Genomic DNA, 144,179 nt, shown 5'->3' on the forward strand with positions numbered 1-144,179 from the left:
TTTAGTTATACATACTAGTACTATTCGACAGTACTAACGTCCCTATTGCCGGGGACGCTGCATCTTTTAATGGATGCAGGTATACTTCTACAGGATGATATGGATCTTTGGTAGGGATCTTCTGTGCATCAGATTATGGTGAGCCTGCTACAATTCCAGGGGGCACTCGAGTCTAGTTGGTATTATGTACTTAGGTATCTATTGTCATAGAAGCTCCATGTACACTGTGGGTCATGTACTTAAGTTTTGAGTTTCCTCATGTATTTATGTTCAAAGATATTTATGAAGTTATGTACCCATCATGAGTGAAAAAGAAAAGAAAAAAAAATTTATGGGCCATTGAGCCAAATGTATTCAATATGAAAGTCATGATCTAATTATGTTTTGATAAATCATGCATGAGTTATGATGAGAGGTTGATGTAACGTAGGCTTGCTCGACTGGGTTCACTCGGTTGTGCACCGGTCGCGCTCCTCGAGTATGGGACATGACAAACTTAGTATCAGAGCATGGTTAAGGAGTCCTAAGGTGTCATGGAGCTGTGTCAGTAGCGTCCCTCTTATTGGTGTGTTGCCGGCCCACACTTATAAAAGGGAGGCTACAACGACATTTAGGAAATGTTTCTCTTCATCTATCCCCGATCGTGCGTTAATATTCCAAGTTAGTCTTAGAGTTCCCTTGTTAATACTAAGGAATGTAGCACATCGTGCTACGAAATGAGAAAGGCCTAAGGATTAAAGGAATGACACACATGATAGTCATAATGTGTGAGGTAGCAAATTGTCCTCGTAATGGACGAAGAAAAAGCCAATGATACGATCAAAGGTAAGAAAGATCATAAAGTTGGCCTCGAGAGTCATAGTTGTTGATTTCATATATATATGGTGCAAAGTGATATTATCTATATGTTGTTTAGGATTTATTTCTGGGATTCTTTGACAGGTGGATAGGCCTAGTTACAGGGGAAACTCTACCGAAATCTTTAAGAATTTGTAAAGATAGCCAAATTTTAAGGGCCCTAAGTAAGTTGAAATTTTGGATAGGAAGTATAAGACCCATGTAGTCATAAGTGCCTATGTATAATTGTTGGAGGTAAAATGATGGTAACTCTATTCTTAAAAGGGACTTGTAAAACATTCGAGGATGAATGTTCTTAAGTGGGGGAGAATGTAACACCCCGAAAAATTTCGAAGTACTTCAGCGCTAGTAAGAAAGTTGATGTGTGCTAATTATATTATTTTGTGTGTAGAAAAGGGACATTATATGAATTATATCAATTGATCATGATAATATATATATGAGGTGCATTAAGAATGGTTTATGTTCTAAGAAGAGCCCCAAGGCTAAGGCTAGTTGAAAATTTCATGATAGAATAAAGTTTCAAGTGAGTTCGCACAAAATCTAAATTCAAACGATCATACCTATCTTGATATGAAGAATTATATAGTGTATTATCTATCAAATTAAATTCCTTTGAGTCTAGTTTCCAACGCTTCAAACCGTTCGTCATTTGGACATTCCTACAAGATGTTATGACCATATTACCAAAGGCTGGCAGAATCCAATTCTGTGACAAATTATATGACCATTATGCGATCGCAAAATGGTCCAGAACTGCCCAATTCTAGGCACCGAATTGTGCGACCATTATGCGACCCGTACACCAATTGTGCGGTCCATTGTGCGACCGTATAACTGAGTTCGGAGGGTCAATTTTTTGATTTTTATAACCCGACCCCATTTTGATAAATGGGCTTTGGGGCTTATTTCGGGGTGTTTTTCTGAGGGTTTTAGAGAGAGGTAAGAGCATTTTAGAGAGAGAAGGAGGGAACCTAACATTATAATCATCCAATCTTGCACCAATCTTTAAGAATCAAGGAAGCTAATCACAAGATCTTCATCTAAGAGATTGGAATTGCTAGAATTTTCGGAACGTTGTAGTAATTTAAGGAAAGCTCAAAGCGAGGTATGTTGGATAAACTTCTTTCATAGAATTGAATTCCATGATGCTCTTGTAAGTCTCGAGTTATTCTTTATAAATCAATTATTCCAAATAAGCTTTATGTTGAAAGGTATATATTCAAAATGTATTTCGGATACTCTTATCATATGATGTTATCCTTCGGGAATGTGTTCAAAGCAAGAGTTGGGTATAAAAATATTATGACTCCAAGTAGCGTTTGAAGTGAATGCTATTATGCCAAATTGTGTAAGAAGTCTCAATGTGCATAAGACTCTTATTTGCTCATAAGTGTATTAAAAGTCGTGATTTGAGATTCTTTGTTGTCGATAATTTATAAAGATGCTTGAAAGTGAAAGTAGTGAGTTGGGGATATAAAGTGTAGACACTGTGCCGATAATTAAAGTTATGATTGTGGCCAATAGAGACAATAAATGAAATAATGTGTGAAATATGATGATGAGTATTGAAAGTAATGAAATGAAAGTATGGAATATAAGATACGGCCACCGTGCCATGAATGAAGAATAATATGTATGGCAAAAAGGGAACTAATGAAATAATGATGTTGTATGTAATTGAAAGTACTAATGAAGTGATAGTATGAAGATGAAATGTGGTTGTTCGCCTAAATGAGAATTATGAGGTGTTGTATGTCCCAATGGTTTCAACTATAGTTGTATGTTTCTGAAATAATATATGTAAATGACTTCGATGTTAAGTCCTCAAGAATCATGAACTTAGCTAATGAACTCAAGATGTCAAGTGAGTGAATAACGAGATGGAAGGGAGATGTCCTGTGCTAAATGATGATGAGCCTTAAGAAAGGAAACTAGTCTTATGTGCCATTGAAATCGACTTATTGATTCACCATGCATGTGCTAATGTAATGTGCTATGTTTCTCCATGATGAGCATGAACATGAAGTGTTCCAATGATCCGGGAACTTACGACCTTAATGTAATGTTAATCATGTCGCTTTGAGTTTATACATGGTTATATGCATAATGCTGTGTTATGAAATCCCGTGAACGGTCTATGAAACGCATAGGTGTATAATATGATATGTGAATACTGTGAAAGGTCTATGAAATGCACAAGTGTATTGTGTAAGTAAACACTGTGAACGGTCTATGAAACGCACATGTGTATTGTGTAAGTAAACACTGTGAATTGTCTATAAAACACACATATGTATTGTGTAAGGAAACACTGTGAATGGTCTATGAAACACATAGGTGTAGTGTAAGTAAACACTGTGAACGGTCTATGAAACGCACAGGTGTATTGTGTAAGTAAATACTGTGAACGGTCTATGAAACGCACAGGTGTATTGTGTAAGTAAACACTGTGAACGGTCTATGAAACGCACAGGTGTATCGTATGGTATATGTGAATCCTATGGACGGTCTATGAAATGCATAAGTGTATAATATGATATGTGAACACTAGGGACGGTCTATGAAATACATAGGGGTAAGAAAAGAGAGGGATATGGACGGTCAAGTAAGACGCATTTTCAACGCAGACATTATGAGCCATTTTCATTGGCCTTGTTTGTACATGTTGTTTCAATTACTTTATATTATGTGTTCCGCGTATAGATCATATGGCTCAGTTGACCCTGAAAGAAGTTTAGAATGGTGCAAGTATAATAAGGCTTGATATTTCAACCTACGCGATGTTTTGTAGTCTTTTGATGTACTTTAATGAAAGAAATATGAAATGTTGTGATTGATATAAAAACAAAGGGTTTGATGTCTCGAATAAGACAACCTAGCCGGTCGGGTCGTGATCGGACTTCGTGCTGAGAGGACGGTGGTATTGGTATCGTGAATAATGGTATTGTGAACAATGGTATATTGGTGCTAAGACTCACTAATTTGAAATTATGGGGATTTACATGACACTTGATGTTTTGGTATTGTTCGAGACTTTCATTGATTTTGTGATTATTCCTCCTTGTAATATTAATTGTTCTATTGAGAGGGTGTTTAGTTATACATACTAGTACTATTCGACAGTACTAACGTCCCTTTTGCCGGGGGTGCTGTATCTTTTAATGGATGCAGGTATACTTCTACAGGATGATATGGATCTTTGGTAGGGATCTTCTGTGCATTAGATTATGGTGAGCTTGCTACAATTCCGGGGGCACTCGAGTCTAGTTGGTATTATGTACTTAGGTATCTATTGTCATAGAAGCTCCATGTACACTGTGGGTCATGTACTTAAGTTTTTAGTTTCCTCATGTATTTATGTTCACAGATATTTATGAAGTTATGTACCCATCATGAGTGAAAAAGAAAAGAAAAAACAATTATGGGCCATTGAGCCAAATGTATTCAATATGAAAGTCATGATCTAATTATGTTTTGATAAATCATGCATGAGTTATGATGAGAGGTTGATGTAACATAGGCTTGCTCGACTGGGTTCACTCGGTTGAGCGCCGGTCGCGCTCCTCGAGTTTGGGGCGTGACAGAGGAGCCATACGGTATGGAGGAATAGAGATGGGTTGAGTGCCTAGCAACAAATCAATGCCGAAATCAATATCTTTGTCGGGCGACATGCCCGGAAGATCAGTTGGGAACACATCTGGATAGTCCCTCACTACTAGAACTGACTCAACTGTAGGGGTATCAATACTGACATCTCTCTCATAAGCTAGATATGCGTCACACCCCTTCTCAACCATTCGTGGAGCTTTAAAAAATGAAATAACTCGGTTGGGAGTATACTCTAAGGTACCTCTCCACTCTAATTGTGGTAAGCCTGGCATAGCCAGTGTCACGGTCTTAGCGTGACAATCAAGAATAACATAATGGGGCGACAACCAGTCCATGCCCAAGATAACATCAAAGTCTACCATGCTGAGTAATAATAAGTCGGCTCTAGTCTCTAAACCACTAATAGCAATCAAACACAACCGATTCACGCGGTCCACAACAAGAGAATCTCCTACATGAGTAGACACATAAACAGGGGAACTCAAAGAATCCCGAGATACGCCTAAATATGGGGCAAAATAAGAGGACACATATGAATACGTAGAGCCTGGATCAAATAATACTGATGCATCTCTATGACAGACTAGAACAATACCTGTAATGACAAAGTCGGAAGGAACTGCCTCTGTACAAGCCGGAAGAGCATAATACCTGGCCTGGCCTCCCCCTCTAGGGCAACCTCGACCTCCCCAACCTCCACCTCGAGCTGGCTGGGCTGGTGGGGCTGTAGCTGGTGTTGGAATCATGGCCTGAGGACCCGGTAGAGCACGTGGTGGTTGAGAATGCTGTGAAGGTGCTACCCTCCTAAGTCTGGGGCAATCCCTCACCATATGGCGGGTGTCTCCACACTCAAAACAACCCCTCGGAGGGTGTGGCTGCTGCGACTGACTCGGGCCAGGTCTGCTGGACTGGCCGCTAAAAGCACCCCGAGCAGGAGGCACACTAGATACTGGTGGTGCATAATAAGGCTCGTGGGGCCTAGATGGGGCTGGAACACCATTGGCGGCTGGAAGAGCTAAATGAACAGGGCGACCCATATAACCCCTACCATGGCAGGCTGCTGGGGCACGAGCTCCAGAATAAGAAATAGTCTCTCGAGACCTCTTGGCCTCTCTCTCCTCTCGGTTCCAGGCAAGCATGCCCTCCAATCTCCTAGTAATACTCACAACCTACTGGTAAGGAATATCTATCTCCAGCTCCCTAACCATACTAATCCTGATACTGGGGTGTGTCCCTCAATAAATCGTCGAACCTTCTCTCAGACTATGGCAACCAAGGCCGGTGCATGTCAGGCCAAATCACTGAAGCGGACTGCATACTCTGACACAGTCATAGCACCCTGGCGCAGCTGCTCAAACTCTATGCGCCATGAGTCCCTGAGGCTCTAAGGGACATACTCTCTCAAAAACATGTCCGAGAACTAAGTCCATGTAAGTGAAGATGCCTCATCTGGACTACTCGACTAATAAGCACGCCACCACTGATAGGTTGCTCCTCTAAGCTGGAAAGTGGTAAAAGAAACCCCACTCGTCTCCGCTATGCCCATAGTACGGAGAATACGATGACACTCCTTCAGAAAACCCTGAGCATCATCTGTAGCCAATCCACTGAAGGTAGGTGGGTGGTACTTCTGGTACCTCTCAAATCTGAGTTGTTCCACCTCAGAAGTGGTTGTTCTAGTCTCATGCTGAACCGGGGCTACCGGCGGCATAGGAATGAACTCTGGGGCCTGATCAACCTGGACCCTCTGCTCAGGAGTGTGGGCTGCGGGAGTCTGTTCCCCTCCCCCGGCCTGAGAAGTGGCGGGAGCTAACGGAATCAATCCAGCCTGAGCTAAGGTGCTGAACATGCTCATGAACTGGGCTAGAGTCTCCTTGAGGGCTGGTGCATCAATAGGAACCTCTGGTGCCTTCCCTCCAACTGGAACTACAGGGGCTCCTCTGTCGCAGCTCGGGCGAGTGCTCTGGCTGCACCGCATGACCGTACTCTACCCTAGCCCCGGCCTCTGGAGGCTCTAGCAGGGGGCGCGGGTGCCTGGTCATCAGATCCTCCGTTACGGGTCCTCACCTTTTGCGAGAAAGAATAAAATAGAGAATTTTTAGAATTTAATGCCAATAACTCGCACGCCAAGGAGTCAAAGAAGTATGTTTGTTCCTAACAGTTCTATAGCCTTCCGAAGATAAGTATAGACGTCTCCGTACCGATCCGCGAGACTCTAATAAACCAGCTTGTGACTCACGACTCATATGAACCTAGAGCTCTGATACCAACTTGTCACGACCCAATTTCTCCCTCCGTGAACTGTCGTGACGACACCTAGTTTCTATGACTAGGTAAGCCTAACACTTTTGCGGAAGTGAAACTAAAGCATGAATATTAAATACTAACAGTAATAAATATCTAATAAGCAACTGAATGCCACTCGACATATACAATTCACACCTCTGAAAATGTACAAAAACAATTTCACAAAACCCAGAATACCCTAAGTCACAAGCTACTAAGAAGTCTTAACCGTTCCATACATTATTTCTACAAAAAGAAGGAAAAATGAACATAGGGGGATAGAGGGGGACTCCGAGGATCTGCGGGCGCGGGTAGATGTACCTTGAAGTCTCCAATAAGCAGCAATGACTGCAACTAGTGATGATGCTGGTAAGATGAACCTGGATCTGCACACGAAAAACATGTGCAGGAAAGGGCGTGAGACACCACAACGATACCTAGTAAGTGCCAAGCCTAACCCCAGTCGAGTAGTGACGAGATCAGGTCAGGGCCCTACTCGTATATATATAATGAAAAAAAGCAGAATGAATTATCACAGTAAAATAAATACGGAAATCTAGCAGGAATAGAATCAAATTAACGACAACATCTCATAACACAGTGATAATAACAGGGGATCTCCCGAGATACCGTCTCGTAGTCCCAAACGTAAATGTGTAGGGGGATCTCCCAGAATACCATTCCGTAGTCCCAAAATAAATATGCAAAACAGGCGGATCTCACGGAATACCAATCCGTAGTCCCAAAGTAAATATGCAGTACAGGGGGATCTCCCGTAATACCGTTCCGTAGTCCCAAAGTAAATATTCAGAGCAACCAACCAAAATAACAATTACAGCAGGAAATCCTACAGTTTAGACTAAGTTCAAGTCAAGAAAAGCAGGTAATTTCACTAAACATGTTGCACAGAGTTCAAATAGGCAGTTAAACAAGTAGGCATGCTATTCTAGTCTAAACAGAATAGTTACATATGCTAGTGTGTTTCAAATAAGGAGAAAACAAGTTATGACTTAGTGAAAAATGGAGTTTTACAATAAATAGCCTGTGTACGTACTCGTCACCTCACGTACACGACGCTCACATATTAAAAAATACCAAATCCTAAGGGGAGTTCCCCCACACAAGGTTAGGCAAGCCACTTACCTCGAACCAAGCTCAAATCAATCCCTCACAATGCTCTTAACACGAATATCCTACTTTGAATGGCTCAAATCTAGCCAAAACCATTTACATAACATAAGTATAGCTACAAGAAACTAATCTAGCTAACGAAATCACAGCTAAGGCAAGAAATTAGAAAAACGCCCCAAAAAGTCTCCCCGGGCCCACGTCTCGGAATCGGGTAAACGTTACCAATTAAGAACATCCATTCGTTCACGAGATCACTCGTACCAAAATTATCCAAATCCGATGTCCAAATCTCACTCAAAACTCAGAAATCCGGTTGGGGAACTTTTCCCCTAGTTTTCCCAACTTTCTCACTCAAATTCCTTAATTAAATGAAGAAAACAACAATAGATTAATGAAATATGATCAAAATCAAGTTAGGAATCGTTACCCCAAAGCTTTCTCTGAAAATTCCTCAAGAAATCGCCTTCTCCCGAGCTCAAAAATAGAATTTCTGAATATGAACGTCACCCCTCGATTCTGCCCCTTTTCTTCCCAGCGATCTTCGCACTTGCGGGCTATGGGTCGCACCTGCGATGCCGCATCTGCGGAAAATCCCTCGCATGTGCAGAAATTACTTAAGAGGGCTGAGTCCGCATCTGCGGCAGTGGGGGCCGCACCTGCGCGTGTGCGCCTGCGGAACACTGTCCTCTTCTGCGTTCTTCCTCCGCGCTTGCGAATCCTTGGGCGCATTATGCGGGCATCACAGATGCGGAAATTCCTCGCACCTGCGACCCCTGGTCAAGCCTCCGAATTCCGCATCTATGCCTATTCCTCCGTACGTGCGAGCCCGCACCTACGGTCTCCCCTTCGCAGGTGCGAAACACCAGAACCAACAAAAACTTAACAACTTCCCTAAGTCCAAAATTCATCCGTTAAGCATCCGAAACACACCCGAGATCCCCGGGACCTTAACTTAACATACCAACCAATCCTAAAACACCATACGAACTTAGTTGAGCCCTCAATCACATCAAGCAATGCTAAAATCACGAATCACCCTCCAATTCAAACTTAAAGAAACTTGAAACTTTCAAATTCGACAACCGATGTTGAAACCAACCAAACCACGTCCGATTGACCTCAAATTTTGCACACAAGTCATATTCAACACTACGGACCTATTCCAACTTCTGGAATCGGAATCCGACCCTGATATCAAAAATTCCACTACCGGCCCAAAACTCCAAAAATTCGACTTTCGCCATTTCAAGCCTAAATGAGCTACAGACCTCTAAAATATAATCCGGACACGCTCCTAAGCCCAAAATCACACAATGAAGCTAACAAAATCGATAGAATTTTATTCCGGAGTCGTCTTCATACAGTTCCGACTACGGTGCCAATCCTAAGGCTTAATCCTCTATTTAGGGATTAAGTGTCCCAAACACTTCCAAAAATCAAAATGAAACCTCCCGGCAAGTCACAATAGCAGAAATAGATATGGGAGAAGCAGTTAATAGTGGATCGGGGCTATAACTCTCAAGACGACCGGCCGGGTCGTCACAGAACCCATTTAGCATTGACCACGCGCATTTAGAGTCAGTTAATGGAGTTGATGAAACCAGTGGAGGAGGCATCGACATTTGAATACTCTAGGAAACTTACTGTTCTTTATCAACTTTTCTGAGCTTGTCTTGCACAAACACCTGAAGAAAGTAAAAGATATACATGAAGGAGGAAGGGTTATGATGCACGGCATCGCGTGCCTTTGTGGTTGCTGGTGACATGGTTTCATATCAAATGGATCAAAGTGGTATGTTCCTGCATCTACATCATATGTAATTTTGAGATTGTTTTGAATCAGATGGGGTTGTCTTTTATGATGACTATTAATGCCTGATGAGGCTGCTGATAAGAGCTAAGGAGATTGTTGGTTCACAATAGTGGTCAGTCTGAGATCAGATACTTCTTACTTGCTACCGAAAACAGAAAAGGAAAAAAAAAGGTTAGATATTTCAAAGATGCACATAACGATCAAGCTTGCAATTGGATGTCATGCGAGGATTTTTTTCTACCAATAGTTAGATATTTGAAAGATGCACATGATTTCAATGATCTAAATGCCCAAATACTGGGATGTGAATCATTGTCAACAGTTTTGCAGAATTGCAGGTAAAGCTTTACTCCGCTTTGTTCTATGTGTATGTTCGTCTTATTAATTTTTTTGTGAAATTGGTTCTATTTTGCATATACACCTCTATTTCATTTAAAGAAGTCATTGCGAAACAAAACAAATCAGTCATTGCAGGTATTCGGGGACCACTGCTTGTGTCATAAAATTCAATATGGATTGAAGTTGTCATTTAACTGAATAACTCATTCATACATAGGTCAGTGATAGAATTTCATGTGTCATGGTGCAGCTTAGTGGTTAGTAAAGAGCCAATATAACGAAGGGCCTGCAGTGAATCTGTGGCGTTAGACTTGAGTGAAGATTGGCCACGACTCCCCTGCGGATAATGAAATAATTTATATTGATAACAGAAGGGGGGGAGGTAAAAGAAGCAGCAGAATATACCAAAATCAACAACTCTCTTATTCTTTACTCAGTAAGATCCACAACTGGTTAAAAACAACCATCACAATAGGGTGCAACATAAGAAAGAAAGGATTAATCTTGACAAGATATTGGTGGCAACACTCAATGGAGAAGCAATATGTTTGGGAAGATGATAAAATAAACTTAGATAAAATAATGTTTAGTAAAGATATATATCAACATAGATAAAATAATGTGTGGATACTGTACATTTTTGATACCGTTACAACTATCAATCAACTCTGTTAGTGGGGTAATTAATGTCATTACGTTTATGCTCTCTTTTAGCTGTTTTAAAATTGGTCATTCGCCATTCTTTTCTGGTGCTAGCAGATCACCTCTGCTCATCCCTTTGTAGAATGCGCGTCTTAACCAACTTTTCGACTTCTGGAAACGACAATTTTTCCTCATATTAAATAGTGTGACTTGGAGTTAACCAATTTCTGCTGAAACCAAAAATGGCTTACCCCATGTCTTCCACTATTTGGTGTACCAAAAAGATTAGATTTTACGCTCTCGGTAATTATCTTTTACATAAAGTTATTCCCTGATGTAAAAGAGTCAATCATAAGGAAAAAAGACGATCAAGGCTGCATATTCAGAATATACAAGTATAACAAATAATATCAGTTCACAACCACAACATTCACTACACATAGAATGTGTCGCAACAGCTGCTACTCCAGGCCGCCAATAATTACAACTGGCTGCAAATTTGTGTGTGTAAACCGTCATGTACAACTTGATCAAGATTCAACACAATTTTTACACATGCTACAACAGAAAATACGTAAGCTACTAATCGGTCCAGATTGATACATTAATGATAAAAGAAAAGAACATGCATACTGGTGTTAAAAACACTTATGACAGTTTCACCAACCTGAAGCATGAATATAGAGCAAGTCAAATGATATTGAAAGAAAAACCATGATAAGATAATCTTTAATCAGTAAACAATAATGGGGGTTAGGAGTATGGGGATCAATACATCTAACTTCCGGTGAGTATTAATTTCAATAAATTAATATACATATTCAAAACATTTATAAAACTACTATAAATCATATTTTCTTTCAATCAAAAACTTCATACAACTGTTTCAAAACGTACTCAAAAAGAAAATCATGATGCAATTGGAAGGTAATTATTATATTTGAAACAGTTTCTTTTTTCCTACACATGAAACAAAGAAACCATATAGGCAACACAAACTGAAAGAACATTCAGTCCAAAGCCAACCATTTTTCATGGAAGGCCATATGGTATATGTGTTAAAAACAAAGAATTATTAAAGCCTTATGCTATATATTCACGAACAACTCTCTCTGTATCAATGAGCTAAAAGTTAGATGAATTATAGAATCTATAGTGTGCCATGGTGCAGATTAGTGGTTAGTTAAGATATATATATATATATATATATATATATATATATATATATATCTCAATCAGTTGCATAACCATGACCATTTGGTCATTCAACAGCAATTATAATTTTTACCTCTCTTCTGAAGAATATTTATCCATTATGTTTTTATTTGAAAATGTCAAAATCCAAAAATATAGAATTTCTTATGATATTACATCACATATATCTAGAGCATTTGTGCTATATGCTATAAGATAAAGGAAAAAAACATAAATATTCCAAACATACTCTTACAGTCAAATTTCACAAGCTACACCGCTTTTAAAATATGCAACATGGGAGACGACTTTGGTCTCTCCTATGGATAAATGTGATGACCCAAAATGTCATCTTTAAATTTAATAAGTAATTCTGTATTTTAAGACCTCAAAAAGTACCATTTATCATTCCTTGACTTGCGTGCACATTTCGTAAAATTTTTCGGAAAGTTTTTATGTGAAAAATGGATTAAAATGGGAAATAGAGCTTTAAAACTTAACTAAGTTGACTTTGATCAATATTTTGAGCAAACGGACCGGGATCTGAGTTTTTGACAATTTCGGTAGGTCCGTATCGTGATTTGGGACCTGAGCGTATGCCCGGAATCGAATTCTGAGGTCCCTAACCCGAGATATGAAATTTTGATGAAAAATTAAAAGGTTGAAAGCTTAATGATTTCTAAGAAATTACTGATGTTAGATTTATTAACCTCGAGTACATATTTTGGTTTCGGAGCCCGGTATACGTCCACTATAATATTTATGACTTGTCTGCCGAATTTGGTGAGAATCGGAGTTGATTTGACGTGATTCAGACGTCCGGTTGTAAAAATATAAGTTTTAAAGTTTTCTTGAAATTTTCTTTGATTTGGTGTTTGATTCGTAGTTCTAGGTGTTATTTTGGCGATTTGATCACGCGAGCAAGTTCGTATGATATTTTAGGACTTGTGTGCACATTTGGTTTGGAACCCCGAGGGTTCGGGTGAGTTTCAGATACGCTACGGGATAATTTTGAACTTAGAAAAAATCTGGTTTTTAGCTTCTGCTGTCATCTCGTGTTTTGTTCTTCGCGATCGCGAAGAGGAAAGTTGGACTGGCACAATTGTGCTTCGCGTTCGCGATCGAGGACACGCGTTCGCGAAGGGTCGAAGTATAAAGTTTCACGTTCGCGATCGAGTCCTCGCGTTCGCGAAGAGGAAATGAGGCAGAAGCTGGGGTACTCAAATTTGTTCTTCGCGTTCGCATGAAACGGTCAGCGATAGCGTGGGTCTGCAAGGTTAAGCTTCGCGTTCGTGTGTATGACGCCGCGTTCGCGTAGAGCAAAGTGGCAGCCTGTGCAAAAATGTGCTTCGCGATCGCGAAGCAATTCCCGCGATCGCGAAGAGTAAAATGAATCTGGGCAAAGTTGTTCTACGCGATCGCACACGAATTTCCGCGACCGCGATGAATAAAAATCTGAAAAACAGAACTTAAATTCTAGAAATGGGGTTTTGACCCATTTTCAACCATTTTCAATTTTTAAGCTCGGGTAAGGTGATTTTTGGGCGATTTTTAAGGGAAAATATTGGTATAAGTGTTCCTTATCCTATATTGATTATGTTTCATGATTTCATACTCATTTATATCATGAATCCGTGAATTTATGGAAGAAAAATTAGATTTTTATAAAATCTTCCAAAAACGAAAAATTAAGATTTTGAAGGTCCATTTAATATCGGAATTGGACATTTTTTATGTGGTTCAACTCGTATCGGAACGGGTGTTCGGATTTCGTGAGTTTTTTCGGGATTTGAGAGTGGGTCCCACTGTCGAATATTTTAATGAATTTCAGATTTTTATCCGGAAAAATTATAAATTCATATGGAATTAATTCTTATGATTAGTATTGAATATATCGAATTGTTTGTGTATAGATTTGAAGCTTTCGGAGTCAAATTTAAAAGAAAAAGCTGTGGTTGACAAATTGGTTGGAATTTTCAAAGCGAGGTAAGTGTCGTGGTTAATCTTGACTTGAAGGAATAGAACCCTTAATTTATTTGTTATGTGAATTGCATGTGAACGACGTATAGGCGAGGTGACGAGTGTCTATACGTCGTCAAATTAATTATTTGCCTGCTTACTTGAAAAATTATAAATTATTTTAAATCATAAATTAATTATTATAATAACTGTTTCTCTCCTATTCTTTGTCAAATATTAATTCTTGAATTCCTGCATTAATTCTTACATGCTATTTGAATTATGTGTTTTAATTGTTATTTGACATTTAGTATATTAAATATTAAACTATCTATTTTCTCCCTGAATTCCATAATAATGTGCTATTTATCATTATTTGTTTCATAATTAAGTTATAATTATTGTATGCTTGTTGTCTTATAATTATATAATTATTGTATGCTCGTTGTCTGATAAATAAATATGTTAGAGGAGCGGGTTGCACGCCGCAACAAAATTAATTATAATAGATATATTGGAGGATCGGGTTACACGCCGCAACAGACTTATGAAAAGTCTATATTGAAGGATCGGGTTGCACGCCGCAACAGACTTATGAAAAGTCCATATTGGAGGATCGAGTTGCATGCCGCAACAAACTTATTAAAAGTCCATATTGGAGGATCGGGTTGCACGCCGCAACAGACTTATTTAAAAGTCGACATACATATATATATATATATATATATATATATATATATATATATATATATATATATATATTGAGGGATCGGGTTGCACGCCGCAACAGATTTGATTAAAGGAATATATTGTGAGAGCGGGTTGCACGCTGCAACAGAATTGATGGACATGATAATTGTTTATGACTACTGAGTTGGCTTCAATTATTATAAATGAGTTATCTGATTTATTTCTATTATTGTTGTTGATATTAATATTGCGTACAGGTAATGTAAGTGACCCGCCTTAGCCTCGTCACTACTTCGTCGAGGTTAGGCTCAGCACTTACCAGAACATGGGGTCGGTTTTACTGATACTACACTCTGCGCTTCTTGTGCAGATTTCGGAGTTGGTCCCAGCGGCGTGCCATAGACTTGCTCGGATTTCAGCTATTCAGAGGAGACTTGAGCTATAACTGCATGGCGTCCGCAATTCTGAACTCCCCATCTATTTTACTTTAGCTGTGTGTTTATTTCCAGACAGCTTTATTTTATTCAGACCTTTATTTGTATTATTTTAGAAGCTCGTGCACTTGTGACACCAATTCTGGGATGGTATTTAGACACCGTTATTTTTATGGATTATTTCACTATATTTCAAACTTTGCTTCCGCTTTTGGTTCTTTGATTATTAATAATGTAAAGATTATTTAAAAATTGGTTAATATTGTTCTAACGTTGGCTTGCCTAGCAAGTGAAATGTTAGGCGCCATCACGGTCCGAAGGTGGGAATTTCGGGTCATGACAATTGGTATCAGAGCACTAGGTTACATAGGTCTCACGAGTCACGAGAAAGCTTAGTAGAGTTTGAAGGATCAGTACGAAGACGTCTGTACTTATCTCTCAGAGGCTATGAAGTTTAGGAACAATATCACTTCTTTCTTATCATGTCGTGCGATTTTATTCTATCATTGATGATTGAACCATTCTACTCTTATTCTCTCGCAGATGGTGATCACACGTAACACCTCTACCGATGGACATGGACCAGAACCCCGGTGGCAACTATGGCCAGGGGTAGAGGTCGAGACCGAGGTCGTGCTAGAGGCCGTGGTAGAGCTTAGTCCAGAGCTCGAACAGCTGCACTTGTTGAAGAACCTCAGATGGACCTTCAGGAGGAGGTTCCAGTTCAGAATTTACCAGTTGGACCAGTTCAGGTCCCGGAATTATTCATAGCCACTCCAGTACTTCAGGACGCTCTAGTCCGTTTGGTAAGTCTTATGTAGGGCGTAGCCCAGAATGGTACATTTTCGATGGCACCAGCTGTCTCACGGGCTGGGGGAGGAGCATAAACTCCCACTACTCCCGCTCCAGAGCAGATGGCTCCCCAGAATCAGGCTCCAGCAGCCCCGCCAGTTGGGGTAGTTCAGCAGTTGTTGCGGCACAGATCGGTGATAGGCCCGCCATGTGTTTTGAGGCCCTATTGAGACTGGATAAGTTTACTAAGCTCTTTCCAGTTCACTACAGTGGTACACCTTCTGAGGACCCACAGGATTATCTTGAACGCTGCCATAAGGTGCTGCGGAACATGGGTATAGTTGAGACCAATGGGGTCGATTTTGCTGTATTTCAGATGACGAGTTCCGCCAAGAGGTGGTGGAGAGATTATACATTGACCCGACCAGTCGGATCGCCTGCACTTACATGGGAGCAGTTCTCTCAGCTATTTCTGGAAAAGTTCCTCCCTATCACGCTGAGAGAGGAATTCCGCAAGTAATTTGAGCGTCTACAGTAGGGCAATATGACAGTTACTCAGTATGAGTCCTGTTTTGTGGATTTGACCTGTCTTGCTCTCCTTTTATTACCTACGGAGGGAGAGAAAGTGAGGAGGTTCATTGAGGGACTCACTCACCCTATCAGACTTCAGATGGCCAAGGAGACCGGAAGTGAGATTTCTTTTCAGGCGGCTGCTAATTTCGCAAGGAGGATCGAGATAGTTCTTGCACAAGAGAGAGGGCAGAGGTCTGATAAGAGGCCTCGTCAGTTCGGTGGTTACAGTGGTGCCTCGTCTGGAGACAGAGGTAATGTTGGTAGGGGTTATCCTCCCAGACCGTTTCATTCAGCACTTCATGCATCTCCCGGTGCTTCAAGGAGTCACGGTCCTATAATGCCTTACTCTGGGCAGCCAGTATTCAGTGCACATTCAGCTCCTATCAGTGCACCATCACTCTAGAGTTACTACAGTGGTTATCCGGCCTATCTGGGTCAGCTTCAGCTTCAACAGCCACGACATCAGGATGAGTGTTATGAGTGTGGGAACATTGGTCACATCAGGAGGTATTGCCCTAGATTGGCGAGTAACAGATCTCGGCAAGATTCTCATGCCATCATACCGGCACCGGTTGCTTCACCGCCTGCTCAGCCAACTAGAGGTAGGGGTCAGGCAGCTAGAGGTGGAGGTCAGGATATTAGAGGTGGAGGTCACGCCATTAGAGGTGGAGGTCAGACCGTTAGAGGTAGAGGCCAGCCAGTTAGAGGCCGTCCCAAAGACGCAGTTCAGAGTGGTGGGGCCTAGCCCCCATTTTATGCTTTTCCAACTAGGCTTGAGACCGAGTCATCTGATGCTGTGATCACATGTATTATTCCAGTTTGCCATAGAGATGCTTCAGTTCTATTTGACCCAGGATCTACTTATTCCTATGTGTCCTCATATTTTGCTTCATATTTGGTTGTGCCTTATGATTCTCTGAGTGCTTCTATGTGTATCTACACCGGTGGGAGACTCAGTTGTAGTAGATCATGTCTATCATTCGTGTGTGGTTAGTATTGGTAATCTTGAGACTAGTGTGGATCTTCTACTTCTTAATATGGTAGATTTTGATGTCATCTTGGGTATGGATTGGCTGTCCCCTTATCATGCCATATTGGATTGTCATGCCAAGATAGTGACCATAGCTATGCCGAGGTTACCTCGGTTAGAGTGGAAAGGAACTCCTGGCCATTCTGCCAGCAAGGTTATTTCTTATATGAAAGATCGGCGTATGGTAGAGAAAGGGTGTCTAGCCTATTTGGCTTATATTCATGATCCCAGTGCGGATGTCCCTTTTATGGACTCAGTACCAGTTGTTCGTGAATTTCCAAAAGTATTTCCTGCAAATTTGCCGGGGATGCCACCCGACAGAGATATTGACTTCTGTATTGATTTGGCTCCGGGCACTCAGCCCATTTCTATTCCACCATACCGTATGGCCCCGCCAGAGTTGAAAGAATTGAAAGAGCAGTTACAAAACTTGCTTGAGAAGGGATTTATTAGACCCAGTGTCTCACCCTGGGGTGCACCAATATTATTTGTAAAGAAGAAAGATGGCTCTATGCGGATGTGTATAGATTATCGGCAGTTGAACAAAGCCACTATCAAAAACAAATATCCGCTGCCAAGAATTGATGACTTATTTGATCAGCTTCAGGGTGCCAAGGTATTTTCGAAGATCGATTTGAGGTCTGGTTATCATCAGTTGAAGATTAGGGCATCTGATGTCCCTAAAACAGCTTTTCGAACTCGGTATGGGCATTACGAATTCCTAGTGATGTCATTTGGGTTGACAAATGCCCCAGCAACATTTATGGATTTGATGAATCGGGTGTTCAAGCCTTATTTGGATTCTTTTGTGGTTGTATTCATTGATGATATCTTGATTTAATCCAGCAGTCGAGAGGAACATGAGCAGCATCTTCGAAGTGTGCTTCACACCTTGTAGAATAATCAGTTATATGCCAAGTTTTCAAAATGTGAGTTTTGGTTTGACTCAGTTGCCTTTTTAGGGCATGTTGTATCGACATAAGGCATAAAGGTAGATCCTAAGAGGATAGAGGCTGTTCAGAATTGGCCTAGACCTACTTCAGTTACAGAGATTCGGAGTTTCCTGGGTTTGGCAGGTTATTATCGTCGGTTCGTGGTAGGATTTTCATCTATAGCAAGCACATTGACCAGATTAACCCAGAAGGGTGTCCCACTCAGATGGTCAGACGAGTGTGAGTTGAGCTTTTAGAAGCTCAAGACCGCTTTGACTACGGCGCCAATGTTGGTATTACCCACAAGTTCAGGATCATATACGGTATATTGCAACGCATCTCACATTGGTCTTGGTGCAGTATTAATTCAAGATGGTAAGGTAATTGCATATGCGTTGCGGCAGTTGAAAGTTCACGAGAAGAATTATCCTGTTCAAGACTTAGAATTGGCAGCCATTATTCATGCACTGAAGATTTGGAGGCATTACCTCTACGATGTCTCGTGTGAGGTATTTACTGATCATCGCAGCCTTCAGTATCTATTTAAACAAAAAGATCTTAATTTGAGGCAGAGAAGATGGTTGGAGTTGTTGAAAGACTATGATATCACCATTTTGTTTCACCTCGGAAAGGCCAATGTGGTGGCTGATGCTTTGAGTAGAAAGGCTGTGAGTATGGGCAATCTTGCATATATTCCGGTTGGTGAGAGGCCATTAGCTGCAGATGTTCAGACTTTGGCTAATCAGTTCGTGAGGTTAGATGTTTCAGAACCCAGTTGGGTTCTAGCTTGCACAGTCGCTCGGTCTTCTTTATATGAGCGCATTAGAGAGAGGCAGTATGATGATCCTCATTTACTTGTCCTTAAGGACACGGTGCGGCACAGTGATGCTAAATAGGTTGCTGTGGGGGAAGATGGGGTTCTGCGAATGCAGGGTCGTATTTGTGTGCCTAATGTGGATGGGCTTCGTGAATTAATTCTTGAAGAAGCACACAGTTCCAGGTATTCAATTCATCCAGGTACCACCAAATGTATCAAGATTTGCGGCAACATTATTGGTAGAGGAGAATGAAAAAGGATATAGTTGCATATGTAGCTCAATGCCTGAATTTTCAGCAAGTTAAATACGAGCATCAGAGACCTGGTGGTTTGTTTCAGAAGTTAGAAATTCCTGAGTGGAATTGGGAGCGTATCACTATGGATTTTGTTGTTGGGCTCCCACGGACTTAGAGAAAATTTGACGCAGTTTGGGTCATTGTGGACAGGTTGACCAAGTCAGCACATTCCATTCCAGTGGTAGTTACCTATTCTTCAGAGAGGTTAGCTGAAATTTATATTCGTGAGATTGTCCGCCTTCACGGTATGCCATTGTCTATTATTTCAGATCGAGGTACACAATTTACCTCATATTTTTGGAGTGGCTGTACATCGTGAGTTAGGCACGCGGGTGGAGTTGAGTACAACATTTCATCCACAGACAGACGGACAGTCATAGCGCACTATTCAGATATTAAAAGATATGGTCCACACTTGTGTTATAGACTTTGGAGGTTCTTGGGATCATTTCTTGCCACTTGCAGAGTTTGCTTATAATAATAACTACCAGTCGAGCATACAGATGGCTCCATATGAGGCATTATACGGAAGGTGATGTCGATCGCCAGTTGGTTGGTTTGAACCGGAAGAGGCTTGGTTGTTGCGTACCGATTTGGTACAGGATGCCTTGGATAGGGTCAAGATTATTCAGGATCGACTTCGCACAGCTCAGTTTAGGCAAAAATGTTATGTTGACCATAAAGTTCATGATATTGAATTCATGGTTGGAGAAAGAATATTGCTCCGGGTTTCACCTATGAAAGGTGTAATGAGGTTCGGAAAGAAGGGCAAGTTGAGCCCTAGATATATCAGACCCTTTGAAATTCTTGAAAGGGTGGGTGAAGTAGCCTTCAAGCTTGCATTACCACCTAATTTATCAGCGGTTCATTCTGTGTTTCATGTGTCTATGCTCCGAAAATATCATGGTGATCCGTCCCATATGTTAGATTTCAGCTCAGTCCAATTGGACAAAGATTTGACTTACGAGGAGGAGCCGGTGTCTATTCTAGCTTGAAAGGTCCGACAATTGAGGTTTAAGAGTTATCCTTCAGTTCGGGTATAATGGAGAGGTCAGCCGGTAGAGGCATCTACCTGAGAGTCCGAGTCGGACATGCGGAGTAAATATCCATACTTTTTCTCCAGCTTAGGTACTTTTTCTAACTCCGTTCGAGGACGAACGTTTGTTTTAGAGGCGGAGAATGTGATGACCCAAAATGTCATCTTTAAATTTAATGAGTAATTCTGTGTTTTAAGACCTCAAAAAGCACCATTTATCATTCCTCGCCTTGCATGCGCAGTCCGTAAAATTTTTCGAAAAGTTTTTATGTGAAAAATGGATTAAAATGGGAAATAGAGCTTTAAAACTCAATTAAGTTGACTTTGGTCAACATTTTGAGCAAACAGACCCAGATCAGAATTTTGACAATTTCAGTAGGTCCGTATCGTGATTTGGGACCTGGGCGTATGCCCGGAATCGAATTCCGAGGTCCCTAGCCCGAGATATGGAATTTTGATGAAAAATTAAAAGGTTGAAAGCTTAATGATTTCTAAGAAATTACTAATGTTGGATTTATTGATCTCGAGTCCGTATTTTGGTTTCGGAGCCCGATATAGGTCCACTATAATATTTATGACTTGTCTGCCGAATTTGGTGAGAATCGGAGTTGATTTGACGTGATTCGGACGTCCGGTTGTAAAAATATAAGTTTTAAAGTTTTCTTGAAAATTTTCTTTGGTTTGGTATCTGATTTGTAGTTCTAGGTATTATTTTGGCGATTTGATCGCGCGAGCAAGTTTGTATGATATTTTAGGACTTGTGTGCATGTTTGGTTTGGAACCCCGAGGGCTCGAGTGAGTTTCGGATAGGCTACAAGATGATTTTGAACTTAGAAAAAATCTAGTTTTTAGCTTCTGCTGTCATCTGGTGTTTTGTTCTTCTCGATCGCGAAGCCATTCCTATGATCGCGAAGAGGAAAGTTGGACTGGCACAATTGTGTTTCGCGTTCGCGATCGAGGACACGCGTTCGCGAAGTGTCGAAGTGTAAAGCTTCGCGTTAGCGATCGAGTCCTCGCGTTCGTGAAGAGGAAATGAGGTAGAAGTTGGGGTACTCAAATTTTTTCTTCGCGTTCGCATGAAATGGTCCGCGATCGCGTAGGTCTGCGGGGTTATGCTTCGCGTTCGCGTGTGTGATGTCGCGTTCGCGTAGAGCAAAGTGGCAGCCTGTGCAAAAATGTGCTTCGCGATCGCGAAGAGTAAAATGAATCTGGGCAAAGTTGTTCTACACGATCGCGAACGAATTTCCGCGATCGTGATGAATAAAAATCTGAAAAACAGAACTTAAGTTGTGGAAATGGGGTTTCGACCTATTTTCAACCATTTCCAATTTTTGAGCTCGGGTAAGGCGATTTTTGGGCGATTTTTATAGAAAAACATTGGGGGTAAGTGTTCCTTATCCTATATTGATTTTGTTTCATGATTTCATACTCATTTATATCATGAATCCGTGAATTTATGGAAGAAAAATCAGATTTTTATAAAATCTTCCAAAAATGAAAAATTAAGATTTGAAGGTCCATTTGATATCGGAATTGGACAATTTTTGCATGGTTGAACTCGTATCAGAACGGGTGTTCGAATTTCGCGAGTTTTTTCGGAATTTGAGATGTGGGTTCCACTGTCGAATATTTTAATGAATTTCGGATTTTTATCCGGAAAGATTGTAAATTCATATGGAATTAATTCGTATGATTAGTATTGAATATATCGGATTGTTTGTGAATAGATTTGAAACTTTTGGAGTCAAATTTAAAAGGAAAAGCTGTGGTTGAGTAATTGGTTGGAATTTGCAAAGCGAGGTAAGTGTCGTGGTTAACCTTGACTTGAGGGAATAGAATCCTTAATTTAATTGTTATGTGAATTGCATGTGAACGACGCATAGGCGAGGTGACGATTATCTATACGTTGTCAAATTAATTGTTTGCCTGCTTACTTGAAAAATCATAAATTAATTATTATAATAACTGTTTCTCTTCTATTCTTTGTCAAATATTAATTCTTGAATTCCTGCATTAATTGTTACATGCTATTTGAATTATGTGTTTTAATTGTTATTTGACATTTAACATATTAAATATTAAACTGCCTATTTTCTCCCTGAATTCCATAATAATCTGCTATTTGTCATTGTTTGTTTCATAATTAAGTTATAATTATTGTATGCTTGTTGTGTGATAAATGAATATGTTGGAGGAGCGGGTTGCACGCCGCAACAGAATTAATTATAATGAATATATTGGAGGATCGGGTTGCACGCCGCAACAGACTTATGAAAAGTCCATATTGGAGGATCGGGTTGCACGCCGCAACAGACTTATTTAAAAGTCGACATACATATATATATATATTGGGGGATCGGGTTGCACGTCGCAACATATTTGATTAATAGAATATATTGTGAGAGCGGGTTGCACGCTGCAATAGAATTGAATGTAAATATATTGTGAGAGCGGGTTGCACGCTGCAATAGAATTGATGGAAATGATAATTGTTTATGACTGCTGAGTTGGCTTCAATTATTATAAATGAGTTACCTGATTTATTTCTATTATTATTGTTGTTATTAATATTGCGTATGGGTAATGTAAGTGACCCGCCTTAGCCTCGTCACTACTTCGTCGAGGTTAGGCTCAGTACTTACCAGAACATGGGGTCGGTTGTACTGATACTACACTCTGCACTTCTTGTGCAGATTTTGGAGTTGGTCCCAGCGGCGTGCCATAGAGTTGCTCGAATTTCAGCTATTCAGAGGAGACTTGAGATATAACTGCATGGCGTCCGCAGTTTTGAAGTCCCCGTCTATTTTACTTTAGCTGTGTGTTTATTTACAGACAGCTTTATTTTATTCAGACCTTTATTTGTATTATTCTAGAAGCTCGTGCACTTGTGACACCAATTCTGGGATGGTATTTAGACACCGTTATTTTTATGGATTATTTCACTATATTTCGGACTTTGCTTCCGTTTTTGGTTCCTTGATTATTAATAATATAAAGATTGTTTAAAAATTGGTTAATATTATTCTAATGTTGGCTTGCCTAGCAAGTAAAATGTTAGATACCATCACGGTCCGAAGGTGGAAATTTTGGGTCGTGACAATAAATATACATTAACACGACGATTTGCAAATATTCACAATATTAGTAAAAGTGAGAATTTGGTAAGAGTTACAACTTGGTAAGAGTTAATAACAATGGGCTAACGCCTTCTTCATTCAATTGAAAAGATATCGGTAATATAAAAATTAAGTTTCCGGCTGTACTTCAATTTTTAATTATTTGCAGTAGAATTTAAAAATTGTCTGTTGGAGTTATAGTAAACTAAAAATACTACTTCATTAAAACGATATAAAATACAAAAAGAGAAATATAAAGGAAAAAGAGGCGGATCAGTGCCCTCTTATCGTCAACTGCTCTCTCTTTAAGCTTTTCTTGAACACTCTTCAACTTCTCAAACCAAATTCAGTTTCTTACCCCAACTTTCAGACTATTGCGTACCTCAACGCCTGTCAATATTTTTGATATGTATCCAGCGCTCTCATGCTTCTACGTTTGTCTACAGTAGTTTTTCTTCTAAAATAGTGTTGCAGTCAAGCCTGTTGTGGTTGCTTCAGAAACTTTGGATATTGAGTTACACAATCACAAGAAAATAGAGTTTGTTTTGCTTCAGAATCATCAGACTGAGGGGTTGTCAGTAACCCTACAAAATTCCACTTTATTTTTCCAAAAGACTCTACAACTTCTCGCAACAAATTCAGTTTTTACGGCACTTTGATATGGAAGAAGAGAAAAAACTCGCAAGAAAAAATCGAATATGCATACGGAAGCAGAAACGGCCTAAATTTTCCTTGAAGGGTATGAACTTTTAACATTATATACAACATGAGTAATTTTACAGTTCTTTAAACAATTGGACGTTACTTCGGTATCTTACTAAATCGTTTTGTTCTACTCTTTGTTCAGTGTCATAGATGCATTAGATGGTCAAATTTAAGTATGTCTTAGAAAATATGTGTCATATATATCGATGTAATTTATGATCCTTACACCATAGTAGTAATTTATGCATTCTGTATTCTGCTGTATATTGTATCACGATCCAAACCGATGGGCCGCGACGGGCACCCGGTACCTTACTCAACCGAGTACCAACATAACGTATCTTTTCGTATCATACTATCATAGATAACTGAGCTGGAGAGGTTGCCGTGAGATAAGTAGAATACATCATGAAATACCAACTTATACATAAGACATACGGGCCTATAAGACCAAAATAACCACTCGTACACTGAACATAGGCCGACAAGGCCATACAATCTTTTACGTACATGACATCTGTCTACAAGCCTCTAAGAATACATATTTGTCATAAAAGTCGGGACATAGCCTCGCCATACCAAACAATACACGTCTAAATCATACTGACCAAACAAGCAACTCCAGAGCAAATGGAATGCACCAACACCTTTCGCTGAGCTGATAGCTTACTTGGAGCGCTCATAACCTGTCTATCGGGACCTGCGGGCATGAAACGCAGCATCCCCAGGCAAAAGGAACATCAGTATAAATAATGTACCGAGTATGTAAGGAATAAAAATCAGTAAATAATAAACATGATAGAAACATGGAGTAAAAGACTCAACATGTAAATCTGAATAACTCTGTGAATCATTAATATTTACAATGTCATGCATATGCGTATAAATGTCATATCATGCATAGGTATATGCGTTCATAACATCATCAAGCCTCTGAGGGCATCCCATCATATTATCTCGGCCACTGTGGACAAATCATCAACGTATACCAGCTGATCAGGTGGTGGTACGTATATAACGCCGTAACCTTTTTCATATCCCATATACATATATATAAGCGTATATAACGTCATCTGGTCATGGGCCAATATGCATGTATAAATGCATGAACTGCATATGAAACACGTTAATAAGATTTCTTGAAATGTCATAAAAATAATATGCATGTCGGATAAATTTTATCAAATACGTATTTTTCTAAGACCCATGAATATAAGATATAATAATAATTCACATGGGGAATCAATAATATAGACACCCCTAGTATTTCTATGAATAAAGTCATTTATGGAAGTTGTGCATTTGCTCGTTTAGTTCGTGTCGTATAGATCATGCCAAAAAGAAAGAAGGGAAAGACTTAACATACCTGAACCGATTCTCTTGACAATCCCTTTAACACCATCTTTTGTGACGAAACACATAGCGACGGATCGAAGTAGAGAAAAAATCCGTATGATGTTCTTGAGAAAGATTGCACAGTACTCCCTTATAATTACAAAATCTCACATTGCTCTGAATTGTTGAAGATCTTATCTTGCTTATGTGACTTACGTTTGTAACACACAAACAATTACGTATGAATTCTTATCACATGCATGTAAGAATGAGTTTCTGACTTACGATTCTTCATAATGAATATGTGACTCTCTTTATTAAAGAGATATGACACAGGTTCTTTAAGAATGAATATATGTCTCTTCTTTATTAAATGGATATGACTCATGTCCTTTAAGACTTGCCACATAATATAATGACTAAGAGTCACAATTCTTGGGTGGCTGGCTGCCACGTGGAGGAGGGTCTAATATTATCCAAAGATTTTTAATTAATCTCCCACTAAAAGTCATTAACTACCTAATTATCCACATAATTTAAGAATTACCTCAACTTACTTAAAATACTACTCACTTTTAATACACTTTATACACCTTACTATCATGACCATATGGTACCTTGTATGGTACTAGTCCATAAATATCGGGTATTATAACTCAGACCGTATTTTTTCTCAAAATGTCAAACTTCGACGAAAACTCATTTTCTTCGATTTGCTTACCCTCTCACCTTTACGAATTTACGTATTACTTGGTTGAAATAGCATAATACTTATAATTCCAAGAAAATCTCATTCCCGAGCTTATATTGATTTATTTATGGCGTACTTTCACGTACGAAAATATGGGGTGTAATATCATTCCCCCTTTTGAAACATTCGTCCTCGAATGTTGACTGATGCACTTATCATTCTCATAACCCGTGGCTCTTGCGAATACTTTAGTACTCCTCTTGCCATCTAGGTAACTGTTCTGTGAATGAATCCTAAACGCCAGGGCATTCCTCCATTTAGGCCTCTTTCTCACACCACGACTCGTGGTCGGAATCATTCCAATCTTGTAACTGTTGCTACATTCTATCATGCATCCTGTACGACTTTTTCCTTGTATGTGCGTCTATGCGGCTCTTCTCTCATATTTCCTCCAGCTTTTAGCCAATCTCTAGGCCTCACTTTGTAAGCATATACAGAGCTTGATAAGATGTCTCTCTGGGCATCTATAGGTATACTGAAGTTCTTTGCTTGATACTTTGTTGAACTTACGAATATTGCTATATCTTATTTCATAGACCCGGTTATCCATTTGTATGACTTTACTGCATCTAGGTAGGTCATACTATACCATAACTCTTACTTCGATTTATCATTACTAAGGCCTGCTACCGAACTCCAGGTTACTTTCGTTGCTTATCCCATATGTATAAATCTAAGTCCTTTAATGCTTCCTTATTACTGTTCATCTTAAGAATGACGGCCTAATCTCATCTTATACTTTGTGACTTTTGTCCATCCATTGTTGATTTACCTCAATATTGATCTACAATATACTACTGATAACTTGAAACTTCTTACGTAATACCTTGCCACTAGGGCTTGCGTTGCATCGAGGAATATTTGAAGTGATTTTTCTAATCCACTTAGCGGTGATACTGTACTTCAATAACCATATTTTATAGCATCCCAATGTTATTCACTTATGTGGGTATTTTAATCCTATAGAATTCATCAAATTATTACTCAATCGAATGATCAAATGTCATCCTTTATTTATCGCAATTACACCCTCATTCTACTACCAAGCCAGAATTCCATCTCTCCTAAATGCTATTAGCCTTAGACTCCTTTGAGTTCGTTTAGGCTATGCTGAGTTTTCTATGACTTAGAGAAACCATTAGCTCTCTTATTTTCACGGGTTGAATCCCGAGGACTTATCCATTTCTCGTCACCTTCTCACTCATCCTTTCTTGTCCTTACTCATGTCTTCCTAAAACCTTGTCGCTTTACCATACTTTAGCTTGCGACCTATATATGTCTATTTATACTACTCGCAACCTTTCTTCAACTTGTTTGCACCATAGATTTTCCTTGTGTTATTTTAGAACATCAAGCGAGACATCACATCGTCTCTAACTCCTCTTTACTTTCTTAATTAGACTTCTCGATACCTAGAAACCATAGGCTGGAAGACATGCTACTGACGACGCTGTTGTTATTCCTGGATACTGAATCCCCGCGCTTCAAGCCTTCTATCCGAAGTATGAAATGTTCACAAACTTCTGCGTTTGAGTATTTCGTACGTTGTTTACCTTTGCCTTAAAATCTCGTATCACATCTTCTATCTCTTTCATGACCTCGCTTTAACATAGGTATAATTCACATTCACAACTTGAAGCTCTATGATAATACTTGCACCTCTGGTGCATACACAATCCGGTGGGAGCTTCATATTGACTTCTTATAAGGCTAGTACTCTTCTGACTGGCTTTTTCGTAGAGCCGTTATAGAATATGGCTATTGTACTATCTCTCTTGTACCTCTAATATTTAAGAGTGATCCTGCAATGTTCTCAATCGCGAGGTCTATAATTTTCTGGGTCCAATAATCAGACTCCTGATTTACTTAGTTGGTGTAACTCTTTAGTTTCCTCTTCCCTCTGATCAACCTTTATGTAGGCTTAAGCTATCTTCCGATCTGCGGCTCATGGTATGAGTTATTACTTTAGCCTTTCATAGACGCTATGGAATATCCGTGATATCATCATCTAAAAATTCAATCCTTTGTCTATGACCTGGACTCAATTCTTTCTTTTAACTTATACCAGAGTATTCTACGACTGTATGATTGTCAACATATATGCTGCATGGATAGTACTCCGAAATCTTGGGTGCATTCATAACGTAACTCACTCTGGATCATTGATCGAATAATTCCTTTCGTTCCTTTTCAACTTTCTTTAGACGTAAGATATTACCTTTCCTGGTCTTTCTGCCCCCCTTGTTGCGTGCATACTTAGCTTATCTTAGTTCCCACACATGCCGGAGTTTTCGTGCAACTCATATGATCTCGAATCCTACTTTTGATTTTTACTTCCCGTTCATTAGCCACGGTAGGTTCTACTTTCTTATGGAATGCATACAATACAATGTTGTAGTGAGACTGATTTTACATGACCATTTCCTCTTTAGGTCACTGTACTTAGATTGAAGCCTTCTTCCTTATTTCCTCAGCTAGTCTTTCGTTGTAGTACTTAGGGAAGACCTTCTGACTTTTGTAAAGCTGTGAGCTTATTACATCGTATAATTGACGGAATTTTTGATGTTCTTCCTTGCCTATAATTATCCGCAGTTACTTATTTCCACGCCCTTGTGCTTGTAGGGTTGCTCATGAACTGAAGTTTTGACTGTCTTCCCAGTGGCATTCTCTTTTATTTATCTTTAACTACCCCAACTCCTATCTGAATATATCTCAAGGATCACGATGTCATATCTGCGAGACTGAATTCCCATGTTGGGGTTCACTATGTTTATCTTGCACGATCTGTTGATTTGTCTGTAACCTCTTATCTAGCCATAATAAGACTCTTCCTAAATCAACTACTAACTACTCGTTGGTCCATTTTCATATCTGTATTCCGCATAATCCATCTTGGGTTATTCCCTTTGTCTTAACTTACGTCTTGCACTGGCTCCTTATTTATCAATAACATATCGGGTAGGAACCCTTACTTCCTTTCCTTGACATCGTGTTTGCATAATGTTCTGGAATCGTAGCATATCTGTAGGCTTTGAATAGGTGCAATATTATTCCTTTTCTTATTTTTATCGCATTCTTTTACCATTCCATAGTTACTAGAACCGCTTAATTCTGACTTAATGCCACATCACTCCATATTCCCCCTTTAGGGGAGCACTAAGATTTAGTGTTACGATGATCTACGTATAGATGTTTTACCTTCTCATCTTTGGCATTTTTTCACATCATCGATGATCGTTACTCGCCTCGCGGTAATCCTTCTATACCAAGGATAACGAAATTTCTCGCTCGCGAGGGTAACACTTAGTGTAACTGGCACATACAGTCCCTTAAGCTTAACTTTACTCACCTTGCTTGCTTTGGGAAAGCGTTGTCACGCCCCAAAACTGAGGAGCGACACCGGCGCATAGCCAAGTAAACCCGGTCGAGCAAGCCTATTAGATTCTTCCTACCCAATTCACCCATGATCAAGAAAAGACATGATTTCATAAATTATACAGCAGGAAGTTCATACATACGATGCTAAATCATTTTATTAGCCATTGCGCCTTTAAGTCTCAAAATACATATTTCGTATAGTTCGAATGGAACAAATTATCAAACACAACATAACTGGTTTAACATTCCCAACACCCATATACAAACCACACACTGTCTACGGAACCTCTAAAGATACAAAAGAGAGTAAAGATGGTGCCGGTAACAAGGCCCCGACTATACCTCAAACAATGACCACAATATAAAGAAAAGGTACAATACATGACCCCGGAATGAAATAGGGCTCACGGAGTCTGTTGGGAAGATGATGATGTACCACTAACTACGATCAACATTGTCTGCTATGTAACCACATGCATCCATTTAAAGATGCATCGCCCCCAGCAAAAGGGACGTTAGTACCGTCGAATAGTACTAGTATGTAAAGCTAAAGCACCATCTCAATAGAATGGACAATAATACAAGGGGGAAAACACTCATGAGTTCAATAAGAATTTCAAAACAATACTAAAACATCAAGTAAGGATCACATAAGTTCTCAAGTCAATTTCCATCTTATTAAGTTGGGTAATCTTTAGTGCCATATGCCATAATCCACAATACCACCGTGTTCTTACACGGAATCCGATCTCGACCCGATCGGCTAGGTCATCTCATTTGAGACATCAACCATATACACAATTTCAATTATCATTTCCAGCACAGTTACCACCATGTGTGCGACATGGCGTCCGATTACAGCTCGATCAGCTAGGCCATCTCACTTGAGACATCAACCATTTTCACAATTTCATCCGCAATACCACTGTGTTCTTACACGGAGTCCGATCTCAGCCCGATCGGCTAGGCCATCTCACTTGAGACATCAACCATTTTCATAATTTCATCCATAATACCACCGTGTTCTTACACGGAGTCCGATCTCGGCCCGATCGGCTAGGCCATCTCACTTGAGACATCAACCATTTCCTGTCAATCATCGCATTTCATATTACTTTCACATCTTTTCATTTCATTGGCACTAATGGCAATAATTATAAGATCATTCTTGGCATGTTGGCCATATTTAGTATTTCATGCTCACCTTTTCACTTTCTAACATCAACATCATCATCAACAACAACAACAACAATTCAAATCAAGGCATGTAGTACACATGTGAGTAATTAAGAGTCTAAGGCACATAGAGATTCTTCACAAACATTTGGCATAATAGCCTTCGTTTGAATTTAACTTGAAGTTGAACATTTCTAATGCACAACCCATATTTTTATCATATCCTCAATTGATAACATAACATAAATAAAGCATTTGGAATACTTGTTGAACATAAATCTTTCAACCCAATCTTACTCGGAATAGCCAATTTTGTAATGAACTACTCGGGACTTACATAATTCACATGAATATCGTAGGATCCAATTTTAACAGAAGAGTTTAGCCAACATACCTCAATTGAGATTCCTTAAACTCTAAAATATTCCGGAATTCTTAGCAACTTCAATATATTATAGAAATATAACAAATTGAATCAAAATTAGGAAGATGATCATGGTTCTAGCTCATTTGATCATTTTATCAAACACTAGGTGTGCATTAAGGTTTCATGGTCCTTTTATGGAGGATTCCATCATCCCACAACCCAATCTTTACCATTTTTAGCTCAATAATCTTCCTACACCCTTTGATAACACATGTATGTAAAATAAATAACTCTCATGTCCAAATATTATCTTGCTAATTACCCAATTCTAGACAAAATTCGAAATTGAGGGTTAGGGTGTGAAGAAGACCTAGGTGCCTCTCTTGATAATCTTCAAGGTTTTAAGTGAGAGTTGAAGAGCAATTTTGATGAATATTCATTTCTCCCTCTAGGACCCTCTATTTCTCACTCTCAAAATATTAAAAAATATGTTCTAAATGGTCCAAGGTAGGTGTTTTAACGCAATAGGGTCGGGTTTAAAACATAGGAAAATGGATACTCCAAAATTCTGGATCTAGCTACAAACCTGGCCTCGCGAGCTCTGTAGCGAGCTACAGACCTGGCCTCGCGAGGGATATAGCCTGGTCTAGCACGCTACAGACCTGGACTCGCGAGGGGTATAGCCTGGTCTAGCGTGCTACAGACCTGGCCTCGCGAGCTCTGTAGCGAGCTACAGGCCAGCCTTTGGATATTTGAACATAACTTCTTGTAGGAATGTCAAAATGACGAACGGTTTGAAGCGCTAGAAACTAGACTCAAAGTGATTTAATTTGATAGGTAGATCACCTCATAAGTCATTATAGTTTGGTAGCAGCATGCATTTGAAGTAGGATCTTATGCGAGTTGAGACATCCTTTCTACTTAGTGTATCCTACTTGTTCCACACAAATTCTTTCCATTCACTAAACTCCTTAGTATGTTTCAACACACCTTAAACATATACTTTTCATTTCAAAATAATGTGGTTCTATCCCATGGGTCTCATTTAATACTCTAACACATTATTCCCTAATACCGTTGGCGTACTTTAAAATATTAAATCATTAGAAAAATTTTAACGGGGCCTTACATTCTCCCCCTCTTAGGATCATTCATCCTCGAATGAGGAGTAGAGTCTGTCCCTAAACTCTTAACATAATACAGCTCTTCCTTTTATTTTCCGCACATCTCAAACTCCCAAATTTGATTAATTCTAATTTCTTTTTTTTTCAAAAATTTCGGCAGAGTCTCCTCTGTAATTGGGCCTATCCACCTGTCAGAGAACCTCAGAAACCAATCCTAACAACATATACATAATCCAATAAAGTAACATAATATGAAACAACACCAACCGTGGCCTTAAAAGTAATACATTACCGGAAAGGAACACCCTTAGCATAAATGGTACATGTGACACACAATTCATAGGGATTATTTTCATACAAACGATTACATAGCTATTCAAACAAATGAGGGTATTTCTTCTTCATTTATTCATCGGCTTCCCAAGTGGCCTCTTCAACCTGCCAGTTTCTCCATAGCACTTTCACAGAGGCAATATCTTTATTTCTTAGCTTTCAGACTTGCCTATCAAGAATAGAAACTAGAATTTCTTCATAAGTAAATTCCTCATTAATCTCAATAGTTTCAACCAGAACAATGAGTGTCGGGTCTCCAACTACTTTCTACAACATAGACACATGAAATACTAGGTGCACTAATGACATCTCAGGTGGTAGCTCAAGTTTGTACGCCATCTGACCAATCCTCTGAATGATTAGGATTCAATTTCCCTTTTTTACCAAATCGCATTACACCCTTCATGGGGGAAACCGTCAAGAATACCCAATCATCTTCTTTGAACTCCGAATTCCTACGACGAACATCCGAATAGGACTTCTGATGATTCTGAGCAGTCTTCAATCGCTCCTTAATGATTTTAACTTTTTCCATAGCCTGATGCACGAGGTCTGGCCCTATCAACTCTGCTTCCCCAATTTCAAACCACCCAATGGGAGATCTACATCTCCTACCATATAAAGCCTCGAACAGTGCCATTTAAATGCTAGCATGATAGCTATTATTGTAGGAAAATACTATGAGTGGCAAATGATCATCCCAACTGCCTTTGAAGTCTATAACACAAGCACTCAACATATCCTCAAGCGTCTAAATAGTCCGCTCTGTCTGCCCATAAGTTTTCGGGTGAAAGGCTGTACTAAGATTCACCTGAGTACCCAAACCTTGCTGATATTTCTTCCAAAACATAGCAGTGAATTGTGCTCCCCGATCAGGAATAATGGAAACCGAAGTGCCATGCAACCTGACTATTTCTTTGATATATAACTGAGCATATTGTTTCACTGAATCTGTAGCCTTAACCGGCAAGAAGTGTGCTGATTTCGTGAGTCAATCTATAATCACCAAAATTGAGTCAAACTTACGAGGAGTACGAGGCAATCCTACCACAAAGTCCATATTAATCATTTTCCACTTCCACATTGGAATTTCTATGTTCTGTACCAACCCACCAGGCCTTTGATGTTTAGACTTTACTTGCTGACAAATTGGACATCTCGCCACAAGGTCTGCTACATTCCTCTTCATATCATTCCACTAGTAGACTTCCTTAAGATCATGATACATTTTCGTAGAACCTGTGTCACGACCCAAAAATCCAACTAGTCGTGATGGCACCTAACCCAACCCATTAGGTAAGCCAATTACCAACTATTCAATTATAATGATAATTATTTAAAAGAAAATATCTAAAATCAATACATTTCCCCAAGAACTGGTAATACAAATCATGAGCTTCTAAGAATAGAATATACAAAGCGGAAATGAAATAAATACATAGTCTGTTTGAATAATACATAAACAGAGCGTTTATAAATCTAAGGCTACCCTGAACAAGAGGTAGCTACAACAAGAACGCAGGTACATCTTCAAATCCCGCAACCATCGAGCACAACAACAACAACAGCCAACATCTGCACGAAATGTGCAGAAGTGTAGTATAAGTACAACTGACCCCACGTACTGAGTAAGTAACAAACCTAGCCATAGGTTGAAAGTAGTGACGAGCTTCCACCAAGGTCGGGTCCAAAACCAATAGTCCACAACAGTCCATAACAACAATAAGTAAAAAATACCAGAAGTAACTTAGAGATAAAATGCTCAGCCAAATCATGATTTCAAAAATAATAGTTCTTCCTTTCAAATCTATCAGTAAAAACTCAAATCTTTTGCCGAAGTTGCCAATAATTTGAATAGTTTGAAAACAATAATTTCTCCAAAAATCTTTTCAATAATAAACAATATATTTTATTTTCCTTCCGGATAACCCGTGTAAAACAAATGCATCACTATGCCCATCTGTTAAAATGTGTGAGAAATCATGAATAATGTGATACCGTACAGCATGAGGAAAAAACATCTCTATGCATATAGGTCATGTGTGCATGTCAATGCAATGTATCTCAGAGATTGCACTCATGTACTCACACTCTTAGAGTACTCAATCTCATTGTCTCGCATTCTCTATCACTGTGCTCAACACACTCAATCACTCAGTGCTATACAATACCTGCTGCGGCGTGCAGCTCGATCCCTGTTTATAGTCGACTGCACTCACTGGAGGTGTACAGACTCATGAGGGGCTCCAACAGCCCAAGGTCTATAAGCACGGATAACTCATGTGCCATAATATAAATATCTGGATCCACACACCCAACTCACGTGCTGCTCGGCTAACTCATGTGCAATAATAATATAAGGATCCGCACGGCCAACTCACGTGCAATAATAATATAAGGACCCGCACGGCCAACTCACGTGCAATAATAATATAAGGATCCGCGCGGCCAACTCACGTGCAATAAGAAGCCAATAAGGCCTGCTGCAGGCGGGCAGCCCCGATCCATAAAATATCCTCACAATCAGGCCCTTGGCCTCCTTCAGTCATCAATCTCTCCAGTCTCTCTCTCATGGGCTCACAATATCATAAGAATAGCCCAAAATGATGATATGATATATCAATAAATAAAAACAGAGACTAAGATATGATATGCAATGAAATGAATATGACTGAGTATGAATTTTCAATTTAAACAAATAATCCACAGTAATATGACCTCCGTGGGTCCCAATAATACTAGCTCATAGTATCAACATGATTTTTAATATGCTTTTCAGCTCAATTTCTTTAACACATAAAACTGCATGGAAAATGCCAAGAATTATTTAACTACAAAATTCCACAGAAATAATTATGTCACAATTTCTATAGTGCACGCCCACACGCCCGTTACCTAGCATGTGCGTCACCTCCCAATGATTTACAAAATACATATATTCAGGGTTCATACCATCAGCCCCAAGATTAGAAGAGTTACTTACCTCGAACAAGCCAAATCCAATGCCGAGCAAGCTACACAATGCTCCAGAAATCCCATTATGCGCGTATCAACTCCCGAATGGTTCGAATCTACCACAATTAATTTGATTCAGCCCACAAAAATTCTAGAAATTAATTCCATATCAAAAATCTGAAATTGCGCCCCAAAAATCACCCGTGGGGCCCATATCTAGGAATTCGATAAAAATCATAAAATCCGAACCCCCATTCAACCACGAGTCCAACCATACCAAAATTACTCAAATCCAACCACAAATCGGCCTTCAAATCCTCAATTTAAACTAAGAGAGTTTTCAAACTTTTCCAACTTAATTCACCAATTAAATGATAAAAACAACCATGGATTCGGGTAATTTAACCAATATTGAGTTAAGAACACTTACCCCGTTGTTTTCTCTGAAAATCGCCCAAAATTTGCCTCAATCCGAGCTCCAAATCATTAAAAATGAAAAATAGGACGAAGTCCCATTTTCTGAACATAAACTTTCTGTCCAGGCCTCTCTTCTTCGCGAACGCGATAGGTCCCTCGCGTTCGTGAAGCACAACTCGACTGCCGACAAATTTAACTCTTCACGAACGCGACCGTGGCTTCGCGAATGCGAAGCTTTGCAAATCTTACCCTTCGCGAACGCGACCACGACTTCGTGAACACGAAGCTTTACCAGTTCAGACCTTCGCGAATGCGACCGCCGCCTCGCGAATGCATAGAACAAGAACCCGGGGTCCCCAATCGCCGCACTCCTCTTCGCGAACGCGACACCTCTCACGCGTTCGCGATGCAGACACAGATCATACCTTCGCATTTGCATCCTCCCCTTCACAAACATGAAGAACAAAAACTCACACTCAGAAAACATTCTTCGCGAACACGAGGGCCCACTCGCGAGCGCGAAAGAGAAAATCAGAAAAATGCAGCAACATATATCAGCAATCTCACCAAGGCGAAAAATGATCCGTTAACCCCCCGGAACTTACTCGAGACCCTCGGGACCTTAACCAAATATACCGTCAAGTCCTAAAACATCATATGGACTTAGTAGAACCCTTAAATCACCTCAAACAATGCTAAAACCATGAATTACACCCCAATTCAAGCCTAGTGAACTTTGAAATTTCTAGTTTCTACAAAATGACTCCGGAACCTATCAATTCACGTCTGATTGACCTCAAATTTTGCACACAAGTCATAAATGACATAACGGAGGTATTCAAATTTTCAGAATCGGATTCCGACCCCGATATCAAAAAGTCAACCCCCCGGTCAAACTTCCCAAAAATTCAACTTTCGGCATTTCAAGCCTAATTCTACTACGGACCTCCAAATAATTTTTCGGACACGTTCCTAAGTCCAAAATCACCATACAGAGCTATTGGAATCATTAGAATTAAATTTCGAGGTCGTTTACACATAAGTCGACATCCGGTCACTATTTTAACTTAAGCTTTAAACCTTGGAACTAAGTGTTCCAATTCATTCCAAAACCTCACCTGACCCGAACCAATTCCCCCGGCAAGTCACACAATAACTGTAAAGCCCAATTTGAGCAGTAAATAGGGAAACGAGGTTATAATACTCAAAATGACCGGTCAGGTCGTTACATTCTCCCCCACTTAAACATACTTCGAACGTGCCAAGAGTTGTTTCCAAGCCATCAAATCACTGTTCCATCTTACCACACATGTACTCGGGGTGATCTCATGTCACCCTATTCTATATAGGCCTGACCACACAATATAACTAAAAATCGTTAATTTAACCTTAGCCCAAAACCCATGGAGCAAAATTTCTAACATCCAAAATTCTTTTCAAGACCTGAATCTCACATCTACACACTATATAAGTCCGAACAAGTTGCATCGAGCTATAACTCTAACCACGGATACAATCACCTAGCATATTACATAACTTGCATGATCGTAGCACCATTCCTGATCACAGTAACTACTCCAAAACCAACCAAGTACTAGTATTAAACCCCATATCGAACCAAACTTCGTCCCGCAACCTTCGTACACCGTTGATAATAAAAGAAAAATGCAGAATCTCGTAACCCGTTATCAGACCAACAAGTCATGGATATCTCTCGTCCCAACCGGAACCATAATCACTTTCTAAGCCGACTTTCAATATTATACTCCCGAATATACCGAAATTAAACCTGATAGTAGCCATGCCAGGTCCAATGACCTTCTATTACTAAACATAACTGTTCCACAGACATACCACACCAATATAACTCGGAGCCACAACCCGTGCCATCCGTGCACCAATACGCAACATTCAAATGTACCCAGTCATGGAAATGACTCAAATGAGAGAACTGCCCCGCCAGATTAACAAGTACCTCTACAACGAAACGCTGAAAATTCATCGTACACCATAGAACCATCACCCGATTCTAACACGAGGTTCATATTATATACCCCGAGCCACCCTGCTCCAAGTTAATAACGACAGAGAGGCAATTGACAAAAATACCACACAAAACCTGAAAGGACATAACCATTACGTTATCGATCATGTAATACCCAAATACTCATCACACTCAAATTTCGCTATAAAGCTCAAATAGAACCGCACCATCTGTGCACATAACCAATGAATCACAACTCCTCGTAGAATAAAGGAGTAACTCACAGATCATTTGAGAACATGAATAAGTTCAACATCAACCGAATGACACATCCCTCAACAATAGCAGTATGGAACCAACCATTCCGACTCAGTGTAGAATACACATCTTAATTGGGCCTATCAATGGACCCCCAAATCAACTCTGGTCACCCACAGTAGATAAATAACCCTCCGAAAATTCACCGCGACCAAGTCATAATACATTCTATCATCTGACTAGCTTCGGCCACGACTTCACAGTCCGCAACCATGTACAATCTGCTCCTGAAACTCCCAAATTCCAAATTCATAGAACACGTAAATCACCATATTTGATTCCATCTCCATCGCCCGAATGCCTAACTCCTCTCTCATACACGATCATCCCACGAGAAATACTTTAAAAGTTCTTCCGTGCCACTTGAGAAAATTTGAATATCACAGTCTATCAACCATGTGAGTACCGCAATACTAATTTATACATCTAAGTCAAAATACAATGCGCCTTCTGAAGTCCGCTCCTTTCTCATAGAACACCAATAATTTACATACCATTTTAGTTAGAAACCTTTCTCTTGCTTCTTTCCAGGAGGAAATCACAATACACAACACGTTCTCCACACTGGTAGAAACCATCAAGAATACTTTGGAATCCATTTGCACATAATCAAGCCCTTAAAACTAAATTTCTCTAACTCGACCAAGCCACGCAGGTCGCCAAGTCCAGGTGTATTGCCACAAAGCACCTGTAGAAAACCCCCACATCATAAGCACCCAAAGAACCAATCATATCCATTACCATACTGATCCAACCTACTACCCAGTTGTCCTATTTTCTCCGAGTCCCTTCCAAATTTGTCTTCAGATTGATACTTCTTCTTGCTAAAATATCATGATCTTTAACCACAACTTACCCTACAAATCTTAGCATAGAACCACAACGCCCTACGGCCCACAAGCAACTGTACTCTTTTTAAGCACCTTCAAAACTACTACAACTGTAACCCTTACTCTGAGAATACCTTATGTGAATTTGAAATTGTTCTTCTTACCTTTCTTATGTAAAAGTGTAGAATCCATAGTCATACAGAATTCCCTCAAGTCCAGGCACCATCAAATGAAAATCTCACATTTTAACCATACGCAAGTCCCAAAACTTTCTCAATTGCTATATATAATTCTCATACCCACTAGAATTTTCTCGGGAGTCACCCACTTTGTTCAAATTTAATTGCACCGCCCAAATGGGCCAAAAGACAAGTGCCTCATTAGCAGAACAACACTCAAAGAAGTAACTCTACTTTAACACCACCTATCAAATTCATACTCCGTGCGCACTACATCATTCACCCATAACAACTCACTCATCCCACGATTTTCATATACTTATAAAGTACAATATAACCCGTATCCAAGAATTCGTTTACTCAAGTCATTCTCGAACTCCATCTCTGCAAGTCATAACTAATCCACAAGTATGCCTCAGACAAAAACTAAAATTTAATATATAACCATGAAATTAAGCCGTCTGCAGCAGGCTCCCCCACTTGGCTCAAAGCCATAAATTTAAACACTCCATAACTCACAATATCCATACTCTACTACTGCCCTAATACTTCCCTTAGTTTAACAAAAAATTCTTCTCAAGCTCACACAATGCCAACCATAAAAATACCCCAAATCATCTGCTAAGTTCGCAATCATTCTCTTGACACTCAAGTCAACTTTCTCAGCAAGATTCAAATTCAAATCTCCACACACACGCCCTGCTTGCGGTAAAGTAACTCTCCACTCACATATAAGAAACACACCTACGTAGATTATTCTGCAGGAGATAACCCACCTCCCTAGCCTCAAATTGGCATCTGGTTATATCTTTTCGCAGTCACAATTACTATGCAATCACTTAGTCAATCTGAGTCCAAACTCATTACCCAGACATGAGAATTTAATTTACCCCAAAATTTAACAATATGAAAGATCCTTCAAAATATTCATACTCGAGACTGTACGTCACATTAAAAGGAAAATCAAGCACCCAATGGACATTTCTTTACATTTTAAGGAAACACTTCTCGTCACATTCAAATCGTCTTAACACATCCCGCGGTCATATCATACCCATCATACCGCCATTCTACCGCTCATCGTGCCACAAACTCCACTGTATGGTCATTACCGGACATATGAGTCCAATTGTACAAGTTATAACTGAAGCTGCCGAGCTTAAACTGCGGTCTAACCATGGCCTCAAGTCCTCAAGACTGTCCCATCACCAAAACATAGATTCACATCTCGCACATCATCCCTGAAATCACAAGCCGGTGATACACAACTGATACCGAGCACTCATGTGCGCATACGAATACGTGGAAGGAATTCAAAGAATTATGTCCCAAGCTGAATCAATCTCGCACGATAAGGAAAGAAAGATGGGAAGTATATATCCTAAATGCCCTGTAGCCTCTCGAAGATAAGTATGGACGTCATCAAACCGATCCGCAAGACTCTACTAGACACTTGCTCATAACTTGTAGAACTTATGAACCTAGAGCTCTGATACCACCTTGTCACGACCCAAAAATCCAACTAGTCGTGATGGCACCTAACCCAACCCGTTAGGTAAGCCACTTACCAACTATTCAATTACAATGATAATTATTTAAAAGAAAATATCTAAAACCAATACATTTCCCCAAGAACTGGTAGTACAAATCATGAGCTTCTAAGAATAGAATATACAAAGCGGAAATGAAATAAATACATAGTCTGTTTGAATAATATATAAAAAAGCTTTTATAAATTTAAGGCTATCCTGAACAAGAGGCAGCTACAACAGAAACGCAGGTACATCTTCAAATCCCGCAACCATCGAGCACAACAACAACATCAGCCAACATCTGGACGAAATGTGCAGAAGTGTAGTATCAGTACAACCGACCCTATGTACTGAGTAAGTAACAAACCTAGCTGTAGGTTGAAAGTAGTGACAAGCTTCCACCAAGGTCGGGTCCAAAACCAATAGTCCACAGCATTCCATAACAACAATAAGAAAATAATACCAGAAGTAACTCAAAGATAAAATGCTCAGCCAAATCATGATTTCAAAAATAATAGTTCTTCCTTTCAAATCCATCAGTAAAAATTCAAATCTTTTGCCGAATTTGCCAATTATATGAATATTTTGAAAACAATAATTTCTCCAAAAATCTTTTCAATAATAAATAATATGTTTCATTTCCTTCCAAATAACCTGTGTACAGCAAATGCAATACTATGCCCATCTGTCAAAATGTGTGAGAAATCATGAATAATGTGATACCGTACAGCATGAGGAAAAAACATCTCTATGCACATATGTCATGTGTGTATGTCAATGCAATGTATCTCAGAGATTGCACTCATGTACTCACACTCTTAGAGTACTTAATCTCATTGTCTCGCATTCTCTATCACTGTGCTCAGCACACTCAATCACTCAACGCTATACAATACCTGCTACGGCGTGCAACCCGATCCCTGTTTATAGTCGACTGCGCTCACTGGGGGTGTACAGACTCATGAAGGGCTCCTACAGCCCAAGGTCTATAAGCACGGACAACTCACGTGCTGCACAGACAACACACTTGCCATAATATAAATATCTGGATCCACACGGCCAACTCACTTGCTACACGGCCAACTTACGTGCAGTAATAATATAAGGATCTGCACGACCAACTCACGTGCAATAATAATATAAGGATCCGCACGTCCAACTCACGTGCAATAATAATATAAGGATCCGCACTGCCAACTCACGTGCAATAAGAAGCCAATAAGGCCTGCTGCAGGCGGGCATCACCGATCCATAAAATATCCTCACAATCAGGCCTTCGGCCTCCTTCAGTCATCAATCTCTCTAGTCTCTCTCTCATGGGCTCACAATGTCATGAGAATAGCCCAAAAAGATAATATGATGTATCAATAAATAACAACAGAGACTGAGATATGATATGCAATGAAATGAATATGACTGAGTATGAATTTTCAATTTAAACAAATAATCCACAGTAATATGACCTCCGTGGGTCCCAATAATATTAGCTCATAGACTCAACATAATTTTTAATATGATTTTCAGCTCAATTTCTTTAACCCATATAACTGCATGAAAAATGCCAAGAATTATTTAACTATAAAATTTCACAGAAACAATTATGTCATAATTTCTATAGTGCACGCCCACACGCCCGCCACCTAGCATATGTGTCACCTCCCAATGATTTACATAATACATATATTCAGGGTTCATACCCTCAGCCCCAAGATTAGAAGAGTTACTTACCTCGAACAAGCAAAATCCAATGTCGAGCAAGCTACACAATGCTCTAGAAATCCCATTATGCGCGTATCAACTCCCGAATGGTTCGAATCTACCACAATTAATTTGATTCAGCCGATAAAAATTATAGGAATTAATTCCATATCAAAATACTAATATTTTCTAAAAATCCGAAATTGCGCCCCAAAAATACCAGTGGGGCCCACGTCTAGGAATCCGGTAAAAATCATAAAATTTGAATCCTCATTCAACCACAAATCCAACCATACCAAAATTACTCAAATCCGACCACAACTCGGCCTTCAAATCCTCAATTTAAACTAAGAGGGTTTTCAAACTTTTCCAACTTAATTCACCAATTAAATGATAAAAAAAACCATGGATTCAGGTAATTTAACCAATATTGAGTTAAGAAAACTTACCCCGTTGTTTTCTCTGAAAATCGCCCAAACAATGCCTCAATCCGAGCTCCAAATCGTTAAAAATGGAAAATGGGACGAAGTCCCATTTTCTGAACTTAAACATTGTGTCTAGGCCTCTCTTCTTCGCGAACGCGACAGGTCCCTCGCGTTCGCGAAGATCAACTCGACTGCCCACAAATTTAACTCTTCGCGAACGCGACCGTGGCTTCGCGAACACGAAGCTTTGCAAATCTTACCCTTCACGAACGTGACCACGGCTTCGCGAACACGAAGCTTTACCAGCTCAGACCTTCGCGAATGCGACCGCCACCTCGCGAACATGTAGAACAAGAACCCGGGGTCCCCAATCGCCTCACTCCTCTTCGCGAATGCGACACCTCTCACGCGTTCGCGATGCACATACAGACCATACCTTCGCGTTTGCGTCCTTCCCTTCGCGAACGCGAAGAACAAAACCTCACACTCAGAAAACACTCTTTGTGAACGCGAGGGCCGACTCGCGAACGCGAAAGAGAAAATAAAAACAATGCAGCAACAGATATCAGCAATCTCACCAAGGCCAAAAATGATCCGTTCACCCCCCGGAATTCACCCGAGCCCCTCAGGACCTCAACAAAATATACCGACAAGTCCTAAAACATCATACGGACTTAGTTGAACCCTCAAATCACCTCAATCAACGCTAAAACCATGAATTACACCCCAATTCAAGCCTAATGAACTTTTAAATTTCTAGTTTCTACAAACGACTCTGGAACCTATCAATTCACGTCCGATTGACCTCAATTTTTGCATACAAGTCATAAATGACATAACAGAGGTATTTAAATTTTCAGAATCGGATTCCGACCCCGATATCAAAAAGTCAACTCCCCGGTCAAACTTTCCAAAAATTTAACTTTCGGCATTTCAAGCCTAATTCCACTACGGACCTCGAAATAATTTTCCGGACATGCTCCTAAGTCCAAAATCACCATACGGATCTATTGGAATCATCAGAATTAAATTCCGAGGTTGTTTACACATAAGTCGATATCCAGTAACTATTTTAACTTAAGCTTTAAACCTTAGAACTAAGTGTTCCAATTCATCCCAAAACCTCACCGGACCCGAACCAATTGCCCCGGCAAGTCACACAACAACTATAAAGCCCAATTTGAGTAGTAAATGGGAAAACGAGGTTGTAATACTCAAAACGACTGGTTGGGTCGTTACAACCTGGGTGCACGGAATACCTAGAAGTGTGAGATTCGGTCAAAATTCTTTCACGGAGACCATCCTCATTTGGAACTCATAGCCATCCTTGGTACCTTAGTGTGTCATCATTTATTCCAAGAGAAAAAGCCATGGTCTTATGTTTATGAATCCCCTCCTTTATTAGAGTCCGCAAGACGAATTGCCAAACTAGCTAATCGATGAACTTCCTTGGCCAATGGCCTTTGACATGCCTCCAAGTGAGCCAAACTACCAATAGATTTCCAGTTAATAGCATCCGCCACAACATTGGCTTCCCCGGATGATATAGAATATCGATATCGTAATCCTTACATAATTCAAGCCATCTTCTCTACCTTAGATTCAATTTCTTCTATTTGGAAATATATGGAAGGATCTTTTGGTCTGTGAATATGTCCACCTGGACCCCATACAAATAATGACGCCAAATTTTTAATTGTCAAAATCACAGCCACAAGTTCTAAGTCATGTGTTGGATTATTTTTCTTATGATTCTTGAGTTGCCTTGAATCATAAATGATCGTCTTGCCACATTGCATCATTAGTGGAACATCTATATCATATTTCCTTTTCATATGACCTCCTAGGAATTGAGTTCAACAAAATTTCCTTGATACGGTTATAGTCTTATTAGTACTTGCAACTTGCTTTTCCCAAATTTCTCAACAAAAGGCATTACTAGGTCAGTTTTCTTATAGAGCCATCTGTTTTAAATGAATAACATCTACTAGCTTGCGCGCATACCCTGATAACATCAACCTACATGGCATTGCCTCAAATGTGAAGTAACATCGTGCTCATACCTTTCTTAGCCACACTCTTTCCTTCTTATAAGTCTTATAGGATTTTAAGAAACCACTCTACTTCCCTCGTGAACATTCTCACAATTCCTCTTTACTTCTAAACACTTCCCAAAACACATATCGACACCCTTCATATATATTTAATTCAAAACAAGAAATTCATTGACCCGAACAGGGCCTTTTTGAAACTTGAGATCCTCCTAAATTCTTCAACGACGCCTTCTTGTTTTCCTTATAAGTGTATGACTTAGTCCACCTGATTCCATCCTCGATGAGTAACTCACCTCATTCCCCATATTGTAGTCACCAATAGTGTTTACTGGTATTATAGTCTAAGAGTTATCATGTTAAACATGTTTAGTTTGTAACAAGTGTTCATCCTCTCTCAATCTGTTTCGAACATTTCCCTTTTTGCCCTTAATTCATAGTTGACAGCCTTATTGTGCCACACACTTATTTGCCTCTCATGAACTTGTAGTATCATTGTGCCTGGTTTGTTGAGTTTATCACACCACCACTTCATCACCAGCAGTCTCACTTTCCAATGTATGTAGACGTGAACTCCCTCTAAATCTTTTAGTTGATATTTAGTGTCACTCAAGTCGGCTGCATTACAGTTGATCCTTTATATCTTCTATTAACACTTGTGCTCTAGGCGAGTCCACCATTCTGATACGAACTATTTTGCGATAACCACGGCCACCTAAATTTATAGATTTTTCTTCCAATTCTTCTTGCCTCATTCTTCCTAGTTAGTGAATAGCCATGCATTCTTCCATATGTTACGTGGTCTTTTCCCTTAGTTGGGAATTCATCCTGCTCGCCTCTTGAAACTTGTTGGGATATCTGTGGGAAAGTGTGTTCATCCGTGTATCACGTAACACTTCCTTGATTGTAAGATTCTTAAGAGACTCTCCATCAAGTCCCGATGTACTCTTGGATTATTATAACATCACATTTATCTCTCCCACTCGTTCTGTCATTCTTAAAGACTTGGAACTTTAGCTAAATCGCAAATCCGTGATTAACTCATTCTAAGAACTCACAAGCCTTTCACATCTGATCTATAGTACTTCCTTTGGTTCCATTGTCCCTAACTCTCTAACAAGTATAAAACCCTTTTGCAAACCTTACTCTTAGTTTCTACTATCGTTGACCTTGTCATGTATATTGCCACGTACAAAGAATTTACATTTCCTAACCTTCCACATTATTTTTGTACTAGTAGTTTTTCATTTGCATATCCTCTCATAGAATCACGTTACCCCTTATCACTTTTCTATACTACACATGTCTTCAACAAAATATCCAAACATTATAGCTACACGACCCTACTCCCATTTTATCGAACTTAAGTTAGCCTCACAATGGCCCTTCCCTCCCCACTTGGGGTGCATGTTTCACATTTTGACACAAGTCTTGAATTTAGCAATTTGAGGGACACATGTTTCACATCTCTAGTCCTCCTGTATATGATTGGCGATTAGGGAGATTTAAGTCTCCATGGTATTAACCTCATATATTCTCTACTCTTATTCAGCCACATAGGCTTGGGATCCAAATCCCTCGTGTCAATATCCTTTTTGGAGTGTAATACCACTTCGCACATTCCTGGGATTTTTATAACATTCATAGTGCTAGGGTCTCCTTATTGCGGGTTCACTTAACTCTTTTTTCATAACTTCTTGTCTACCATGAGAGACCTACACATTTATCATTACTCTCCAGGCCATGCCATTCATATATCACGTGTCTATGTAACAAATTTACATCTTTGAATCATACACATGGTTCCCACACTATCCACATGTACTAGTTAAGCTTAGGTCTCATTTATCAGGTCAATGCCTCTTTGGAGGTGGGTAATCACTTCTAGCACTCTTCTCATATAAAGTATCCTCATAGTACTATATACTTGTCTCATATGGCCATACTATTCATTCAACATGATACATGTGCCATCTGTTTAATATCCAGGCCTTTACCCATTGTCATGTCATATGACAACATTACTTGGAATAAACCAAAAGAGCATTTAAACTTACCTTGAACCTCAACGCACGAGTTAGAGGAATAACAATTTCACAATCAATTTTATCGCATGATTCAGAATATCACAGTAGGCTATTATTCCTAAATGTCTAAGTAGCCTCCTCATTATAGATATGGTCGACAATACACCGATAAGGACTCTACTAGACACGACTCCGAGACATCCTAGGATACTTTAAAACCTTAGGCTCTGAGACCAAATTTGTCATGCCCCAAAACCGAGGAGCGCGACCGGCACTTAGCTGAGTAAACCCGGTCGAGCAAGCCTATTAGATTCTTCCTACCCAATTCACCCATAATAAGAAAAGACATGATTTCATAAACTATACATCATGAAGTTCATACATACGATGCTAAATCACTTGATTAGCCATTGCGCCTTTAAGTCTCAAAATACATATTTCTTATAGTTCGAATGGAACAAGTGATCAAACACAACATAACTGGTTTAACATTCCCAACACCCATATACAACCCACATAGTGTCTACGGAGCCTCTAAAGATACAAAAGAGAGTAAAGATGGTGCCGGCAATAAGGCCCCGACTATACCTCAAAAAGTGACCACAATATAAAGAAAAGGTACAATACATGACCCCGGAATGAAATGGGACTCACCGAGTTTGTTGGGAAGATGATGATGTACCACTAACTGCAATCAACATTGTCTGCTATGTAACCACCTGCATCCATTTAAAGATGCAATGCCCCCAGCAAAAGGGATGTTAGTACCGTCGAATAGTACAAGTATGTAAAGCTAAAGCACCATCTCAATAGAATGGACAATAATACAAGAGGGGAAATAGTCATGAGTTCAAGTAAGGATCACATAAGTTCTCAAGTCAATTTCCATCTTATTGCCATATCCCACAATCCACAATACCACCTGTTCTTACACGGAGTCCGATCTCGACCCGATAGGCTAGGTCATCTCATTTGAGACATCAACCATATCCATAATTTCAATTATCATTTCCAGCATAGTTACCAACATGTGTGCGGCATGGCGTCCGATCACGGTTCGATCGGCTAGGCCATCTTACTTGAGACATCAACCATTTTCACAATTTCATTTGGAATACCACTGTGTTCTTACACAGAGTCCGATCTCGTCCCGATCGGCTAGGCCGTCTCACTTGAGACATCAACCATTTTCACAATTTCATCTACAATACCACCGTGTTCTTATACGGAGTCCGATCTCGGCCCGATCGGCTAGGCCATCTCACTTGAGACATTAACCATTTTCTGTCAATCATCGCATTTCATATTACTTTCACATCTTTTCATTTTATTGGCACTAATGGCCATAATTATAAGATCATTCTTGGCACGTTGGCCATATTTAGTATTTCATGCTCACCTTTTCACTTTCTAACATCAACATCATCAACAACAACAACAACAATTCAAATCAAGGCATGTAGTACACATGTGAGTAATTAAGAGTCTAAGGCACATAGAGATTCTTCACAAAAAATTGGCATAATAGCCTTCGTTTGAATTTAACTTGAAGTTGATCATTTCTAATGCACAACCCATACTTTTATCACATTCTCAATTGATAACATAACATAAATAAAGCATTTGGAATACTTGTTGAACATAAATCTTTCAACCCAATCTTACTCGGGATAGCCAATATTGTAATAAACCACTCGGGACTTACATAATTCACATGAATATCATGGGATCCAATTTTAAGAGAAGGGTTTAGCCAGCATACCTCAATTGAGCTTCCTTAAACTCTAAAATGTTCCGGAATTCTTAGCAACTTCAATCTATTGTAGAAATATAACAAATTGAATCAAAATTAGGAAGATGATCATGGTTCTAGCTCATTTGATCATTTTATCAAACACTAGGTGTGCATTAAAGTTCTCAAGGTCCTTTTATGGAGGATTCCATCATCCCACAACCCAATCTTTACCATTTTTAGCTCAACAATCTTCCTACACCCTTTGATAACACATGCATGTAAAATAAACAACTCTCATGTCCAAAACTTATCTTGCTAATTACCTAATTCTAGACAAAATTCAAAATTGAGGGTTAGGGTGTAGAATCTTACCTCTTAGGAAGAAGACCTAGGTTCCTCTCTTGATAATCTTCAAGGTTATAAGTGAGAGTTGAAGAGCCATTTTGATGAATATTCACTTCTCCCTCTAGGACCCACTCTCTCTCTCACTCTCAAAATATTAGAAAATATGTTCAAAATGGTCCCAGGTAGGTGTTTTAACGGAATAGGATCGGGTTTAAAACATAGGAAAATGGATACTCCGAAATTCTGGATCTGGCTACAGACATGGCCTCGCGAGGGATATAGCCTGGTCTAGCGTGCTACAGACCTGGTCTCGCGAGGGGTATTGCCAGATCTAGCGTGCTACAGACCTGGCCTCGCTAGCCCTGTAGCGAGCTACATACCAGCCTTTGAGTATTTGAACATAACTTCTTGTAGGAATGTCCAAATGACGAACGGTTTGAAGCGTTAGAAACTAGACTCAAAGGGCTTTAATTTTATAGGTAGATCACCTCATATATTGTTATAGCTTAGTAGCATCATGCGTTTGAAGTAGGATCTTATGCGAATTGAGACATCCTTTCTACTTAATGTATCCTACTTGTTCCACACGAATTCTTTCCATTCACAAAACTCCTTAGTATGTTTCAACACACCTTAAACATATATTTTTCATTTCGAAATAATATGGTTTTATCCCATGGGTCTTCTTTAATACTCTAATACATTATTCCCAAATACCGTTGGCGTACTTTAAAATATTAAATCATTAGAAAAATTTTAACAGGGACTTACAAGCGTCTTCCTGAATGACCTTTAAAGGGTTTTCTTCTGTCCTTCATTCTATTATCGCCGGGACGCAATCTCTGAAATTCTCATAATTCCAATTATTACTCAATCCCTAGTTCATGCTTAGTTTATCTTGTTCATTAGTCCATGCTGATTTCTTATTACTCTGGGGTCTAACTTTTCCTTTTGGTAGTCGCGTTGGAGTAACGAACTTATTTCTCAAAATGAGGATATGACTCTATGGCCTATACTCTTTAGTTGTCTCAAGGCTTGTCACCTCTCGTCCTTTCCTTCACTTGACTATAGATTCTATAATAATATCATCTTTTTGATCTACCGTTGTCATAAATGTATCACATCTTACTCATAATGCTTCATTAACTCTTTTCTTATTCCTCGCTAATATTTATGTCTATCACTTTATTGTGAAAACTCGAACAAGACATTCTTTTGCTTTTAGCTCCCCTTGCTCCATCTACTGGCTCTTTGGGTTGCCTAACATTCTTTCTTCACCAGGGACGGGAGTCACACTAAGATAATATTTATCCCTTCTAGGATTCCAGTGCCTATCTTTGTAGTACTCATATATAGCAGTACTATTTTAGAGTACACCATCTGGGTGTCTCACAAGGAGATCTATTAGCACATTTATAATATCCTTCGGAAATGTCAACTAACGCAAACAATCCATCTATCATTTTGGGTTATTCTAACCCCAGCCAGATCCTGATATCTCGTTCTTCTCTTAAACTACACCTCTCATCCCCCATAGGGCATAACTGGAATGGGTGTGATCCATTGTATATATCTCCGTTACTGTTGAAAGTAACTTAGAATGCTTATATTTCTCTGCTTGAATTGTAAATACTGTTAACCTTCATTAACTGGGTACCTCGTATCTTTCTTCACTTTGCTTCTTTTGCATGCTGAAACTTGTGATACCTTCTGATTCTCTTATCCCTTTTTACCGTAAGAGTGGATAGATATTCTTGCCTTAGGGATCCTTATCAAGAAGCTTACAAATCTTAGTATACATATGATCTGCCGGAGACCTTACATTTTCTCATCATAAGTATGATACAAAATTGAGTTCCTCTGACTCAACTGTTCCATAGCCATATTCAATACCTTACCAACCGTCTTTCTCGATATAGGCATCGTCTTATTATGAATAAGTTAGAGTTTAAGAAATTGAGTTCATATAACTGAGCTCTACCACACGATCTAGAGTAAGAAGAAAGAGTGACAGTCCTAAATGCCCTATAGCCTCCTGCTTATAAGTGTGGTGCATGACACACCCATAAACAAGACTCTACTAGACACGGCTTGTAGACTCCCTAGGATATAACTGTTCTGATACCACTTTTGTCACGAATCAAACCGATGGGCCACGACAGGCACCCGGTACCTTACTCAACCAAGTACTAACATAACGTATCTTTTCGTATCATACTATCATAAATAATTGAGTCAGAGAGGCTGTCGTGAGATAAGTAGAATACAACATGAAATACCAACCTATACATAAGACATACGGGCCTATAAGATCAAAATAACTACTCGTACATTGAACATAGGCCGACAAGGCCATACAATCTTTTACGTACATGGCATCTGTCTACAAGCCTCTAAGAATACATATTTATCATAAAGGTCGGGACATAGCCCCGCCATACCAAACAATATACGTATAAATCATACTGTCCAAAAAAGCAACTCCGAAATAAATAGAGCGCACCAACACCTTTCGCTGAGCTGATAGCTTACTTGGAGGGCTCATAACCTGTCTATAGGGACCTGCGGATATGAAACGCAGCATCCCCAAGCAAAAGGGACGCCAATACAAATAATGTACCGAGTATGTAAGGAATGAAAATCAGTAAATAATAGACATGATAGAAATATGGAGTAAAAGACTCAACATGTAAATCTGAATAACTCTGTGAATCATTGATATTTACAATGCCATGCATATGCGTATAAATGTCATACCATACATAGGTATATGCGTTCATAACATCATCAAGTCTCTGAGGGCATCCCATTATATCATCTCGGCCACTGTGGGCAAATCATCAACATATACCAGCTGATCAGGTGGTGATACGTATATAACGCCGTAACCTTTTTTATATCCCATATACATATATATACACGTATATAACGTCATCTGCTCATGGGTCAATGTGTATGTATAAATGCATGAAATGCATATGAAATACGTTAATAAGATTTCTCGGAATGTTATAAAAATAATATGCCTGTCGGATAAATTTTATCAAATACATATTTTTCTGAGACCCGTGAACAAAAGATATAATAATAATTCACATGGGAAATCAAGAATGTAGACACCCCTAGTATTTCTATAAATAGAGTCATTTATGGAAGTTGTACATTTGTTCGTTTCATTCGTGTCGTATAGATCATGCCAAAAGGAAAGAAGGGATATTCTTAACATACCTGAACCGATTCTCTTGACAATCCCATTAACACCGTCTTTTGCGACGAAACACGTAACGGTGGATCGAAGTTGGAAAAAAATCCGTATGATGTTCTTGAGAAAGATTGCACCATTCTCCCTTATAATTATAAAATCTCACGTTGCTCTGAATTGTTGAAGATCTTATCTTGCTTATGTGACTTACGTTTGTAACACACAAACAATTATGTCTCTATTCTTATCACATGCATATAAGAATGAGTTTCTGACTTACGATTCATCATAGTGAATATGTGACTCTCTTTATTAAAGGGATATGACTCAGGTTCTTTAAGAATGAATATATGTCTCTTCTTTATTAAATGGATATGACTCATGTCCTTTAAGACTTGCCACATAATATAATGACTAAAAGTCACAATTCTTGGGGTGGCTTGCTGCCACGTGGGGGAGGGTCTAATATTATCCAAAGATTTTTAATTAATCTCCCATAAAAAGTTATTAATTACCCAATTATCCACATATTTTAAGAATTACCTCAATTTACATAAAATATTACTCACTTTTAATACACTTTATACACCTTACTATTATGGTCATATGGTATCTTGTATGGTACTAGTCCATAAATACCGGGTATTATAGCTCGGACCGTATTTTTTCTCAAAATATCAAACTTTGACGAAAACTCATTTTCTTGGATTTGCTTACCCTCTCACCTTCACGAATTTACTTATCACTTGGTTGAAATAGCATAATACTTATAATTCCAAAAAAAATCTCATTCCCGAGCTTACGTCGATTTATTTATGGCGCACTTTCACGTACGAAAATATGGGGTGTAACATATTATCTTTCTTAAAAATATGCATTTTTTGATATATCATTGCATAAATTTAAAATATATTATGTCATATGTTTTATCATTTTTGCTATGTAACCATCCCATACATCTTATGCATTTTTTAAGTACTTTTGATGATCTGTCGTCTTTATTAGTCGCTTTTATACCTGCTTTACTCAGTTGCAAGTAGAGAAAAATCACAATTCCAATCAGCCTATCAATTCTTATATACTAACCTTTAATGATGGTTATTGTCTTTAAACATTCTTTAGATTATTTCACTATATTGGTGTGATAGTTTCCCTAGGTTTTTCCCCTTATAACAGTTGCTTCTTTTTCTATTTTATGGTATACATGCTTTGTTCATTCTACTTTTATTAGAGGGAATGCTTTTGAAAAAGGAAAAACGAAACAATCATTAACGGACATAACAAATCGTCAAAATTTTCCTCAATTATGTAGTACACCCATAAAGATTTGTGAACAAGTTTTATCATCGCAGTCTCAACAACAATATCCAAATTCAACACAAGAGCAAGATTTGCGATATGATTTGTCGACTTCAAATTTGCAGACGGAATTAAATGAGCTACCATTATTGCAAGATAAATATTTGTGTTAACTTTATTATAGCTTATTTTGAAAATTTGAGGAAGTCAAACTTTTGTGCCGCTGTACTGAATCTCCACAAAAATAAAAAAAGGTTAGTAATTTATATACTTTTACCTCATATGCATAATGGACAGGTCAGTAGAATAATTTAAAAAAATAAAAGCCTAATTTGCTGCCATTTTTTTGGCTCTGTTTATTTTCTTAAGTACAACATGTTTGTTATAATTATAGAATTATTATTTTGTATGAATTTTCTTTTTGTCGTTCTACTTTTGAAAATTTCATTAAGCGATTTATATTCTCTTTTGGGATGTTTATTTTTTTGAATATTTTTTTGCTTGATTAGGCTTAACCTTTAGAATATTTTGAAATGAAGTATTGTTAGTCATGTAATATAAACTGTTGTTTGATAGGGGGTTTACAGTTTCATTGGAAGTATGATTAATAAGAGGCGAAGTGAACTTTAGGTAATGTTTGTAATGCGAGTTTTTTGCCAAAGTTATCCCTTATCGATGGTAGTCAGTTTGTATTTGACCTTTATATAGACTCTTGAGCATCTTTAATTCCATAAGTTTGCTAAAATACTATCTTTAGATTAACTTAATGGAATCAGGTTGAAACTAATAGTGATATTGTTAAAACACCAAAATCCAGATGTAAAAAGCAAAACGCAGCTATAGAGTTTATTTTTCAAGGTCAATATTGCAATAAATTTTTATCCCAAAAATAAAAGCCTAATTTTCTGCCATTTTTTTGGTTCTGTTTATTTTCTTAAGTACAACATGTATGTTATAATTAAAAAACTATTATTTTGTATGAATTTTCTTTTGTCGTTCTACTTTTGAAAATTTCATTAAGCGATTTATCTTCGCTTTGGGATGTTTATTGTTTTTGAATATTTCTTTGCTTGATTAGGCTTAACCTTTAGAATATTTTGAAATGAAGTGTTGTTAGTCATGTAATATAAATTATTGTTTGATAGGGGGTTCATTGGAAGTATGATTAATAAGAGGCGAAATAAGATTTAGTTAATGTTTGTAATGCGAGTTTTTAGCCAAAGTTATCCCTTATCGATGGGAGTTGGTTTGTATTTGACCTCTATACAGACTCTTGAGCATCTTTAATTCCATAAGTTTGCTAAAATACTACCTTTAGTTTAACTTAATGGAATCAGGTTGAAAGTAATAGTGATACTGTTAAAACACCAAAACCCTGTAAAATGCTAAACGCAGCTATAGAGTTATTTTTTCAAGGTCAATATTGCAATAAACATACTTTTTCTTGACCAACATGAAATATAAAAAATGCTACCTATTAACTTTTTTAATATAGAATTTTAGGATATAAATATTGGTTTGATAGTTTTCCTATCTTTTTCCACTTCTAACAATTAGTTTTTTGTTTTTATTTTATGGTTTACAGAATTTGTTGCTACTACTATCATAGGGAATGCTTCTCAAAAAGGGAAAACAAAAGAATCATTAACGGACATAACAAATCGTCTAAATTTCCCTTGATTTCGTAGTACTCCCATAAAGAGTTGTGAACAAGTTTCATCGTCTCATTCTCAAGCACAATATCCAAATTCAATGCAAGAGCAACATTTGCGGTATGGTTTGTCGAGTTCAAATTTGCAGAAAGAACATCTTCTACCAGATTTAAATGAGATACCATCATTTCAAGGTAAATATTTATGTTTACTTTATTATAACTTAGTTTTGAAATTTGAGGAAGTCAATATTTTGTGCCGCTATAATAAATGTCGACATAAATAATGAAGTTATTAATTTATATATAGGCCAAATACATCGGCAGTGTCATGACCCAAAATCTAACCGTCGTGATGGTGTCTATCGTGGAACTAGGCAAGCCACAACTCAACATCTCAACACAGAAAAATCTTTGAACATAAAGACGGAAGCAATTTAATAATTTAGGAAAGCCTTTTTGAAAACAGAAATATCCAAAATACGATACAATCCATCCCAAAATCAGGGTGTCACAGAGTACATGAGCGTCTAAATTAGAATACAGTCCACTACAGTGTCTAGAGAAATAAACTGAAAATTCAACTAGTGATAAAGAAGGAGAGTCAAGGTCTGCGAACGCCGTGCAGCTACCTTGGTAGTCTCCGAACTCTGAAGCCGTAATCAAAAACCGCCGCCGTGATAAAAAATGCTTGGATCTGCACACGAGGTGCAGGGAGTAACGTGAGTACATCCAACTCAGTAAGTAATAAGTCCAAACTTTGGACTGAAAGGCAGTGACGAACTCAACCGGTACAGATAAAATAGAAATAGCTGAACAGAAACGTAGGCATGCTTTCAAATTAAATAGGCAACTCAAAATAGTAAAGTAAAGCAGATTTGAACAGTATAAAGAATATAACTCTGCTATCTCTACATGCCAATGCACATGCTGTATATGATGCACTATGCTGTCAGCCTCATGTGCTCACACTCTCGAATGCTCAACCACTCGGTACTGTATATGGTCCATGCGGCCCGGGGAATATCCATCCCAGAACATAAACATCACTGACTATAAGTCAACTAGTACCGAGGAAGGTCAATCCACCCCCGTGGAGAAGATCCATCTCCAGGTATAAAGTATTTCAGACAAGATCCATGTCTAGGGAAGATCCATCCCTCAATAATATTAATCGCGCTCACTGGGGTCCGGAGGGGCTCCTACAGCCCAAGCGCTGTCATAAAATCAGTATCACCGCTGCAGCGTGGAGCCCGATGCCACAACTGTCACTCATAATCAGGCTCTCAGCCTCACTCAGTCATCAATCTCTGCAGTCTCACTCACGGACTCACAATATCATGAAAATTAGCCCGAAACAATGATATGATATGAAATGCATGAATATGACTTAGTACATAATATCAATGAAATCAGTATGATGACAGCAAGAAACGACCACTAGGGGTCCCAACAGTACCGGCATAAAGCTTAAACATGATATCTAGCATGATTGACAGCTCAATTACTTTATCACAAGATAAAAATACGGATATCAAAAAATAGGGTCACTATACAGTGCCATGGAATCAACCAGGCCACAATTCTAACGGTGCATGCTCGCACGGCCATCACTTGGCATGTGCGTCACCTCAATACCAATCGTATAGCACATAGTTCGGGGTTTCGAACCCTCAGAACCAAGTTTGAAAGCGTTACTTACCTCAAACCGAGCAAATCCTACTCCGAAATACTTTTGCCCCTCGAATCAGTCTCCAAATGCCCCGAATCTAGCCACAAGCAGTACAGTATAATTAATATAGGCTAAAGGAATCAATTCCACAAGAAAAATATGAAATTATAAGCCAAAATCTGAAATCGACCGGAACCCGGCCCCCGGGCCAACGTCTCAAAATTCGACAAAAGTCACAAAACCCAAAAGCCCATTCACTCACGAGTCTAACCATACCAAAATTACTCAAATCCGATAATAAAATCCCATTCAAACCCTCAAAATTCTAACTCAAGAGTTCTTCCTCTTTTCCCCCAATTTCTCACCCCAAATCACAAATTAGATGATAAAATTAAAGATGAAATCATGGGATTTATCCAAAACCAAGTAGGAATCACTTACCCCAATCAACTCCACAAAAATCCATTCAAGAATCGCCCAACTCCGTGTTCTCTAGCTCAAAATATGAAAAATGAGTTCATCGCGTATGCCAACTCAAACTGCCTCCCAATTTACTCTTCATGAACGCGATCAACGCTTTGCGAACGCGAAGCTGTACAAGCTCAACTCATTGCGAGCGCGGCCCATACCTCGCGAATGCATATACCAAAGACCTGAGGTCCCCAGCTACCTCTCTTTTCTTCGCGAACGCGACACCAGTCTCGCGTTCGTGATGCACATGCAGACCACACCTTCGCGTTCACGTTCGCGTCCTCTTCTTCGCGAACGCGAATAACAAAATCTTCCTAGCTCACATTAACCCTTTGCGAACGCGAGGCTCCTCTCGCGAACGCATAAGAGGAAACCAGAAATTATACACCAGCAGATATTAGCCATCAACCAAAGTCCAAAAATGATCCGTTAACTACCCGAAACTCACCCGAGGCCCAGAGACCTCAACCAAACATATCATCAAGTCCCAAAATACTATACGAACTTAGTCGAATCCTCAAACCACCTCAAATAACATCAAAAAATGAATCACTCTCCAATCCAAACTTAATGAACTTTAAAATTTCCAAATTCTACAAACGATGCCGAATCATACCAAACCACGTCCGATTGACCTCAAATTTTGCACACAAGTCATATTCAACATTACAGACCTATTCCAACTTTCGTTATCGGAATCTGACCCCAACATCAAAAAGTCAACCCCCCGATCAAACTTTTCAAAAATTTAACTTTCGCCATTTCAAGCCTAAATTAGCTACAGATCTCAAATTCACAGTCCGGACACGCTCCTAAGTCCAAAATCACCCAATGGAGCTAATGGAACTGACGGAACTCCATTCCGAAGTGGTCTTCACACCATTCCGACTACGGTCAAAATCCTAAGACTTAAGCTTCCGTTTTAGGGACTAATTGTCCCAAAACACTCATGAAACCAAAACAAGACCTTCCCGGCAAGTCACATAAGTAGAAACAGATACAAGGAATGCAGTAAAAAGGGGATCGGGGCTAATACGCTCAAAACGACCGGCCAGGTCATTACATCCTCCCCACCTAAACATACGTTCGTCCTCGAACGTGCCAAGAGTTGTTTCCAAGCCACCAAATCACTATTCCATCTTACCACGAACGTACCCGGGGTGATCCCATGTCACCCTTTCCCATATAGGTCTGATAACACCACATAACTAAAATTTCTTAATTCTACCTAACCCACAAGCCTCGGAATCCAATTTCCAACATCCGGAATTTCTTATAAGGTCAGAATCCCGCAACCTACACACTGTATAAGTCTGAACAAGCTATACCAAAATCCATAACCATATAACTCAAATATCCAAAACTCAAATACCACATAGCTCAAATGTTGGAAGCAATGATTTCTAATCACTGTAGCTGCTCGAAACAACCCCATGCCGGTAATAAACCTCATATCAAACAAGACTCCATTCTCAAACCTTCGTACACCACCGATGATGAAAGAAACACGCAGAGACTTGTAACCATTCATCAGATCTACCAGTCGTAGAGCTCCCTCTCTTTCGACAAGAACCATAGCAAAATTCTAAGTTGACTTTCGATATTATCCTTCCAAATATGCCACAATCAAATCTGATAGCACCCATCCTAGATCCGACGACTTCATCTTATCAAATACCAGCTACTCTACTGACATGCCACACCAATACTATCTAAAGCCATAACCCGTGCAATTCGTGCATCGATAAACAACATTCCACATGTACTCAATCACGAAAATGACTCAAACAAGAGAATCATTCCGTAAGCTCGACGGGTACCACCCCAACGCAATGCTAAGAACCCATCACACACCGTAGAACCATAACACATGAATCTAGCACAAGGATCATATCTCAACATAACTCTGCCGCAATGCGCGACCCCATCCAAACACTGATCCATAAGAAATACCTCAGCCACCTTGCTCAAAATCAACAACCACGCGCAATCTGGCATCAAGTACTCGAAGTGCATTACCATAACTATGGAGAAGCAAATGACACAATGCCACACAAACCCGAAAGAACATAACCAATGCGCAACCACTCATGCATCACCCAAATACTTATCTCGCGCAATTTCCGCTATAAGGCCCCAATAGAACTGCACTATGGGTGCATACAACCAACGAATCACAACCCCTCGTAGCATAGAAGAATAACTCACCGAACATAGCAAAACACGAATAAGCTCAACAATAACCGAATAGCACATCCCTCAACAATAGCAGTATGGAGCCAACCAATCGGACTCGGTGTAGAATACACATCCTAATTGGGCCTACCAATGGACCCCCAAATCAACTCCGGGCACCCACACAAGGATAAATAACCCTCCGAAAGCCCACAATGACTGAATCTTAACACATACTATCGTCTAGCTAGCTTTGGCAATGACTTCACAGTCCACAACCATGGAAACAGCCTGCTCTTGAGAACTCTAGTCTCCAAATCCATATAACACATGAATCCCATATCTGATCCCAACTCCACCGCCAGAATGTCAAGACATCTCTCATACACGATCATCCCACGAGGAATACTCCTAAAATTCTTTCGTGCCACATAGCAAAATTGAATAGCAGTAGTCGATCAACCAAGAGAGTACCGCAACACCAATGAACATCCGTAATTAAAACATAATGCCCCCTTTCAACCGCGCACCCCTCTCAGGGATTACCGAGCAAATATAACATTCATCTAAATATACAACACTGGCCATTCTGTCTAGAATTCATGAACTTGCCTTCAAGAATAAACTGTCACCTTGTACATATAAATCTTAATCCTGCACAACACACCACATCTATCATGCCATCACTATACTGGTCTAGCCTACTACCCAGTTGTCCTATTTACTTCGAGTTTCTTCTGAATTATCCTCAATTTGAAACTTTTCCTTGTTAGAACTCCACGATCCTTACCCAAAGCTCACTACAAGACACCCAAACATAACACCACACCACCATAAGGCCCGTAAGCCATTGTACTCTTCTTAAGTACCTCCATAAATACCGCAACTGTAATGCTCACTCCGAAAATATCTTATGTAAATTTAAAATTGTCCCCCTTTCCTTTCTTATACCGAAATGTCGAATCCATAATCATACAGAATTACCGCAAATCCCGGCACCATTAAATGTAATTTCAGATTCTAAATTGCACCGCCCAAACGAGCTGAAAGACACGTGTCTCATTAGCACAACAACGCTCGAGGGGTAACCCTGCCTCAATACCACCGATCAAATTCACACTCCGTGCGCAGTACATCCTTCAAAATAACAATTTAATCATTTCATGATTTTTCATAAAGTGCAATATAACCTGCATTCAAGAAATTTCTTACTCAAGTCATCCCCGATATTAATCTCTGCAAGTCATAATTAATCAACAAGTATGCCTCAGCCCAAAAACTAATACCGTACAAAATCGTGCAATCAAATCATAAATAGCAGACTTCCCCACTTGGATAAAAGCCATATAACAAAACATCTGGTAACTCACCATACCCAAGATAACATCTAAATTGAACATACTAAGCCATAAGAGGTCTACTCTAGTCTCCAAACTCCCAATAGTCATCACACATGACCGATATACATGGACCACAATGACAGTATCGCCCACCGGTGTAGACACATAAATAGGTGAAACAAGAGGCTCACGTGGCATATCCAGATAATGAGCGAAATGTGAGGACACATATGAATAAGTGGAACCGGGGTCAAATAATACAGAGGCATCTCTATGGCAAACTAAGACAATACCTGTAATCACAGCATCCGAAGTAATGGCATCTCGTCTGGCAGGGAGTGTGTAGAAACATGCATGATCGGCCTCCTCCTCTAGGGCGACCCCTAGCTAACTGAGCTCCACCCCGATCTGGCTGGGCGGGTGGTGAAGTAACTGGTGCCGAAGTCGAATGTTGACTCCTCTGCTGAGATGAACCTCCCGAAAGGCGGGGACAATGCCTCTTGATATGACCCAAATCTCCGCACTCAAAGAAACCTCTCTCTGCAAATAGCGGCGGGGACTGAAGGGAACCCCGAGCACCGGAATAACTGCTAGAAGGTCCTGACACAGATAAACCCTGAGTTGATGGTGCATGAGACAAACTCTGAGCTGGTAGTACACTGAATGAAGACTGGCCCTGTAGATAGCTGTGTGTACCATGGCCAGATGATGCACCACGGTGAACCGGGTGAGTCGTCTGAGCATGACTGAAAGGACAACCCCTACCGTGGTAGAACTGACCCCCAAAAGGAATACCGCTGAATCCACCCTGTCCACGAGGCCTCTTGGCCTCCCTCTCAACCCGCTCCTGGCTGCGAACCATCTCAATATGACGAGCAATATCGACAACCTCATCAAATGTAGCACCAGACACTCTCTCTCTAGTCATAAGCAATCACAGCTGAAAAGTGAGGCCATCTATGAACCTCCTGATCCTTTCCTTGTCTGTGGGAACCAACCAGATAACATGATGGGCCAACTCTGAAATTCTCATCTCATACTGCGTCACGGACATATCACCCTGACAAAGCTGCTCGAACTGCCTGCGCAGCTCCTCTCTGCGGGACTGAGGCACGAACTTCTCCAGAAAGAGAACGGAGAACAGCAGCCAGGTAAGTGGCGTTGCACCAACCGGCCTATGCCTCTCATAAGCCTCCCACCAGGTAAAGGCTGCTCTAATAAACTGAAAAGTAGTGAAAGAGACCCCGCTGGTCTCCAGAATACATGTTGTACGGAGGATCCTCTGACATCTGTCCAAGAAACTCTATGCATCCTCTCCCTCGGTTCCACTGAAAGATGGGGGATGGAGTCTCCCAAACTCTCCAATCGATGCTGCTCATCATCAGGCATGACAGGAACAACATAGTCCTGAGCAGCTGCAACCAGCTGGGCTGGTGGTGCCCCCGGTGTCTGGAGTCCCTGTACCACCTGCTCTGGTGTGCGGGCGGCGGGAGTCTGAGTGCCTTCCCCGGCCTGAGAAGTGGCTGTTGCGGCCGGAACAGAGACCTCCTAAAGGCCTGAAATCACAATGGGCACAGGTGGTGCCTGAGTTGGTCCCACAGGCTCATCCACAATTGGAGCCTACTCTTAAACTATGGAAATAGGTGGATCTACACGTGCTGCCCTAGCTGCGGTGCGAGCTGAACCTCTGCCCCTACCGCGGCCTCTACCGCGACCTCGGCCTCTCGCGGCCCTGATTGGTGTTACTGGTGGCTGTCCATCCTGCCCCGTAGTACGCGTCCTCACCATCTGTGAGAGAATTAGAACAACAGAAATTTAGTTACTAGAATCAAAAGATTCGCACGACTAGAATTCAAGAATGTGAAGTTTCCTAATGGTTCGGTAACCTCTCGAAGATAAGTACAGACATCTCCGTACCGATCCGCAAGACTCTACTAAACCTGCTCATGATTCGTGAGACCTATCTAACCTAGGCTCTAATACCAACTTGTCACGACCCAAAATCTAACCGTCGTAATGACGTCTATCGTGAAACTAGGCAAGCCACAACTCAACATATCAACATAGAAAAATCTTTGAACATAAAGACGGAAGCAATTTAATAATTTAGGAAAGTCTTTTTGAAAACAGAAATATCAAAAATATGACACAATCCATCCTAAAATCGAGGTGTGATAGAGTACATGAGCGTCTAAATCAGAATACAGTCCACTACAGTGTCTAGAGAAATAAACTGAAAATTTAACTAGTGATAAAGAAGGAGAGTCAAGGCCTGCGAACGCCGTACAACTACATTAGTAGTCTCCGAACTCTGAAGCCGCAATCAGCAACCGCCACCGTGACCAAAAATGCCCCGATCTGCACACAAGTTGCAGGGAGTAACGTAAGTACATCCAACTCAGTAGGTAACAAGTTCAAACTTTGGATTGAAAGGTAGTGAAAAACTCAACTGATACAGATAAAATAGAAATAGCTTAACAGAAACGTAGGCGTGCTTTCAAATTAAATAGGCAACTCAAAACAGTAAAGTGAAGCAGATCCGAATAGTGTAAAGAATATAACTATGCTATCTCTACATGCTAATGCACATGTTGTATGTGATGTACCATGCCCTCAGCCTCATGTTCTCATACTCGGTACTGTATATGGCCCATACGGCCCATGGATGATCCATCCCATAACATATACATCACTGCCTATAAGTCACCCAGTACCGAGAAAGGCCAATCCAGTCCCCTGGAGAAGATCCATCTCCAGGTATCAAGTACTTCGGACAAGATCCATGTCCAAGGAAGATCCATCCCTCAATAATATCAACCGGGCTCACTGGGGGTGTGTTACAGAGTCCGGAGGGACTCCTACAGCCCAAGCAGTATCATAAAATTAGTATAACCACTGCGGCGTACAGCCCGATCCCATAACTGTCACTCATAATCAGGCTCTCAGCCTCACTCAGTCATCAATCTCTCAAGTCTCACTCACGGGCTCACAATATCAAGAAACCTAGTCCGAAACAATGATATGATATGAAATGCATGAACATGACTGAGTACATAATATCAATGAAATCAGTGAGAGAACAGCAAGAAACGACCACTATGGGTCCCAACAGTACCGGCATAAAGCCTAAACATGATATTTAGCATGATTGACAGCTCAATTACTTTATCACAAGATGAAAATACGGATATCAACAAAATAGAGTCAATATACAGTGCCATGGAATCAAGCAGGCCACAATTCGCACGGTGCACGCTCTCACACCCGTCACTTGGCATGTGCGTCACCTCAATACCAATTGTATAACACATAGTTCGTTGTTTCGAACTCTTAGAACCAAGTTTGAAAGCGTTACTTACCTCAAACCGAGAAAATCCTACTCCGAAATGCCTTTGCCCCTCGAATCAGTCTCCAAACGCCCCGAATATAGCCACAAGTAGTACGGTATAATTAATATAGGCTAAAGGAATTAATTCCACAAGTAAAATATGAAATTATATGCCAAAATCCAAAATCGGCCCGAACCCGGCCCCCGGGCCCAAATTTTAAAATTCGACAAAAGTCACAAAACCCGAAAGCTCATTCACTCACAAGCCTAACCATACCAAAATTACTCAAATCCGATAAAAAAATCCCATTCAAAACCTCAAAATTCTAACTTAAGAGTTCTTCTTCTTTTTCCCTAATTTCTCACCCCAAATCACAAATTAGATGATAAAATTAAAGATGAAATCATGGGATTTAACCAAAACCAAGTAGGAATCACTTACCCATCAACTCCACAAAAATCCCTTCAAGAATCGTCCAACTTCGTGTTCTCTAGCTCAAAATATGAAAAATAGGTTCAAACCCTCATTTTTGAAATTAATACTGTCTGCCCAGATTTCCTTCATCGCGAACGCGACCGTCCTCTCGCGTTCGTGTAGGCCAACTCAAACTGCCTCCCAGTTTATTCTTCGCGAACGCGATCAACACTTCCCGAACACGAAGCTTTACAAGCTCAACTCATCGTGAATGCGGCCCATACCTCGAGAACGCGTAGACCAAAGACCTGGGATCCCCAACTACCTTACTTCTCTTCACGAACGAGACACCACTCATGCGTTCGCGATGCACACGCAGACCACACCTTCGCGTTCGCGTCCTCTTCTTCGCGAACGCGAATAACAAAATCTTCCTAGCTCATATTAACTCTTCGCGAATACGAGGCTCCTCTCGCGAACAGGTAAGAGGAAACCAGAAAATATACACCAGCAGATACCCGCCATCAACCAAAGTCCAAAAATGATCCGTTAACCACCCGAAAGTCACCCGAGGCCCTTCGGGACCTGAACCAAACATACCATCAAGTCCCAAAACACTATACGAACTTAGTCGAATCCTCAAACTACCTCAAATAACATCAAAAACACGAATCACTCTCCAATCCAAACTTAATGAACTTCGAAATTTCTAAATTCTACAAACGATGCCGAATCATACCAAACCACACCGATTGACCTCAAATTTTGCGCACAAGTCATATTCAACATTACTGACCTACTTCAACTTTCGGAATCGGAATCCGACCCTGATATCAAAAAGTCAACCCCCCGGTCAAACTTTCCAAAAATTCGACTATCGCCATTTCAAGCCTAAATTAGCTATGGACCTCAAATTTACAGTCCGGACACGCTCCTAAGTCCAAAATCACCCAACGGGGCTAACGGATCCGACGAAACTCCATTCCGGAGTCGTCTTCACACCATTCCAACTACGGTCAAAATCCTAAGACTTAAGCTTCCGTTTTAGGGACTAAGTGTCCCAAAACACTCCGAAACAAGACTTTTCCGGCAAGTCACATAAGCATAAACAGATATGGAAAATACAGTAAATAGGGTATCGGGGCTAATACGCTCAAAACGACCGGGTGGGTCGTTACAGGCAGCCCCTTAAAGTTGTTCTCACTTTTCACTTATATACTTTATTTTAAGTCCATTCCATTTGAGCACTTCAACTGAATATGAATTGTGTCATTTAAACACATTTTGATGATATGGCATAGTGCGTGTATTACACCATTTTTAAGAGCGTGAGAGATATATTTTTCTTTTTATTTATTATTTTATTTTTATTTTTCCTCCTTTTCTTTCACACACCATGATGTGCTTTATTTTCATTGCCGGAATAAGTTTGCCGGAAAAATTTCACACATTTTTTCTTCTTCGTTTCTCTCCTCTTTTTTCAACTCAAATTCAATTTGCAGGTAGTTCGTGATTTCCAAACAATTTTGACCCTTCTCCTTTCAGATACCATAAATTATTTTGAACAGTTTCTTCGGATCTGAAACACGTAGGTTCCGGCACCGGTGAGCTTGCTGGATTAGTGCTTTTACTTTAGGGATTTTAAATGACACAGTAATTTTTCGGTTGAAGTGCTCAAATACAACAGACTTAAGATAAAGTATGTAAGTGAAAAGTGAGGACAACTTCAAGGGGCTGCCGATATATTTGGCCATTTATATACTTATACCTTATATGCGAAACATTATGGCCAACAGAATAATTTTAAAAATTTAATTTAATTTTATGCCATTTATTTGCTTCTATTTATTTTATTAACTACAACATGTTTGTTATAATTTTTGAATTATAGTTATGTATGAGTTTTTCTTTTGATTCTACTTTTAAAAATTTCATTATGTTAAACGAACCCTTATTATTTCAAAGTCAGTATTGCAATAAACTTATACCTTTTTGATAAATATGAAATTGAAAAAAAAGCTAACTATTAATATTTCTTTTTAGAATTTGAAGATGTCAATATTGATGGTGATATACAAGGTATGTCATTTAAAGAACACCGCAACTCATAGTCATACATACAAGTTTATTAATTTTAATTTATGCATCAGGGTCATATGCAATCCAACGTACAAATTCATGATGAAAATGAAGATGACGATATGTTTGAAGGTATTCACATACAAACTCATCAATCTCCGATAATGTTAAAATAAATTAACAATTCCTAATATATTGGATTTTAAATTTTAATATCTACTAATTATTATTTATAGATGATGAAATACAGAGCTGGTGACCAATGAAGGTAAGTATAACGTTTATTAAGTTTACGTACACAACATAATTTTACTTTCTATATAATAAGTACTTTGACCTTACATCTTTATTTTTGTAACGACCCGGCCGGTCGTTTCGAGAGTTATAGCCCTGTTTTCCTCATTTCTGCTTCGTTTTGTGCTTTTCAGCTATATTATGATATATCGGGTTAGTTGGTTCGGGTCCGGAGTAGTTTCGGAGTAAATTGAGATACTTAGTCTCTAAAGTAGAAGCTTAAGCTGGAAAAGTCAACCGGACGTTGACTTATGTGTAAGCGACCTCATATTTAAATTTTGATGGTTCTGTTAGATCCGTTAGGTAATTTTGGATTTGGGAGCGCATTCGGAATGAGATTTGGAGGTCCGTGGTAGAATTAAGCTTGAATTGGCGAAAGTTAGAATTTTGGCAATTTTGGTCGGTAGTGAAAATTTTGATATCGGGGTCGTAATGGATTTCCGAATGTTGAAATAGGTTCGTGGTATTTTTTGACTTGTGTGTAAAATTTGAGGTCATTCGGACGTGGTTTAGCGGGTTTCAGCATCGTTGGTGGAATTTAAAAGTCTAGAAGTTCTTAGGCTTGAATCCGGGGTAATTTGATATTTTGTTGTTGTTTTGAGTGATTCGAAGGTTCGACTAAGTTCGCATGGGGTTATATGATTTGTTGGCATTTTTGATTGAGATCCCAAGGGCCTCGGGTGAGTTTCGGGTGGTTAACGGGTCATTTTTTGCCTTGGTGAGATAGTTGATCTGCTGCTGTATTTTGGTTCTGGTTTGCTCTTACGCGTTCGCGAGAAGGGCCTCGCATTCGCGAAGAGTATTTCTGAGATGGTAAATTTTTATTCTACGCGTTCGCGAAGGTGAGGATGCGAACGTGAAGGGTAGGGGTGTGTGTGCATCGCGAATGCGTGAGTGGTGTCGTGTTCGCGAAGAGGAGTAAGGTTGTTGGGGACCCTAGGTCCTTGGTCTATGCATTCGCGAGGTGAGGGTCGCGTTCGCGAAGGTTGATCTGGTAAGGCATAGTGTTAGCGAGGCAGTTGTCGCGTTCGTGAAGAGTAAAGCGGAGAGGTAGTCTGAGTTGGTCTACGCGAACGCGAGAGGGGAGTTCGCGTTCATGAAGAAGAAATCTAGGAAGGCAATGTTAAATTTCAAAATCGAGGGTTTGAACCTATTTTTCATATTTTGAGCTTGAGACCACGGATTTAGGAGATTTTTGAAGGGATTTTCAGGGAGTTGATTGGGGTAAGTGTTTCTCACTTGATTTTGGTTAGATTCCATGATTATATCTTGAGTTTTATCATCCAAATTGTGATTTGGGGTGAAATATTGTGGAAAAAGTGGAAGAGTTCTTGAGATGGAATTTAGAGGTTTTGAAGGGGATTTTCTTGTCAGATTTGAGTAAATTTGGTATGGTTAGACTCGTGAGTGAATGAGCTTTCGGGTTTTGTAACTTTTATCGGATTTTGAGATGTGAGCCCGGGGGCCGGGTTTGAGCCAATTTTGGATTTTGAGTCTAATTTAGTAGTTTCCTTGTGGAATTGTTTCCTTTAGCATATATTAATAGTATTGTACTTCTTGTGGCTAGATTCGGGACGCTCGGAGGCCGATTTGAGAGGCAAGGACATTGCAGAGTAGAGATTTGCTCGGATTGAGGTAAGTAATGGTTGTAAATCTAGTCCTGAGGGTATGAAAACCCAAATTTTTGTGTCATGTGACTACTTGGAGGTGACGCACATGCTAGGTGATGGGCGTGTGGGCGTGCATTGTTGGGGATTGTGACTTAGTCCGTCCCGTAGCGACTGTAAATTTGAATATACTGTCATAGCTTTAAACTTCTTATGTATATTTTTTTTAGAAAGATTTACAGTAAATCATGCTAGATGCCATGTCTAGGCCTTATGCCAGTATTGTTTGGACCCTTGAAGGTCTTTTCTTGCTGTCCTCTCACTGATTTTGATTGATAATCTGTACTCAGTCATGTTCATACATTTTTACATCATAGCTCAGTCTCTGTTACTTTATTTGATGCATCATACCAATTTTGTTTGGGCCAATCACTTATTGTTTCTAAGAGCCTGAGAGACTGGAGAGATTATGGCTGAGTGAGGCCGAAGACCTGATTGTGAGGACATTTATGAGATCGGGCTGCACGCCGCAGCATGTTTTATTGATTCTGCCATGATGGGCATTGATATAGCACTTGGGCTGAAGGAGCCCCTCCGGAGTCTGCACATACCCCCAGTGAGCGCAGGTACCTACTGAGTGCAAGTGCCGAGTGCCGAGTACCGAGTGCTAAGTGGTTGGGAGGCATGAGCAATTAGGAGGCACGAGTGATTGTGAGGTTGGAGTGATTGGGAGGACTGAGTGATGTTTTGCCCGAGGTACGGTATATGATTTCATCCTGTGTGCTCATAGATGCTTTGAGTCCTTGTTTGAAAACTGTTGAAAGATAATTTTATTGGTTTTTACCTGAACCGGATTTAAACAAGCTGATTTGACTTAAACATTGGTTTTTAAAACATGATGTACTTTACGGAATTTTTGTGATATGAACTATACTTGCATCTAGCTCGTCACTACTTCTCAGCCTTTATTTACTATTGTTACTTACTGAGTTGGTGTACTCACGTTACTCCCTGCACCTTGTGTGCAGATCCAGGCATTTCTGGCCACAATAGCGGTTGTTGATATATTCAGTAGCGGATCATCGGACATAGCAAGGTAGCTGCCTCGCGATCGCAGCCCTGTTTTTCTCTTTCCTTATCTTCCCCTTAGTTGCATTAGTCTTTTTTTTTCGGACTATGCTAGTCTTGATGTTATCAGACAGTTTGTAGTAGTTGCTCATGACTTAGTGACACCCCGATGTCGGGCTATCTTTTTCGCATTTTATTTTTATTTTGATTCGAACTCTTTAATGAAGATTCTAGTAAAGTAAAGCTTTGACTTATATTTTAAATGAAATATCGATGTGTTTTAGAAAAGTGTCGGCTTGCCTAGTATCACGATAGGCACCATCACGACGGGTTAGGTTTTGTGTCGTGACAATTTTACTCTGATAAAACCAGGGATATAGGAGATGCCAATTATGAATGTGAATATTGTGGGGCATATTTCTGGTTCGAGGAAAGAGTTGACAAGAAGTATAAAAATAAAAAAAAAATCAGTTTTAACCAAATCTAATTTCACGAAGGTGCAAAAAACAAACATTTCAGAGAGAATATTCGAACATATAATTCTATATTTTCATTTACATCAATGGGAGGAAAGGTTGATGTCTCTGTCAACAAAACAAAGGGACCCAGAACATTCAGATTGTCTGGGCAAAATTATTATCAGATTGGAAGCTTATTGCCTCCAGAGGGATCTTCTCCAAAATTTGCACAATCGTATATCTATGATACAGAAAATGAGGTGAAAAATAAAATTCATGCTATCAGGTTGGCATAGACAATTGCTTACTAAAAATATTTTAAAATTATATTTTTTATAAGACATACATTGTTAGTTGAATTCAATATTTTATTCTTACAGTCGTGGTGAAATGAACAATGAACTTCATGCTGAAATTATGAATGACTTGAAGCAAATGCTTGATGACAATAACATTCTTGCAAAGTCATTTAGAATGGTAAAAGATCAATTTCAAGTAGATCGAACCTCAAATGTTAGACTTAGATTGATAGGGAAAAGAGGCTCTGAGGGAAGAAGATATAATTTACCAACAGTTTCAGAGGTAGCTGCTTTGATCGTTGGAGATTTTGAACAAATAAGGTCTGGAGATATCATAGTTGAAAGCCAATCTGGACAACTACAAAGGATAAATGAATTAAATACAGCATACTTAGGTTTGAAATATCCATTACTATTTTCATATGGTGAAGACGGATATCGAGAAGATATTCCTTTAAATGATATTGATGATTTGATCGATGGAAGGAAATGCGTTAGCACGCGTGAGTACTTATCATACAAAATTCAAGAAAGGAAGGATGTAGTTCCAACAATTATGTCAGCTAGATGATTATTTTATTAATTCTTGGTAGATGGTTATATAATGATGGAATCTTCTCGATTAAGGTTCATTAGGCTTCATCAAAAATAGTTGAGAGCACACTTTTATAAGGGGTTACAAGATACTGTTTTACATGGAGACATAGAACCTCCTTCTCAAGGACAAAGAGGTATACTTTCTTCCAGATTTACAGGGGGTGCACGTTATATGTTGCAAATTTATCAATATGCCATGGCAATTTGCAAATGGGCGGGGTACCCTGATCTTTTCATCACATTTACTTGCAACCCAAAATGGCCAGAGATTACTAGATTTGTGGAGAGTAGGGGATTATCTCGAGAAGATCATCCCGACATTTTAACAGGGATTTTCAAAATAAAGCCGGATCGCATGATTAAGGATCTACGCGACAATAAAGTTTTTGGAGAAGTAAAAGCAGGTATAGTTTTTATGTTCTATAAAAATTATTACATTAATTTTATTATATGTTAATATTAAAAATAAATAATATAAGAACATACTTATCTAATTAATTCTTTATTCTTCAGTGGTTTATACAGTTGAATTTCAAAAGCGAGGCTTGCCTCATGCACATATCTTGCTTTTTCTTCGGAATAAATACCGAAATGTCACAGATATTGATGGAATAATTTCAGCAGAATTACCAGATAAAAAAGTAGATCCTCATTCTTATAATGTTGTTGCAAATTTTATGATGCATGGCCCTTGTGGTGGTGCTAGAAAATCTTCTCCTTACATGCAGAATGGTAGATGCACAAAGCACTTTCCAAGAAAATTTGTGTCATCAACCACAATTGATGAAGATGGGTATCCAATCTATAGAAGAAGGGATGATGGTAGAACTGCAAAGAGAGTAGGTATTGAGTTGTATAATTGGTATGTTGTACCACATAATAAATTTTTATTATTGAAGTATGATGCACATATTAATGTGGAGTGGTGTAATCAATCACGATCCATTAAGTACTTATTTAAGTATTTTAATAAAGAAAATGATCGTGTCACCGCAGCCTTTTCTCAAAGTATAAATAAGGAAGACTCGGGGGTTGTTGATGAAATAAATATGTATTGTGATTGTCGATACATATCACCTTGTGAAGCTGCTTGGAGAATTTTTAAATTCCTAATATACCATAGAGAACCATCGGTAGAAAGGCTATCTTTTCACCTACCAAATAATCAAACTGTCATATTTTCGGATGATGATCCAATTGATGCAGTTGTCAACAGACCAACCATTAAGGAATCTATATTTTTAAGCTGGTTTGAAGCTAATAAGATATTTTTTAAAGCAAGAGAATTGACTTATGCAGAATTTCCTCTAAAGTTTGTGTGGAAACAAAACCTGAAAAAAAGAAGAACATCTGCATTTTCTATTGGGAAAATCTTCTTTGTTCCACCTGGATCCGGCGAGCAATATTACCTTAGATTGTTGTTGAATTTCATTAAAGGTCCAAAGAGATATGAGGAACTTAAAAAAATCAACGGTTGTGATCATGAGACTTTTAGAGATGCATATTATGCTTTGGGTTTATTAGATTATGATAAGGAATACATGGATGCTATAATGGAAGAAAGTAATTGGGGAATGGCATCATATCTTAGGCAATTATTTGTTAGGCTAATTTTATCAAATTTAATGTCACGACCAGAAAGTGTTTGGCAAGTAACACGACATTTACTATCAGAAGATATTCTTCATGAAGAAAGAACAATATTGGATCACCCAGGTACTTATATAATGCTTACAATTTCAATATGATATGATACTTCTGAAGGATGGCTGATTTGCTTAACTTTATTGATTAATTTTCTTTTTAATTACTCCATTCATATTAATCTGATTGTTCATTGCTTTTTATATATTTTTTCCAATTCATACAAAATTCATTCCAAGACTTAAGGTTGTAAACAATATTTTGTTATGTTTATATCTTTTTACTATAGTGTCACGACCCGAAATTCCTACCATCGGGACCGTGATGACGCCTAATATTCCACTTGCTAGGCAAGCCGACGTTAGAGAATTATTAAGCCAATCGTTATTAAATTCAGTAAATAAAAACGAATAAGCTAAAATGAAAAACAGCGAGTGTGAAATAATATAAAAAATTTTATTAATTACTACCACCCAGATCTGGAGTCACAATTCACGAACTTCTAAGATTTACTACAAATAAAAGTCTGAAAGAAATATAACTATTTGAAAGAAAGAAATAGTAAAAAAAATACTGAAAAGATAGACGGGGACTTCAAGGTCTGCGAACGCCAACAGATCTACCTTGAGTCTCCGATGAACTTGTCTGAGCTGCTACGCCTCTCGATCAGTTAGGACCAATCCCAAAATCTGCACAGGAAGTGCAGAGTGCAGTATCAGTACAATCGATCCCATGTACTAGTAAGTGTCGAGCCTAACCTCGACGAAGTAGTGACGAGGCTATGACAAGACACCTACATAACAAACCTGTGCAATTTAACAGTATATATACAAATAACACCAAGGAAAAACTTGACAGGTAATATCGGGAGGGGGAACATGATGAGGGGGAATACGAGATGGAGAACTACAGCAGAATGGTAACTTGAACAACCAAGATACTATGAACCAATAAGAACAAGTAAACACAGTAAAGGAAAAATGCACGACATCACCCTCCGTGCTTTTACTCTCAACCTCACCTTAAAATCAATAGAAACAGCACAGCATCACCCTTCGTGCATTAACTCTCATAACATGGCACGACATCACCCTTTGTGCATTAACACTCACAATATGGCACGGCATCACCCTTCGTGCATTAACACTCACAATATGGCACGGCATCACCCTTCGTGCATTAACACTCTCCCTTACCATAATGCAATGAACAAATAACAATAGGGAGATAGAATAACAAGTACAAGCCTTACTTTAATATTTAGTTCCACAATATCAACCTCAACTTCGGAATCAATACTCAATTATCACTAAAAGATCCATAAACATGATAAGAATGATGAATTTAACAATACTAGTCTAAACACAGATAACATGAACAAAGGAAGCTTTAATTACAAGAAATCAAGCCCCACCCGCATGCTATGACCCGACTACAACGCATAAGTACTTGTCACCTCACATATACGTTGTTCCCCAACATTTAAACATATAGAAAATAGACAAACAAGTCTTATTCCCTAAAGTCAAGGTTAACCACGATACTTATCTCGCTCCAAAGGCCACTCAATGCTCAATTACCACTTTTCCTCTCGAATCCACCTCCAAACCACTCATATCTATTCACAAACGACTCAATAATATCAAATATTGCTAAAGAAATAAATTACATTGCATAAATTTAGATTCCCCAAGTTTTCCCCCAAAAAGTCAAAAATCGACCTCGGGCCCGCTTGGTCAATATCCGAGGTTCGGACCAAAATCCATTTACCTATTCACCCCCGAGCCCGATTATATAACTAGTTTCGGAATCTGACCCCAAATTGAGGTCTAAATCCCCAATTTGCAAAAACCCTCAATTCTTCCTAAATCCCTAGTTTTCTACCATGAAAGAACAAAGATTAGGGTTAGGAATTTAATGGATGATTATAGAAATGGAAGAAAATGAGTTAGAGAGTACAAATCTATGAATTGGTGTTGAGTTTTCCCTTCAAAATCGCACCTAGGCCGAGCTCTAATGGAGAGTTTATGAAAAATGGGTAAAATCCCGTTTTTGAAATGTTTTAAAGTCTGGGCGTCAGGCCTTTTTCGCGTTCCCAAAGGGCCTGCCGCGTTCGCGATGTGCAGCAGCCCAAATGTCTTTCGCATTCGCGAATGCTGTTCCCCCCTGGCCTCCGCGTTCGCGAGCCAGTGCTCGCGTTTGCGTAGAAGAAAATTTAGACCGACCAGTTGGAAGTAAAACAATTATTCTTGGTGGTGACTTCAGACAAATATTACCTGTCGTTCCAAAAGGCACTAGGCAAGATATTGTTAATGCATCTCTCAATTCTTCTTATTTGTGGCCTCACTGTCAACTCTTAAAGTTAACAAAGAATATGAGATTGCAAGGTAATAAAATAGGGACTCATCTAGATGAGTTGAGAGTTTTTTCAGAGTGGATTTTGTAAATTAGCGATGGTATGGTTGGTACTTCTGTTGATGGCTATGAAAAAGTCCAAATACCAGATGATCTTTTGATAAAACAGTCTGTTGATCCAATATCTGCAATTGTAGAAAGTACATATCCCGATTTCAATAATCGTTGCAGTGATATAGGATACCTCCAACAACGAGCCATTCTTGCTCCAACTCTTGATATGGTGGAATCAATCAACGAATATATGATTTCACTTAATGAAAGTTCTGAGAAATCATATTTGAATTCTGATACAATCTGTAGCTCTGACCATACTTATTCAGCATTGGAACATGTACACACCAGAATTCTTAAATACTATTAAATGTTCAGGAGTTCCAAATCATGCTCTTACTCTAAAGGTTGGTATTCCAGTGATGTTATTAAGAAATATTGACCAGCCAGCAGGATTATGTAATGGAATAAGCTTGATCATAACCAAACTTGGAAATCAAGTTATTGAAGCAAAGGTTTTATTAGGAAAGATGGCTGGACAGAAAGTGTTTATTCCAAGAATGACATTGACTCCATCTGATGCTAGAATTCCATTTAAGTTCCAGCTAAGACAACTTCAAATAGTTGTATCTTTTTCCATGACAATCAACAAAAGTCAAGGACAATCATTGTCTCACGTGGGATTATTTTTGAAGAAACATGTGTTTACACACTGACAACTATATGTTGCTCTTTCCCGGGTGAAAACTAGAAAGGGATTAAAAATTTTGGTTTATGATGACAATGGAAATGTCACGCCCCAAAATCGAGGAGCGCGACCGGCGCTCAACAAAGTGAACCCGACCGAGCAAGTCTGTTAGATTCCTTCTACCCAAACTCATTCATGAATAAAGAGAATATATATTTTACTTTATTAAACAATAAAGTGGTTATGTCTACAATTACCAATTTCTTACCATAAGTTTTACCATTTTTAATGTCTCAAATGGACAAGTAATACAACCACAATATAGCATAGTTTGTCTCGCCCAGCACCAATACACAACTCACACTATGTCTACGGAGCCTCTATAGATAAAGAAGAGTACAATGATAATGCCGGCAATAAGGCCCAGCTATACCTCAAACAGAATACACAAAGTACAAAAGATACATGACCCCGGAATGAAGTGGGGCTCACCAAGTCAGTTGGGAAAAAGGTGCACTGCTATCACTGACCAATATCTCCTACTGTGGAACCACCTGCATCCATTGAAAGATGCAGTGCCCCCGGCAAAAAGGACGTTAGTACTGTCGAATAACACTAGTATGTATAACTAAACACTCTCTCAATAGAATGACAAATAATACAAACAAAATTATCATAATTTCAAAGGAAGCTTTAATCAACATCAAACCTCAATTTAGGATCAAGAAACTGTTCAAATTAATTTCCATATCTCACATTGGGAGATTTTTTGTATCGACATACCATTATTCACAATACCATTATTCCCCATACCAATACCACTGTACTCTCAGCACGGAGTCCGATCGCGACCCGATCGGCTACGCTATCTCATTAGAGACATCAACTACAATTACTCTCAATATCAATACCACCGTCTTTAACACAAAGTCCGATCACGACCCGATCGGCTAGGCTATCCATTAGGGACATCAACCACAATTACCATTTCAATAATAATTTCCAGCACAATCACTACCATGTGTGCGATATGGTGTCCGATCACGACCCGACCAGCTAGGCTGTCTTATTTGAGACATCAACTTTTTTATATCAATCATCGCATTTCATATTACTTTCATATCTTTTCATTTCATTGGCACTAATGGCCATAATTATAAGATCATTCTTGGCACGTTGGCCATATTCAGTATTTCATGCTCACCTTATCAATTTCAAATATCATTTGTTACAACCCAAATTCGCATACCATAGATCACGCCGTAAGTTAGTCGACGTAAATCCAAGAAGAGATTATCTTTGAGATGATAAGAAGTTAATCCTATTGGTCTTAAACGATACAAGGGTGTATAAGAGTGGTTAACAAGTATTTGAAGTTAAACGAATCAAGGATGTTGTAACCCGTATTTTCGGGTAACACTAGAGGTAATTAATTGTCCCAAGAGGTCTTGTTTTAATGTATTTGAATCATATAATATCCGCATCATAAGTCTTGAAGTCAAGTGAGTTATGAAACAAAAGTCGATAAAAGTTGTTGCAACTTAGGTTTATAATTTTACTTAAACTTTAGGTCAAATGTTACTGCATTTTTCTCCCAATGTTCTTGGAATTATGGGGTGATCTACCTATCAAATTGAATATCTATGAGTCTAGTTTCCAACGCATTAAACCGTTCGTTGATACGATCTCGGAATAGAGAGATATTCGTATTTTCGCGAGAGTGCGCCAAGCTGCTCTCTATGGGGCCCACAAAGGCGGTTTAAGACATATGGACATATATAAGATACCTCAACCCCGTTTTAAGTCATTATTTTTGAGTATATTCAGACCTTATAACCCTAAAAACAGTCTCTCAAGGTTCTCTCATGATCCAAGACCCAAACAAAGGGCAAACAACACAAATCAAATGTCGGAAATCCCGTGGCGCTAGTAAGTTTCTTGTTCTTCTTGTTGTTGCTGATTTTTGTGTTGTTCCAGCTCGTGTGGGAGGTTGTTTTAAGTATTTTATGTCCTGTAAATACACCTTCAAGTTTTTAATATCATCCCTAGGTGATTTCAAGTCTTCTAAAGTAATTCTAGTGCCGAAAAACCCGAATTAATAGCTAGTTTCGCTTCCTTGTTCTTGTTGCAGAATTGAAGGGATATTTCGTGGAAAATTAAGGTGAAATTGGAGTTGTTCTTTCTGTTTAAAGGTAAGGAACCTCTTACTCTATATATATTTAAGATTATCCAAGTTGCAGCTAAGTCGTTGAAGCTAGAACTTGTGAAATATATATCAAAAGGCTTGGTAGTAATGTTGTTGGTTGGTGGACTGTTTTGGAGGCGCAATATGATTATTAATGATGTTGTTTGGGCTGTTTGGTGATTGTATTGACTTGTGGGAAGTCATATAAATAGGGGAGGTGCTGTCCGTTTCATCGTAAAATAGGTTGTGGTCGATACATAATAGTTACGACACTTAAACGATAATGATAGTGTCATTTGTCTTATTGTAGACTAAGGAGTCGTGACATTTGCATAGCTTGAGGTTGGGCAGTATATACAAGGTATGTGAGGCTATCCCCTTCATTCTTTTGCACGACTCCGATTGTACATAATGTAATGAACGAGCTCCCAAAGATACTCTACTCTTAGAAGCTAGCAGTACTTATATTGCTTCCCTTCTTATGAAACGATTGATATTGATGTTACTTCTCTTATTCTTATATTATCAATGTTGTTGGTAGTTCCTGATTCTTATAAGATTCTTGATGAAGAGTTAATCCTAATAACATGTACGAAGGATACCGACCTTACGTCACTCCGAAAGGTTCAAAATGTGATTCCAATGAGTCCAGCATGCATCATATATATGTATCTATTTTACTCTACCGAGCCGCGCTATAGTCGGCCGGGTATGGCACCTATTGTGCAACCACTGATCAGTTGGGTTTTACCGAGCTCCACGTGGCCGGGTACGATTCTACCGAGCCCTATGATGGCCGGGTACGTTTTACCGAGCCTATTATGGCCGGGTACGATATGATGATGGTGATGCCCACAAAGGCGTATGTTTTAAAAGTTTATGTATATATATGTATGTATCATGTATTTCATGTCAGTAGCCCTCAGAGGTACCCAGATGTCACAGGTTGTATATTCTCTATCCCTGTTTACATTACTGTTCTTACTTATGCTTTCTTGCCTCACATACTCAGTACTTTATTCGTATTGACGTCCTTTTTATTTGTGGACGCTGCATGTCGTGATGCAGGTCCTGATAGACAGGTAGACGTAGCTCCCCCACCACAGTAGGCTGTCCAGTTCAGCGGTTATTGGCGAGATCCCTTCTCCGGACTTGCCGTGGTCTTGGTATGCATTTTTGTTATAGACATTATGGGTATGTCGGGGCCCTATTCCGGCAATATTGTAGCACTTATGTTCCTTTAGAGGCTCATAGACAGGTGTCGACTTATGTATGGTTTAGAATGCCTTGTCGGCTGATTTTTGTTGTATAGTCTTTCATGGCATCATGTTAGCTCGTACCTTATATATAGTTTCTTGACAGTCTTGTCGTCCCATGTTATGTATGTTCATGACATTATCTTTCATTGTTGGATGTTCATGATCCATGTCTACTATTTATATTGATCTTGTCAGCCCTTAAAGATAATAAGGAAGGTTAGATAAAATGTACGTTGGTGCTCGGCAAGTATGGCCCGGGTGCTAGTCATGACCCTCCAGTTGGGTCGTGACAAACTTGGTATCAGAGCAAGTCTGTCCTAGGGGATGTCTATGAGCCGTGTCTAGTAGAGTTTTGATTATGGATGTGTAGCGCGCCACATTTATAATCAGGAGGCTACGTGACATCTAGGGTTGTTACCTTCTTCCTGAATCTAGATCGTGCGTAGAGTTGAGTAGTAAGTGTTCATATCTAATATTCACCTTGTTTTCTTTCAGCGATGCCTTCGACTAGGAAGCAAGCAATTAGTAAACGGCTTGATACAGCTGTGGGAGAGGGTAACATTCAGGTGCCTCCAGCCAGAGCAGGCCAAAGTGAGGCTCAGAGTGAGATGCCGTCTCATACCTCTCCGTCTCCTCCAGAGGATATTAGGAGGCACCCAGTACATCCAGTTCCTCCGTCTGGCACTACAGACCATGATATGCGCAGTGCGGTGCAATTGTTGACTAGCTTGGTAGCTGCTCAGGCTCAGAGGCAGAATACCGGTGCTGCTGATAAACCGGTTAGTGCGAGAGTTCGTGATTTTATTAATCTAGACCCTCCAGTGTTTACCGGATCAGACCCCAAGGAGGACCCACAAATATTTATTGATCAGATTCATCGTACATTGCGGGTTATGCATGCTAGTGATACGGAGGCAGTAGAGTTGGCTTCTTATCGGTTACGGGATTTAGCGGTTTTCTGGTATGATAGTTGGGAGAGATCTAGGGGTCCGAACGCTCCTCCAGCCGTGTGGAAGGAATTTTCTGAGGCCTTTCTTCGTCACTACTTGCCAGTTGAGATACGACGAGCTAGAGCTGATAAGTTCTTGAACCTTCGACAGGGTAATATGAGTGTACGAGAGTATAGTATACAGTTTGATTCTTTAGCAAGGTATGCTCCCCATATGGTGGCCGAGATGAGTGATAGGGTGCATCTGTTCGTGAACGGGTTGGGACCACATCTGATAAATGAGTGCACAACAGCCTCCTTGGTAGAGGGCATGGATATTTCCCGTATTCAGGCTTATGCCCAGACCCTAGAGGATCGTAAGCGCCAGCAAAGGGAAGATAGGGAGCAGGATAGGGGCCAGCATAAGAGGGCGAGATTTGCAGGGTATTCTGATGAGTTCAGAGGCAGTATCAGGCCCCAATCTTCGAGGAGTTCGGCGCCACCTGTAGCTAGTGCTCCTCCAAAGTTTCAGAGGCCTCGGTATGATCGATTTACCTATTCTGGTTCAGGTCAGAGTTTGAGGGCATCAGGCTCACAATTTCATAGAGATACTAGTCAGACGAGACCCCCAACACCTCGTTGTGATCAGTGCGGCAAGGCCCACTTTGGACTGTGCCGTCGAGGTTCCGATGCGTGCTATTCTTGCGGACAACGTGGCCATATGATGCGGGATTGTCCTAACAGAGGAGGTGGTGGTATGGCTCAACCGACTGGATCTGTGTCTGGTTCTTCCTCATCAGTTCGACCTCCAGCACAAGGTTTTCAACAGTCGACAGGTCGTGGTAGAGGTAGAGGTTCAGTGCCGAGTTCGAGTGGTGCTCAAAATCGAACCTATGCTCTAATAGGTCGACAAGATCTCGAGTCATCTCCGGATGTTGTTACAGGTATATTGTCTGTGTTTTCTTATGATGTATATGCGCTAATTGATCCAGGATCTACCTTATCATATGTTACACCCTTTGTGGCTAATAAGTTTGGCATTGAACCTGAATTGATAAGTAAACCACTTGCGGTATCCACTCCGATAGGAGATTCTGTGATTACTAGAAGGGTATATAAAGGTTGCACTGTGATGATTTGTAGTCGTCAAACCTCGGCAAATTTATTTGAGTTAGAAATGGTTGATTTCGATGTGATAATGGGAATGGACTGGTTGGCCTCATGCTATGCAAATGTTGATTGTCGTACGAAGATGGTTAAGTTTCAGTTTCCTTGTGAACCCGCCATTGAATGGAAGGGGAACATTGCTACGCCGAAAGGTAGGTTTATTTCCTATCTTAAGGCAAGGAAGATGATCTCAAAAGGTTACATTTATCATCTTGTTCGCGTTAGGGATGCGGAGGCGAAGCCGCCTACTCTACAATTAATCCACGTGGTCAATGAATTTCCAGATGTTTTCCCAGATGAACTCCCAGGCCTTCCTCCTGAAAGGGAGATTGAGTTTAGCATTGATGCATTGCCTGACACTCAACCGATCTCTATCCCTCCATATAGGATGGCCCCGGCAGAGTTGCGAGAGTTGAAGGCACAGTTGAAGGACTTGCTGGATAAGGGTTTCATTAGGCCTAGCACTTCACCTTGGGGTGCGCCAGTCTTGTTCGTGCGGAAGAAAGATGGATCGTTAAGGATGTGTATCGATTATCGACAGTTGAATAAGTTTACAATAAAGAACAAGTATCCACTTCTAAGAATTGATGACCTGTTTGACCAACTCCAGGGTGCCAAGTATTTCTCCAAGATTGACTTGCGTTCAGGGTATCATCAGGTGAGGGTTAAGGAGAAGGATATTCCAAAGACGGCCTTCCGGACAAGATATGGGCATTTTGAGTTCTTGGTGATGTCGTTCGGGCTAACAAATGCCCCAGCAGCTTTTATGGATCTCATGAATAGTGTATTCAGGCCCTATCTTGATGTGTTCGTGATCGTATTCATTGATGACATTCTGGTGTATTCTCGTTCGGAGGCGGAACATGCAGGCCACTTGCGGATAGTATTATAGACCCTTCAGGATCATAAGTTATATGCTAAGCTCTCTAAATGTGAATTCTGGCTGAACTCAGTAGCATTCCTTGGCCATGTGATATCTGATGAGGGTATTAGTGTCGACACTCAGAAGATCGATGCAGTGAAGAATTGGCCGAGACCTACAACACCGTCAGAAGTCCGCAGCTTCCTGGGGCTAGCAGGATATTATAGGCGGTTTGTAGAAGGGTTTTCCTCTATATCAGCACCATTGACTAAGTTAACACAGAAAGCTACCAAGTTCCAGTGGTCTGATGCTTGTGAACATAGTTTTCAAGAGCTAAAGAATCGATTGACATCTGTGCCAGTGCTCACTCTCCCAGAAGGAACAGAAGGTTATGTGGTATATTGTGATGCCTCAGGTATAGGTTTGGGGTGTGTATTGATGCAACGTGGGAAGGTGATTGCTTATGCATCAAGACAATTGAAGAAGCATGAAAAGAATTACCCGACTCATGATTTGGAATTGGCTGCAGTAATATATGCTTTGAAGATATGGCGGCACTACTTATACGGCGTCCATGTTGACATCTACACAGATCACAAGAGTTTACAATACATCTTCAAGCAGAAGGAGTTGAATTTGAGGCAGCGTAGGTGGCTTGAATTACTGAAAGACTACGATGTCGAGATATTGTACCATCCCGGTAAAGCTAATGTTGTGGCAGATGCTCTCAGCCGTAAGTCAATGGGAAGCTTAATACATATTGAGGCAGGTAGACAAGGGTTGACCAAAGAGCTTCACCAGCTGGCCAATATGAGAATCAGATTGTTGGACTCTGATGACGGAGGTGTTACTGTACAGAATACAGCAGAATCATCTTTGGTAGCCGAGGTAAAAGCACGGCAATATGAAGATCCTACCTTAGTAAGATTGAGAGAGGGAATTCAGCAGTGTAAGATTACAGCTTTCAAGATCGGAGGAGATGGGACACTGAGATACCAGGGCCGATTATGTGTACCTAGTGTGGCAGGGTTGCGAGAGAAGATTATGATTGAGATTCACCAGTCCCGATATTCTATCCATCCTGGCTCGACAAAGATGTATCATGACGTTAAGGAGCAGTATTGGTGGGATAACATGAAGAAGTCTATTGCAGAATTTGTAGCCCAGTGTCCTAATTGTCAACAAGTAAAGATCGAGCATCAGAAACCTAGTGGATTGATTCAGAATATAGAGATTCCGACCTGGAAATGGGAGGTGATTAATATGGACTTCATTATTGGATTACCTCGCTCTTATCATAAGTTTGACTCCATCTGGGTGATAGTTGATCGACTTACAAAATCTGCCCATTTTCTGCCAGTTAAGACAACTTACACGGCTGAAGATTATGCGAAGTTGTATATCAAGGAGATTGTTAGGCTTCATGGTGTGCCAGTATCTATTATATCAGACCGAGGAGCTCAATTTACGGCTAACTTTTGGAGGTCTTTTCAGAAGGGTTTAGGCACACAAGTAAATCTCAGCACTGCATTCCATCCGCAGACTGACGGACAGGCTGAACGTACCATCCAGACGCTTGAAGATATGCTACGAGCATGTGTTCTAGATTTCAAGGGGAATTGGGATGACCATCTGGCACTTATAGAATTTGCCTACAATAATAGCTACCATTCCAGTATTAAAATAGCCCCGTATGAGGCACTGTACGGGAGGAGATGTAGATCACCAGTTGGATGGTTCGAAGTCGGTGAGACAGAATTATATGGGCCAGATTTGATTCACCAAGCCATTGAGAAGGTGAAAGTGATACAAGAGTGACTGAGGACGGCACAAAACAGGCAAAAGTCTTATTCCGACGTCCGACGTCATGATCTGGAATTTGAGGTTGGTGATTGGGTTTTCCTGAAGATCTCGCCGATAAAGGGTGTTATGCGTTTTGGGAAGAAGGGTAAGTTGAGTCCGTGGTATATTGGGCCGTACAAAATTCTTCGACGAATTGGACAGGTTGCTTATGAGTTAGAATTGCCATCTGAATTGGAATTTGTCCACACGGTATTCCATGTATCTATGTTAAGGAAATGTATTGGAGACCCTTCTCGGGTCGTCCCTATCAAAGATGTACAAGTTACAAAGGATCTATCATATGATGAAGTGCCAGTGGCTATATTAGATCGACAAGTCTGCAAGCTGAGAACAAAGGATGTAGCTTCCGTGAAAGTATTATGGAGGAACAAGAATATAGAAGAAATGACATGGGAAGTAGAAGAGGAGATGAAGTCTAAATACCCTTACCTATTCCAGAGTGAAGATAATGAGGATGCCGGGGAAAGAAGGACGCATTATAAGGTGAAACGGCTCTATGAAGATCTATGAGTCTAGTTTCCAACGCATTAAACCGTTCGTCGATACGATCTCGGAATAGAGAGATATTCGCGTTTTCGCGAGAGTGCGCCAAGCTGCTCTCTATGGGGCCCACAAAGGCGGTTTAAGACATATGGACATATATAAGATACCTCAACCCCGTTTTAAGTCATTATTTTTCAGTATATTCAGACCTTATAACCCTAAAAACAGTCTCTCAAGGTTCTCTCATGATCCAAGACCCAAACAAAGGGCAAACAACACAAATCAAATGTCGGGAATCCCGTGGCGCTAGTAAGTTTCTTGTTCTTCTTGTTGTTGCTGATTTTTGTGTTGTTCCAGCTCATGTGGGAGGTTGTTTTAAGTGTTTTATGTCCTGTAAATACACCTTCAAGTTTTTAATATCAACCCTAGGTGATTTCAAGTCTTCTAAAGTAATTCTAGTGCCGAAAAACCCGAATTAATTGCTAGTTTCGCTTCCTTGTTCTTGTGGCAGAATTGAAGGGATATTTCGTGGAAAATTAAGGTCAAATTGGAGTTGTTCTTTCTGTTTAAAGGTAAGGAACCTCTTACTCTATATATATTTAAGATTATCCAAGTTGCAGCTAAGTCGTTGAAGCTAGAACTTGTGAAATATATATCGAAAGGCTTGGTAGTAATGTTGTTGGTTGGTGGACTGTTTTGGAGGCTCAATATGATTATTAATGATGTTGTTTGGGCTGTTTGGTGATTGTATTGACTTGTGGGAAGTCATATAAATAGGGGAGGTGCTGTCCGTTTCATCGTAAAATAGGTTGTGGTCGATACATAATAGTTATGACGCTTAAACGATAATGATAGTGTCATTTGTCTTATTGTAGACTAAGGAGTCGTGACATTTGCATAGCTTGAGGTTGGGAAGTATATACAAGGTATGTGAGGCTATCCCCTTCATTCTTTTGCACGACTCCGGTTGTACATAATGTAATGAACGAGCTCCCAAAGATACTCTACTCTTAGAAGCTAGCAGTACTTACATTGCTGCCCTTCTTATGAAACGATTGATATTGATGTTACTTCTCTTATTCTTATATTATCAATGTTGTTAGTAGTTCCTGATTCTTATAAGATTCTTGATGAAGAGTTAATCCTAATAACATGTACGAAGGATACCGACCTTACGTCACTCCGAAAGGTTCAAAATGTGATTCCAATGAGTCCAGCATGCATCATATATATGTATCTATTTTACTCTACCGAGCCGCGCTATAGTCGGCCGGGTATGGCACCTATTGTGCAACCACTGATCAGTTGGGTTTTACCGAGCTCCACGTGGCCGGGTACGATTCTACCGAGCCCTATGATGGCCGGGTATGTTTTACCGAGCCTATTATGGCCGGGTACGATATGATGATGGTGATGCCCACAAAGGCATATGTTTTAAAAGTTTATGTATATATATGTATGTATCATGTATTTCATGTCAGTAGCCCTCAGAGGTACCCAGATGTCACAGGTTGTATATTCTCTATCCCTGTTTATATTACTGTTCTTACTTATGCTTTCTTGCCTCACATACTCAGTACTTTATTCGTATTGATGTCCTTTTTATTTGTGGACGCTGCATGTCGTACTGCAGGTCCTGATAGACAGGTAGATGTAGCTCCCCCACCACAGTAGGCTGTGCAGTTCAGCGGTTATTGGCGAGATCCCTTCTCCGGACTTGCCGTGGTCTTGGTATGCATTTTTGTTATAGACATTATGGGTATGTCGGGGCCCTATTCCGGCAATATTGTAGCACTTATGTTCCTTTAGAGGCTCATAGACAGTTGTCGACTTATGTATGGTTTAGAATGCCTTGTCGGCTGATTTTTGTTGTATAGTCTTTCATGGCATCATGTTAGCTCGTACCTTATATATAGTTTCTTGACAGTCTTGTCGTCCCATGTTATGTATGTTCATGACATTATCTTTCATTGTTGGATGTTCATGATCCATGTCTACTATTTATATTGATCTTGTTAGCCCTTAAAGATAATAAGGAAGGTTAGATAAAATGTACGTTGGTGCTCGGAAAGTGTGGCCCGGGTGCTAGTCATGACCCTCCAGTTGGGTCGTGACATCATTATCATCATCAACAACAAATACAATTCAAATCAAGGTGTGTCGTACACACGTGAACAATTTAGAGTCTAAGGCACATAGATATATTTCACAAAATTTGGCATAATAGCCTTCATTTGAACTTGACTTAAAATCGAAACATTATTAATGCACAGCCCATTTTTTAACACATCCTCAATTGGTAACATAACATGAATAAATCATTTGGGATACTTGTTGAACATATATCTTTCAACCCAATCTTACTCGGAATAGTCAGTTTCATAATGAATCACTCGGGACTTACATTATTTACATGAATATCGTGGGATTAAATTCTAAGAGAAGAGTTGAGCCAACATACCTCAATTGAGCTTCCATAAACTCTAAAATATTCCGGAATTCTTAGCAACTTCAATCTATTGTAGAAATATAACAAATTGAATCAAAATTAGGAAGATGATCATGGTCCTAGCTCATTCGAGCATTTTATCAAACACTAAGTGTGCATTAGGGTTCCAAGGTCCTTTTATTGAGAATTCCATCATCCCACAACCCAATCTTTACCATTTTTAGCTAAACAATCTTCCTACACCCTTTTATAGCACATACATGTAAATAAACAACCCTCCTGCCCATAAATTATCTTGCTATCCATTTCTACATAAAATTCGAAAGTGAGGGTTAGGGTGTAGAATCTTACCTCTAGGATGAAGACCTAGTAAGTTTCCCTTCTTAATCTTCCAAAACTTGGGCAAGAATTGAAGAATACCTTCTCACTCTAGGGCACTCTCTCTCACTTTAAAATATCAGATTGTAGCTCAAAAATGACCCAAAGAGTGTATTTAACGAAATAGGGTCGGGTTTTAAAAACCCAAAACTGGAGCTCCGGAACTGTTCTGCGGTCGCACATGCAACCGCATAGTGGTTATGTGTACCACATATCGGTTGCATAATTGCTGACAAAAAGATCAAAAATTTGTGTATGCACCGCATAACAGTTATGCGGTCGCATAGTCGACCGCATAGCTGTTGCCAGATTTGGCCCTCTCCTGCTCACTCCTCCGGCCATTATGCAGCCCGCAGAGTGATTATGCGATCGCATAATGGAGCGCATAAACGCACATTTCCGCCAAAAATATTTCCTTTACTTTCCGGTACATCCTCAACACGTAAGCCTAGTCCGGCACCATAAAACATTATTTTCTTTACAAATTTTATCGGGTTTTACACTTAAGTACTTCGAAATTTTCCGGGGTATTACATTCTCCCCCGCTTAGGATCATTCATCCTCGAATAAGGGTAAAAATCCGTCATTAGCATCTTATGCAACTTAGTTTGTTTTATACCACAAACTAGCAACCCCAAATTTGACTAACTCCCTAAATTTTCAAAAATTTCGCCATAGTTTTGTTTGTAATTTGGCCTATCCACATGTCAAAGGGCCCCAGAAACACATCCTAACAGCATATACATAACCCAACAACGTAACATAATACTAAATAACACCAACTGTGGCCTCATAAATAATATATTTCCAGAACGGAACACCCTCAACATCAAATGTACAACTAATACATAATTCATAGAAAGTAAGTCTTATAATTTTCCTAGATCACAACATTATAAATACATTGTCATTCAAACAAGTAAGGATACTTTTTCTTCATTTCTTCCTCGGCCTCCCAAGTAGCCTCTTCAACCTGTTGGTTTAGCCACAACACTTTCACTGAGGTAATTTCTTTATTTCTCAATTTCCGGACTTGGCAATCAATAATGGAAACCAAAATCTCTTCGTAAGTCAATTTTTCATTTACCTCAATAGTCTCAATCGGAACAACGAGTGTCGGATATCCAACTACTTTTTTCAACATAGACACATGAAACACCGGGTGTACTAATGACATCTCAGGTGGTAGCTCAAGCTTGTGCGCCACCTCACCGATTCTTTGAATGATTTTGTACGGTCCGACATACCTCGGACCCAATTTCCCTTTCTTACCAAATCGCATTACACCCTTCATGGGGGAAACATTCAAGAATACCCAATCATCTTCTTTGAACTCTAAATCCCTACGACAAACATCCGAATAAGATTTCCGATGACTCTGAGCAGTCTTCAACCGCTCCTTAATGATTTTAAATTTTTCTATAGTGGTCTGGCCCTATCAACTCTACTTCCCCAATTTCGAACCACCCAATGGGAGATCTACATCTCCTACCATATAAAGCCTCGAACGGTGCCATCTGAATGCTAGCATGATAGCGGTTGTTATATTCAGATTCTATAAGTGGTAAATGATCATCCCAGCTACCTTTGAGGACTAGCACACAAGCACACAACATATTCTCAAGCGTTTGAATAGTCCGCTTTGCCTGCCCGTCACTCTGCGGTGAAAGGCTGTACTAAGATTCACCTGAGTACCCAAACCTTGCTGAAATTTCTTCCAAAAATTAGCAGTGAATTGTGCTCCCCGATTATAAATGATGGAAACTGGGGTGCCATACAACCTGACTATTTCTTTGATATACAACTGAGTATACTGCTCCTCTGTGTTGGTAGACTTAACCGGCAAAAAGTGTGCTGACTTCGTGAGTCGATCCACAATCACCCAAATTGAGTCAAACTTGTGCGGAGTGTGCGGTAATCCTACCACAAAGTCCATATTAATCATTTTCCATTTCCACATTGGAATTTCTATGTTCTGTGCCAACCCACCTGGCCTTTGGTATTCGGCCTTCACTTGCTGACAATTCGGACATCTTGCCACATAGTCCGCCACATTCCTCTTCATATCATTCCACCAATAGACTTCCTTAAGATCATGATACATTTTTGTAGAACCTGGGTGCACGGAATATCTAGAAGTGTGAGCTTCAATCAAAATTCTTTCACGGAAACCATCCACATTTGGAACACATAGTCGCCCTTGGTACCTTAGTGTACCATCATCCATGCCAAGAGAAAAGTCCATGGTCTTATGTTTATGAATTCCCTCTTTCACTTGCACCAACAATGGATCGTTGTATTGCTTCTCTTTGACTTCCACAACAAACGATGATTCAGCCCTATTCTGCACAATTACCCCTCCTTCACTAGAGTCCCTAAGACGAACTCCCAAACTAGCCAATCGATGAACTTCCTTGGCAAATGGCCTTTGATATGCCTCCAAGTGTGCTAAACTACCCATAGAGTTTCGGCTAAGAGCATCTACCACAACATTAGCTTTCCCCGGATGGTATAAAATATCAATGTCATAATCCTTGAGTAATTCAAGCCATCTTCTCTGCCTCAGATTCAATTCCTTCTGTTTGAAAATATATTGAAGGCTCTTATGGTCAGTGAATATATCCACATGGACACCATATAAATAATGACGCCAAGTTCTAAATCATGTGTTGGATAGTTCTTTTCATGATTCTTGAGTTGCCTAGAAGCATAAGCTATCACCTTCCCATGTTGCATTAATACACACCCAAGCTCGATTCCTGAAGCATCACAATATACCACAAATCCATCTATACCCTCTAGTAGAGTCAACACCGGTGCCGTAGTTAATCTTGCTTTCAATTCCTGGAAACTCTTTTCACAAGCATCTGACCATTGGAACTTAATTGCCTTCTGCGTCAATTTAGTCAATGGAGAGGCAAGAGTAGAAAACCCCTCCACGAACTTTCTGTAATATCCAGCTAAGCCTAAGAAACTGTGAATCTCTGTTGGAGTTGTAGGCCTCGGCCAATTCTTCACAGCTGCAATTTTCTGAGGATCAACCTTAATTCCTTCGTTAGAGACAACATGACCCAAGAATATGACTGACTCGAGCCAAAATTCACATTTTGAAAACTTTGCATATAATTTGTGCTGATGCAGGGTTTGCAGATCTACCCTAAGATGGTCAGTATGGTCCTCCTGACTTCGTGAATATACAAGAATATCGTCAATGAACACTATCACAAAGGAGTTGAGGAATGGCTTAAAAACGTGATTCATAAGATCCATGAAGGTTGTTGGGGCATTTGTTAGCCCAAAAGGCATCACCAAAAATTCAAAATGCCCATATCGTGTCCTAAAAATTATTTTTGAAATATCCCGCTCCATGATCTTCAATTGGTGATACTCGGACCTTAAATCAATTTTGGAGAAGTACCTAGCACCTTGCAATTGGTGAAACAACTCATCTATCCTTGGCAGTGGGTACTTATTTTTGACTGTTACTTTATTAAGCTGCCGATAGTCTATACACATTCTCAGTGACCCATCTTTCTTTCTTTCAAAAAGGACCGGTGTGCCCCAAGGCGACATACTCGGTCGGATGAAATCCTTTTCTAACAAATCTCTTAATTGTTCCTTTAGCTCATTCAATTCTGCCGGTGCCATTCTGTAGGGTGGAATAGATATAGAACGTGTGTCTGGCATCACATCAATCCCAAAATCAATCTCCCTGTCTGGTGGGATCCCAGGGAGTTCATCAAGAAAGACTCCCGGAAATTCATTCGCAACAGGCACGGACTGAAGTGTAGGTGCCTCACATCGGTGTCCGTAAACCGGACCAAATGGTAAATACATCCCTTGTTGATTATCTTTGTGGCCTTAAGGTAAGAAATAAACCTACCCTTCGGCACTACATCAACACCCTTCCACTCAATAACTGGCTCAATTGGAAATTCGAACCTAACAGTCCTGGTTCGGCAATCAAGCTTGGCAAAACATGAATAAAGCTAATCCATCCCTATTATCACATCAAAATCGACCATTCTCAATTCAATAAGATCGGCCACGGTGGTCCGACCACTGTTCCGACCATGCAATATGACAACACAATCCCTATAAAACCACGCGGCAAAAATAGACTCACCAACCGGAGTAAATACAGAGAACGGCTCATAAAGTTATTCTGATTCTATCCTAAATTCCATAGCAACATAAGGTATGACATATGACAAAGTGGAACCGGGATCAATAAGAGCATATACATCATGAGATTGGACAATCAATATACTTGTGACAACATCTGGAGAAGCCTTTGAATTCTGATTACCCATCATAACATAGAAACGGCCGGATCCTCCTGAACTCTGTGCTCCACCCCTAGCTGCACCATGCCCTGCGGGCGTTGGAGTGTCTCGAGCTGGAGGAGGTGCTGCAGATGTAGTAGCTGCAGAATTGGCTGGCTGTGCCATGCCCCTGCCCGCACCCTGGCGGGACGAACGGCAATCCCTTTGAATGTGACCCCTCAATACGCATCTGTAGCATATGGGTAAGTCCATGTAGCATATTCCTAGGTGCATCTTCCCACAACAAGGACATGGGGGCCTCCTCTGCTACTGGAATCTACCACCATGACGACCCTACTGATTTGAGCCCCCGTTGCCCTGACTAGGCCTGAAATGGCTCCACTGCTGCTGCTGACTAGGCCCTGATGACGGTGCACTAGCCGAAGGCTGAGCAAAGGACTGTGATGGCCCTGATGACCCTCCTCTAAATGTTGACTTGCCACCACCAGAAGAACCACCAAAGTTGCCCGCAGACCGGGCCTTATTACTACCATGTTGCTTCATTCTGTTCCTTAAGTTGCGGGTCTCTGTGGCTTGAGCGAATACCACAATCTTTCCATAGTTCATATCAGAATTCAAGGTAGTTGTAGCAGCCTCATTAATTACCAAGGGACTAAGGCCCTGTACAAATCGGCGCACTCTAGCCTCCATAATGGGCAACATATAAATAGCATACTTAGACAGGTACGCGAATCTCATATGGTAATCCCACACACTCAGGCTACCTTGCCTCATGCTCTCAAACTCAGCAGCATGGGCTTCCTTAGTCTCGGCAGGCAAGAAATGATCAATGAAGGCATCGGCAAACTCACCACACCTTGCCGGAGGGCTCCCTTCTTCGTGAGACTTCTCCCATAATTCAAACCAAGAATATGCCACCTCTTTCACACGGTAGGAGGCCAATTCTACTGCCTCTGTTTCAGTAGCACGCATAACTCTGAGAGTCTTATGCATCTCATCAATGAAATCCTGGGGATCTTCCTCTAGGTTAGTACCCGTGAACACTAGAGGATCTTCACCCTGGAACCAGTAGAATCCCCTAGCTGACTGGAATAAGTGGGTGCAACATTTGACCTCTGGGTTTGGAAAGCTAATATTTGAGCCAACATCTGTATGGCTCCCCTAAGATCAACATCAGAAACACCAGAATCAGAAGCTGGAACTGGAGGTGGAACTGGTATATCAGTTGGAGGAACTGTTGCACCTTCAGTAAATGTAGGGACATGTGCGGTCTGATCAGTTGTAGTAGAGTCATGCAGTGTAGTAACTGGAGGAATATCCTCAATCCTTGGGTGCTCACCCGCATCATGAATTATACGATCAACGTCACTCCTGGGGTGACATTGGCTCTTTGGCCAGTTCTTGCCTTCTTCTTAGGTGCCATGTACTGAAAATTAGAGCAACTCAGGAGTTAAAGGAGGAACAATCTTACAACCAGCTTTATCGTACGATCAAGAACATGAAAGAAGGGTATTATTCCTAATTGCCCATGTAGCATCCTAATTATAGATGTGGTCGACAACACACCGATAATAAGGACTCTACTAGATACGGCTCCGAGACATCCTAGGAAACTTTAAAAACTTAGGCTCTGATACCAAGTTTGTCATGCCCCAAAACCGAGGCGCGCGACCGGCGCTCAACCGAGTGAACCCGACCGAGCAAGCCTGTTAGATTCCTTCTACCCAAACTCATTCATGAATAAAGAGAATATATATTTTCCTTTATTAAATAATAAAGTAGTCATGTCTGCAATTATCAATTTCTTACCATAAGTTTTACCATTTTTAATGTCTCAAATGGACAAGTAATACAACCACAATGTAGCATAGTTTGTCTCGCCCAGCACCAATATACAACCCACACTATGTCTACAGAGCATCTATAGATAAAGAAGAGTACAATGATAATGCCGGCAATAAGGCCCAGCTATACCTCAAACAGAATACACAAAGTACAAAAGATTCATGAACCCGGAATAAAGTGGGGCTCACCAAGTCAGTTGGGAAGAAGGTGTACTGCTATCACTGACCAATATCTCCTGCTGTGGAACCACCTGCATCCATTGAAAGATGCAGCGCCCCCGATAAAATGGACGTTAGTACTGTCGAATAGCACTGGTATATATAACTAAACACTCTCTCAATAGAATGACAAATAATACAAACAAAATTATCATAATATCAAAGGAAGCTTTAATCAACATCAAACCTCAATTTACGATCAAGACACTTTTCAAATTAATTTCCATATCTCACATTGGGAGATTTTTAGTATCGGTATATCATTATTCACAATACCATTATTCCCCATATCAATACCACCGTACTCTCAGCACGGAGTCCGATCACGACCCGATCGGCTAGGCTATCTCATTAGAGACATCAACCACAATTACTCTCAATATCAATACCACCGTCTTTAATACGGAGTCCGATCACAACCCGATCGGCTAGGCTATCCATTAGGGACATCAACCACAATTACCATTTCAATTGCAATTTCCAGCACAATCACCACCATGTGTGCGGCATGGTGTCCGATCACGATCCGATCAGCTAGGCTGTCTTATTTGAGACATCAACCTTTTTATATCAATCATCGCATTTCATAATACTTTCACATCATTTCATTTTATTGGCACTAGTGGCCATAATTGTAAGATCATTCTTAGCACATTGGCCATATTCAGTATTTCATGCTCACCTTATAAATTTAAAATATCATTATCATATCAACAATAAATACAATTCAAATCAAGGTGTGTAGTACACATGTGAGCAATTTAGAGTCTAAGGCACATAGAGATATTTCATAATATTTGGCATACTAGCCTTTATTTGAACTTGACTTAAAATCGAAACATTATTAACGCACAACCCATATTTTAACACATCTTCAATTGGTAACATAACATGAATAAAGCATTTGGGATGCTTGTTGAACATATATCTTTCAATCCAATCTTACTCGGAATAGCCAATTTCATAATGAATCACTCGGAACTTGCATCAATTACATGAATATCATGGAATTAAATTCTAAGAGAAGGGTTTAGCCAACATACCTCAATTGAGCTTCCTTAAACTCTAAAATATTTCGAAATTCTTAGCAACTTCAATCTATTATAGAAATATAATAAATTGAATCAAAATTAGGAAGATGATCATGGTCCTAGTTCATTTGAGCATTTTATCAAACACTAAGTGTGCATTAAGGTTCCAAAGTCCTTTTATGGAGAATTCCATCATCCCACAACCCAATCTTTATCATTTTTAGCTCAACAATCTTCCTACACCCTTTTATAGTACATGCATGTAAATAAACAACCCTCCTGCCCAGAAATTATCTTGCTAGTTATCTATTTCTACATAAAATTCGAAAGTGAGGATTAGGGTGTAGAATCTTACCTCTGGAATGAAGACCTAGTGAGTTTCCCTTCTTAATCTTTCAAAACTTGGGCAAGAATTGAAGAACAATTATTGAAGAACACCTTCTCACTCTAGGGAACTCTCTCTCACTCTAAATTATCAGATTGTAGCTTTAAAATGACACAAAGAGTGTATTTAACGAAATAGGATCGGGTTTTAAAAATCTAAAAATGGAGCTCCGAAACTGTTCTGCGGTCGCATATGCTACCGCATAGTGGTTATGCGGACCGCATATCGGTCGCATAATTGCTGACAAAAAGATCAAAAATCTTTCTGTGTATGCGGTCACTATGCGGTCCGCATAACTGTTATGCGGTCGCATAATGCACCGCATAACAGTTATGCAGTCGCATAGTCAACCACATAGCTGCTGCCAGATTTGGCCCTCTCCCGCTCACTTCTGCGGCCATTATGCAGCCCGCAGAGTGATTATGCGATTGCATAATGGACCGCATAAACGCGCTTTTCCGCCAAAAAGTTTTCCTTTACTTTTCTGTACATCCTCAACACGTAAGCCTAGTCCGGCACCATGAAATATTATTTTCTTTGCAAATTTTATCGGGTTTTACACTTAAGTATTTCAAAATTTTCCGGGGTGTTACATGAAAAATAACTACTGAAGCTACAAATATAGTATTTAAGAAGTTTTTCAAAATTTAATCTGACACTCGAAAGATAATCAATATCTTTTTTGAGGTTTAAGTACTACTTTTCTTGCTCAGATTCATGAACCAACTGAGATGTTAGCTGTTGAGATGATTCTTCAAACATGGAATAGGTGCGATTTAGTTTTCGGTATTTTTTAAATCTTTTTATGTTACCCTATTATAGATATATAAAATAATGTTTCATGAAATGTTGCACATACAGATTGTTCAGCAACTGCCATTACATGGATTAATTATAGTTGTTACATCGCATTGGTGAAGAAGTACTCAATGTCATGTACGCAAGTGGTTTGAATTTGGTAATTCATCAACTGGATAATGTGATACAATAGAATTACTTCTCAATAGCTTACTGCTACGTGTTATAGTTTCTGCTACTTTATTAATTTATTCTGCTCTTTCTTACTTTAACAGCAAAATTATGATCAAAGTCACCATTCTGTTAATGATGCCTTCTCCATTTAGTGCTCGAATTATTATTGTGATCTCACGGCTGGGAAAACTTAATGGCATACGGAATGTAAGTGTCTTACACTTCATTTTCATTATTCTTCTTCTTCTTACTTTTCATGTAATTGGTTTATAAATTAATTGTTCCCTGATATAAAGCAGTTTGGCTATAATTCCAGCTCAATAGTTCTGAGAGACAAGTGAACTGGCTCCAAGACAAATCAAAGAGTTGAAGAACATAGGAACTAATAACGGTTCCTCAACAATGGGATCGTCACCCTCTCTATCCATAGACCAGCTGCTCCTTTTGATTCTTCCTCTGTCCAAGACCCGAGTTATGTTCTTTTGCGTGATGGACTGGGCATGAATGAATGTTATGCTGCTCTTTTTTTACATTAGAACAATGGTGGACACGAAGAATTTTCCCAATTAAAGAATCTGTTAGTTCAACGACTGCTTTACTAAAGCACGAAGTGGATTATGTATTGGGTCAATTACATACTAAAAATTCTACAGATGCACTATTCAGGTCTGTTAAAGATGTCAATAAGCATACAATTGTTAAACATAAAGCAGCCAAACTGTTGGTTCTCATAGCAGATGCAGAACACATTACACTTCTTGAAGATTTTTCCAAGTAGGAATCACTAACTCTCAATTTTTTTTTGTCTGTATAAATATGCAGATACATAATTGAATTCCATTTCTTCAATCTCAATATTTAATGCTATTCATATAATTTTCTCCAGTACTATACGGTCAGTTGTCATACAAGACGAGATATTCTCATAGAGTATTGACAAAGATCTCATGTTTTGTGAAATCTTCAGAGAATCGGGTAATCAGAAGCGAAACCTTCGGTTTTTTCATTTGTGAAGCAGAAATATTCTGAGCTCTAAAATCGTTACTATTTTGGTTATAATTCTTTTTTCTTTTTCCCTTTCATGTTCAGTTATGTAGATTGCAACAGATTATAAGCTGGATTTTTCATCATTCTATTGGAAATGAGTATGTAATTGCAATGTGTTCTGGTTTTCGTATTTTCTGCATTTTTTTAATTTTGTTATGTCAATCCGAAAGATTGTATTCACACTTTTCATAAGGTTCCTTCTAAATTCTTTTTCTGCATTTTCTCTGTAGTTTCAAATACAACTACAAATAATTTGGCTTTTTTCCGTTCTCTATTTAATAGAGCCTTTACACATTCAAAGTTAAGTTTGAATGTCAAAAATCGGTTGATTCTGATATCTTATCACTTTATCTTCATGTTCCAGTGCAGTCAATATTCATGAAAACTGAATATCTTAGATTTTTTTTATTCCAATGTCTTAAACTGACCATGTTAAAATACAGTGATCGAAACTTAGTATGGGTAAAACTCTGTTTACTCGCAAAGGTAAAGCAGAATGCTGCGATTTGAACCTCACAGAACAATGCACTTTATTTTTATTCTACTCGATTTCAGCTTATAGTTTGAGGACAAAGAAAGTTAACCATTAATGATGCAGAAGAAAATACAAAGCGAGGAGATGCAAAGCAATGTGAGTAGTGAAGGATCGAGTAATTTAGTGCCCACTGTTCCTCGGGAAAACATGTTTAAGGGCTATTGCCCAACCTGTTAAAAATTTTATTTGTTTCAGCCAAGTTCTCTTTTACGATAAGATAATATACAATAGAGTAAAAAAGTTTATTAAATTCGTCAGCCTTTTTAACTTTATTGATTAAAGTGGTAATTTCTTTCAACAACCTTTCTTACTTTTTGTAAAAGATGACCATCTATTATAGTTTGATTGAAAATTTATGATTATTTGATGTATAGAAGAAAGAATTGTGTTGCTAGCCCATACTTTAATTTACAAGGTATTCAAACTTCAGACGTTATTATGGCATACATCTTTGTTGCCACATGACCTGCATACAACATTGGTTAGACTAGCTTTGAAGAACGAGGATGTCATAGTTCCTGAAATATACTCATTTGCAAAGGCCACAACATGTTCTGTTACACCACCTTCTCTCAGCATATGTTGAGCAGGTTAGTAAAAGTTGGCTTCCATTTCTTCCATAATACTCTAATATCATATAGCTTGGTAACTTAAGGTTTTAAAAGAAACCAAGAAGCTGAGGAATTCTTGTGTTACTGATATAAAAAAAACTTTGTCGATGACCATGAAATAGAGCCTTATACATTTTTATTTCTTTCTCTTGGAAAGGTGAGATGTTTCCTCAGAAATTTTCTAATTATTTTTAATGCACTGCGTTTGGTTTAGTTAGGATTGAGGTACTGTTATTACTTGTGGCCAATAAAAAGCCGGCTTTCGGGAATGTTGACTAATAGCGGATTGCAAAACAGGTCAAATATAACTGAATTCAAAACATCAATTATGTCTTTTTCCCCAGTTGATTGCTTATGGACAAAGTTCAGCAATGATTAAAATATAATTTTATCCTGCGGTGCTTACAAAATTTGAGAAAAGGGAGGGACAAAAAAAGGACTTAGAGTGAAACCATATAGTACTATAGGTTATGTCATAGTCATACATCTGCTGCATTTTCTTATTGATAATGAGGTTGAAAGGAGACTAAAGGTACAACTTTGTAATGGTTGAGTGTTTTTACTAAGTTTAAGAATTTGTATTCACACTTTTCATAAGGTTCTAAAGATATGAATGTGCTTATTTTGCTCCCTATTTTTAATTTTTGCTTCTACAATTTATGGGCTGAATATTATGCGTATTATTACTTAGTTTATATGTCACGACCCAATTTATCCCTTTGTGAGTTGTCGTGACGGCACCTAGTCTCTACGACTAGGTAAGCCTAACACTTTGCAGAGATGAGATAAAAACTTGAACATAAACCAGTAACAGTAACAAATATCTAATAAGCAACTGAATGTCACTCGGCATATATAATTATCATCTTTGAAATGTACCAAACAATTCCCAAAACCCGGAAACCCGCAAGTCACAAGATACTAAGAAGTCTTAACTGTTTTATACACCATTTCTACAGAAAGAGAAAAAAAAATGAACACAGGGAGGATAGAGGGGGGCTCAAAGGATCTGCGAGCGCGAGCAGATGTACCTTGAAGTCTCCAATACGCAGCAGCGACTGCAACTAGTGATGAGGCTGGTAAGATGAACCTGGATCTGCATACAAAAAATATGTGCAGGTAAGGGCGTGAGTACACCACAACGGTACCCAGTAAGTGCCAAGCCTAACCTCGGTCTAGTAGTGACGAGATCAGGTCAGGGCCCTACTGGTATAAATATAATGAAATAAGACAGAATGAAATATCGTAGTAAAAATAAATACGGAAATCTAAGAAGAATAGAATCAATGAAAGACAACAGCTCAAAACACAGTGGTAACAACATGGGATATCCCAAGAGATACCGTCTCGTAGTCTCAAACGTGAATGTGCAGGGGGATCTCCCAGAATACCGTTCCGTAGTCCCAAAAATAAATATGCAGTACAGGAGAATCTCCCAGAATACTGTTCCGTAATCCCAAAGTAAATACGCAGTACAGGGGGATCTCCATGGAATACCGCTCCGTAGTTCTAAAGTAAATATGCAGTCCAAGGGGATCTTCCGGAATATCGTTCCATAGTCCCAAAGTAAATATGCAGCGCAACCCACCGAAATAATAGTTACACCAAGAAATCCTACAGTTTAGACTAAGTTCAAGTCAAGGAAAACAGGTAATTTCACTAAACATGCTGCACAGAGTTCAAATAGGCAATTAAACAAGTAGGCATGTTATTCTAGTCTAAACAGGATATTTACATATGCTAGTATGTTTCAATTAAGGAGAAAACAAGTTATGACTTGGTGAAAAATGGAGTTTTACAACAAATAGCCCGTGTACGTACTCGTCACCTCACGTACACGGCGCTCACATATCAAACAGTACCAAATCCTAAGGGGAATTCTACCACACAAGGTTAGGCAAGCCACTTACCTCGAACCAAGCTCAAATCAATCCGTCACAATGCTCTTTCCATGAATATCCGACTCCGAATGGCTCAAATCTAGCCAAAATCAATTACATAACATAAATATAGCTACAAGAAACTAATCTAGCTAACGAAATCAAAGCTAAGGTAAGAAATTAGAAAAATGCCCAAAACATATCACCCCGGGCCCACGTCTCGAAATCGGGTAATTACCAAATATGAACACCCATTCACTCATGAGATCACTCGCACCAAAATTATCCAAATCCGATGTCTAAATCTCACTCAAAACTCAGAAATTCGGTTGGGAAACTTTTCCCCCATTCTCCCAACTTTCTCACTTAAATTCCTTAATTAAATGAAGAAAATAACAATAGATTAATGAAATATGATCAAAATCAAGTTAGGAATCGTTACCTCAAAGCTCTCACTGAAAATTCCTCAAAGAATCGCCAATTTTCGAGCTCCCAAGTCCAAAAATGGAGAAATGAATCAAACTCTCGAATTTTATGCTTTTCTGCCTAGAAAGTTCGCTCCTGCGACCTATTCATCGCACCTGCGGCACCGCACTTGCGTAAATTCCATCGCAGGTACGGAAATGACTTAAGGTACTTAGGACCGCTTCTGCGAGAAAGTGGCCGCACCTGCACGTGCGCACCAGCGGAAACTGGTCCGCTTCTGCGGTCTCTCTTCTCACCTGCGTTCCAGGATCGTATATGTGGGCAGCGCAGATGCGGAATATTACCTCGCACCTGCGATCCCTGAGCTCCTCCTTCCAAACCGCTTTTGCGGGTGATCTTCCGCACGTGCGAGTCCGCACCTGTGGTTCCCCAATCGCAGATGTGAAAACACCAACAACCAGAAATCTTCAGCAATTGCATAAGTCCAAATTTCAACCCGTTGAGTATTCGAACCACACCCGAGGCACCCGGGACCTCAACCAAACATACCAACCAATCCTAAAACACCATACGAACTTAGTCAAGCCTTCAAACCACATCAAACAATGATAAAATCACGAATCATCCTCCGATTCAAACTTAAAGAAGAATTTTCCAAATTCGACAACCGATGCTGAAACCTATCAAACCACGTCCGATTGACCCCAAACTTTGCACACAAGTCATATTAAACCCTACAGACTTATTCCAACTTCCAGAATTGGAATCCGACCCCGATATCAAAAATTTCACTACCGGTCCAAAACTCAAAAAATTTGACTTTCGCCATTTCAAGCCTAAATGAGCTACAGACCTCCAAAACACAATCCGGATACGCTCCTAAGCCCAAAATCATCCAACAGAGCTAAGGGGATTGACAGAACTCTATTCTAGAGTCTTCTTCACATCGTTTCGACTACGGCCCGAATCCTAAAATCTAAGCTTTCCGTTTAGGGACTAAGTGTCCCAAAACACTCCAAAAACCAAAACGAAACCTCTCGGCAATTCACAATAGCAGAAATAGATACGCGGAAATTAGTTTATAGGGAATTGGGGCTATAACTCTCAAGACGACCGACCGGGTCGTCATATCCTCCCCCTCTTAAAACAATCGTTCGTCCTCAAACGAGTATAGAGACATACCTGAAGCTGTAAAATGATGAGGATAACGGCTGCGCATATCCCGCTCGGTCTCCCAAGTCGCCTCCTCAATCGGTTGGCCCCGTCACTGAACCTTACTAATGCAATGTTTTTTGACCTCAGCTTCCGAAACTACCAGTCCAAAATAGCCACTGGCTCCTCAACATAGGATAGATCCTTGTCCAACGGGACTGAGCTGAAATGCAACACATGAGACGGATCGTCGTGATGCCTCTGGAGCATCAAAACATGAAACATCGTATGAACTCCTGCTAGGCTGGGAGGTAAGTCAAGCTCATAAACAACCTCCCCAACTTGCCGCAACACCTCAAAGGGGCCAATAAACCTTGGGATCAGCTTGCCCTTCTTTCCGAACCTCATAACGCCCTTCATAGGAGAAACCCGGAGCAAGACCTGCTCTCCAACCATGAATGCAACATCGCGAACCTTCCGGTCCGCATAGCTCTTCTGTCTGGACTGAGCTGTGTAAAGTCTGTCCTGAATCACCTTCACCTTCTCCAAGGCATCCTAAACCAAGTTCGTACCCAATAATCTGGCCTCGTCCGGCTCGAACCAACCCACTGGGGACCGACACCGCCTACCATCCAGAGCCTCATACGATGCCATCTGAATGCTGGATTGATAAATGTTGTTGTAGGCAAACGCCGCAAGTGGCAAGAACTAATCCCAAAAACCTCCAAACAAGATAACACACGCACAGAGCATATCCTCAAGAATCTGAATAGTGCGCTCAAGCTGCCCGTCCATCTGAGGGTGAAAAGTTGTGCTCATTTCTACCCGAGTACCCAACTCCTGTTGTACGGCTCTCCAGAACAGCGATGTAAACTGCGTGCCCCGGTCAGAGATGATAGGTACTGGCATGCCATGAAGTCTGATAATCTCACAAATGTAAATTCGAGCCAGCTGCTAGGAAGAATAGGTAGTCATCACATGAATTAAATGAGGTAACTTGGTCAGCCTATCCACAATCACCCAAACTGCATCAAACTTTCGCTGAGTCTGTGGGAGTCCAACAACGAAGTCCATAGCGATCCGCTCCTATTTCCACTCCGGGATCTCTATTTTCTGAAGCAACCCACCCGGTCGTTGATGCTCATACTTCACCTGCTGGCAATTTAGACATCTAGCCACATACTCTACTATGTACTTCTTCATCATTCTCCATCAATAATGCTGCCTCAGGTCCTTATACTAGAGATCAACCACAATTACTATCAATACCAATACCACCATAAATTTAGTACGGAGTCCGATCATGACCCGATCGGCTAGGCCATCTTATTAGAGACATCAACCATAATTACTATCAATACCAATTTCCAGCACAATCACCACCATGTGTGCGGCATGGTGTCCGATCACGACCCGATCATCTAGGCTGTCTTATTTGAGACATCGACCTTTTTATATCAATCATCGTATTTCATAATACTTTCACATCATTTTATTTTATTGGCACTAGTGGCCATAATTGTAAGATCATTCTTGGCACGTTGGGCATATTCAGTATTTCATGCTCACCTTATCAATTTCAAACATCATTATCATCATCAACAATAAATACAATTCAAATCAAGGTGTGTAGTACACATGTGAGTAATTTAGAGTCTAAGGAACATAGAGATATTTCACAAAATTTGGCATAATAGCCTTTATTTAAACTTGACTTAAAGTCGAAACATTATTAATGCACAACCCATATTTTAACACATCCTTAATTGGAAACATAACATGAATAAAGCATTTGGGATGCTTGTTGAACATATTTCTTTCAACCCAATCTTACTCGGAATAGCCAGTTTCATAATGAATCACTCGGGACTTACATAATTTACATGAATATCGTGGGATTCAATTCTAAGAGAAGAGTTTAGCCAACATACCTCACTTGAGCTTCCTTACACTCTAAATGTTCCGGAATTCTTAGCAACTTCAATCTATTATAGAAATAAAAAAAATTGAATCAAAATAAGGAAGATGGTCATGGTTCGAGCTCATTTGAGCATTTTATCAAACACCAAGTGTGCATTAAGGCTCCAAGGTCCTTTTATGGAGAATTCCATTATCCCACAACCCAATCATTACCATTTTTAGCTTAACAAACATCCTACACCCTTTGATAACACATGCATGTAAAATAAACAACTCTCATGCCCAAAAATTATATTGCTAGTTACCCATTTTTAGAAAATTTCAAAATTAGGGTTTAGGGTGTAGAATCTTACCTCTAGGATGAAGACCTAGTGAGCTTCCCTTCTTAATCTTCCAAAACTTGAGCAAGAATTGAAGAAAAATTATTGAAGAACACCTTCTCACTCTAGGGCACTCTCTCTCACTCTAGAATATCAGATTATGTCTCAAAAATGGCCCAAAGAGTGTATTTAATGAAATAGGGTCGGGTTTTAAAAATCCAAAAATGGAGCTATGGAACAAGGTATGCGATCGCACAAGCGATATGCGGACCGCATATCGGTCGCATAATTGGTTACAAAATAGCCAAAAGAACTGTCTGTGTATGTGGTTACTATGCGGTCCGCATAACTGTTATGCGGTCGCATAATGCACCACATAACAGTTATGCGGTCGCATAGTCGACCGCATAGTTGCTTCCAACTGACCCAATTAACTGCCTCACTCTGCGGCCATTATGCGGTCCACAGAGTGATTCTGCGGTCGCATAATGGACCGTTGAAATACATTTTTCCGCCAAAAAGTTTCCTTTACTTTCCGGTGCATTGTTCAAACCAAAAAGTCCGAGCCGCGGCTAAACACTTAAGTGCTTCAAAATTTTTTGGGGTGTTACATTCTCCTCTGCTTAGAATCATTCGTCCTCGAATGAGGGTAATAGTCCGTCATTAGCATCTTATGCAACTCAGTTTGTTTCATACCACTTTCGAGCAGCCCCAAATTTGACTAACTCCCAAAATTTCCAAAACTTTCGCCTGAGTTTCCCTTGTAACTAGGCCTATCCACCAGTCAGAGAGCCCTAGAAACACATCCTAACAACATATACGTATTCCAACGACGTAACATAATGCAAAACAACACCAAATGTGGTCTCATAAGCAATATATATACAGAAAGGAACACCCTTAATGCCAATTGTTCACATGATAAAAAATTCATAAAAAGTAAGTCTTATAATTTTTCCCTAGATCACAAATTTAAATACATGGTCATTCAAACAAATACGGATACTTTTTCTTCATTTCTTCCTCGGCCTCCCAAGTAGCCTCTTCAACCTGTTGGTTTCGCCACAACACTTTTACGGAGGAAATTTCTTTATTTCGCAATTTTTGGATTTGCCTATCAATAATAGAAACCGAAATCTCTTCGTAAGTCAATTTTTCATTTACCTCAATAGTCTCTACTGGAACAAGAAGTGTCGGATCTCCAACTACTTTCTTCAACATAGACACATGAAACACCGGGTGTACTAATGACATCTCAGGTGGTAGCTCAAGCTTGTACGCCACCTCACCGATCCTCTGAATGATTTTGTACGGTCCGACATACCTCGGACTCAGTTTCCCTTTCTTACCAAATCGCATTACACCCTTCATGGGAGAGATTTTCAAGAATACCCAATCATCTTCTTTGAACTCCAAATCCCTATGACGAACATCCGAATAGGATTTCTGATGACTCTGAGCAATCTTCAACCGCTCCTTAATGATTTTAACTTTTTTCATAGCCTGATGAACAAGGTCTAGCCTATCAACTCTGCTTCTCTAATTTCGAACCACCCAAGGGGAGATCTACATCCCCTACCATATAAAGCCTCGAACTGTGCCATTTGAATGATAGCATGATAGCTATTGTTGTATGCAAATTCTATGAATGGTAAATGATCATCCCACCTACCTTTGAAGTCTAGAACAGAAGCACACAATATATCCTCAAGTGTCTGAATAGTCCACTCTGTCTGTCCGTCAGTCTGCAGGTGAAAGGTTGTACTAAGATTCACCTGAGTACCCAAACCTTGCTGAAATTTCTTCCAAAAGTTAGCAGTGAATTGTGCTCCCTGATCAGAAATGATGGAAACTGGGGTGCCATGCAACCTGACTATTTCTTTGATATACAATTGAGCATACTGCTCCACTGTGTCGGTAGACTTAACCTCCAAAAAGTGTGCTAGCTTCCTGAGTTGATCCACAATCACTCAAATCGAGTCAAACTTACGAGGAGTACGAGGCAATCCTACCACAAAGTCCATATTAATCATTTCCCACTTCCACATTGAAATTTCTATATTCTATGCCAACCCACCGGACTTCTGGTGTTCGGCCTTCACCTCCTGACAATTTGGACAACTCGCCACAAATTCTGCTACATTTCTCTTCATATCGTTCCATCAATAGACCTTCTTAAGATCATAATAAAATTTCGTAGAACCCGGGTGCACGGAATACTTAGAAGTATGAGCCGCGGTCATGATTCTTTCCCAAAGACCATCCACATTTGGAGCACATAACCACCCTTGGTACCTTAGTGTACCATCATCCAAGCCGAGAGAGAAAGACATAGTCTTATGTTTATGAATACCCTCTTTCACTTGTGCCAACAAAGGATCGTTGTATTGCTTCTCTTTGACTTCCACAACAAACGATGATTCAACCCTATTTTGCACAATTACCCCTCCTTCAATAGAGTCCGCAAGACGAACTCCTAAACTACCCAATCGGTGAACTTCCTTGGCCAAAGGCCTTTGATATGCCTCCAAGTGTGCTAAGCTACCCATAGATTTCCCGGTAAGAGCATCCGCCACAATATTGGCTTCCCTAGATGATATAGAATATTGATAAAGTAATCATTACGTAACTCATGACATCTTCTCTACCTTAGATTTAATTTCTTCTATTTGCAAATATATTAAAGGATCTTTTGGTCCGTGAATATGTCGACCTAGACCCCATACAATTAATGACGCCAAACCTTTAATGTATAAATCACAGCCGCAAGTCCTAAGTCATGTGTTGGATTGTTTTTCTCATGATTCTTGAGTTGCCTAGAGGTATATGTGATCATCTTGCCATATTTCATCATTAGTGGAACATCTATATCAGATTTCTCTTTCATATGACCTCCTAGAAATTGAGTTCTATAAAAATTTTCTTGATACAGTTACGATCTTATTAGTACTTGCAACTTATTTTTCCAAATTTCTCAACAAAAGACATTACTAGGCCAGTTTTCTTATGGGACCATCTGTTTCAAATGAATAACATCTACTAGCTTGAGCGCACACCCTGATAACATCAACCTGCATGGCATTGCCTCAATATGTGAAGTAACATCGTGCTCAGACCTTTCTTAGCCATCCTCTTTCCTCATTGTAAGTCTTATAGGATTTTAAGAAACCACTATACTTCTCTGGTGAACATTCTCACGATTCCTCTTTACTGCTAAACACTTCCCAAAACACATATCGATACCCTTCATATATATTTAACCTGAACAGGGCCTTTTCTGAAACTTGAGATCCTCCTAAATTCTCCAACGACGACTTCTTGTTTTCCTTATAAGTGTAGGACTTAGTCCACCTGATTCCATCCTCGATGAGTAACTCACCTTATTCCCCGTATTGTAGTTACCAATAGTGTTTTCTGTTATTGCAGCCTAAGAGCTATCATGTTAAACATGTTTGGTTCATAAAAAGTGTTCATCCTCTCTTAATCTGTTTCAAACATTTCCTCTTTGGTCTAGGCAATATGTTGATACTTTATTTCCCTTGAGACTAGAGCATTCACTCCCATCCCATTTTTCCCTTAATTCATAGTTGACAACCTTATTGTGCCACACACTTGTTTGCCTCCCATGAACTCGTAGTATCATTGTGTCTAGTTTGTTGAGTTTATCACACCACCACTTCATCACCAGTAGTCTCACTTTCCAATGTAATATGTAGACATGAACTCCCTCTATATCTTTTAGTTGATATTCGGTGTCACTCAAGTCGGTTGCATTACAGTTGATCCTTTATATTTTCTATTAACACTTGTGCTCTAGGCGAGTCCACCATTTTGATACGAACTATTTTGCGATAACCATGACCATCTCAATTTATATGTTTTCTTCCAATTTTTGCTCACCTAATTCTCCCTAGTTATTTAATAGCTATGTGCCCTTCCATACGTTACGTGGTCTTTTCCCTTAGTTGTGAATTCATCATGCTCGCCTTTCGACACTTGTTGGGATATCCGTGGGAAAGTGTGTTCATCTGTGTATCACTTAACACTTCCTTGCTTGTAAGATTCTTAAGAGACTCTCCATAAAGTAACGATGCACTCTTGGGTTTTATTATAACAACACATTTATCTTTCCCCACTCGTTCTGTCTTTCTTAAAGCTTTAGAGGTTTAGCTAAATCGCAAATCCGTGATTAACTCATTCTAAAAACTCGCAACTTTTCACATTTGACCTATATTACTTCCTTGGGTTCCATTGTTCCTGACCCCCTAATAAGTATAAAATCCCTTTGTAAACATACTTTTAGTTTCTAGGATCGTTCACCCTATCATTCACATTGCCATGTATGAAGAATTTACCTTCCTTAACCTTTTACCATTTTGGGGTATTAGTGGTCTATCATTAGCATATCCTTTTAGAGAATCATGCTACCCATTATCTCTTTTCTAGACTACACCTGTCTTCAACAAAATATTCAAACATCATAGCTATATGGTCTTACTCTTGTTTCATTGTATTTATGTGGCCTCTATATGGCCCTTCCTCCCCTACTTGGGGTGAATGATTCACATTCTGACACAAGTCTTGAATTTAGCAACTTTAGGGACATAAGTCTCATGTCTCTATCCCTCATATATATGTTCGACTATTAGGGAGATTTAAGTCACCATGGTATTAACCTCATACGTTCTCTACTCTTATTCAGCCACATAGTCTTGGGATCCAACTCCCTCATGTCAATATCCTTTTTGGAGTGTAACACCACTTCGCACATTCCTAGGATTCTTATAACGTTCATAGTGCTAGGGTCTTCTCATTGTGGGTTCAATCAACTCTCCTTTCATAACTTCTTGTCTCCCGTGAGAGACCTACACATTTATCATTACTCTCCAGGCCATGCCTTTCATATATCACGTGCCTATGTAACATGTTTATATTTTAGAATCATATACATGGTTCCCACACTATCCACATATACTAGTTATGCTTATGTCTCATTTATCACGTCATTGCCTCTTTCGAGGTGGGTAATCACTTCTAGAATTCTTCTCATATAAAGTATGCTCATGGTACAATATACTTGTCTCATATGTCATACTATTCCTTCAACATGATACATGTGCCATCTATTTAATATTCAAGCCTTTACCCTTTCGTCATGTCACATGACAGCATTACTTGGAATAAACCAAAAGAGCATTTAAACTTACCTTGAACCTCAACGCACGAGTTGGAGGAAGAACAGTTTCACAACCAGTTTCATCGCACGATTCAGTATATCAAAGAAGGATAATATTCCTAAATGCCCATGTAGCATCCTAATTATAGATGTGATCGACAACACACCGATAATAAGGACTCTACTAGACACGGCTTCGAGATATCCTAGGACACTTTAAAACCTTAGGCTCTGATACCAAGTTTGTCACGCCCCAAAACCGAGGAGCGCGACCGGCACTCAACCGAGTAAACCCGACCGAGCAAGCCTGTTAGATTTCATTCTACCCAAACTCATCCACGAATAGAGATAATGCATATTTTCCTTAATTAGACAAAAGGTGTTCACGTCTACAATACCAATTCATTTCAGATAGTTTCATTATTTTTAAAGTCTCAATTGGACAAGTAACACAACCACAACATAATATATATATATATATATATATATATATATATATATATATATATATATATATATATATATATATTAACTTTCTCAGCACCAATACACAACCCACACTATGTCTACAGAGCCTCTGTAAATAAAGAAGAGTACAATGATAATGCCTACAACAAGGCACCGACTATACCTCAAACAGAATACATAAAGTACAAAAGATTCATGACCCCGGAATGAAGTGGGGCTTAACAAGTCAGCTGGGAAGAAGGTGCACTGCTATCACTGATCAAAATCTCCTGTTGTGGAACCAACTGCATCCATTTAAAGATGCAGCGCCCTCGGTAAAAGGGACGTTAGTACCGTTGAATAGCACTAGTATGTATAACTAAACACCCTCTCAATAGAATGACAAATAATATAACAAGACTAACATAATATCAATAAAAGCCTTAATCAACATCAAACCTCAATTGAGGAACAAGACAGTATTCAAATTAATTTCCATATCTCACATTGAAAGATTTTTAGTATCTATATACCATTGTTCACAATACTAATATTCACAATACCAGTGCCACCGTACCTTTAGCACGGAGTCCGATCACGACCCGATCGGCTAGGCTATCTCATTAGAGAATCAACCACAATTACTATCAATACCAATACCACCGTAAATTTAGTACGGAGTCCGATCACGACCCGATTGGCTAGGCTATCTCATTAGAGAATCAACCACAATTACTGTCAATATCAATACCACCGTAAATTTAGTACGGAGTCCGATCACGACCCGATCGGCTAAGCCATCTCATTAGAGACATCAACCACAATTACTATCAATACCAATTTCCAGCACAATCACCACCATGTATGCGACATGGTGTCCGATCACGACCCGATCGTCTAGGCTGTCTTATTTGAGACATCAACCTTTTTATATCAATCAGTGCATTTCATAATACTTTCACATCTTTCCATTTCATTGGCACTAGTGGCCATAATTATAAAATCATTCTTGGCACGTTGGGCATATTCAGTATTTCATGCTCACCTTATCAATTTCAAACATCATTATCATCATCAATAACAAATACAATTCAAATCAAGATGTGTAGTACACATGTGAGCAATTTAGAGTCTAAGGCACATAGAGATATTTCACAAAATTTGGCATAATAGCCTTTATTTAAACTTGACTTAAAGTCGAAACATTATTAATGCATAGCCCATATTTTAACACATCCTCAATTGGTAACATATCATGAATAAAGCATTTGGGATGCTTGTTGAACATATTTCTTTCAACCCAATCTTACTCGGAATAGCCAGTTTCATAATGAATCACTCGGGACTTACATAATTTACATAAATTTCGTGGGATTCAATTCTATGAGAAGAGTTTAGCCAACATACCTCACTTGAGCTTCCTTACACTCTAAATATTCCGGAATTCTTAGCAACTTCAATCTATTGTAGAAACATAACAAATTGAATCAAAATTAGGAAAATGATCATGGTTCGAGTTCATTTGAGCATTTTATCAAACACCAAGTGTGCATTAAGGTTCCAAGGTCCTTTTATGGAGAATTCCATCATCCCACAACCCAATATTTACCATTTTTAGCTCAACAATCTTCCTACACCCTTTGATAACACATGCATGTAAAATAAACAACTCTCATGCCCAAAAATTATCTTGCTAGTTACTCATTTTCAGAAAATTTCGAAATTAGGGTTTAGGGTTTAGAATCTTACCTCTAGGATGAAGACCTAGTGAGCTTCCCTTCTTTATCTTCCAAAACTTGAGCAAGAGTTGAAGAAAAATCATTGGAGAACACCTTCTCACTCTAGGGCACTCTCTCTCACTCTAGAATATCAGATTATGTCTCAAAATTGGCCCAAAGAGTGTATTTAATGAAATAGGGTCGGGTTTTAAAAACCCAAAAATAGAGCTCCGGAACAAGGTATGCGATTGCATAAGCGATATGCGGACCGCATAACACTGCTCCTGATCGCTACTTGCCCACTTGCTCTTTTTTACTACTTTGACTAGCGCCCGGCAAAGGAATGATTTTTTCCCAAAGCCGACTTCCTTTATAGAGTGGCTCTCTCTGTTGACAATAAAAGTGATGGTCCGGGCTGTCTGAAATAAGCGATAATTTTTCTCAGTCCTAATCCTAATAAATACCACGTGAAGCGCGTGATCACCCAGATTCCTAATGCCTTAATTATCTTATATATATAATAACGTATCGACGCCAGCATCCTTCCTACTCCAGCTAATGGAAAAATGCCAATTTTCTCTTCGAGAACACTCGCCTCTTCGATTCTTCCCCTCGTTGAACGAAGGCTCACCCAGCTGAAGGAAGGAGGTGAGATAGGCAAGAGGTAGCTTGCTTCCAATCCAGCCCGGCCGCGAGGAATCAAGAGATCTTTGCCGGTGTTGACTTGGATCTCGGGTGATGGAATAAGGCGGCCAGAAGTGATGAGCAGTCGCAGTCGAAGCTTGGCTCTAGCTGATAGGCTAGCAGTAAGCTTGGATACAGCGAAGCGCTTACCAAAGCGTGAAGGAAAGTGGCGACTTCACGGCTAACTGAAGCTAGTGCAGATAATTCCTTTTCCAAATGAAAGGCGATAGGGAACCTGCTTTTTATTGATATTGATCTAGAATCACCTATTCATAGTTTTTTTTATTATTCCTAGCCAGAGAAATTAAACTAATCTCGAGATCCAGAAACCTATCTATACGCCTAGCCTTAAGCAAAAGAAATCTCGTTAGCCCTACCATAGAAACTATTACCTCGACTTGTATCCCTTGTATTTCTATAAATAGAGTCATTTATGAAAGTTGCGTATTTTGCTTGTTTCATTTGTATCATTTGGATCATGCTAAAAAGGAAAGTAGGGATAGCCTTAACATACCTAAGCCGATTCTCTTGACAATCCCTTTAACACCTGTTGATTGCGATAACACGTGATGGCAGATCGAAGTAGGGGAAAATACATATGATAATCTTGAGAAATATTGCACCGTACTCCCTTAAAATCGCAAAATCCCGTTGCTATAACATTATGTAATCTCGTATGAATTTTATAGCACAATCACGTTGCTTAACATCTAATATTTCATGAATGAGTTGCCGAAGCATTCTTTAAACTTTTGTAGAGATTCCATAATGAATTAAAGAGGTCCTTTTTAATATTTGGGTGTGGCCCTACTTGAATAATGACTAAGCCACATAATCTTATAATTGTGACACAAAGTTATATGGCTTAAGAGACATATTTAACTAAGGCTTCTGAGCTGCCATGTGGGGGAATTTGTTCCCACCTATTAATTATCCACAAATCCTTAATTACATGGTTAATCTCTCATTAAACTAATAATTAACCAATTACCCACATAATTAATAATTATCTCAAATTACTTAAAATACTACTCACTTTTAACCCACTTTATATATCTTGATATCATGATCATGTGGTACCTTGTATGGCACTAGTCCATAAATACGGGGTATTATAGCTCGAACCGTATTTTATCTCAAAACGACATACTTCGACAAAATTAATTTTCTTCGATTTGTTTACCTTCTCACTTTCACGAATATACTCATCACTTGTTTTAAATAGCATAATACTTATAACCTCAAAAATAATCTCATTCCCGATCTTATAACGATTAACTTACGACAATAAGTCAACGTATGAAAATGCGAGATGTAACATCTCATTTTTGAGCTTTCATCAATTTACTTATGGCGTACTTTCACGTACGAAAATATGGGGTGTAACATCATTCCCCCCTTTGGAACATTTGTATCAAATATTGACTGATGCACTAATCATTTTCATAACTTATGTCTTCCGAATACTTTAGTACACTCCTTGTCATCTAGGCAACTGTTTTGTGAATAAATCCAAAGTCTAGGGCATTTTCACCTTTAAGCCTCTTTCTCACACCACGACTTGTGGTCGGAATCCTTCCAATCTCGTAACTGTTGCAACCTTCTATCATGCAGACTGTACGACTTTGACCTTGTAAATGTACCTATGCGACTCTTCTTTCCTTTTTCCTCTAGTTTTTAGCCAATCTCTATGCCTCACTTTGTAAATGGATACAAAGCTTGACAAGATATCCCTCTGGGCATCTATAGGTATACTGAAGTTCTTTGCTCGGTACTTTGTTGAACTCACGAATATTGTTATATCTTATTTCATAGATCCGTTTATCCATCCGTATGACTTTACTGCCATAACTCTTACTTTGATTTATCGTTACTGAGGTCTGCTGCCAAAATCCAGGTTACTCTTGTTGCTTATCCTATATGCATAAATCTAAGTCCTTTAATGTTTCCTCATTATAGTTAATCTTAAGAATGACGGCGTAATCGCATCTCATACTTTATGACTTTTGTCCATCCATCGTTGATTGACCTTAATATTGTTCTACAATATACCACTGATAACTTGAAACTTCTTACGTAATCACTAGGGCTCACGTTGCATCGTGGAACATTTGAAGTGATTTTCCTAATCCACCTAGGGCGATACAATACTATAACTCCATAATCGTATTTCATATCATCCTAAAGTGATTTACCTTACGTGAGTATTTTAATCCTGTCCAATTCATGAAATTATTACCCAAACATCATCCTTTATCTATCACAATTATACCCTCATTCTACTACCAGGGCAGCATTCCATCTCTTCTAAATGCTATTAGTCTTAGACTCCTTTGAGTTCATTCAGGCTATACCGAGCTTTCCATCACTTAGAGAAATAGAATTCAACTCCAAAATAGTCCATCAACTACAACGCTTTAACATGAAGTTCAACCTACTTCACAAGTTCCTTTTATCAATCAACTAGATATATATATATAGATGATCTTAAATACATATAGGAGATGTTAAACCTTACCTTGGCAGGAAAAATACTTGTCCATCTAAGCTTTACTTCAAGCTCAAACAAGCTCTTTACCCCAAACAACAAAATAGAGAGATAACTAGGTCATCTTGATCTTCCATGAGAGAAATCACCTTACCAAATTGTGGATTTGGTCTTAAACCCTAGGATAACGTTAAGAGAGGTTTTGGGATAATATTTTGGAGCTCTTTCACGTTGCAATAGGGAGAGGGATCCTAAATTGTTTTCTAAGTGAAATATCTATGTATATATGACCCTACTAATGGGCTTGGGCTTCCCATCTCTATCCTTTTCCTTTCCCTTTTAATTTGGTCCACAAACTCTAAGTAGGTGATGCACCTACTTGCCACCTACTTAATCAAGTAGGTGATACATGTTGGTTCTTTTTTCATTTTAAAACATGTGTTTCATCCTCGCTAAATAATATAGACATGTGTCGAGTAGCTCAAGCAAGTAGGATGGAAAGTAAGTTGGTGAAGCAGGCACGTCGGGTAAGCAAACAACTCGTTTTTATTTGTCTAAAATCACCTTTCTCATGTTTGTGCATTCGTCCTCAACCTAGTCATTTGTATGTTGAACGAAAATACGAGATGTAATATCATCTGATTACTTTATATACTTTCAAAGAGGGTCTCATTTCCGAGCTTACATCAATTGAATTACAACTTATTTTTGTGGCGAAAACATGGGGTGTAACAATATGTGACACATAGTACTTAAAATAGGGGCCATTAATATTTTGGGGGCCTAAGGCAATGGCTTCATTTGCCTTAACCTTAGGTCGCCCCTGTCATGACTCAGCCCGGGCTATTTCTGGCAGATCTCGCCACTTCTCAGGCGGGAGTGTTACATTTCGCATTTTCGTACGTTAACATTTCATCGTAAGTTAATCGACGTAGACTTGGGAATGAGATTATTTTTGAGATTATAAGCATTTATGCTCTTTATAACAGGTGATAAGTAAGTATCGTGAAGGTTAGAGGGTAAACAAATCAAAGAAAATGAGTTTCGTTGAAGGTTGTCAATTTGGGATAAAATACGGTACGAGCTATAATAACTGGTATTTATGGACTAGTGCCATACGAGGTACCACATGACCATGATAGTAAGGTGCATAAAATATGTTAAATTGAGTAGTATTTTAAGTAATTTGAGATAATTTTTAGTTATGTGGATAATTGGATAATTAGTGGTTTTAGTGGGAGATTAACTAAGTAATTAAAATATTTCGATAGGCTTAATAAGCCTCCCAACGTGGCAGCCAATGAAGTCTTGATCAAAGCCCTATAAATGACTCTTAATTCATGTAGCAAGGTGGCACATTTAAGAGAGTTTTGTGGCTAAGTCACCACATAAGTAGGGCCCACACCCACTAAGCTTAAAAACCACTCTAAATCACTTAAGGAAGATGCTTATATCTCTACAATGTAAGGAAAGAAGGCTTCAGCAAACTCATACAAGATTTTATAATAGCAACGTGATTTGCTACAAAAAAATTCATACAAGACTACTTAGCAACGTGAGATTTGCGATTCTAAGAGAGTACGGTACAATCTATCTCAAGAATATCATACGAATTATTTCCTACATCGATCCGTAGTTATGTGTTTTATCGAAATTGACGTGTGTTAGAGGGATTGTCAAGAGAATCGGCGCAAGTATGTTAAGGCTATCCCTTATTTCTTTTTGGCATGATTCATACGATACAAATGAAACGAGCAAACGCACATCTTTCATAAATGACTCTATTCATAGAAGTATTAGGGGTGTCTATGTTCTTGATTCCCCATGAGTCTTATTATTACATCTTTTATTCATGGGTCTCAGAAAAATACGTAGTTGAAATAGTTTATCCGAAGTCATATTGATCTTATAACATTCCGAGAAAGCCAATTAACATATTTCTTATGCATTTCATTTATTTATACATGTACATTGATCTTTAACCAGATGGCATTATATACGCATATATTATATGTATATGGGATAAGGGAAAAGGTTACGACATTATATACGCACCACCACCTAATCAGCTGGTATATGTTGATGATTTTGCCCAGAGAGGCCGAGATGATATGATGGGATGACCTCAGAGGCTTGATGATGTTATGTACACCTATAACTATGCATAATACGATATTTATATGCATATGCATGACAATATAAAAGTTTCAGGATTCACAAAGTTATTTGGACTCACAGGTGGAATTCTTTACTCCACGTTTCCTTTATGTCTTTTATGTACTGATTTTCATGCCTTACTATTACACCTCGCAGTATTACGTCGATGTTATATCCCATAGTATTGTACATTGGATTTGTCGTAAGATAATTGACATCAGTTCAAGGACAAGATTAATTTGAGGTTATAAGTATTATGTTATTTATAACAAGCGATAAGTAAAGCCGTGAAGGTCAGAGGGTAAACGAATGGAAGAAAATGAGTTTTGTCGATGTTTGACATTTTGAGGTAAAATACGGTCCAATCTATAATACTCTGTATTTATGGACTAGTACCATACAAGGTACCACATACCATGATTGTAAGGTGTATAAAGTGTGTTAAAAGTGGTTAGTATTTTAAGTAATTTGAGATAATTCTTAATTACGTGGGTAATTGATTAATTGTTGATTAGTGGGAGATAAATGAGTTAACAAATCAATTGGAAAAATTGTGGATAAGCCTAAAGGGCCCCCAACGTGGCAGCAAGTCAATTAGGTGATGAGTGACTCTTTGGTTTGGATATTAGGTGGCATTTTAGGGGATTTTTGGGCAAAAGTCATCCTTATCAAGTGGGGCCCAAAACCCACAAGTTATAAGAGATCTTCCTAAATCATTAAGTGGGATGTTATGTTTTTCTAAGCAACGGATGAATTCTCCAAAAATAAATTCATATGAAACTTCATAATATTATAGCAGCTTGAAATCGCGATTCTAAGGTAGTACGGTACAATCTTTCTCAAGAATATCATACGGATTTTTCCCTGCTTCGATTCGCCGTTACGTGTGTTGTCGCAATTAATGTGTGTTAGAAGGATTGTCAAGAGAATCGGTTCAGGTATGTTAAGGCTATCCCTTCTTTCATTTTGGCATGATCCATATGATACAACAAAATGAGCAAACGCACAACTTTCAGAAATGACTCTATTCTTAGAAGTACTAGTGATGCCTATGTTCTTGATTTCCCACGTGTTTTATTATTATATCTTCTGTTCATGGGTCTAAGAAAAAATACGTTGTTGATAAAATTTATCCGAAAGTATATTGATCTTATGAAATTCCGAGAAATCTTATTAAAGTATTTCTTATGCATTGCATTCATTTATACATGTACATTAACACAGACCAGATGGCATTATATACACATATATTATATGTATATGGGATATGGGAAAAGGTTACGACGTTATATACGCACCACCACCTGATCAACTAGTATACGTTGATGATTTGCCCACAGTGGCCGAGATGATATGATGGGATGCCCTCATAGGCTTGATTATGTTATGTACGCATATACCTATGCATGGTATGACATTTATACACATATGCATGACATTATAAATATGAAATGATCCACAAAGTTATTCAGACTTACATGTTGAGTATTTTACTCCATGTTTCTCTCATGTTTTTTATTTACTGATTTTTATTCCTTACATATTCGGTACATTATTTGTATTGACATCCCTTTTTCCCGGGGACACTGCATTTCATGCCCGCATGTCCCGATAGATAGGTTGAGAGTCCTCCAAGTAGGCTATCAGCTCAGCGGAAGGTGTTGGTGCACTCCATTTGCTCCGGAGTTGCTTATTTTGTCAGTATCATTTGGACATGTATTGATTGGTATGGCGAGGCCCTGTCCCGACCTTTATGGTATTTATCTACTTTTAGAGGCTTGTAGACAGATGTCATGTATATAAATACTTGTATGTCCTTGTCGCCCTATGTTTTGAGTATATAAAGGATCGTCCCGGCCTTATATGCCCGTATGTCATATGTATAAGTTAGGTCATCCTATATCGAGTATTTCATCATGTTTTATTATAGTTGTCTCACGACAGCCTTTCCATCTCATTTACCTATAATAGTATGATATGAAAAAATAGGTTATATTGGTACTCAGTTGAGTAAGGTACCGAGTGCCCATCGCGGCCCATCGATTTGGGTCGTGACACTTACATACTCAGTATATTATTCATGCTGATGCCCCTATTTCTTGGGGTCTGCGTTTCATGCCCGGAGGTGCAGGAAGACAGGCTGACGGTCCCCCTTCTTAGGATCCTTGATCAGCGAGAGTTGGTGTGCTTCATTTGATCTGTAGCTGCTTTGAGTTTTGGTACGATGTGTTTGTATACATATTGGTATGGCGGGGCCTAGTCCCATCCTTTATACAGTTGTACACTCTATCAGAGGTCTGTAGACAGTCATGTATAGTTGGATTTTATGTGGCCTTGTCGGCTTCCAATCTTGGATATGTAGTTGTCTATAGTAGCCTTGACGGCTCGCCCTACCGTATTCCGCATGTATATGTATATATGTCTTTTGGACATGTTTTCCTCACGTATGTTATTCACGTAATTCTATAGTTTATTGACAGATGATATTCATTACCTACCTTTAATTCATGTTTATTTCATAGACGCATGCTTAGGGGTGTTTGACAGGTAGGACTCGGGCACTGGTCATGGCCCATCGGTTTGGGTCATGACAGGGAGAGGGAGCACAGACCCCTACCGCTCAGACTCCAGGTTATGTTGCTGTCGTTTATTAGACCCCAGGTGCACTACCTGTGGGCGGGGCCCATCCAGTTGCAACGGTTATACCAGAGCCCAGACCAGCACCGTAGAGTAGTAGAAGCGGCTGGACAGATGGACTAGGTTACATTCTCCTGTCTTAGGCAGTGAGCAGCATGAGGACCCACAGGACATCACTGACTGTTGTAAGGACAGGCTGTATAATATGGGAGTATTAAAGTCTAACAGGGTGGACTTCACCATATTTCAGCTAGAGGGCAAGGCCCCTAGATGGTGGCAGTCTTATCTTTATAGCAAGCCAGCAGGTTCTCCTCCCTTGAGTTGGGACAAGTTCACACGTTTCTTTTTTGATAGGTATATTCCACCATCTCAAAGGGAAGAGTTACGGGGTCAGTTCGAGCGGCTCCAGCGGGGTCAGATGTTTGTGATCGATTATGAGGCGAGATTCTCTGAGTTGTCTCGCCATGCACTTATGATACTCCCCACAGATGTAGAGAGAGTGTGGAGGTTTATTACAGGCTTTTGTTATGGTATCCATATTACTATGGCTCGAGAGGTTAAGATAGGGACTTCTTACGAGCAGGTTGTGGAGATAGCTCAGAGGATTGAGGTTATCTGCAGCCATGTCCGATTCAATACGACGAGGGAGAAGTGGCCTCGGCATTCTGGAGGATTCAGTGGCGCCTCGTCTGGGGGCAGAGGTTAGTTCATGAGGGGCCAGTCTAGTAGGCCCATGTATTCAGCACAACCGCCTACTTGATGTGCTCCAGCGCAGCCCTACTTCAGCATCATTCCAGAGAGTACCTTCCATTCACCAGCCATGCATGGTTTCTCTAGAGGGTATTCAGGTCACCAGAGTCATACTCAAGGTCAGTAGTCTTCTGCACCGAGAGGTTGCGAAGAGAGCGAGGAGTTTGGTCATATGAGTAGGTTTTGCCTCAGGCTTCAGGGCAAGGCTGTACATTAGGGCCATTAGCCCATGATCACCACACCAGCTGCCTCACCACCCATCCGGCCTACCAGAGGTGGAGGGCAGGTAGGTCGGGGTCGCCCTAGAGGTGGAGGCCAGCCAGGTGGTGCTTCGGCTAGGTTCTATGCCTTTCCAACCAGACCAGATGCAGTAGCCTCAGACGTTGTGATCACAAGTATTATTTCTGTCTGTAGTATGGATCTTCGAAACTATTCGATGCACGGTCTACTTATTCTTATGTATCTTCTCTATTTTCATGTCTCTCGTGAGTCCTTAGGTGTTCCTTTATATGTGTCCACACCGGTAGGTGATTCTATTATTATGGATCGGGTTTACTAGTCTTGTGTAGTGACTATCTATGGTTGTGAGACCAGCGCGAATCTTCTATTGCTTGATATGACTGACTTTGAGGTCATCCTGGGCATGGATTGGTTATCTCCATACCATGTCATTCTTGATTTCCATGCAAGACTATTACCTTGGCGATGCTATAGTTGCCAAGATTGGAGTAGAGGGGTTCATCTATCAGTATATCTTGTCGGGTCATCTCTTTCTTGAAGGCTCGACATATGGTCGAGAAGGGTTGTTTGGCCTATCTGTCTTATGTTTGGGATACTGATATGAAGACTCCCATGATTGATGCAGTGCTCGTGGTACGGGAGTTCTCTGATGTATTTCCTTCTGATCTACCAAGCATGCAACTAGATCGTGATAGCGATTTCAATATTGATCTGGTGCTAGGCACCCAACCTCTCTCTATTCCACCGTGCCGCACGACTTCAAAGGGGTTGAAGGAACATCTTGAGGAGTTGCTCGAGAAGGGGCACATCAGGCCGAGTGTGTCGCCTTGGGGTGTACCAATATTGTTTGTGAGGAAGAAGGATGGAAGTATGCGGATGTGCATTGATCACCTCCAGTTGAACAAATCCACTATCAAGAACAAATACCCGTTGACGTGCATTGATTATTTGTTTGATCAGTTACAGGGTGATAAAGTATTCTCTAAGATCGATTTGAGATCTAGGTATCATCAGCTGAAGAGATTCATGCTTCATATGTCTCGAAGACTGCTTTTTGGACTAGATATGGGCACTATAAGTTTCTAGTGATGTCCTTCGTCTTGACTATCGCCCTGGCGGCATTTATGGATTTGATGAATCGGGTGTTCAGGCCATATCTTGAATCATTTGTCATTGTCTTCATTGATGACATATTAATCTATTCACGTATTATGGAGGAGCATAAGTAGCATTTGAGGATTGTACTTCATACCTTGCAGGAACAAAAATTATATGCTAAGTTCTCTCCAAGTGCGAGTTCTTGTTAGATTTTGTGGCATTCTTGGGGCATGTTGTATCAAGTGAGGGTATTAAGTTAGATCCCAAGAAGATCGAGACAGTTCAGAGTTGGCCTCGTCCTACCACAACAACTGAGATCAGGAGTTTCTCAGGGCTAGCAGGTTATTATCAATGGTTTCTGGAGAGTTTCTCATCCATTACAGCTCCTTTGACTAGATTGACCCACAAGGGTGCTCCATTCAGATAGTCTGATGATTGCGAGGCGATCTTTCAGAAGCTCAAGACCGCATTGACTACAACACTAGTGTTACTGTTTCCCTCCGGTCCAGGGATGTATACTATGTATTGCAATGCCTCACGTATTGGTTTGGGTTGTGTATTGATGCAGGAGGGGTGAGTTATTGCATATGATTCACGACAGTTGAAGCCCCATGAGAAGAATTACTCTGTACATGATTTGGAGTTTGTCGCGATAGTTCATGCTCTCAAGATCTGTAGGCATTATCTTTATGATGTTATGTGAGGTCTATACTGATCACTGCAGTTTGCAGCATTTGTTTAAGCAGAGGGATGTTAATCTGAGGCAGCACAGATAGCTTGAGTTACTGAAGGATTATGATATTACTATCCTCTATCATGCGGGCAAGGCAAATGTGGTTGCAGATGCTTTGAGTAGAAAGGCCGAGAGTATGGGTAGTTTGGCATCCATTTCAGCATATGAGAGGCCTTTGGCTATGGACATTAAGTCCTTATCTAACAGACTTGTGAGGTTGGATATTTTAGAGCCTAGTCGAGTTCTTGTATATGTTATGGCGCTTCTTTATTTGAGAGGATCATGGCTCGTCGGTATGATGATCCGCACTTGCTGGTTCTTAGAGAAACAATGCTATGGGTTGGTGCCAAAGAGGTTACTACTGGTGATGACGGTGTTCTGTGACTCCAGGGTCGTCTATGTGTTCGTAATGTTGATGGAGGGAGATGATTTTAGAGGAGACACACAGTTCGCGGTATTCTATTCATCCAGGTGCTACGAAGATGTATCGTGACCTGAGGTAGTATTACTGGTGGCGACAAATGAAGAAGTACATAGTTGAGTATGTGGCTAGATGTCTAAATTGCCAGCAGGTTATTAGCACCAGAAGCCAGGTGGCCTACTTCAGTATATGGTTATTAGCATCACTATGGACTTCTAGTTGGGGTTCTGTGGATGTTGAGGAAATTTGATGTCATTTGGGTCATTTTTGACAAACTGACAAAGTACGCATACTTTATTCCGATAATGAATACGTACTCTTTAGAGAGGTAGGCCCAGTTTTATATTCAGGAGATTGTTCGGTTGCATGGCGTGCCTATCTCCATCATTTCAGATAGAGGCTCTCGGTTCACTTCACATTTCTAGAGAGCAGTACAGAGTGATTTGGGTACCCGGGTAGAGCTCATCACAGCCTTACATCAGCAGACCAATGGGCAGTCAGAGCGGACAATTTAGATTCTGGAGGATATGCACAGATCATGTGTGATTGATTTCGGAGGGAAGTGGACCGATTATTATGTCACGACGCAAACCGATTGGCCATGACGAGTGCCCGAGTACTACCTCTCAAACACCCCTAAGCATGAGTCTAAGATATAAACATGAATTAAGGGTAGGTCATGAATAATATCTATCAATAAACTACTAAATTACGTGAATAACATAAGTGAGGAAAACTTGTCCAAAGGACATATATAATTATACATGCGGAATACGGTAGGGCGAGCCGACAAGGCTGCTATAGACAACTATATATCCAATACTAGAAGCCGACAAGGCCACATACTATCCAACTATACATGACTGTCTACAGACCTCAAATAGAGTGTACAACTGTATAAAGGATGGGACTGGGCCCCGTCGTACCTATATCTACATACAAAAATAGCGTACCAAAATCAATAACAGCTCTGAATCATGTGGAGCACACCAACTCTTGCTGATCAAGGATCTTAAGAAGGGGGACCGTCAGCTTGTCTACCTGTACCTGCGGGCATGAAACGCAGGCCCCAGGAAATAGGGACGTCAGTACGAATAATGTACCGAGTATGTAAGGTATGAAAATCAGTACCTAGAAGACATAAAAGAAGTATGAGTAAAGGGATCCACCGGTAAGTCTAAATAACTGTGAATCCTGAAATATTTATAATGTTATGCACGTGCGTATATATGTCGTATCATGCAAAGGTATATGCACACATAACGTCATCAAGCCTCTGTGGGTGTCCCATCATATCATCTCGGCCTCAGTGGGCGAATTCATCAACGTATACCAACTAATCAGATAGTGGAGGGTATATAACTCTGTAACCTTTTCCCATATCCCATATACATATAATATACGCATATATAATACCATTTGGTCATGGGTTAATATACATGTGTAAATGAATGCAATGCATAATGAAGTAAGTCAATAAGATCTCTCGGATAAACTTTATCAACTTACGTATTTTTGTAAGATCCATGAACAGATAATATAATAATAGAACGCATGAGGAATCAAGAAAATATGCACTCCTAGTACTTCTATGAATAGAGCCATTTATGAAAGATGTGCGTTTACTCGTTTCGTTTGTATCATATGGATCATGCCAAAAGGAAAGAAGGGATAGCCTTAACATACCTGAGCCGATTCTCTTAACAATCCCTCTAACCCACGTCTTTTGCGATAAAACACGTAACTGCGGATCGAAGTAAGGAAATATCTGTATGATATTCTTGAGAAAGGTTATACCGTACTCCCTTGGAATTGCAAGTTACGTTGCTATTACATTAAGTAGTTTCGTATGCATTCCTTTGTAGCTTTCATCCGTTACTTTGCAGATATATGTATCTCCCTTTAATGAATTAGGGAGGTCTCTTATCATAGTGGGTTGTGGACCCCACTTTATATGGATTACTTTGCCAAAATCCCCTAAATATGCCACCTAGCCACATAATCCCAAGAGTCATTATTTGGTCTTAGCAAACATAACCACCTTGCTGCCACGTTAGGGTGAAGATTCCACCAAAAGTTTATCCACAAATTTCTAATTGATTTGTTAACTTCCCACTCAAATTAATAATTAACCCATTACCAACATAATTAGGTAATATTTTAATTTACTTAAAATAATAATAAATTTTAACATACTTTATATACCTTACTATCATGGTCATGTGGTACCTTGTATGGCACTAGTCCATAAATACGGGGTATTATAGCTTGGACCGTATTTTATCCCAAATTGACAACCTTCAACGAAACTCATTTTCTTTGATTTGTTTACCCTCTAACCTTCACGTCATTACTTATCACCTGTTATAAATATCATAAGTACTTATAACCTAAAATAAAATAATTTCATTCCCGAGCCTACGTCGATTAATTTAAGACAAAACTTTAACATACGAAAATGCGAAATGTAACATCCTTCCCTCCTTAGAAACATTCGTCCTCGAATGTTTAACTCCTCGGGATATATATAAACTTTGGCAGAGTCGCCTTTGTCACAGTACTACTACCAACCCTTCTTGTAGAAAACTCAATAACTCAATGACACATAGGGCCACAATCATCAATAACGACAACGACCTCACACGACCAATGACAATAACTAACACAAGAATCCGTACACGCACCTTAAGGCTGTGATGTCTCAGTCGGATCCTCCTCTGGAAGAGGAAACAAGTGAGGATACCTAGACTTCATATCTTTTTCATCTTCCCAAGTCATTTCTTCCACATTATTGTTTCTCCAAAGTACTTTCATCGAAATTACGTCTTTAGCCCTCAGTCTCTGAACCTGTCTATCTAGTATAGCAATGGGAGTTTTCTCATATGATAGCTGCTCTGTGACCTGAACATCGTCAACTGACACGACTCTGGAAGGATCTCCGATACATTTACAGAAAGATTGGATGTACAAACTCCAAGTCAGAAGGCAAGTCTAACTCATATGCTACCTGGCCTACCTTGCGTATGATCTTATATGGTCCAATGTACCGAGGGCTAAGTTTTTCTTTCTTACCGAACCTCATAACGCCTTTCATCGGTGATACCTTTATGAATTCCTAGTCGTCAACTTGAAACTCTAAGTATCGTCGTCGATTATCCGCAAAAGACTTCTGACGGCTTTGAGTTGCTAACAACCTTTCCTGTATAAGCTTAATCTTCTTGGTTGCCTGTTGTACCAACTCTGGTCCTACTAACTTATTTTCCCCATCATCGAACCATCCTATAGGGATCCTACACTTCCGTCCATAAAGAGCTTCGTATTGAGCCATCTGAATACTGGAATGATAACTATTATTATACGTGAACTCAATAAGCGGTAGATGATCATCCCAGCTACCCTTTAATTCAGTCTATCACACAAGCCCGTAACATATCCTTAAGTGTCTGAATAGTACGCTTAGCCTGTCCGTCCGTCAGGGGATAAAATGTTGTACTAAGACTTACCTGAGTCCCCAATCCTTTTTGGAAGGACCTCCAGAAATTAATTGTAAACTGAGCACCTCTATCCGAGATAATAGATATAGGGACACCATAAAATCGTACTATCTCCTTAATGTAAAGCCTTGCATAATCCTCTACGGAATATGTAGTCCTAACAGGCAGAAAATGGGCTGATTTTGTAAGCCTATCAACAATCACCCATATAGAATCGAACTTACGCTGGGTACGAGGTAAGCCTATGACGAAATCCATATTAATTACTTCCCACTTCCATTTCGGAATCTCTATAGCCTGCAATAATCCACCGGGTTTTTGATGCTCAATCTTAACTTGCTAACAGTTAGGGTACAGTGCAACAAACTCCGCTACATCCCTTTTCATTCTGTCCCACCAATATATTTCCCTAATATCATGATACATCTTTGTTGCTCCTGGATAAACAGAATAATGAGAATGGTGAGCTTCTCCCATAACCTGCCGGCACAGCCCGGCAACATTGGGGACACATAATCGTCCTCGATATCTGAGGACTCCATCTCCTGTAATCTCAAATGGTGTCTTCTCCTTTTGAGGGGATGTATCTCTGTAATGAGCTAACACAGGATCCTCGTACTGGCATTCCTTCACTTCAGTTACTAAAGAGGATGTTGCCGTGTCCTGATTAGTAACTCCGGTATCACCTGAGTCCAGTAATTGAACTCCAAGACTAGCTAGCTTATGAATCTCATGGGCTATCCCACTCTTCTCTGGCTTTAAATATGACAGGCTACCCATAGATCTACGGCTGAGGGCGTCGGCTACTACATTTGCCTTCCCTAGATGGTATAAAATATCAACGTCATAGTCTTTCGGTAGTGCCAACCATCTCCTCTGACATAAATACAATTCCTTTTGCTTGAAGATACACTGGAGGCTCTTATGATCCGTATTGATATCAACATGAATACCATACAAATAGTGCCTCCACATCTTTAGTGCATGAATCACCGCGACTAACTCTAAATCCTGGGTTGGGTAATTCTTATCGTGCTTTATCAGTTGTGTAGAAGCATAAGCGACAACCTTACCATGATTCAACCCAATCCAACGCACAAAGTGTCACAATAGATAGCATAACCATCGGTTCCCTCTGGGACTGTCAGAACCGGTGCTGAAGTTAATCTGTCCTTCAATGCCTGGAAACTCCGCACACAAGCATCGGTACACTAAAATTTAGCTCCCTTCTGGGTCTACTTTTTCAATGGTGCTGACAAAGAAGAAAATCCCTCTACAAACTCCTGTAATAACTTGCCAAACCCAGGAAGCTACGAACCTCCGTCGGTGATGTTAGTCTAGGCCAAGTCTTCACTGCCTCAATCTTCTATGTATCAACCCGCATACCCTCACCTGAAATAATATGCCCAAGGAAAACTACAGAATTCAACAAGAATTCACATTTAGAGAGTTTTGCATACAACCTCTTTTTTTGTAGAACTCTAAGCACCATACGCAAATAGTCTGCATGCTCAGCCTCTGAACAAGAATAAACCAATATGTCATCGATAAATACAATCATGAACAGATCTAGGAAGGGTCTGAACGCATAGTTCATCAAGTCTATGAATACTTCTGGGGCATTGGTCAAATCGAAAGACATAACACGAAAGTCAAAGTGCCTATATCTGGTCCTGAATGCTTTCTTCGGAATATCTTTCTCCTTAACCCTTACCTGATGGTACCCGGACCTCAAGTCTATCTTCGAGAAACACTTGGCACCTTGCAACTGATCAAATAAATCATCAATCCTCGGGAGTGGATACTTATTCTTGATCGTCACCTTATTCAATTGTCTATAATCAATACACTTCCACAAGGAACCATCTTTCTTCCTCACAAATAACACAGGTTCTCCCCATGGTGATGTACTAGGTCTGATAAAGCCTTTTTCGAGCAAGACCCTTAGTTGTTCCTTCAACTCTCTCAGGTCTGCAGGTGCCATTCTATAAGGAGGAATTGATATTGACTAAGTATCTGGTAATATATCAATAGCAAACTCAATTTCTCGCTCTAGCAGAAGACCCGGAAGCTCATCGGAAAAAATATCGGGAAACTCATTAACCACAGGGATAGACTGAACGACTGATGACTCTACTTTCACATCATGTACCCGAACTAAGTGATAAATATATCCCTTTCTGATCACCTTTCTTGCCTTGAGATAGGAAATTAACCTACCTCTCGGTGATGCCGTATTGCCTTTCCACTCCAAAACAGGCTCCCCAAGGAACTGTAATTGAACCATCTTTGATCTACAATCAACGTTAGCATAACAAGAAGCCAACAAATCCATAACCATTATAACATCACATTCTACCATATATAACTCAATTAGGTCTGCTACTGTAGAACTACTATGAACTACTACTATACAATCTCTATATACCCGCCTAGCTATCACTGGATCCCCAACAGGGGTGGACACCTCAAAAGGTTTAACCAACTCAGGTTTTATCCCAAATGTACTAGCAACCAATGGAGTGACATACGATAAGGTGGAACATAGATCAATCAGTACATATACATCATATGAGGAGACTGATAATATACCCGTAACAACATTAGGTGACAGCTCCTGATCCTGTCGACCTGCTAATGCATAAATGAGGTTCTGAGGATCGCTCAAGCTAGATGCTCCACCGATTGGTGCTTGTGAACCTTTCCTAGGGGGCGTACTAATGATGACGAACTAGCTATAGATCCCACTGGCAGAACTATACCTGCACCACTTCTAATCGGAAAATCTCTCATAACGTGGCCTGGATAACCACAAGTATAACAAACACCCAACCCCATAAGGCACTGCCCGGCATGCTGCTTACCATACTAAGCACACCGTGGCAAGGGCGGCCTCATATGACTTGACTTACCCCTATACTAAGAACTTGAGGCCCTAGAATTCTAACTAGGCCCTGGATATGTGGAACGATCAAATCTCCTACCGGCAAATTGAGGTGGTGCGCTAGCCAACGTTTGGGCTGGATACCTAGGGTATTGTTGTCTCTGACCACCTCGAAACTCACCAGAAGGACCCAAAGATCTCGCTCTTTTACTCCGGCCCCTATCATGCTCATGATCGACCCTCTACTTTTGCTTACGCTCCTCTACACCCTGAGCGTATGCCTGAATATGAGAAATATCCATGTCTGGCTGAAGTGAGACCGACTTATAGTCATTAAGCAGGTGCGGCTCCAACCCCATCATGAACGGGTGAACCCGATCCTCCATATTAGATACAATAATAGTAGCATACCTAGCCAACGAATCAAACTTAAGATTGTACTCCCAAACAGTCATATTACCTTGCCGAAGGGTCAAGAACCTATAAACTCTTGCCTGTCTAAGCTCGGGTGGCAGATAATGACGAAGAAAAGCCTCTTTAAACTCCTGCCATACTGCTGGAGGGGAATCCTCACCTCTAGACAACTCCCAAGACTCGTACCAATTAACTACAACGAAGTCTATAGGAAGCTAGCTCAAGTGACTCAGTCGCAGTGGACTTCATTACCCTCAAAGTTGTCTGCATCCTATCAATAAATACCTACAAGGTACTCGTTTGGATCTGCCCAGTGAATACCGGAGGGTCCAAATTAATGAAATCACGAACCCTCGTACTGATGGCCCTATCTGCATGACCAATACCTATTTCCTGATGCCGAGATTGTACGGTTACTAATTGAGTTAACAGTTGAATAGCATCTCTCATCTCCTGATCTGGTGCACCTGGCCGAGGAGCTAAGTGTATAGGGGCAAGCGCTGGAGCTAGTGCCCCTCAGATCTCCTCTGGAGAGGGCGGGGTATGTGAAGTCTGAGATGGAATCTCACTATGAGACTCTCTTCGAGCCTTGGTTGTCACACCCCAAAACGAGGAGCGCGACCGGTGCTCAACCGAGTGAACCCGGCCGAACAAGCCTGTTAGATTTTCTTCTACTCAAACTCATTCATGAATAAAGAGAATATATGTTTTTGTTATTCAAACAATAAAGTGATCATGTCTTCAATACCAATTTCTTACCACTAGTTACTTCATTTTAAGGTCTCAATTTTACATGCATTTTTCATAATCTGAATTTGAAATAGTAATTAAAACACAACATAACGAGTTTGACTTCCCCAGCACCAATATACAACCCACACTTTATCTACGGAGCCTCTATAGATAATGAAGAGTACAATGATAATGCCGGCAACAAGGCCCCGACTATACCTCAAACGGAATACACAAAGAACAAAAGATACATGACCCTGGAATGAAGTGGGGCTCACCAAATCAGCTAGAAAGATGGTGTACTGCTATCATTGATCAATATCTCCTACTGTGGAACCACCTGCATCCATTTAAAAATACAGCGCCCCCGGCAAAAGGGACGTTAGTACCGTTGAATAGTACTAGTATGAAAACCAAACACTAATTTAAGAATTCAAAAATACAATATGAATATGATGAATCAGGGCGGTAATAGAATAATATAGATAACCGTTTAAACCAGAGCAAGCTTATTAACAGCTATCAATAACACTTATATGGTTTAAGATGGAATCCTCTATAACCATCTTTACACAAAGCGGTCTGCCGCCTCACCTAATGTATGCAGGTGCAGGTGTAAGCACAATACCACAACTCTACTCGAGCGGCCCTGCCGCCTCACCCCAATATATGCGGGTGGAGGTATAACCACAGTACCAAGAACCTACATAGAGTAGCTATGCCGCCTCACTCCAATGTATGCGGGTGGAAATGCATCAACAATACCAATACCTACACAAAGCGGCTATGCCGCCACACCCCAATATATATATATATATGGGTGGTGGCGCCACAACAATACCAAAACTATACACAAAGTGGTCGTACCGCCTCACCGCAATGTATGCTGGTGGAGGTGCAATCCCATAATACCATAATCCATACACAACTTTGCTTAATAACTTCCACATAAATCACAACTTGAAATTATAACATGTACATACACAATCCATATTTTTGTAACACATCCTCAATTTATAATGCAATATGATAAGAGCATTTGAAACACGAATTGAACATATATCTTTATCACAAAACTTATCGGAATACTCGATTTGTCATCAACATCTTGGAACTTACAAGGATAATGGGGATTCCAATTCTCAAAGAAGAGTTTAGCCAACATACCTCAATTAAGCTTCCTTAAACTCTAAAATATTCTGGAATTCTTAGCAACTTTAATCTATTTTAGAAATATAACAAATTGAACCAAAATTAGGAAGATGATCATGGTTCTAGCTCATTTGAGCGTTTTGTCAAACACTATGTGTGCATAAGGTTTCAAGGTCTTTTCATGGAGGATTCCATCATCCCACAACCCAATCTTTACTCAACAATCTTCCTACACCCTTTGATAACACATGCATGTAAAATAAATAACTCTCATGCCCAAAAGTTTTCTTGCTAATTACCCATTTCTAGACAAAATTCGAAATTGAGGGTTATGGTGTAGAATCTTACCTCTAGGATGAAGACCTAGTGAGTTTCCCTTCTTAATCTTCCAAAATTTGAGCAAGAATTGAATAATAATTATTGGGGAACACCTTCTCACTCTAGGACACTCTCTCTCACTCTAAAATGCCAGATTTTAGCTCAAAAATGGCCTAAAGCATGTATTTAACGAAGTAGGGTCGGGTTTTAAAAACCCAAAAATAGAGCTCCGAAACAAGGTCTGCGATCGCATAATCGACATGCGGACCGCATAGCCGCATATTTTGGCCTCCAAAACTGGGCGTGACTAACCTGGTCTGCGGTCATTATGCGGCCCACAGACCTGTTCTGCAGTCGCATAATGCACCACAGAATAGGTCTGCGGTGGTATAATGCACCGCAAACCTGGTCTCCTAAACTCCCCTTTCCTGACTCACTCTGCGACCATTATACGGTCCGTAGAGTGATTCTGCAACCGCATAGTGGGCCACAGAAACCTCTTCTTTTGCCAAATATTTTCCTTTACTCTCCGGTGCATTGTTTAACCCAAAAAGTTTGAGCCGCGACGAGCAAGCTCGCCGCGAAGAATTTCTACAATCCTCAAACATGTAAGCCTAGTCCTACACCATGAAACATTATTTTTACTTTGCAAAATTATACGGGGCCTTACATTCTCCCCCACTTAGGATCATTCGTTCTCGAATGAGGGTCAAAATCTGTTATTAGCATCTTATGCAACTCAGTTTTTATACCACACACCAGCAGCCCCAAATTTGACTAACTCCCTAAATTTCCAAAAGTTTCGCCAGAGTTTCCCTTGTAGCTAGGCCTATCCACCTGTCAGAGAGCCCCAGAAACACATCCTAACAACAAATACCTAATCCAACGACGTAACATAACACAAAACAACACCAACTGTGGCCTCACAAGCAATATATTTAGAAAGAAACACCTTTTACAATAACTAAACAAATGATACAAGAATCCATAAGAGACAGTTTTATAAAAAGGTCATATAGTTTATAAAAACAAGTAAGGATACTTCGTTTTCATTTCCTTCTCAGCCTCCCAAGTAGCCTCTTCAACTTGCTGGTTTCGCCACAATACCTTCACAGAGGCAATTTCTTTATTCCTAAACTTTCAGACTTGCCTATCAAGAATGGCAACTAGAATTTCTTCATATGATAGTTCTTCATTAACATTAATGGTCTCAACCGGTACAATAGTTGACGGATCTCCAACTACCTTCTTCAACATAGACACATGGAATATTGGGTGCACTAATGACATCTCAGGTGGTAGCTCAAGTTTGTACGCCACCTCACCGATCCTCTGAATGATTCTGTGCAGTCCGACATACCTTGGACTCAATTTCCGTTTCTTACCAAATCGCATTACACCTTTCATGGGGGAAACATTCAAGAATACCCAATCCTCTTCTTTGAACTCTAAATCCCTATGACGAACATCCGAATAGGATTTCTGAGCAGTCTTCAATCACTCTTTAATGATTTTAAATTTTTCCATGGCCTGATTCATGAGGTTTGGCCCTATCAACTCTGCTTCACTAATTTTGAACCACCCAATGGGAGATCTACATCTTCTACCATATAAAGACTCGAACGGTGCCATTTGAATGATAACGTGATAGCTATTGTTGTAGGAAAATTCTATGAGTGGTAAACAACTAGAACACAAGCACGCAACATATCCTCAAGCGTCTGAATAGTTCGCTCTGCTTGCCCGTCAGTCTGTGGGTGAAAGGCTATACTAAGATTCACCTGAGTACCCAAACATTGCTGAATTTTCTTCCAAAATTTAGCAGTGAATTGTGCTCCCCGATCAGATATGATGAAAACTGGAGTGCCATGTAACCTGACTATTTCTTTGATATACAATTGAGCATACTGTTTCGCTGTGTCGGTAGCCTTAACCGACAAAAAGTGTGTTGATTTCATGAGTCGATCCACAATCACCCAAATCGAGTCAAACGTAAGAGGAGTACGAGGTAATCCTACCACAAAGTCCATATTAATTATTTCCCACTTCCATATTAGAATTTCTATGTTCTGAGCCAACCTACCGGGCCTTTGGTGTTTGGCCTTTACTTGCTGACAATTCGGACATCTTGCCACAAAGTCCGCCATATTCCTCTTCATATCATTCCACCAATAGACTTCCTTAAGATCATGATACATTTTAGTAGAACCTGGGTGCACGGAATACCTAGAAGTGTGAGCTTCAGTCATAATTCTTTCATGGAGACCATCCACGTTTGGAACACATAGTCGTCCTTGGTACCTTAGTGTACCAGCATCAATGCCAAAACAAAAGGCCATGGTCTTATGTTTATGGATCCCCTCCTTTAGTTGTGCCAACAATGGATCATTGTACTGTTTCTCCTTGACTTCCACAATAAGTGATAATTCAGCCCTATTTTGTACAATCACCCCTCCCTCATTAGAGTCCGCAAGACGAACTCCCAAACTAGCTAATCAGTGAACTTCCTGGGCCAATGGCCTTTGATATGCCTCCAAGTGAGCCAAACTACCCATACATTTTCGGGTAAGAGCATTTTCCATAACATTGGCCTTTCCCGGATGATATAGAATATCAATGTCGTAGTCGCTGAGTAACTCAAGCCATCTTCTCTGCCTCAGATTCAGTTCCTTCTGCTTGAAAATATATTGAAGGCTCTTATGGTCCATGAATATATCCATATAGACCCCATATAAATAATGACGCCAAATTTTCAATGCAAATATTACTTCCGCAAGTTCTAAATCATGTGTTCGATAGTTCTTTTCATGATTCTTGAGTTTTCTAGAAGCATAAGGTATAACCTTTCCATGTTACATTAATACACATCCAAGCACGATTCTCGAAACATCACAATATACCACAAATCCATCTATACCCTCCGGTAGAATCAACACCGGTGCCATTGTCAATCTTGCTTTCAATTCCTGGAAACTCTTTTCACAAGCATCTGACCATTGGAACTTAATCGCCTTCTGCATCAATTTAGTCAATGGGGAGGCAAGAGTATAAAACCCCTCCACAAACTTTCTGTAATATCTAGCTAAGCCTAAAAAACTACGAATCTCTATTGGAGTTGTAGGCCTCAGCCAATTCCTCACAGCCACAATCGTTTGAGGATTAACCATAATTCCTTCACTACAGACTACATGACCCAAGAATGTAAATTCAACCAAAATTCACATTTCGAAAATTTTGCATATAACTCATGCTGATATAGGGTTTGTAAAACTATCTTGAGATGATCAGCATGGTCGTCCCGACTCTGCGAATAAACAAGAATATCGTCAATAAATACTATCACGAAGGACTCGAGGAAATGTTTTTGAAAACATGATTCATAAGATCCATGAAAGCTGTTGGGGCATTTGTTAGCCCAAAAGACATCACCAAAAATTCAAAATGCCCATACCGGGTTCTAAAAACTGTTTTTGGAACATCCTTCTCCTTGATATTCAATTGGTGATACCGGGATCAAAGATCAATTTTGGAGAAGTACTTAGCACATTGCAATTGGTCAAACAAGTCATCTATCCTTGGCAGTGGGTACTTATACTTGATTGTGACCTTGTTAATCTACCGATAGTCAATACACATTCTCAGTGACCCATCTTTCTTCCTTACAAAAAGGACTGGTGCGCCCCAAGGCGACACACTTGGCCGGATAAAACCCTTTTCTAACAAATCTCTCAATTGTTCCTTTAGCTCCTTTAATTCTGCCGGTGCCATTCTGTAGGGTGGAATATATATAGGATGTGTGTCTGGCATCACATCAATCCCAAAATCAATCTCCTTGTCTAGTGGAATTCCAGGAAGTTCATCCGGAAAGACTCCCAGAAATTCATTCATAATAGGCACGGACTCAAGCGTAGGTGCCTCAGTTCTGGTGCGGCAATCAAGCTTGGAAAAATATGAATAAAGCTAATGCATCCCCATTATCACATCTAAATCGACCATTCTCAATTCAATAAGATCGGCCACGGTATCCCGACCACGCAATGTGACAACACAATCCCCATAAACCCACGCGGCCAAAATAAACTCACCAACCGGAGTAGATATAGAGAACGACTCATGAAGCTGTTCTGGTTCTATCCCAAATTTCATAGCAACATAAGGAGTGACATAAGATAAAGTGGAACTGGGATCAATAAGAGCATATACATCATGGGATTGGACAGACAATATACCTATGACAACATCTCCAGAAGCCTCTAATTCTCGACACCTCTGCATAGCATAAAATCTGTTGGGTCTTCCCCAATTCTGTGCACCACCCCTAGCTGCACCACGCCCTACAGGCGCTGGGGTGCCTCGAGCTGGAGGTGTTGTGGATGTAGTAGCTGCAGAATTAGCTAGTTGTACCGCACTTCTGCCCATGTTTCGGCGGGACGAGCGGCAATCCCTTCGAATGTGACCCCTCACACCACACCCATAGCATATAGGTAGGTCCACAAAGCAGGTCCCAAAGTGCATCCTCCCACACTTAGGGCATGGGAGCCCCCGCTGCTGAAATGTTCTGTTGAGACGACCCTGCTGGTGGGGTCCCCGATTGACCTGACTGGGTCCAGATGATTGTGCACCCACTGAAGACTGGGCGAATGATTGGGATGGTCCTGATAACCCTCTCATGAATGCCGACCTACCACCGCCACCACCGGAAGAACCACCAAAGTTGCCCGTGGACCGGGTCTTGCTGCTACTCTGACGCTCCATTCAATTCTTCAATTTGCGTGTCTCTGTGGCTTGAGAAAATGCCACCATCTTACCATAGTTCATATCGGAATTCAAGGAAGCTGTAGAGGCCTCATGAATAACCAAGGGGCTAAGGCCCTGTACAAAACGGCGCACTCTAGCCTCCATAGTGGGCAGCATGTGAATAGCATATTTGGACAGGCGTGCAAACTCCATATGATACTCCCACACATTCATACTACCCGGCTTCAGGCTTTCAAACTCAGCGGCACGGGCTGCCTTAGTTTTGACAAGCAAGAAATGATCCATAAAGGCATCTGTGAATTCATCCCACCTTGCCGGAGGGCATCCCCCCCACGGGATTCCTCCCATAACTCAAACCAAGAATAGGACACCCCTTTCAGGCGGTAGAAGGCCAACTTCACTCCCTCCGTCTATGTAGCATGCATAACCCGGAGAGTCTTGTACATCTCATCAATGAAGTCCTGGGGGTCCTCCTCGTAAACACTAAATGGTCTAACTGAAGAAACTTGTTCACCTTGGAACTAGTAGATTCCCCTGGTTGACTAGAAGAAGTAGGCACAACACTCGATCTCTGGGCCTGAGTAGCCATTATCTGTGTCAACATCTGTATAGCTCCCCTAATATCAACATCAGACACACCAGAATCAGAAGCTGGAGCTGGAGGTAGAACTGGAATATCAGTTGGAGGGACAACTGGAATATCAGGTGGAGGTATAACCACAGTACCAAGAACCTACACAAAGCGGCTATGCCGCCTCACTCCAATGTATGCGGGTGGAAATGAATCAACAATACTAATACCTACACAAAGAGACTATGTCACCTCACCCCAATATATATATGTTGGAGGTGGTGCCATAACAATACCAAAACTATACACAAAGCGGTCGTACCGCCTCACCCCAATGTATGCGGGTGGAGGTGCAATCCCACAATACCATAATCCCTACACAACTTTGCTTAATAACTTCCACATAAATCACGACTTGAAATTATAACATGTACATATACAATCAATGTTTTTGTAACACATCCTCAATTTATAATGCAATATGATAAGAGCATTTGAAACATGAATTGAACATATATCTTTATCACAAAACTTATCGGAATACTCGATTTGTCATCAACATCTTGGAACTTACAAGGATAATGGGGATTCCAATTCTCAAAGAAGAGTTTAGCCAACATACCTCAATTGAGCTTCCGTAAACTCTAAAATATTTTGGAATTCTTAGTAACTTTAATCTATTTTAGTAATATAACAAATTGAACCAAATGTAGGAAGATGATCATGGTTCTAGCTCATTTGAGCATTTTATCAAACACTAGGTGTGCATAAGGTTTCAAGGTCTTTTCATGGAGGATTCCATCATCCCACAACCCAATCTTTACTCAACAATCTTCCTACACACTTTGATAACACATGCATGTAAAATAAATAACTCTCATGCCCAAAAGTTTTCTTGCTAATTACCCATTTCTAGACAAAATTCGAAATTGAGGGTTAGGGTGTAGAATCTTACCTCTAGGATGAAGACCTAGTGAGTTTCCCTTCTTAATCTTCCAAAATTTGAGCAAGAATTGAAGAACAATTATTGGGGAACACCTTCTCACTCTAGGGCACTCTCTCTCACTCTAAAATATCAGATTTTAGCTCAAAAATGGCCCAAAGCGTGTATTTAACGAAGTAGGGTCGGGTTTTAAAAACCCAACAATGGAGCTGCGGAACAAGGTCTGCGATCGTATATACGATCACATAATCGATATGCGGACCGCATATCGGCCGCATAATTTGGCCTCCAAAACTGGGCGTGACTGATCTGGTCTGCGGTCATTATGCGGCTTGCAGACCTGTTCTACAATAGCATAATGCACCGCAGAATTGGTCTGCGATCATATAATGCGCCGCAAACTTGGTCTCCTAAACTCCCCTTTCCTGACTCACTCTGCAACCATTATGCGGTCCGTAGAGTGATTCTGTGACTGCATAGTGGGCCGAAGAAACGTCTTCTTTTGCCAAAAAGTTTCCATTACTCTCCAGTGCATTGTTCAACCCAAAAAGTTTGAGCCACGACAAGCAAGCTCGCCGCGAAGAATTTGTACAATCCTCAAATACGTAAGCCTAGTCCAGCACCATGAAATTTTATTTTTCCTTTACAAAATTTTACGGGGCCTTACACTGGTAACTCATGGAGCTTGACTAGTAGTCTCATCAACCATGGACTTGCCCTTCTGGGCAGCTGTAAACTTCTTAGGCATCGCTGAAAACATAACACATCGTTAGGAAAATAAATTCTTATATCGCACGATCTAAGATAAGAAGGAAGGATAACATCCTATATTTCCTGTAGCCTCCTGTTTATAAATGTGGTGCACAACACACTCATAAACAAGACTCTACGAAACACGGTCTATAGAAAACCCTAGGACAGAACTGCTCTGATACTACTTTTGTCACGACCCAAATCGATGGGCCCCGAGTCCTACCTCTCGAACACCCCTAAGCATGCGTCTAAGATATAAACATGAATAAAGGGTAGGTCATGAATAACATCTATCAATAAAGCTGAATCACGTGAATAATATACTTGAGGAAAACTTATCCAAAAGACATATATACATATACATGCATAATACGGTAGGGCGAGCCGACAAGGCCACATACTATCCAACTACACGTGACTGTCTACAGACCTCTAATAGAGTGTACAAATGTATAAAGGACGGGATTAGGCCCCGTCAGACCGATATCTACATACAAAAATAGCGTACCAAAATCAGTAATAGCTCCGGATCAAGTGGAGCATACCAACTCTCGTTGATCAAGGATCCTTAGAATGGGGATTGTCGGCCTGTCTACCTGCATCTGCGGGCATGAAACGCATGCCCCGGGAAATAGAGGTGTCAATGCGAATAATGTACCGAGTATCTAAGGCATGAAAATCGGTACCTAGAAGACATAAAAGAAGTATGGAGTAAAGGGATCCACCTATAAGTCTAAATAACTTTGGGAATCCTAAAATATTTATAATGTCATGCATGTGTGTATAAATATCGTATCATGCATAAGTATATGCATACATAATGTCATCAAGCCTTTGAGGGCATCCCATCATATCATCTTGGCCTTAGTGGGTGAAATCATCAACGTATACCAACTGATCAGGTGGTGGTGCATATATAACGCCGTAACCTTTTTCCATATCCCATATACATATAATATACGTGTATATAATGCCATATGGCCGTGGGTCAATGTACATGTATAAATGAATGCAATACATAATGAAGTAAGTCAATTAGATCACTAGGATAAACTTTATCAACTTACGTATTTTTCTAAGAGCCATGAACAGATAATATAATAATAGAACACATGGGGAATCAAGAACATAAGCACTCCTAGTACTTATATGAATATAGACATTTATGAAAGTTGTATGTTTACTCGTTTTGTTTGTATCATATGGATCATTCCAAAAGGAAATAAGGGATAGCCTTAACATACCTGAGCCGATTCTCGTAACAATTCCTCTAACCCATGTCTTTTGCGATAAAATGCGTAACGACGGATAGAAGTAGGAAAAAATCCATATGATATTCTTAAGAAAGGTTATACCGTGCTCCCTTAGAATTGCAAGTTACGTTGCTAATACATTAAGTAGTTTCGTATGAATTCCTTTGTAGGTTTCATCTGTTACTTTGCAGATATATGTATCTCCCTTTAATGAATTATGGAGGTCTCTTATCATAGTGGGTTGTGAGCCCCACTTGATATGGATTACTTTTCCAAAATCATCTAAATATTCCACCTAGACACATAAGGCCAAGAGTCATTGTTTGGTCTTAGCAAACATAACCACCTTGCTGCCACGTTGGGTTGAAGATTCCACCAAAAACTTATCCACAAATTTCTAATTGATTTGTAAACTTCCCACTAAAATTAATAATTAACCCATTAAAAATATAATTAGGTAATATCTTAATTTACTTAATGTATTAATCACTTTTAACATACTTTATACACCTTACTATCATGGTCATGTGGTACCTTGTATGGCACTAGTTCATAAAACGGGATATTATAGCTTGGACCGTATTTAATCCCAAATTGATAACCTTCAACGAAACTCATTTTCTTTGATTTGTTTACCCTCTAACCTTCAAGGCACTTACTTATCACCTATTATAAATAACATTAATACTTATAACCTCAAAAAAAATCTCATCCCTGAACATACGTCGATTAAATTACGACGAAACTTTAACGTACGAAAACGCGAAATGTAACATATTACCTTTGGCTGAGTTCGCTTACAATAACTGTTATCAGTCCAACATCAACATGGCTCCATTGGAGGCTTTGATGGGCAGCTATGTCATTCCCCCGTCGGCTCGTTTGAGCCCGACGAGGCTAGGTTATATGGTACAGATTTGGTAAGGGGTGTCTTGGATAAGCTAAAGTTGATTTAGGATCGACTTCACACTGCTCAGTCCAAGCAGAAGAGTTCCATGAATCAGAAAGCACATGATTTATCATTTATGGTGTACGAGAAGGTTCTCTTGAAAGTCTAGTCGATGAAGGGTATCATGAAACAGGGCAAGCTGAGTCCGAGTATCATTAGTCCATTTGAGGTGTTGGAGCAAATTTGAGAGGTTACTTACAGGCGTTCTTTGCCTCCCAGTCTATCAGGAGTCCATCCAGTTTTCCACGTATCTATGCTCTAGAAGTACCATGTCGACAGGTCACATGTGTTAGATTACAGTACAATTCAGCTGGATGAGAGCTTGAGTTATGAGGAGGAGCCAGTTGCTATTGTTGGCGGGTAGGTATGCTAGTTAAGGTCTAAGAAGATTTTACCGATAAAGGTCCATTGAAGGGATCAACGAGTCGAGGAGGTGACTTGGGAGACCGAGGAGGACATGCGGAGCAAATATCCATACTTATTTTGCACTAAAAGTATAATTCTAGCCCCGTTCGAGAACGAACATTTGTTTAAGAGGTGAAGAATGTAACGACTCGACTGCTTGTTTTTGCTATCTAGATCCATGTTCCCCTATTTAAGACTTCCAGTATGTGCATTTATAGTTTTATGACTTACGGGGATGATTGGTTTATTTTTGGAAGGGTTCGGGTTCGATTTAGAACACTTAGTTCCTTAGTGGCCTAAGGTAGCCAAGTTTAACTTGAGTCTGCATATTAAGTAAACAACCTTAGAACAGAAATTTCATGGTTCCAATAGGTTCGTATGATGATTGGACTAGAGCGTGTGTTAGGATGGAGTTTCGGGTGATCCGGGAGCATTTCAATGCTTAATGTTAAAAATTGGCGCCTTGAAGGTTTTGGAGTTTCTTAAATCTAGTTTGAAGTAGACTTTGGTTTTATCGATGTCTGTTTGGGATTCTAAGCCTAGTAATAGGTTTGTATGGTTGTTTTTGACTTGTGTGTAAAATTTGACATCATTCTGAGTTGTCTAAGTATGATTCGTCACGTTCGGAGCTAGTTGAAGAAGTTTGAAGTTCATAAGTTGATTAATTTGGTTCTAGGATGCAATTCATAGTTTCGATGTTGTTTTATGCATTCTGAGGCTTCAAGTAGGTCTGTATTATGTTTATGGACTTGTTGGTACATTTGGAAGCGGTCTCGGATGGCTCGGGTGTATTTAGGACGACCGAGAGTTAAGTCCAAAATAGGAGATTTTCTGCTACTAGTATCCTTCTTCGTGAAAGTGGAGGTAGTATTGCATTCGCGATGAAGGAATTGGGGCTGGGTATTTTTCCATCTCGTTCGCGATAGGTAGTCGCATTCGCGAAGGCTGGAGACCAGTAGCCATCGCATTCGCGATGGTTGTGTCACGTTCCCGTATAAAGGGGTGTTGGGCCTGGGAGGCTAGGTTGATGGCAGATTTTTGCCTTCACGATCGCGATAAGCCTCCCGCGATCGCGAAGAAGGACCACTGGGCAAAACTCTTAATAAAAATCTGGACTTAGGCCATTTGTTTTCATTTGACACTTCTCTTGGCCGATTTTGGAGCTCTTGGAGGGGGATGTTTCATCAAGCATTTTAAGGTAAGTGATTCCTACCAAGTGTGAGTATAATACATAGTTTATGGGTAGATTGTAACATAGAAATTATGAAAATTATGGGATTAGACCACAAAATTGATTATGGAATTGAGTATGAATTATATATTTGAGTTGGTAAGGTCATGAGTAACATTTATCTACGAATATTTCCAAAATCCGGGCATGTGGGTGACTTTTAGGGACTTTCAGATTTGGGTTGGGTAATTACTCTAATAGATGAATTATGAACTCTTGAGCATATATTGAATAGTATGGTTTCAGATTGCTCAACATCGATTTGGGACAATTAGTGAGGTTTAAGGGCCGAGTAGTGGACTTGGAAGCGAGGTAAGTCACTTGCCTAACCTTGTAAGAGGGACTTATCCATGTAGGTGTTTAAATTTCTATTTGTTAATAATTATGGGTGTTAGGTATGCACGAAGTGACGAGAGTCCGTACGTAGCTAAAAATCATGTTTATGTCCGGGTAGACTTAGGACTTTATCATGCAATATTTGTATTTTTTGAACCCATCTTGTTGGTTTATTTGTATTATTATGCTATCAGTGCTTCTTACATCTCCTCTATAGCCGAGGGTATTCCGGAAATAGCCTCTCGGCCTTCCAATGTAGGATTAAGGCTACGTACATCCTACTCTCCCGGACCTCACTTGTGAGAATACACTGGGACGTTGTTGTTGTTGTTGTTGTTGTTGTTTATGTTAGGCCAAGTTTCGTTACTTTGAGTTTTGGCGGAATATTCGATAGTTGATAAACATTATGGTTCTTGATGTGCTTATTTTGGTGTTGTGATTATATGACCCATAGTCTGAAGAGTTTCTCTATTCATGTGGATCGGGTCATACGCCTCGACAATATATATATATATATATATATATATATATATATATATATATATATATATATATATATATATATATTGAGATGCATCCATGGATCGGGTCGTACGACCTCGACATAACTCGTGCGTAATATCGTCAGGAGTCCTAATACACCTGATATTTCCTTCATGACTTGAGAATTGATATTTACTTGATGGATCTTATTTGTTGAAATAACATGTGATATTTGGGGATTTTAAATTGATATTTGTTACAGAATCATGTTATTTACTGCTTCTTATTCCATCATTACTGTTGTATTTCATTCCTATTTATAATTATTGCACTTTACTTATTGACCACTAGTAAGGGTCGATGTTGACCCCTCGTCACTACTTCTTCGAGGTTAGACTAGATACTTACTGGGCACACGTTGATTTATGTACTCATGCTACACTTCTGCACAAATTGTGCAGGTAGTGAGGCAGGTACATCTAGTATCCGTTCGGACGCGCATCCACATTATTCGGAGACTTAGTGGTGAGTTGCTCCCCCGTTCTCCGATTTGCAGCACCCGGAGTCTCCTTTCCTGTTGCATTTTATATTTTTGTCTATTTCATTTCATACAATAGTTCTGGTGGTTTGTATATTCTACTAGATTGCTCGTGCATATGTGACACCGGGTTTTGAGAATTTCTAGTAGATGTTTATGGTTTTTGCCTATTAATATCATCATTTCACTCTTATGTTTTAGTTATGCTTTATATCACTTCGGCCTTCTATACTTAGTTTCTTTATTTAATAAAATTCATGATTTTAAAAGGTAATAAAATGAACAACTAAATGGATAGGTTAC

At 39.8% G+C, this 144,179-nt stretch overlaps 3 protein-coding genes and 2 long non-coding RNA genes across 7 annotated transcripts; 4 read left to right on the plus strand and 1 right to left on the minus strand.

Moving 5' to 3' along the window:
* The first annotated feature begins 23,539 nt into the window (after positions 1–23,539).
* LOC117276851 (uncharacterized) lies at positions 23,540–66,944 on the plus strand. Its single transcript, XR_004507106.2, has 3 exons — positions 23,540–24,289; positions 55,302–55,562; positions 66,821–66,944. It is a non-coding gene; the product is annotated as an uncharacterized lncRNA (long non-coding RNA).
* A 3,434-nt stretch (positions 66,945–70,378) lies between these two features.
* On the plus strand, positions 70,379–71,144 carry LOC138905883 (uncharacterized). The gene is made up of 2 exons (XM_070194396.1): positions 70,379–70,560; positions 70,655–71,144. The coding sequence occupies exons 1-2, from the start codon at positions 70,379–70,381 to the stop codon at positions 71,142–71,144; spliced, it is 672 nt and encodes a 223-aa protein (XP_070050497.1).
* A 4,128-nt stretch (positions 71,145–75,272) lies between these two features.
* LOC138905884 (uncharacterized) lies at positions 75,273–75,939 on the plus strand. The gene is made up of 2 exons (XM_070194397.1): positions 75,273–75,563; positions 75,631–75,939. Exons 1-2 carry the CDS (start codon positions 75,273–75,275, stop codon positions 75,937–75,939), a joined length of 600 nt encoding a protein of 199 aa, XP_070050498.1.
* A 19,912-nt stretch (positions 75,940–95,851) lies between these two features.
* Positions 95,852–99,041, plus strand: LOC108946042 (uncharacterized). 3 transcript variants are annotated; one of them, XR_011414353.1, is made up of 8 exons: positions 95,852–96,019; positions 96,112–96,208; positions 96,324–96,429; positions 96,522–96,799; positions 96,876–96,996; positions 97,109–97,197; positions 97,312–97,367; positions 97,868–99,041. It is a non-coding gene; the product is annotated as an uncharacterized lncRNA (long non-coding RNA). The 3 variants fall into 3 exon arrangements; XR_011414352.1 differs by having other exon boundaries at positions 96,324–96,799; XR_011414354.1 differs by having other exon boundaries at positions 96,324–96,799; positions 96,889–96,996.
* A 26,306-nt stretch (positions 99,042–125,347) lies between these two features.
* On the minus strand, positions 125,348–125,990 carry LOC138905885 (uncharacterized). Its single transcript, XM_070194398.1, has 2 exons — positions 125,857–125,990; positions 125,348–125,588 (listed from the first exon to the last, which is right to left on the minus strand). Exons 1-2 carry the CDS (start codon positions 125,988–125,990, stop codon positions 125,348–125,350), a joined length of 375 nt encoding a protein of 124 aa, XP_070050499.1.
* Positions 125,991–144,179: the final 18,189 nt, after the last annotated feature.

Source organism: Nicotiana tomentosiformis, chromosome 2 (assembly GCF_000390325.3).
Source record: "Nicotiana tomentosiformis chromosome 2, ASM39032v3, whole genome shotgun sequence".
Classification (NCBI taxonomy): domain Eukaryota; kingdom Viridiplantae; phylum Streptophyta; class Magnoliopsida; order Solanales; family Solanaceae; genus Nicotiana; species Nicotiana tomentosiformis.

Excerpts from the sequence above, each read along its gene's own strand:
- LOC138905883 (XM_070194396.1), top strand. The coding sequence starts at position 70,379 with ATGGGAGGAAAGGTTGATGTCTCTGTCAACAAAACAAAGGGACCCAGA. Across the intron at positions 70,561-70,654 it reads AATAAAATTCATGCTATCAG|TCGTGGTGAAATGAACAATG; the intron begins GTTGGCATAGAC and ends TTATTCTTACAG.
- LOC138905884 (XM_070194397.1), top strand. The coding sequence starts at position 75,273 with ATGGTTGGTACTTCTGTTGATGGCTATGAAAAAGTCCAAATACCAGAT. Across the intron at positions 75,564-75,630 it reads CTTATTCAGCATTGGAACAT|GTTGGTATTCCAGTGATGTT; the intron begins GTACACACCAGA and ends CTTACTCTAAAG.
- LOC138905885 (XM_070194398.1), bottom strand. The coding sequence starts at position 125,990 with ATGGCTCAATACGAAGCTCTTTATGGACGGAAGTGTAGGATCCCTATA. Across the intron at positions 125,589-125,856 it reads ATTAAGCTTATACAGGAAAG|AGTCGTGTCAGTTGACGATG; the intron begins GTTGTTAGCAAC and ends AGATCCTTCCAG.